This window comes from Ostrea edulis, chromosome 10, assembly GCF_947568905.1.
Source record: "Ostrea edulis chromosome 10, xbOstEdul1.1, whole genome shotgun sequence".
Classification (NCBI taxonomy): Eukaryota; Metazoa; Mollusca; class Bivalvia; order Ostreida; family Ostreidae; genus Ostrea; species Ostrea edulis.
Window position 1 is genome coordinate 15031227 of NC_079173.1, and position 144179 is coordinate 15175405.

General features: G+C 35.5%; 6 protein-coding genes across 10 annotated transcripts in view; 3 read left to right on the forward strand and 3 right to left on the reverse strand.

Annotated features, from left to right (window-relative positions):
* The window catches only part of LOC125666897 (uncharacterized), a 15025-nt gene extending 12009 nt beyond the window's left edge, over window positions 1-3016 (reverse strand). The window contains exons 1-2 of the mRNA XM_056152473.1: window positions 2787-3016; window positions 2238-2347 (exon numbers count right to left, since the gene is read on the reverse strand). Of these exons, the coding sequence (XP_056008448.1) occupies window positions 2238-2347; window positions 2787-3016 (340 nt within the window). The remainder of the gene's footprint in view (window positions 1-2237; window positions 2348-2786) is intronic.
* A 12026-nt stretch (window positions 3017-15042) lies between these two features.
* On the forward strand, window positions 15043-72662 carry LOC125666889 (NACHT and WD repeat domain-containing protein 2-like). Of its 4 annotated transcripts, XM_056152073.1 has the most exons (9): window positions 15086-15265; window positions 16146-16701; window positions 25366-25454; window positions 39497-39613; window positions 43151-43354; window positions 43828-43972; window positions 45284-45837; window positions 46053-49759; window positions 70923-72662. In XM_056152073.1, exons 2-9 carry the CDS (start codon window positions 16548-16550, stop codon window positions 70924-70926), a joined length of 4974 nt encoding a protein of 1657 aa, XP_056008048.1. In that variant the 5' UTR covers window positions 15086-15265; window positions 16146-16547; the 3' UTR covers window positions 70927-72662. The 4 variants fall into 4 exon arrangements, with proteins under 4 accessions (XP_048756171.2, XP_056008048.1, XP_056008047.1 ...); XM_048900214.2 differs by lacking the exon at window positions 70923-72662 and having other exon boundaries at window positions 15043-15265; window positions 46053-50449; XM_056152072.1 differs by lacking the exons at window positions 15086-15265; window positions 70923-72662 and adding an exon at window positions 15323-15403 and having other exon boundaries at window positions 46053-50449.
* Window positions 72663-76220: 3558 nt separating this feature from the next.
* On the reverse strand, window positions 76221-88603 carry LOC125666892 (caspase-3-like). 2 transcript variants are annotated; one of them, XM_048900218.2, is made up of 7 exons: window positions 88442-88603; window positions 84073-84299; window positions 83034-83343; window positions 82277-82557; window positions 80674-80870; window positions 79380-79506; window positions 76221-77479 (listed from the first exon to the last, which is right to left on the reverse strand). In XM_048900218.2, the coding sequence occupies exons 2-7, from the start codon at window positions 84125-84127 to the stop codon at window positions 77211-77213; spliced, it is 1239 nt and encodes a 412-aa protein (XP_048756175.2). In that variant the 5' UTR covers window positions 84128-84299; window positions 88442-88603; the 3' UTR covers window positions 76221-77210. The 2 variants fall into 2 exon arrangements, with proteins under 2 accessions (XP_048756175.2, XP_048756176.2); XM_048900219.2 differs by lacking the exon at window positions 84073-84299 and having other exon boundaries at window positions 88442-88594.
* Window positions 88604-91396: 2793 nt separating this feature from the next.
* Window positions 91397-102610, forward strand: LOC125666901 (proteasome subunit beta type-3-like). Its single transcript, XM_048900232.2, has 6 exons — window positions 91397-91479; window positions 94533-94717; window positions 97988-98095; window positions 99402-99579; window positions 99692-99786; window positions 102451-102610. Exons 1-6 carry the CDS (start codon window positions 91477-91479, stop codon window positions 102497-102499), a joined length of 618 nt encoding a protein of 205 aa, XP_048756189.1. The 5' UTR covers window positions 91397-91476; the 3' UTR covers window positions 102500-102610.
* A 3093-nt stretch (window positions 102611-105703) lies between these two features.
* Window positions 105704-111843, reverse strand: LOC125666900 (extracellular superoxide dismutase [Cu-Zn]). The gene is made up of 6 exons (XM_048900231.2): window positions 111621-111843; window positions 109587-109853; window positions 108005-108099; window positions 107493-107656; window positions 106182-106299; window positions 105704-105910 (listed from the first exon to the last, which is right to left on the reverse strand). The coding sequence occupies exons 1-6, from the start codon at window positions 111682-111684 to the stop codon at window positions 105824-105826; spliced, it is 795 nt and encodes a 264-aa protein (XP_048756188.1). The 5' UTR covers window positions 111685-111843; the 3' UTR covers window positions 105704-105823.
* A 12030-nt stretch (window positions 111844-123873) lies between these two features.
* Window positions 123874-127279, forward strand: LOC125666902 (extracellular superoxide dismutase [Cu-Zn]). The gene is made up of 6 exons (XM_048900234.2): window positions 123874-124026; window positions 125284-125367; window positions 125657-125751; window positions 125980-126143; window positions 126457-126574; window positions 127104-127279. The coding sequence occupies exons 1-6, from the start codon at window positions 123987-123989 to the stop codon at window positions 127179-127181; spliced, it is 579 nt and encodes a 192-aa protein (XP_048756191.1). The 5' UTR covers window positions 123874-123986; the 3' UTR covers window positions 127182-127279.
* The last annotated feature ends 16900 nt before the right edge of the window (window positions 127280-144179 follow it).

Sequence of the window (144179 nt, forward strand, 5' to 3'; positions counted from 1 at the left end):
ATGGATTATGTGAACCATGACTGGTAATCAAGGAATAATCTTCACAACGATTAGAATTGTAAAATATACAATATCCAAGACGTAACCAAGGAAACCGTTATTCAGAATATTAAAGTCTGAGGTTTTACAAAGAATAGGCTTTTTTGATGTAATTAAAATCAAAGGATTGAATCTTCAAATCCGAAAAAATTGCAAGAATATTATTTGATATATAGAGATAAACAAATAATACTTTATGTGTTTGGAATACCCTAACATTGGCAAAAACGACAAAAGAAATGGCTGAATTTTGAAGAACAGGTGCTGGTACTGTATAAAAATGTCTTGATGGTAATTAATGTACATATTTTTCACTCATATGGAGACGTCGCCATTGCCGGTGAAGGGCTGCAAAATTCAGGCCTATGCTCGGCGCCTACGGCCTGTGAGCAGGGAGGAATTTATATCGTCCCACTCCTGCTGTGACACGGGGCCTCGGTTTTTGCGGTCTCATCTGAAGGACCGCCCCATTTAGTCACCTCTAACGACAAGCAAGGGGTACTGAGGACCTATTCTAACGCGGATCCCCATTGGACTACCTGAGAAGAAGGAAAGGTCTTCGTTGAAGGTCTTATTCTAAGTTTTAAATGTAAGTATATTCTCTCTCAAAACCTGGGTTCACTTTTGGCGGTAAAACTCAATGACCAATTTTTTTTTTTACATTATATCGTATAACATTAGCTTCATTCCTTAAGTAAAGGCTAGATGAATAAAGGAGTGGATTTAGGTTTTTCTAAAGTAAAATACATTTAAACATATACATCTATCTTTAACAAAATTTATTCATTAAACCCCAAGATCACTCTATTACAACCACCCCCCCCCCCTTTCAAAATGATGTCCGCATCATTCAAAGAACACGCCATAAAACATCGATAATATACAATACGGCATAAAAAACACTGATTATGTACAGAAAGCAACATTTAAACATACAGTCTGTTGGTATCCCCATGGCATGAATTGTGCTCCTTTGTTAGCTGATGTGTTTTTATATTCCTATGGTCCTCCGTAACCCCCTTGCTTGTCGTAAGAGGCGACTAAATGGGGTGGTCCTTCGGACGAGACCGCATAAAACCAAGGTCCCGTGTCACAGTAGGTGTGGCACGATAAAGGTCCCTCCCTGCTCAATGGCCATAAGCGCCGAACATAGGCCTACATTTCGCAGCCCTTCACCGGCAGTGGTGACGTCTCCATATGAGTGAAATATTCTCGAGAGGGACGTTAAACAATATCCAATCAATCAATCAATCAATCAATATATTCCTATGAAGCAGAATTTATTCATACACGTCTACGTGAGAAGAAAAAAAACATCTTCTTGTGGCCTTCAATTCGACATTTAGATATATCGACGACGTAATGTCTATTAATTAACAATAATAATTTTCATTTATATGTCAATTCTTTGTATCCCAGTGAAATCGAAATAAAAGATACCACACTAACCACAGAATGGTCAAACTTCTGCTTCGTACTTAAATATTTTATTGAAACGGAGGCTCGGTATCCTGAATGATTGATTGAATACTGGCGGTGAAGGGAGGCAACATTTAGGCCTATGCTCGGCGCTTATGGCCATTGAGCAGGGAGGGATCTTTATCGTGACACACCTGCTGTGACACGGGACCTCGGTTTTTGCGGTTTCACCCAAAGGAACGCCCCTTACGGCAAGCAAGGGGGTACTGAGGACCTATTCTAACCCAGATCCCCGGAGGTGGCGTACTGAGGACCTATTCTAACCCGGAACCCCACGGGATCGGTACCCTGATCATCTTCAGACTGGTTCTGTATCAATGGAGGCTCGGTATCCTGATCATCTCTATCATTGCCAACCGCTGCGGTGGCCTAGAGGTTAGAGCGTTCGCCCCGCATGCGGAAGGCCGGGGTTCGTATCCCGGGCGCGACAGACCTTAGTCGGTAAAACAGGTAGTGATAGTTCCATCGCCAAACGATCGGCATCAGGTGTTAATATCACGGGTCCTCGGAGATTCCTTAAAAACGAATGTCCCGTGTCGCAGTAGGTGTGGCACGCTAAAGAACCCTCGCTGCTCAATAGCCGTAAGCGCCGAGCAAACGCCTAAATTTGAAGCCCTTCACTGGTCTTGGTGACGTCTCCATATGAGTGAAAAATTCTCGAGAAAGACGTTAAGCAAGATACAATCAATCAATCTATCTATCATTTTCAGACTGGTTACCAGACTCTTCCTTACGAAGAGGATCCTCTTCCAAACCGGGTTCTGAAGCTTCTCTAGACAAGGAAAGGTCATCATCCTCTTGAGGGGTCTTCTGGTGATAATAGGACAATCTATAAAAGAAAAGTTACTTTCTGAATTCGAAATTACGAGAGAAGCATTGTAATTAGTACATTCGAGTACAGCAGAATACTTGTGTATCTCTTTCCTGCCTTCTGTCTTGGTGTAGGTTAAAATTTTGGTTGATGTAAACTTAGAACCTATCGGTACATTGCGATTCGATACCCTACACCATCATGTCTTCTAACTCTGAAAACTGAGATATTATCATTGGGTTGTGAGATAAAAATGCGCGGATGGTCTTGTCATATGTCTACGACCTTATGTGTACGACTCTAACCAACACCCTGTCTCCAACACTCAAACGTGGCTGTTCTAGCTCTCAAGTCTTAGTCGGTCTTCTGTAGTTACTGAGAGAGTGTGCTTCATTGCTGTCTGAGCCTGTTTGAATGCTTGTAATATGTCTCCGATAGGTATTTCGTCGTACACTACTTGTTATCACTCTGTGGACTGGACAATCCAAACACATCTACATATAGTTCAGGCTTTCTTCCAAAGATAAGGAAAATTGGTGAACACCTGGTTTTATCTTGGGCTATAGAGATGTAGACATGGACTGAGCTGCTAATATCACTCTTCCACTCTGATTTCTGACAAAATTCCAAAGTTTTTAGCATGGAGAGAAAAGTGTGGTTAAATTTTTCTATGATTCTATTTCCCATATTGGGTGATATGGAGTAGTTCTTGATTTAGAGATGCCTAAAAGTAAACACAATTCTTTGATGATATAGCTACAAAAATGTGTACCTTCATCTGAATAAAGGTGTGCTGGGACTTCGTAGTGCAAGATGATTGATTGATTGTATCTTGCTTAACGTCTCGCTCGAGATTTTTTCACTCATATGGAGACGTCACCAATACCGGCTAAGGGCTTTAAATTTAGGTCTTTGCTCGGCGCTTAGGGTCATTGAACAGTGAGGGTTCTTTAGCGTGCCACACCTAATGCCGAACGTTTAGCGATGGAACTGTCACTTCCTCTTTTAACGACTTAAGTCTGTCGCGGCCGGAATTCGAACCCCGGCCTTCCGCATGCGGGGCTTCAGCCGCGGTTCTTGTTTTATTTCGGGTTGGTACTACAATAGCAAACTTCGTAAAGTGGTCAGTAATCACCAAATATTCTGAATTCCTCCTTTTGGATGGTTCTCAAGTAAGATAATCTAGCTATGCGGATATGTACATGGACTCTGTAAGAACTACGCACACTACCTCTGGATTCCCGCCTACATTTTAAACTCGTATATTTTAAAATGCTTTGCAATTTTGCTAATGATATGGGGGTTTTTTTTAATGCAAAAAGAAATCCATTAGTAATTAATTCGTTGATTAATTAATTTCTCTTAATTTCAACTCCTTTTGGTTAGGGACTTTAAAACGTGACATATGTTTTAAAATGTTTATTGATATTAATTAATTGAATTTTAATTTTTCAAATCACTTTATATCATTGAGTAAAAAAAATGGTTAAATCTTCATTTCTCACACTTTAACTTTATTTGCAATTGATCATAGAGTGAACAGTTTCGCTGTGGTTTGGTCTGTAAACTAATCTCGATTGAGATTCGACTCGGCTGAATATTTGGACTGACGCCTTCACAGAATCTCGGAGCAGTCCTTCATAATTCATGTCTGGAAATTTACTTTCAGCTTCGGCCAGTTCTAGCAATTAATGTGCACTTAGGTGACACTGCTGTTCGCTTCAAATAAGTTAGTTGACTATTAAACCTACTCTGTATCACTATTAATGCTGTGTTACGTATCGTCTAAGTATGTAAATTTCATAAAATAAACCATCACTAATTTTTCCGTTCAAATGAAGACTTAAATGTCGCAATATTTTATCTCCCAAAATTGAAGAGTTCCTATAATTTGTTTTTAAATTTGCGAAATGCTAATAAATAAGTAGGTGTGTAGAGATACAATGCATCAGTAACTAGATAAAGCAGACTATAGGAACTCTTCAATTCCAGGAGATAAAATATTGTGCCGTGAAAGTCTTTATTTGAGCGGAAAATTTAGTGCCTATTTTCATTTTGGGATTTTTATACCTACATGTAGACGGTAAGCAATACAAAATTAACAGTGATAGAGAGTTAGTTTGATAGTCAAATCATCCTTGACGGGTTTATTGCTTCAGATTCACTCTGATTCTATGAAGTTATATATTCAATCACAAATATGTTAAATATATATGATATTTCATTCTATGATTTATTTACCGTCAAATACAGCTTACATTGTTTTATGTAAAGGATAGATGAATAAAGGAATGTACCTATGTTTTTCTAAAGTAAAATACATTTAAGCATATATCTATAACTAAATCTATTCATTAACTATTACAATCTTGGCCAGAGTGAGGAATTGTTGCATTCGCGGGTGAAAATAATCAAAACAAACCAACCACATTTACTGAGGAATATGGTTTGGTGAATATGGGAAACAAGAAAGGGATAACGATCTAGTTCGTCAATACAACCTCGCATTGGGTTAAATGCTGTCTGACGTGTTTCATACCGATTGTTAAGTCGTTCTTGGCACACTGATTTTGACTGCGGATAACTCCGTTTACCTGATCAGGATATAGGGCTCACGGCGGGTGTGACCGGTCAACAGGGGATGCTTACTCCTCCTAGGCACCTGATCCCACCTCTGGTGTGTCCAGGGGTCCGTGTTTGCCCAACTATCTATTTTGTATTGCTTGTAGGAGTTATGAGATTGATCACTGTTCGTTATCTTCACCTTGCATGATGAAGTCTCCAAACAAACACACACACTCACACACACAAAGCCATCAAAAGAGAAAGTTGATTGATTGAGGTTTTACGCCGTTTTGGCAATATTTCAGCCATTTTACGGCGGTTAACTAATTGAATTATGTTCGGTTGTGAGTGTTTGAGCTTCCCTGACGGCCCCCAGTGAACCTACTCGTTTTCGAACATCAGGGAAACGAACTTTTGCGGGCCAAGAAGACTAACGGGGCTTCTGGAGAGTCCATACCAGTAGATATAGCAAGTCCATAACAGAGAGTACGAAGTCAGCTGTCAGTGAGTGTAGTAAAGGGGACAGACCCAGCTGAAGTATCCAAACCTTCAACTGATAGAACCAAAAATACACTGTCATCCACCCATGTTAGGTCTCCAAGTCCGAAGTGGGAAAACGAGTCCAAGGGCAACGACGTTCATGTCTTAAGGTAATAACTAGTACATGTAAATGTGTTCACCTATATATGTACATGTAAGGGATAGAGGAATAAAGGAGTGGATCTAGGTTTTTCTAAGTAAAATACACTTAAGCATTATGCATATATTTATTACAAAATTTATTCATTAACCCCAAGATCACCATATTACAATATTGTATCTATGTATATATAAATACATGTATGTGAATATAGTGAGAAACCGTTTATCTTGATTTTATTGTCATTCATTTGCAAAAAACACTGTTGTGCATACAAAATCATTTGCTGAGTATAAAGTGGTTTGTTATGTTTTTTGTTCGTTGTACAGTTACATATGTACGTCTGTTCGTTACACACCAGATCGTTAATTTTGCTTGCAAGTATATCTATTTTGCAAAAAGGTTAAGAATTTATTAAGTGTTTATTTTCTCTTACATGATAATTTTTGTCCTCTCTGCCGCCCATACTTTACCTATTAATACTCAGTCTGCCTAGTATTTAATACAAGATTTTATTAAATCGAGGTACCAATAATGCGGGTTTCCGAGTATTTCTCATGAAAACAAGCATACTTAATATAGTAGGAATTTTCTGCTCTCAAATGGTCCAATTTTGCGTCTTTTAGATAAAATTTCGGGGGTGTTTCCTCTCAGTGGGAAGGGGCTTCTACTTACTTTCGGCACTTTGCGCCTCTGGGAAGCAATTTTGCCTACCATATAGCACCCTGAGCACTCCACGCCACTGATCGCACTTAGATCCGCCAAAGCGTGTCCACCAATTTACTCTCTTATTTGGTATTTTGCTATTGTTTGCGGTTTCGGAGTTTCAGGAATTTCCATACGAACAGGCATATTTTATTTATTCAAAACTTATTTCTCCTGTAAGATCAGAATGGAGCGTCCATAAACAGAACCAATATTTCCGGATTTACTTCGTATCGTATTTTTTAAGTTGCTGAACAAGTTACTTTACTTTCGTTAGTTATTTCAGGGTAGTTTTTTTTTTTAAAAACGAAATTTCACGATAATTACTAATCAAATAAAATTCAATTATGAAGCAGTCTTAAAGGTACAACCAATAACTCTGGAGCAAACGAGGGGATTTACAGTTTTTTGTTTGTTTTTTTTTTTTGCTTTAATCCTTTCACATTTCTGAAAAACTGATACTGGCAAAATGTTGACATTTTGATTTGAAAGCTATACGTACCATGAGTGAATTAGAGAAGAGTTGTCTTTCTTGACTACCCAGAAATCCTTCGAAATTCTAGCTTGTATAGTCATAAATTGCTATTCTATCTTTTCTACCCAAAAGTTCATTCTTAAGCGGGTGCAAAAATGCAGGACGGCGTCAGTGGTTTCCAATTTGGGGAACCAATTGGTTGAAGGTGAGTCAACTGTTTGAGTAACGAAGTAACCACTTAACTAAGGCCTGCACGATGTTTAAAGTTATCTATGAAGTATATGAACTTCCCACCGCGTGAATAATCTTGATATGTGTATAATTTCTAGATTTTCCTGATTTTTCGTCGTCAATTTTAACATACAATGACTAAAATTCCAGAAATCTTTTCAAATATTAAAATATTTTAAAACGTCGTTAAAATCTATTTTAAAGGATGATCGTTCCTTCCGGCCGACTATGTACAGGTGTAATAATACCGTGTATTCATAGAATCAGGACCGAGAGAGCTAGGCATAATGACCCAGTATAGAAACATACTATTACTTGGTCTTGAATGGGGGAAAAGCGGCGATGTTATATAATATTCTACAGAATTTGAGAGAACGTTTGAAATCCGCGCTTGTTAGATCCACTCCCCTTTATATATCAGGTTCCGTGATATACGGTAACTTGTTTGTTTGTGTTGGTTTTTTGGGTTTTTTTTTGTTTGTTTGTTTGTTTTTGAATTATTCTCTTTTAAAAGACATCGGTAGTGTACATATGACAGACTGTATGCAAGAGCAAACTTATCATTAGTTTGTTGATGTTGTCATATTTGTCATTTACAATATAAATTCAAGAGTTGTCTCTCTTGGATCGGCAAAATTATTGTATATCATTACATGCAGGATTGCATAAGTGGCCTTTTTTTTTTTTTACCGAACTAACGCGGTCGAAGCTATTATCAATTCATTAATTAAAAGATAGCTAATTGATTTTCAATATTCAACTATTGAAGTCAAAATCAAACGGATATCATTTATACATGCACATTAGAATTGCAATGTTAATACTAGGGGGGGGGGGGGGGGGGTAAACACAAGGATCCGCGCCTACGGTTCAGCTCTGTGGCAGGAAATATTTTCCTGGTTTTGTAGCGCCATTAGCAAGCGAGGAGGCCTAACGAACATGTAACATGCATGCAGGTATGGTTGTTCACGAATATTGTAGATTGTTAAAAACTGTACACATCGTATGATTTTTTTAAAAAGTTTGAAATAACGAATACCTGAATTTTTAACTCTCTTAGACACTTGTTACAAACTTTTTTTTCACAAATTCTAATAATGAAAACTAAATTCCTGCTTTAATAAGTAAAATGAAAAGAATTTATCGTATGAAATTTAATTCATTTTCATGATTTTTAATTAAAGCGAAAAGAATGAGAAAAAAAGGATATACCATAGGGAGGGATTATATATTTCAGCTTTTGAAACTCATACAAAATTTACAAGTTCTTTATATTTTAAGAAATTTTAAACAGTATTTGTATTTATTACAATAAAAAAATTAATTATCAACCCATGCCTCCATTATTTGTTTTTATCAAGTGTCCTTAACTACAGATAGAATAATAATAATAAAAAAAAAACTTTAAATTAAGATATTGATTTTTCATTTGTAGAGGTTCAGTTTGTTACAGAGTGTTCTTGGAAACTTGAGAGTCAAACATTCTTTAAACATTCTAGATGTTAGCAACATTCCAGCCAAATGTAGAAAATTAGTTGGTCAAATCCATAAGTCTAGTACCAGTCTCAATGATTGTCTCATGGAGAGGCAGCTGACTGTATTTTGTCATGAAAAGAAATTTATAGGTCACAAACTTATTGCAGATGTCCCCACAGGATGGAATAGTTAACTAGACATGGTAGAACGCATTGTTGAACAAATGCCTGCTAACATGGCTGTTGCTAGTGATACAAAAGCTTAGCAAATCTGCCTCTGACATGGTTAAAGTTTTGATGATTAGTCTGTCATGGAAAAGTTGATTAAGGTATTGATTCCATTATATAGGCCGCGTAATGTTTTGTGCAGAAAACTGTCCAACCATGAACAAGTTCATTGTAACCTTAGTAAAAGTCAAGATGACTCTTCAAAAATCTAGCACAACTCCTGTTGTTAAGAGGGTTGATTGATTGATTGAATGTTGTTTAACGCCCCTCTCAAGAGTCTTTCACTCATATAAAATTTTATAAAGTTTAGATGAGACTTTAAAAACAAAGATTAATAGAAACTACATTACACCATATTTGCAGCATTATTACTCAAATACGTGGTTAGAGCATCGCGCTCAAAATCACACGGCCTCTCACCTCTGTCTGCATGGGTTCGAATCCTGCTCGCGCCGGTAAGTGAGAAAGTTTCCCAGTTTACTTTCGGAAGGTCTCTTCCCAGGTGCATTGTATCTGGGTTCTCTCTTCCACCAACAAAAACTGGGCGCCACCATATAACTGAAAAATTGTTGAGTGTGGCGGAAAATCAAATCAAATACGTGATATATAGATACGTATATGTATATTTTTCCCCAGTGATATTGTGTGTATATTTTATGTATATATTTTATATTATGTTATCTATTTTTCTATCCTCTTATGTATCTGTCTGTGAATATGTTTTATACAGGACCACAACGTAAACTAGTCATTTGTGCTATCCTGTCTAAATAAAGAATTTATTATTTTTATAATGGAACAGCCATGGAAAGCAAAAGTACATGGATGTAACGACAACATAGTTTTGCTTTCCATGGCTGTTCCATTAATCGCAACTTACTCAAAGAATTAGGCGGGAGATTTAATATATAAATGAAAGATGCACACGTTAAAAAGGGTTTCAAAAATGTAAATATATATAAGCAATGAATTATTATTTTTCGAAAGATGTAGTTTCATAACTGCAGCAGTGTGTGCAACAACTTGAATAATGCGATAACGCGCGTTACGCCATTTGTTTGCACACACCGTTGCAGTTATAGATCTACATCTTTCATCAATAATTACTTACTTGAATATAATCGATAGTTTGAATGTATATTGTTTAACGTCCCTCTCGAAATTTTTTCAGTGATATGTAGGCGTAACCATTACCGGTGAAGGGCTGTAGAATTTGGGCCTATGCTCGGCGCTTACGGCCTTTGAGCAGGGAGGGATCTTTATCGTGTCACACCTCCTGTGACACGGAGCCTCGCGTTTTGCGGTCTCATCCGAAGGACAGTCCCATTTAGTCGCCTCTTATGATCGCAAAAAACCGAGGTCCAATATTACAGCAGGTGTAGCACGATAAAGATCCCTCCCTGCTCAAAGGCCATAAGCGCCGAGCATAGTCCTAAATTTTACAGCCCTTCATCGGCAATGGTGACGTCTCCATATGAGTGAAAGATTCTTGAGAGGAACGTTAAACAATATTCAATCAATCAATCAGCCCTCTTAGCAACAGGAGTTGTGCTAGATTTTTGAAGAGTCATCTTCACTTTTGCTAAGTATACAAGGACCTTGCCATGGTTGGACAGTTTTCTTTTCTTTTCTCAACTTTTCCATGACAGACAGATCATCGAAACTTAAACAGCAAAATTTAATCATGTCAGATGCAGATTTGTTAAGCTTTGTATCACTAGCAACAGCCATGTTAGCAGGCATTTGCTCAACAATGCATTCTACCATATCTAGTTATGCAATAAGTTTGTGACCTATAAATTTCTCTTCATGACTAAATACAGTCAGCTGCTTCTCCGTGAGACAATCATTGAGACTGATAGACTTATGGAAATGACCAACTAATTCTCTACATTTGGCTGGAATGTTGCTAACATCTGAAAAGTTTAAAGAATGTTTGACTCTCAAGTTGTCAAGAACACTCTGGGGCAAACTGAACCTCTTAAAAATAAAAAATCAATGTCTTGATAAAAAACAATCCTAATTATTCTATCAGTAGTTAAGGACACTTGATAAAAATAAAATGGAGACATGGGTTGATACTTAATTTTTAGTTGTAATAAATACAAATATAAAATTCTTTAAGAAATAAGGAACTTGTAAATTTGTTATGAGTTTCAAAAGTCGAAATTTATATTATCCCTCCCTACCGTTTACATTTTATGTATACGTTTTTCTCATTCTTTTGGATTTAATTTAAAATTATGAAAATAAATTACATTTCATACGATAAATTGTTTTCATTTTACTTATTAAGGCATGATTTCAGTTTTCATTTTTGAAAGAAAGGTTGGAGCAAGTGTCTAAGATAGATAAAAAATTCAGGCATTCCTTATATCAAACTGTATATATATAAATCATACTATATACATAATGTTAAACTTATACGGTACCAATTTTGATGCACCAGATGCGCATTTCGACAAATAATGTCTCTTCAGTGAAGCCTACGCCGAAATTTTGAAAATTCGAAATAATAAACTTGTAAGAGCTAAAATGAAAACGATGTATAACGGTACAGGTTTTAACAATCTACAGTACTCGTGAACAGCCATATATACCTGCATGCATGTTACATGTACGTTAGGCCTTCTCTCTTGCTAACGATGTCACTAAACCAGGAAAATATTTTCCAGCCACAGATCCTAATAGAAATGAAGGCGCGGATCCTTGTGTTTAAATGGATTTTACCTTTTTTCCAGTGTTTACATTGCAACTGAATGGTATTTGCAGGGGTGTGATTTTTCCTCTTTTCAGAGGAAATCCTCTGATTTGCTGAATTTTCGAAAAACTGAAACACTCTCGATTTGATCTAAAGTGGCAGAAAATTATATTTTTCCAGATAGGGTGAGGTGTTTTCCTCCCTTTTTGACCAGTTTTCCTCTGATTTCTGAGGAATTCAGTCACATCCCTGTATCCGTTTGATTTTGACTTTACTAGGTGATTATCGAAAATCAGTTAGCTATCTTTTAATCAATAAATTGATAGCTTCGACCGCTTTAGTTTGGTACAAAGTGCTATAGATGCAACCCTGCGTGCAATGACATACACTGTACAAACAATATATTTGCTGATCCAAGAGAGACAACTCTTGAATTTATATTGTAAATGTCAATAGGACATTAACAACATAAGGATAATTTTACTCTTGCATACAGTCTGTCATTTGTATATTACCGATGTTTTTTGAAAGAGAATAATATGAAAAAATGAAACAAACAAGATACTGTATAGCACGGAACCTGATCATGTAAAGGGGAGTGGATCTAACAAGCGCGGATTTCAAACGTTCTCTCAAATTCTGTCGAATATTATATAATATCGCCGCTTTTTCCCCATTTAAGACCAAGTAATAGTATGTTTCTATACTGGGCCATTATGCCTCGACTAGCTATCCAGGTCCTGATACTATGGATCTAGAATTTACACACATATCATGTAAAGACAAGTTTTTTCACGCATTGGAAGGTTTATATAATTCATATATACCTGAATTAAAGGTGCAGGCCTTAGTTAAGTGGTTACTTCGTTAATACTAACAGTTGAGTTACGTTCAATGAATTGGTTCACCAATTTAGAAACCACTGACGCCGTCCTGCATTTTTGCACCCGCTTACAAACGAGCTGTTGTTTAGAAAGATGAGAATAGCAATTAATGACTAAACAAACTAAAATTTCGAAGGATTTCTGGACAGAGTCAAGAAAGACAACTCTTCTCTAATTCACTCATGAATCTACGTACAATGTATAACTATTAACATTTCAAATCAAAATGTCAACATTTTGCCGGTATCAATTTTTCAGAAATGTGAAAGGATTAAAGCAAATAAAATAAATAACTAAAACTGTAAAACCTCTCTCTCTCTCTCTCTCTCTCTCTCTCTCTCTCTCTCTCTCTCTCTCTCTACTTTTGAGTAAATAAATTATGCCTATATTCTCCAGAGTTATTGGTTGCACCTGTAAGACTGCTTCACAATTGAATTTTACTGGGTACCTGTGAAGGGCGAAATGAAACGAAATCTACTGAAACCAAACGAAACGAAACAGATTGTATAACCGAACTTTTTTTATTATAATAATTGAAAATGGTATCTCAGACCCCCTGTGAAAGTTACCACATATGAATAAAATTCGCCTCCCCTTTGATGTAGCTTTCGGGTTGACTGGTACACAGTTGGAAAGGGGGTGTGAGAAAGCACAAAGTAGATATCCGAAGTTGATTAAATTATAAATTCCATGTACAGTTAGTTTCGGATCCATTAATTTCAGAACAGAGGGTTACAGTCTGAAAGGTCTGGGGAAACACACTAAACGAGGGGTGGGGTCGCCGACGTTGGGTCCACCTTTGGGCGTAAATGCATGTTTCAGTATTTTTTGCCCTAAAGACAAATTATGTATACATGTGGATATTGTGTATTTGTATGTAGTATATCAAACGGTGGATTCTGAGTATGTTTTCCCGTTTTCTTTGTAATTTCTGCTTCCCTTGTTCATAAGCCTTTTGATTTTATAAAATGCTGATTCCCTACTGATATTGCATAAAATATTTTCCGTTTTCCGTCACGTTTTCAATTCCCCGTTTTAGTAACACCCCAAATATATAGAGTTATCTTTAGACTTGCTGCATATCAATAATAATTTTTAATAATACATGTATATATGTGTCTTACCGAATTGCATTCATATAATATGGTATACTATATCTTAAAAAATCATTATTGAAAGTACTCGCACCTCAGCAGTTAGAGATAAAATAAGAGGTTTAACCTCTTCCTGCTTTCAACTTTCTCAGACACCAGCTTCTTCAAACAACCTTTGATGCTAACCGATATGGACCGCTTAAGAAAGAATCTGTCAACCCGAAAGACCACATCAACAGGGAAGATAATTTCATTTATATGTGGTAACTTTCACAGGGACCTGAGATACCATTTTTTATTATGATCACACAATTCGGTTCTACGATGTTTCGTTTCGGTTCTTGTAGGTTTCGTTTCGGCAGATTTCATTTCGTTTCGATTTCGTTTCGCATTTTACAGGTACCCTCTTTTCAGTACATTAAAAAGTTTGTGGGAAAGTTGAAAATTGCTTTAAATATTACATTTGATGTCTTATTAGCTGTTGATTGCACTGGGACGAAAAGTTTTTTCCATAAAGTTTAACGCATTCTCCTGGACCCAATTGCACGAAGGTTGGTTAACTTTAACAGACAGTTAACTTGTCACTAACTTAAACATTTATAGTGTTAACTTGAAGTTAACTGTCGGTTAAACTTAAGGTATCACACCGGTAATTGTCCAATCAAAATGAACTTAGTCAATTGTAGTTCCATATTTAAAGAGATTTTTTTTCCTTGCGCGATTTTTCTCATTTCCTCTTTTCTCTTAATTTTTGTACCCCTGATTAGGAAATTTTGTGTAATTTGTAGAAATAACCAAGTGTATACAAAGGAACTATTTGCTGTTGGTAGCTGAGGCTACTTCCTGAGGTGTACTCCGGCTGTTTACACACATGTGAAAAACACGTGGATTTGAGGGTAGTCGTGTTTGCGGGTAATTTTTTTTTCGAAAATGTCGCGTAGGGTGTTGTTTTTCCGTTGTCGGCAGACGAGATAGGTAACATAGAACATTTCCGACTGCGTTATTCGGCATCAATTCTGTAAACTGATTTTTAATTATTTGTTTTTCCTCTCTATAGAAATATATAGTGAAACTAATTACTGGTGTGATACCTTAACTAATTCTGTGCAACTGGACCCAGTAGATTATGAACGAACGATAACTCTTTAAAATGAATGTAGTTTGATCTACTGTACCAGCTGTATGCTCATTAGAAATCGCTGTTATATGTAAATTGTATTGTAGACTCTTTTTTTAAAAACTGCTGCGAAAACAAAATTCACACTACCATTTTCCCAAATGTGAATTAGTCTTGTGTCAGGTTTAACAAGGTTAAGTTATCTCACACCAACATATGAAACATAGTTCAAATTTGCCCAATCATCATATAATGAATATCTTTCCTTGAAGATAAAAGCACACAGGTCGTAACCTGATGGCCCCATTTATCGAGAGTGTTTTGATCCCCCGTGCAATCGATCTACATGTACCTATGACATCACCATTGACCATCCCCGGCCACGAGCAATCCATCTCAACTTCTGAAAGCCCCCCCCCCCCCCCCCCCCCCCGCCTTCAGAGAGAGAGAGAAGATAACAGTTCTCTTTATTAAACATAACATAATCGGCTGAGAAATTTCGCCATGTGGATTCCAATATTCCTGTCTTTAATGGTACCCGTAATTATAGAAAACAGTTTTAAAACATATTGATCTTTGCGCGGCTGCCGTCAATGGGTAGAATTCGATCGTCCGTCATGATCCAACAGGGAAACGACAGTGGGACAAGAACCGTTGGTTACAGTGTTAAGTCGGACTTCGAGAAGTGACAGACGGGACATCTAACTGGAAGGCAAAAAACCGTGAAAAATTCCGCGTAACACAACATTTAAAAAGATACTCGACTGGGATTGACCAAAATGGAAAGCAGGAATTAATTTCTATTGATAGTGCAATTTTTGGTAAGTGAAAGATATGGTATTTATTTTTCAATGCGGGTTTTCTTTAGTTCCATTTAAAATCTTATCGTTACCTCGTGTTAAAGGACCCCGATACGTTAAAGGAATTCTGGTATGACTTGGATTGAACATCAACAGTTCGTAAGTCAGTAAAAATATTTGATTGATTTTTCGATTCACGCTATTATTTAAAACATGATCGGAGCTACTTTCCCTGTATGAATTGGCTCTTCAATCGTTGGAATATAAATGTTTAATGTCATAGATTATCGACATTTATTTTATTCGAATTGTTGTTTGACGTGAAATTACTATGTGCTATTTTTGAAAGCTGAATAAAATGATCAGGTATATTTCAAAGCCCGGATATTACCTGTTCGAGATTTAACATGATGCTCGGCTTCACCAAGAGCGCTAATGAAATGCAAGATCTATTACAAAAATTTCTCTGTGTGTTTAAACCGGCGTATATTTAATTTCTAGAAGATTTCTTTGTCGGAAATCATTAACGTCCACAGCCATTTCATGTCATTAAATCGATTTACATCATCTAAAGAAAAGAATATTTAGGAATCGTCGTGTTCTACTTTCACACTGTTGACAAAAAGGATGACACAATGTTGAACATATTATGAGATAGTAAACCTTTAAAATGTTAAAGTGCACCTAATTATTCTACTTCAACGAAACCTTACGAAACGGTTTTAACTATTTACAAATTTACCAAAATGTAAGGGAATATAATCTGTCCTAACACCTCAAATGCATTTTGGCAGTTTCATTTGTTTAAATTACATTATCAAAGCTCACAGCGACCTGTTAATCGTGGAAGTCAAGTTTCTTAACAACAACTCTGGGTTTTTTTATTTTTTGTTTCGTCTAGGTGACCTACGATACAGAGCAGTGTTCAGAGCGTGGACGTTTTCGACACGTGCGTAGAGACCATATGATATTTTGATAAAGTTGGTGGAATTGCTGCCGTCGAAATTTAGACTTTGTACAGCTCTTTATGGTGTAATTATACCTGTTTGCCTTGTGGCATTATACAGTCGAGCTGGTTTTTAAATTCATATTCCAATCTGTATAATTACAACTACTAAAAAGTTTGCCGGCACCTTTCACAAATCGAATTTAATAAATCTATAATCGTATTGGATGATACTGTGTGTTTACACATGGACTCCGGGGGATTTAAACGTTGTAGACGGCTACCAAATGTGTGTACACTGATTTCTTAACCCATCATGAACTACTGAGCGAGTGTGTATATCTTACGACACCAGTTATGGAGGGCTCGGATGGAGCTGGTTCCGAGGTCGGCGTGGAGGTAAACACGGAAGAGGAGGACAAACTATGGCGGGTCCTCACAGGAAATTTACACGACCTACCGCCCCTCAGCTCCAAGATCGTTCGGATTTTCACCAGCTCCACTTTCACGGGTAAGGTGGTCAAGCAGTTATTTTATCCCCCCCCCCACCTCTCTCATACAATAATTTTATGTTGTGTGTGTTATTTAGAAATATCTTTGTTGTTGTAAATTTTGTTATGATTTTTAATGTTGAATTATTTCCAAACAAGATGCAAGATATTTTACTCGCCCGGCAGTTGTACATGTAGAACACCCGAGACACATATTTTTATAAACAATAAGATTTCAAGGACCATGATAACAGGATAAAGAACACGTGTTATTCTAAGAATTAATCGCGTGAATTTCCTTAGCGATTGCAATTACTACTTATGTGTACATCAATTTAACCCCTTGAAATTTACATGATGATGTCTATACGTCACTAAACATTGTAAAATTGTTATTTTTTAAAATGCGTTACTTTTTTATAACAATGTCCACGGTAAATATATTTAACATCATGTATATATTATACATGATGCAACCAAAATCTTATTAATAAGAATACAAATAACGTACAAAATGAAAATAAACTTAGCTGATACGATACAACCCCCCTCCCCTCCCCTCCCCCTCCCCAAAGATAATTATAAAACTCCTGACGAGTCTGTCCCATACATGTTATTCCGATATGGCGTAACGTTTCCGCTTTCCCGGTAGTCTCTCCTCGGGTATCGCCACTAGGGGTGCCCTACACTTCAGTAAAGATAACAGTTTGATAGAGGGATGACACATTTTATCGCAGAATCAAAGGCCCTCGCATGGGTGTGTTTTCGCAAACTGAATGACTGAGCATTGGTTACGAGAGCTCCACTCGATAGCCTGTCAGTGTTGACCCAAAAACGTGTGAGAATGATAACAGTTGAATTAAAGAGGGCATTGGCAACCATCAAATGATGTCAATACATTAATAGCACGTGTCAGACGCTTCATATGAGGTAAATAAACCTGGACAACAAATTTTTGGCGGTATCCTTTGAAGAATTCGAACGCTGATCCTGAATTTCTCTCTGGGGAGAGAACCCACCCCACCCCACGTTCGACTTACGATACAATTGACTTTTCTAGGGGGTTCGAACCTATTGCCACCTCTGGCGGATCCACCCATATCCACTGATATCATTATATTGCAATTGACTCCGGCTACACTATAGCTATTAACAGTCGAAAATTGTATCCTCCATTACTAGAATTGTATACTGATCAAATATATGCCGTATTGAGGAACTGGTATAAGCTAAATTGTAGAACTTGTTCCCAATCCATATAATATGTTCAAAACAATACACCGTATAACAATGGACAAGGAGCAGAAAATGACATCAGGGCGATTTTCTACAGAACAAAGGCCCAAGTAAATTTCCAATTAGAAACTTAAGTTTAAATTGCTTCTTAACTTTGCATATGGAGAGAGAGAGGGAGAGAGAGAGAGAGAGAATTTTAATTGAATGAACTCCGTAATTTTTTTTATGGATAGTGAAAATGGCAGGTTGTAACTATTTACCGTGTGTTTTACAGAACTGACATTTCACAAACAGTACACTGGGTGCAATAACATCAATGTAATGCATACAGAAAACATCATCAAAAATAGTGTGGGCGGGGCATAACTAGCGCTTTTATTTTACAAATCAAAGCATGTATTAGGCGTCATAGTAAAGAACGATCACTGGCTGAGATTTCATACATTTTGTCCAGGAAGTACTGGAGACTTTGGTTGATGGTATATACATGGATGATGAGAACCATTTATTAATCGATGCAGTCATTTAAAAGTCCATAAGCACTTTTCCCCCAATGACACACGACGTACACTAAGTTTGACTTATAAGACTATCAATTAGTGAAAGTTAGGTTAGATTTTACATCAGGTATAGTAAAGTACATGTAGCAGGTGGCCTCGAGGAAGGATCTAGACATGACACAAATCAGAAGTTTTAGACGACATCTGAAGCAAAGAAAGACAGTGTTTAGAGCATTGATTGGAATATTTTAAACGACACTGGTCATTTCGTCGGAAGAAGATTATTTATTTATGACTATTTTGCTGATATTTATATTTTCATTCATGTTTTAAACGGAAAGTCCGTCATTATGACGCTGTAGTACATATCCTTAGCGGTGGTGATGCACGTTAGTTATCCATACATTCTGGATCTGTGGTAAGGACATCAGTGGGTGTTAGTTACTCAAAACAACGCCCTGTTCGCTTTATTACGAGAACAAACAAAACAACGCGGGGTTCACTTTATTACGAGATCAAACAAAACCATGCTGGGTTCGCTTTTTTACGAGAACAAACAAAACAATGCTGTTTTCTCTTTATTACGAGATCAAACAAAACAATGCTAGGTTCGCTTTATTACGAAAACAAACAAAACAATGCTAGGTTCGCTTTATTACGAGAACAAACAAAACAATGCTAGGTTCGCTTTATTACGAGAACAAACAAAACAATGCTAGGTTCGCTTTATTACGAGAACAAACAAAACAATGCTAGGTTCGCTTTATTACGAGAACAAACAAAACAATGCTGGGTTCTCTTTATTACGAAAACAAACAAAACAATGCTGGGTTCTCTTTATTACGAAAACAAACAAAACAATGCTGTTTTCGCTTTATTACGAGAACAAACAAAACAATGCTGGGTTCGCTTTATTACGGGACCTTAAAATGGTCAATCTATGTTTACCATGATTCATGCACAAATTTTTCACATTAATGAGGAAATGACCATCATTTCAATTGGTGAGGATTATTGGAAATATGAATATGTATTAGTAGTTGCAGTCACTGTGTGTATTCTGCTTAAGGTGGCATACTACATCGTCATAATGGCTGACTTCCTTTTAAAACTTGAATGAAATTATAAATATCAGCAATAGTTGTCTATTCCATTTAGATTTAATTACCTATCTGAGGAGCTCAGTACGTCAGAGTGTCGACTGCTGAACTGTAGATCGCGGGTTCGAGTCCAGTAGGGGTTTTATTCTTTTTCAGATTACTTTCTACTAAAACTGCATTTTTGACTAAGGAAAGTAAAATTGAAAGTTTTCAATCTCAAAATATTCTTGTACATAGCCTCTACTTTCATCCATATATTTCTTTGGTGCCATATTTCTCCTTAATGAAATAAAAAATCATTGCTTGCCATTGACGTTTATATGAAGACTGAAGTTAGATCTGTGTGTTTAGTGCCGTCTGTCAACTTGTGAATGTACACATTCGATGTTTAGAGTGTTTCGAGTCTTTCGATGAACTCCGCGACATATTTCGCGGCATAAATGAAATTGTTAAGAAATATATATATATTTTTAATTTTTTATGCCTTTTATTTGAATTTAGAATACATTGTAAGAACCTTTACCTATAGCATGAGTCTTTCTCTTTAACATATTTCAAATATGGAAATTATTACCAAATATGGAAACAAGTCAAAGTCAGGTGATTTTCTGCTATTATGTTTTAATGAATATCTTATTTCATGTACTCAGAAGTATTTATATTTTTTAAAGAATGCAGAGAAGTATAGATAATAAAGCTCTTTGGTTTGTTAATCATTAACGGGATATGCAGGTCGTAAACATTGCATTCATTCATTCATTCTTTATTTATTTCCTCCCATGGGAGATTGCATGAACAATACAGAAATTACATCATTAGAGTATTACACATATTCATATATACAAAGGAAAAGGATATGAGATTCGTACATAAGAAGAAAGTTGAGCACAAAATATGTACAGGCGATACATAGCTAATTAGAATTGAACACCGGGAATGGTGAAAACCTGCAGTTATGTAAGACGTAACTGTCTGTTGTAACATGCTGCTGCATCCCTCAGGAAGTTTTTTATTATTTGATAAACACGGAAATATGTTAGGATTTTTAACTACAACTACATGTATATAAGTCCCCCCCCCCCCCCCCCCCCCCCCCCCCCCCCCCCCCCCGTGTGCAGAAAAAAACCGTGCCACAAATAAATGGAAGGTTTTTATAAGGGGTGGACTTGCAGTTCTCTTACTTATCCCATGTTTTCTAGATACAGATCTTTTATATAAATGTGTATATACAATCTGACATAACTTATTTCATCCATTCAAATTCTGGATTTCATCCATTCAAATTCTGGATTTCATCCATTCAAATTCTGGAGTTCATCCATTCAAATTCTGGATTTCATCCATTCAAATTCTTCAAATGAAAATAGAGCTGAAATAGATTTTCTTTCTCAATTTGGTGAGTGAAAAAATGTTACGGTGAAAAAGTGTAAAACTCCATTACAAATCGCGTGTCTGTCTATAGAAGATGAATTCGAAATCAATATTACTGTGTTTTGCAAATGTACGTATCATTTTCTAAAGCACATATCACACATCACGTTTTGAAATTTCAAATGAAAATAGGAAGTGAATAATTCATAATGTTTGCAGAAAACTTGTTTGCGACTCCGAATTACGTGGCCGTTCGTGCATGTTACGAAACGCGCTTCCATTTCCTTCGGAATTTATGTCAATTTGAAAAGTCTTCCATTTGAACAGGTTACGTTTTCGTGGGTCTTCCAACGACCAAAGGGGGTATTATCAGTATATAATCCACATAACATCGTCCTTGGGTCTGATATTTGTAATACAATAAGCTTTTTATACATATGACATGTTATATTTTGTCTTGAATGTGTTAAACATGGGCATCCTGAAATCCTGATGGTCTTTCGTGGAAATACTTAAGGAGGAATACTTCACCAGCAAAATTTGATATGGATGAAAAGTGGAGGATATGTTGAAGAATATATTGAAATTGTAAACTTTCCAATTTACTGTATTTGGTCAAAAATTCAGTTTTGGTAGAAATCAATCTAAAATAAATTAAAACCCCTGCTGGATTCGAACCCGCGATCTACAGATCAGCAGTCGATACTCTCACGATACTGAGCTACTCAGCTAGGCAATTAAACCTAAACGGAATAAATATTGCTGATATTTATATCTTAATTATTCAAGTTTTAAAAGGAGGTCAGCCATTATAACGATGTAGTATACACCTCCTTAACCCTCTATCTTTATGCACAGAGATTACTATCGTGGTACCTGCACAGTATGCGATTGAATGTCAAGAAAAGTGTGTACTTGTAAGCAGTTTGGTTCTGTTTATTACATAAAAGACATCGTTACCGTGACGTGTATTGAACATAGGACCTATGAGTATATTATGACAGCCCGATACTATATCAATCAAGCTAAGGGGTTAATGTCAATGAATTGGAGCTGACACTATACAATGAAACTGTCTTACAGAGATGGCTAGGTGTATGTCGAGCCCGACCTCTAACTAGTACATGTATGACGGTGAGATACTGTACGTAATTATAAGGAGGGTGGTAGATCACGAGAGAGAGAGAGAGAGAGAGAGAGAGAGAGAGGGGGGAGAAAGGAGAGAGAGCAGAGAGAGAGAGCATGTAGGACTATGCCCATTGTAGGAATATCGTGAATATGTACAGTAACTAACATTAAAACATAGAACATGCACGACTCTGTGACAACGTTGAGGCGGGGGTTGATCCAGAAACAGCCCAGTGTCAGGAGAGTGCAATATCTGTCGCGTTATCAGCATTCAGAAGCTACCTGGATTATAAATTATTCGAAATTTATAAACCGACACCTTGAGATCGAGTAGAAGCATTATTATAAGTGTTTTACTTCGCCCCCTCAGTTGTATGTGGTAGGGCTTTAAGTGTCATTTATTCATATATCGACTTTAACCCCCGTGATTAATCGTCATTTAAAAGTTTTGTGCAAAAAAATGAGGTTTTAAATCAATGTTTAATATTCAATTACACGTGATTAATGACACGTTTCTTGGGATAACTTTGTTTAAATTTTAATCAGCTGAAAAATGTACTGCGGCTAGTGGAAGCGGTCTATTCAAATGTGTACGTGTGTGCAACCGTTATCGCGGTGCACCTATAATGAATGAGATTTTATCCTTTTGAGTACAGGCATATGTCAAAACACCTATCAGAACCATACATTCTGAACATCCATATATCTACCGACATGCTTAAGGTGGCTCACTACACCCAGACATAGTTTCTCAAAACAGTACGAATTGATTTAATTATAAAGATATGATGATATACAATAAGTATATATGCCAAAAAGGCAACAACAAAATATATACAAATTTGGGTAAAAACATGATTTTCAAAAAATTTATTTCAACACATACAGTATGAACAAAAGACTGCGAGATTTGAACTCAAGATCTGCGGTTCATCAACCCAATGCTTTAACCACTAAGCTACGACGATAGACATAAACACCGATCAATACAAATAATTTCATCAAACATTTAAATCGCCATCTTGTGACGTGGTGTTATACAGAGTATAAGATTTAGTGTAGTGAGCTAACTTAAGAAATACATGAGGGTATGGAATACAACGCTCCTCGCACACATACTTCTCACGATGTGTTAACGCGTCATCGCTTCTCGAAAAGCATGCTGGCGTGAAGCGTTGCAGTTCATACTCTCATGAAAGGTGAAGATAACGAACAGTGACCAATCTCATAACTCCCATAAGCAATACAAAATAGATAGTTGGGCACACACGGACCTCTGGACACACCAGAGGTGGGATCAGGTGCCTAGGAGGAGTAAGCATCCCCTGTCAACTGGTCATGTATTTTCAAAACTGAAATTCATTTTTATTCCCCCGAGATCGAAGATCGGGGGGCATATTGTTTTTGTCCTGTCTGTCATTCTGTAATTCTGTAAATCTGTAATTCTGTCATTCTGTCATTCTGTTTGAAACTTTAACCTTGCTAATAACTTTTGAACAGTAGTCGATATAGAGCTTTGATATTTCACATGAGTATTCCTTGTGAGAAGACCTTTCCGTGGATACCAATATTTTTGACCCCGTGACCTTGACCTTGGAGTTTGACCTACTTTTTGAAAACTTTAACCTTGCTAATAACTTTTGAACAGTAAATGATAGAGCTTTGATATTGTACATGAGTGTTCCTTGTGACAAGACCTTTCCGTTGGTATTAAACCTTTTGACCTTGACGTTTAACTTACTTTTAATTTTTTTTTTTACATTGGTCATAACTTCTAAATGGTAAATATTAGAGCTTTCATATTATACATGAGCATTTCTTTTGACAAGATCTTTCTACTGGTACCAAGATATTTGCCTTTGTGACCTTGGCCATCTTTGGAATTGGCCATTATCGGGGACATTTGTGTTTCACAAACACATCTTGTTTATATCTACATTCTACTTCCGTTTCTGTAGGAATTCCCCGCCGTTGAAATAGACATACTATTTTTATCAAGATTCATACGCGCATTGTTCACAATTGCAACGCATTCAGGAAGAAATCCTTACAATTTGTAAAGATATATCAAAGGCAAAAACATAACCATTGGGAATGTAACTATTTACATATGTCCATTCATACAACTATCGATATACATGTAAGTTCATCCATACATTCATACAATTTCATTTCAGTTTATTCAGGTAAAAAATATAACATAATGTAATGAATATCAATATAAAAGAACTACAACTTGTTACATACTCTCATCACCATCCAGTCTAACAGAAAATACACTGATGAAAGTGACGTGACAGATGTTATTAACTAACTAAGGGTGACTTTTAAAAGGTTATACAAACTTACGTGTACAGACTATATTAGTAATGCAGTGCATAGGTACACTCATACATTTGTAACATTTCATTTTGTTCAAATGGGGTGAATTTATAAATCTTATTCTCTGTATTTAAAGCTAAAGCCGCATTAAATTGAAGTCCCAATTCACTAAAACATCGTGGTATTCTGTGCAGGCCATGATACCCCCACCCACCATCCCCTTCCCGGTCTGGACTCTATACTATTACTTTTTTGCAAACAAATTCATTTGTCGTACTTTTTTTAATACCATTATAAACTAAATTCTTTTGTAATACCATTATAAACTAAATTCTTTTGTAATACCATTATAAACTAAATTCTTTTGTAATACCATTATAAACTAAATTCTTTTGTAATATCATTATAAACTAAATTCTTTTGATTATTTTGTCGTACCTTTTGCAATACCATTATAAACTAAATTCTTTTGTAATACCATTATAAACTAAATTCTTTTGTAATACCATTATAAACTAAATTCTTTTGATTATTTTGTCGTACCCTTTGTAACACCACTATAGACTAAATTCTTTTGTAATACCATTATAAACTAAATTCTTTTGTAATACCATTATAAACTAAATTCTTTTGTAATATCATTATAAACTAAATTCTTTTGTAATACCATTATAAACTAAATTCTTTTGTGATACCATTATAAACTAAATTCTTTTGATTATTTGTCGTACCTTTTGTAATACCATTATAAACTAAATATATTAATTCTTTTGTAATACCATTATAAACTAAATTCTTTTGTAATACCATTATAGATTAAATTCTTTTGTAATACTATTATAGACTGAATTCTTTTGATTATTTTGACGTACCCTTTGTAATACCATTATAAACTAAATTCTTTTGTATTACCATTATAAACTAAACTTTTGTAATACCATTATAAACTAAATTCTTTTGTATTACCATTATAAACTAAATTCTTTTGTATTACCATTACAAACTATGTTCTTACGATTATTTTCAGATACGACTATCGAGCGGAACTCCCTTATGGAAAATGTTTATCCGAAAATCAAAGAATATCTCCGAGAGAATTATGGATTGGAATTCCAGGTAGGTTCTATATTTATATATAGACAGAGGCACGTGTTCAATGAATAAATGTATATTTTCTTATTCCAAGTCGCTTGTGGTATACATGTAAATTACGTTTTGTATTTTGATTTAGTGCTGTAAACAATTTGTCCGTAGTAAATTTAAAGTTTCCTTCTATGTTTATGGACATGTGTATCATGAAAAAAATCTTTACTCCTCTCAAATTCTTATATGCGAAAATCTTTTGTTGTTAAAAATAGTTCGTTCAAAAAGGTTGACTGTAAAATACAAGTAAATATGAAAAACGTGATGTATCCCACCCATTTCTGATGGCTCTCTGTTTGAATTCAAACTCGCTGAAGATAGACACAGTGTTTTCAATGTGAACAATCTAATTAAAATCAGACCCAAAGATACGCTCACAATCGCTACAATCTTACGCAGCGTATACGGTGCGGATCTAAGAAGTCTGATCTTAATTAGATTGCAGTGTGAATAGTTAGAATCTTGTTTTGTGAGTTAATAAAATGTAAACTAATCGTGTCGTGTTGTATTGGGTTAAATCGTCCTGAAAAAGATCTGCGCTTTAACACTGCTGAATCACGATTTACATACACGGATTCATTTACAAGAGGTTGATCATGGGGTCCTGCTTAAGCTTGTTGTGTCATGTACGCCTTTCGTGAGTAAAAAAGGAAAATAATAAAGGTAAATGGTATATTCATAGGAGATGAAGTCACAAAAATTTAGTAGACGAAAGTGCATTTCTAAAATTAGAAATATAAAGTTTTTTTGACTAAATCCCGCACTCGGTCTTTGTATGAATGCGGACCTGGCAACTTTTAAAGTCCTCTGTATCTCATATAGCGCATTTACTGTTCATGTATCTCCCAATATTCAGTCAATGTATAAGCTATAAAATGCAGGAGAAGAAAACGTCGTTATATTTCAAAGTCAATTGATACATTTTTCTCAAGTTCAAAACAAAGATCAATGATAATAAGTATGGTGGATATTCATTCTAAATCATACATGTACAATGTAGGTACCTGTAAATATGTACATTTGTGTACAACCGAGTTATCGAGCAGTGCTTATGGTTATTTTTAAATCACTCTGATTTCAAAAATTATTCATATAAAGTAGTGATATCAGAAACTTAAATTGACTTATTCTTTTTTTTTAACTGCAACGCTTCAAGCCATCATATTTTTCATTACGTTACCCTAATATATTTTCAAAATTGAAATAAATTTTAAAGTTACATGTACATTTACTTTCACTTCCTGTCGGAATTTCAGCCGTTACAATGGACATACTATATCTATCAAGATTTTTTTCTACTTCCGCATTAATTTTTCTTATCTTGTTCTGTGGTTATTTTCATTAGTATATATATATATATATATCTGTATCTTTTTTTCTATACATTTTATCTTATTTACATATTATATTTACATATGTACATGTGTTTGATTCATTGTGACCTTGATGTACATGTAGGGAAAAGGCTGAAATAGGCTATGCCAGCTGCCCAATTACAGTCACTTTATAGTGAATAAAATATTGTTTAAATTAAATCAAGATTCATACGCGCATTGTTCACAACTGCAATGCATTCATAAGGACATTGTTATCAGTACAATTGTAAAAATATCAAAGGCAAAACATTGTACATACATGAACAGTTACTGTGACGGAGCCAAAGGGAGCGACACCCCACCCACCCCCAGCTCTAAATATTTGTGTCAGTAGTGCAATTTTATTCAAATTAAAAAAAAATTGAAGCCATAACGCATCATGTTTTACAAACCCATCGATTCCTTTTAAAAACTCACTATGACTGGACCCAGGATTTTTTTTCCATTCAAATCAAGTCAATATCTATAAACATTAAGTAAGGTTGTCACAAAAAAAGGAATATATCAATAATATAAGTTATATAAGTAGTCATGTCAATAAGAAGGCTATACGTAAAAGAATTTGAAAAAGAGACGAAATAGTCTTGTCAGTGTTGTAGAGTTAGTAGAAGACATTATTTCATTGAATTTTATGATATTCGGACAAGTACATCCTCAAATGTCCAGGTTCTGCGATTACCATAATTCACGAAGCCGGAGCTACTTGTTTGAAGACTGAACATTAACTAAAAAAAGAATTCATGTACTTTTTCTGTAATATAGATATTTTCATACCCAAATATCAAATGCATGCAATAATGATGCAGGTGTTATATTTTTATCAAACAAGTCTATCTGACAGTCAACAGACAAATTGAAATCTAATGTTTCTAATGCCACCGTATAGAGCTTTAGATGCTTGACAAGACCAATGTACATGTATTTTTGATCTAATAAAGTATACCACTACGTGAGATATGACCCCGGTATCCAAATACAAATGTACTCTACATACTTTGTCCTTCATATGTGAATTATAGGTTATTTTTTACATGTGCCTCTTATAGAGAAATCCTAAAATATTTTGCTTTTGACCGATATGTGTTAAACTATTGGTTTCAATCTTTCACTTAGAATACTCATGATTAACTTTCCTAAACAACTTAACAATGTAAGAGGACGATGTAGTTTTCTGTTAATGCGGGATCACCTTTATTCCTAAAAAAAAATAAATATCGGTTATATCACTTCGGTGAATGGTAAAAAAAAAATCCACAGTTGACCGAATATATTCATTATTCTACCACGCTTATTGCAAAGATCAAAGAATTGCCGCGACCATTATTCTGTAATATATACCGATTACTTCATTAAAACGATTATAAGAACAATGATACATATTAAACTTCCACAAGAAAAATAGATATATGGATTTAAAATGTAATACTTATTGAGGTCCTATCAGTTTCGTGTCATTGACCTGATTAGGTGTTGTGTATTGCCTTCAAACTATTTTATGACTGTTCCGCAATCCTACCTACTGTTTTCGTGTTTTGTTGAGGCTAAGCCATGATATAATCCGGTTTCCTGTCCCGTGATTAATCCTGTTTCCTGGCCCCGGTAAGGTAAATATAGGGCAGGTAGTAAGGAAAACGATTATTTCTTTTAAGGTAGCTCACTACAACAAAATTTTATTCAATGGCTTGTTAAAATACCTGTCGAAAGAGTGATGCAAGCTCTCAATATTTTTTTTTTTTATTATTTTTTCTCGGAATGATAAAAAGGTGTTTTATTTACAAATAAGAGATTCTAGAGTCCAAATTTTGCTGTGATCTAGTGCATGATATGAATCAACTACGAAAAATAAAAACATTAGGACATTACAATAAGTAATGTTGAAAAACAATTTCAACTTGCTGATGACACCTCAGTTATTCTCCATGTAAGTGAGCAATGTCTATTGGAAACTCTAAATATATTACACAGATTTTCGAAATGTCTGGCTTATTTATCAATTATTCTAAAACTCCCACTGTATAGATTGACTCCAAAAACTACAGCAATGGTGTTTTATTAACCCACAGTAATTTTATTGGGAAACTTCTAAATTCACCCTGATAGGGTTTATCCAAGGATTCACTTGATATTAATAGATATTAACGGCAAACTAACAACTCAACTTTATGACAGACAAGATGATTTCAGCTTCTCCATCGTCAACTTCCCATATTCCATTATCACCTGCATATATTGTTTACATGTTTATCTCTCAACTGCTTCGATACGCAAGAGCTTGTTCTGCGTGTGATCAGTTTTTAAATCGAGGCAAGCTACTGACAAACACGTGGATGGTACAGGGGTTTCAACAGTCTCGTTTAAAGTCAGCATTTCGCAAACTATATGGTCGTTATACCGATCTACATGTAGTTTGCCTATACAACCTATCATTGGGTCAAATGCTATCTGACGTGTTTCATACCGATTGTTAGACCGTTCTTGACACACTGACTTTTACTACGGATAACTTCATTTACCTTATCAAGATATAGGGCTCACGGCTGGTGTGACCGGTCGACAGGGGATGTTTACTCCTCCTAGACACCTGATCCCACCTCTGGTGTGTGCAGGGGTCCGTGTTTGTCTGATCCCACCTCTGGTGTGTGCAGGGGTCTGTGTTTGCCCAGCCCTCCATTTTGTATTGCTTATAGGAGTTATGAGATTGATCTTAGTTTGTTATCTTCACCTTCCATTGAGCAGACAATATTTTCTTATATCTGAATTAGTCTGATCCCTGATCTTGTGACCTCAAAATCAATAAGGGTAATCCTCTCCCTGGATGCACCAGTTTAATGTCTGTCAAGCAACGGGTTCTCAAAATATTGAACGGACAAAATCTTCATATGTCCAAAGGCTATGTAGATTGACCCTGGAGTTCAAAATCAATATCGATCATCTACTTTCTAGGAGAAACAAGTATGGCAAGTTCAATGTCTGTCAAGTAAAAAGTTTTTAAGATATTAAACGGACAACACTTAGTCTAACGAATGGACGACATACCGATTGACAAACCGACAGGTGCAAACCATTATGCTCAGTTTTCGACCTCGGAAGCTCTTCCGCAACATCCATGAAAACGCGTACTTTATTTCCTCAATGATATCGTGTCTGAAAGATTTGGGTTTTTGGGTTTTTTTTAACTTTTCAAGATTGTAAGATTACACCAACCATCATGTTCCCATTCACCCCTATATAAACTGTGTCTTATATATAATTGGACAATTGCACATTAGTTTATCCTATAACTATTTTCTGGGTAAAATTCTGCGAGGCGAGGAAAGGGACTTACATGTGTGGGAAATTGTGGGGATATAACATAATAATAAGTTTTAAATCAATACTCTGACGTGCTTTCAAATCGAATCGTTTAAAAATGTACGAATGCATATACCGTTATCAGTTCGGAGTACCTCTTTGTTGTTCCTACACAAATCAAGTTCCGAAGAGAGTACTCACCGAGTAACCAACTCCGGGGGAATATTGACAATTCTTAGTCAGTTCCTTTTGAAACACCTCGCAAATCGATGCTTTCAAATATTTAATCGACTGTCGACGGCTGATAAAACCGCCAGTGTAATCTTAATTAGGGGCAGACCCTGGACAAATGTTTCTTATCAAGAAATTTGTTTACTTTTAATTATTGGCCGAGATTTCGACAGAAAAACGCTTGTAGTTCGTCATAGCAACTCTCTCTCTCTCTCTCTCTCTCTCTCTCTCTCTCTCTCTCTCTCGTGAAATATTACCTTTCAGAAAAAAATTATAAACCAAACACACCTATTTGTCGATATTTGGGACTATACGCTTTGGGTATCCATTTCAGATACAAATTGTATTAATCACGGGGCAATAACACGTACTTAGCTTAATTTGTGTGATATATGATTTACGATAGTTGATCTACTTAAAATGAATGCTTGCCAAAGGAGAGTCTGATCGGCCACGGGAAGAAAACGTTTCTCAGATTCAAAATTCACAGTAAACTTTATAATGGAAATATTTGAATTGACAATCAATATTTTTCTTTAGTCTGATTAAGTTAAGGATACTTTGGTTTGAATTAGTAAATATTACATGTATAGGGAGTTTTTCTTTTCTTTTATTAAACTACATCTTAACGGCTTGTTTGGGCACAGGTGAAAATTAATATTTTGAATTGACAGAAGTTGTAGCGTTTAAGTTAACAAACATGTATACACCATTCATTCCTTTGGGTTGAGGAAATATTTTAGAAAAATAGCTTAGTTTAGGTTCTTTATTGTCCGTGCAGTTTGTATAAAATGGATGGTTTAGATATCGTATGTTAATTTAGTAATCAAATGTCACAATACAAACACCTTATTATAAAAACGCACTACAAAACCTTCTCATGGACGTATCGCTCTTATTGTTCTTGTTCAGAATAGTTACTTTTTACAAAATTGTATTTTATTTTCACTTACTAACTTAAGGCAAATTTCAAAGTTTTCAATTCAAAATACTGTTGCACATATTCTTCAATGCCCATCAAAGATAATTTTCTACAGTGTGCCCTGCCTCCCTCAGAGCACGTTTTCTTTGAAAGAGTAAAACGAAATGTCGTAAACTTCATCTCTGTAAAATCATGAACAAATGAGAGAGAGAGAGAGAGAGAGAGAGAGAGAGAGAGAGAGAGAGAGATGCTGGGATACGACAAAATGAATGATGAAATCGAAAATCAATTCAAAAATAAATCCCGACGCGTCTGTTTCATGTAAAACAAGTAAACTATATATCCACTGACCACAAAGACGGGGAAAGCGAGGGGGAGAGGGAATTAAATTGCAGTTCTCTGATTAAGATTACCTTTAGTTAAAGGGTACATAATACGCCCGTGAGGGGGTTATATAGGGTGTGTTTATTGTCAGGTGTTTGTTTTGTGACCATGGCAAAACACCAAGAGTTGTAGAACTTTACTTGCGTACATTAAATGTACATAAATGTAATATTATGCTGGCATAATCTGTAATAAACACACAATTTAAGATAAAAGGCCTTGCTTTAAAGAATGTTTTCTCAAACCATGATTTGTAGAAGTTTACTTTTAAAGAGTAGTATCAGCCATTATGAAGCTGTGCCATATTTTCTTTTGCGTCGTATGAATAAAATGTCTTAGCTTAAATCTGTGGCAGGAGGTAGATAGAGAAACCAAGAGTTCTGTGTGGAAAATATTTCCCCAAAATTAATCAAGTTCACAATGTGTGAAGATTTCAAGCATCAAAGAAAATCAGAAAAACGCCAAGAATCAAAACCCTTGCAATCCACACATGTTCGAGTTGTTTATAAAGGCCATAGCCCCGAAATTTTAATTTCATAATTGATGAGCATGCCTGCACTACATCAATAGGATGTTCATAACCAAACGATTCAAATACTTGGTTATGATTGCAATTCTATAGATCGCTCTAAGAATGACCAGATATCTCTCAAGTGTTCTATTGAATCGGCTTTACATTACTGACCGATTTAAGGGGTCACCGGACTAAGATTTCGGGGTGTACACATAGAAACCAGGTAGTCCTTTAAATACAAGGTAAACATTTTTCTGTCTTACAAGCTTGATATAAGTAAACATGTAAATAAACCAGGTCACGACGTCAATAATTGACCATGGAGGTAATTTTACATTTATATAAAGGGCGGATCAAATTTACATGAAGGGCGGATCAAGGATTATTAAGGCATTCCGTTTCCAACGATATACCCTATTGTTATTTTATGATTTTTTTCTTTCCTATTTTTTTTTTTCTTACAATTTTTGTGGTCGCGATTTCTCGGTTATGTGTCGTCCGAAACTTCCAGGATAGATTGATATTCACTTGTACTCGATAGGTATTTTTCCAATTTTCATAAGTTGCTTATTAGGTAAGATGATGGCGTTGTTTTTATTGTTTGTTACTTTTAAACGATCAGTTTGTCCTCGAATATTCTCGGAAACAATCAAGATATCAACTCGGAATTTTCAGCGATTGTAGAGTTGAAGGGGGGAGGGGGCTCTAAAAAGCGCCACAATTTTTACTGCATATTTTGTACACATTCAGTAATTTGTGATGACACATTGAACAATATTTATAAATAATGAGACCTAATCGACGATATCAGGTTTATGGGGCCAGCTATTTAAACAAGGGACTGAAAGGGGTCAAAAGTATTTTCTAAATATCTCAAAATCTAAAGAGAATTTGTTAAACAATATTCAAACAAATTTGTTTGTTTTAATGTTCTGCAACTGCTGACATCAGCAAAATGATAATTGATTACGTAATAAGTGATTTATAGGGGAATAATGAACGCAAGGTTGATGCTCTTTCTCTCTTACACGAAAAATGTTTTATAAATCATTATGTAACAAAAATTGATTTGTCCTTTTGAATGCAACTTTCACATCAACGAATCACAAGTTATTTCTTTACCCCAAATTAAGAAATGTGCAGTTTCGATTATTTTCTTATGACTCAATTCATATATAGCTGGTCTTTCTCTAAATGGTTATATGTTTCATAATTGACACCAGTTTATTTTTACTCCATTAGAAGAAGAAAAAAATCCCCATAAAAATCTGGACCGAGGGTTTCTAGAAATAGATTTCCCAGCATATTAATTTACCATACGTCACGGCCTTATCGAGTATGCTATTCTTTGATGTAAAGAGAACCATTAGTTCAATTTTTATTTTTCGTATCAGCAGATATCAGGAGATCAGCCTGCCCTTTTATGAAAAGAACGCGACGAGAATGTGCCCCGCCCTCCATCCTCCCCTAGTCGTGAGACTTTCCCTTTTCTCTGTTCCGAACAGTTAATCAATCTTATATTCGGCGTCACACCCAAGATAGGTTGATCCTTGGTGTAACAAAAAGTGTTCCCATTTAATAGTTAATCGCATATATTAATCAATAAAATGACAAAACAAAAGGCTAGATAAACTACCGATATTTGACTATTAATACACTGTATTTGTGTCGCAGACTTAAAGAAAATTATAGAGATCATTCTGAATTCTACTACATCTAGAAGAGGTAGATCCACCCCCACCCCCCAATCTCAAGTCTGAGCAAATATCGGATCCAATATTCTTGTTTTGTTACTTTTCCACGACTTATGAATGAATTATTCGTAAGATATATCAAGAAATTGTTGTGTGTTGTTATCAATCATTAAAAGAGAATTCGTACAAAATTAGTTGTGAAATCATTAACAAACCAAATTAAACAAGAAATTCAAAAGGACGTGTTCCTGTAAGGAAAATGTAAACGTTAAATATTTATATCAGTTTTGTTACGCCCAAGTGCTGAAACAAATTTGTTTACTCACTGAACTATGGTCTAGAAAAGAACATTAAATTTATTTATTTATTCATTATTTGGAGTTCAGCATCTCCTGAGATTCCTAAACCTGTCAGAAACAAATTCTAAAGTGTCTGTTTTCTCTATTTTGAGCGTTTGAAAAACAATGTTGTATTGTTCTCATAAAACACTAATATTCAAAAACGTTTCATATTTGAAAATACATGACGGTATGAATTGCGATGTTCACAACAGCATAGGTCTATAGATCTAATTTTAATTAGATTGGGTCTATATCATGACGCGTGTTAGCCTAAAGATACAATCTACATGCACATGTATAAAAGGCAAAAACATTGGTAATGTTAATATTACATGACATTGTTTGGAAAAAAAATTATACGACATTTCAAATGGTGGCTACATAATGCCAATATTAGCTTTCACAACACATCTTCTACATGACGGGTTCCCAATCTGTTTTCGTTTGTTCAATTGAAAGTCCCACTACCACGGAAGTACCGAGGATGGAGAATATCATGTGTCTGATTAAGCACTCAATGACGGGCAAATAAGTATTTAAAGGAAATTTATGACAGAAATTATTTTAGATGAATGACCAAACTAATAGGTTTTATCATTTTATTTGTCCCTGTCGAGGGCTGCCTTGCATCTTAACTTTCCGAGTTTCTGATTGGCTAAAAAGATAGTGTCCTTTTGAGTGGGGTTTACCAAAAAACACAGAAAGTCGTACTGCAAAGGTTTTTGATGATTTAAACAAAATGCAGGTATGACAGTGATAGATAGAGACGCCATTAAACCTTACAGAGAAATAAACCATTAACTGAATCTACAAATAAATTTAATTAAAGAAAAATATTGCCACGTTAATGTTGAAAACAAAATTGCAGATTTTCTCGTGGAGTTTTAGCACGCACGGTGTCATCACAAGATTGAGACACAATATAGCGTTATTGTTGGGACCCACATCGTGGTCCGTTGGACAATGTTGCACATGTTATGATGAAGCCCACTCAAAGACCACGAGCCGGCATTTATATCCCACTGTTTATACCGATACGAGAAATCACAATTTTTAAAGGTCGTGGTAGCTCAGTGGTAGAGCTTTTGCTTCGTATGCGAGAGGTCGTGAGTTCGAGTCCCGCCTAAGAAGTGAACATAAGCAGTGATTGTTCCTTCGCTAAACGTTCAGCATTTAGAAGTAAGAATCACGGGTCTTTCTGATACGACCTTAACAACAGAAATTCTGTGTCTCGACAGGCGCTGGCACGCTAAAGAAACCTCATCTAACTAGTAAGGAGGGTTCTATAGAACAGGGATGTGACTGAATTCCTCAGAAATCAGAGGAAAACTGATCAAAGAGGGAGGAAAACACCTCACCCTACCTGGAAAAATATCATTTACTGCCACTTTAGATCAAATCCAGAGTGTTTCATTTTTTCGAAAATTGAGCAAATCAGAGGATTTCCTCTGAAAAGAGGAAAAATCACACCCCTGATAGAAATTGTAAATTCACTGTCGCTGAGTTAGGGTTTCATGGTGGTGTTTTGTATTTAGGCACAATTTGTTCATGATTTAAAAAAAAAAAATGCTGATACTAATATATCAGTGGACAAATATTTCCAGCTGTGAAAATAAGATACAACAAATTATTTTTTATAGGCTTTACATAAAATAAATACATTACAACTGGCCACATAAGCTCTCAGGAACTTCTATGACTGACAATATTAGAATAAAAATAGGATAATTTACAGAACACACAACTGAGCACATTTAAACCTAAATTAGTTAAAAGGATAACGAACTCAAATGCGAAACTAAAGCTAAAATAAAAAGATGCGAACTCAAATGCGAAACTAAAGCTAAACTAAAAAAGGATGCTAGCTCGAAGTATATAATAACTGGGTCGGGATTTGGTCTGTTCCGATTTATGTGAATAAAGGGTGTTTTTCAAATGTCAGCGGCGACGTTCGTACCTGAATGACGAGTTGTTAATTCTCTTTGGTTGCAATAGAGCGCTCATCATACTCTCCGCGGTCCCTTTAGGATATTGGACTGTTTAGAGTTATTGGGTAGAAATGCATTCTAGCGGTCACCAGCAAACCGTGCGAAATATGCAAATACCGTACATTATTTTTTATCTGCAGTTTTATCAGAAGTCACATAAAACTGTAACTTTTTTATCAGGAGTCGCGTAAACCAGCCGTGCCGTGCGACAGACAATCGATAACCACTCGTACTTACTGACTCTTCACATTCTCAAGACTTACAATCAAGAAACCTTACAGACCGAGCGTCAGTTTCTCTTTTGTAGGAGTTGGATGCACGTGAGTGATACATGTATTTAGTCGAAAAGAGGAAGACTTTAGTACCCTTTCCCTGGAATTTTCAGATTATTTAGAACAATAAAACATTGAATATCACTAGTCTCCTCACTTTACCCCTTCCCCGTTTATAATGCATCCTCAATTAGCTTTTATCATATCCACGGCTGCTTTAAACGCGTTTTCAGTTTGAAATTGATGTCTCCGCCATTTTGAAACAACGGAATGAGGTTGGTGACATAGCAGTATGTGAAACAATGTATGTATATAAATTTCTGACCCAGCCGATAGCCTTTCTGTTCTGTGGTCTAGAACAGCCCGGCATGGCCTTTATTATCTGAACTTGACCTGGAACATTATAAACTCCGGTATTCTATAATCCTAGATCTTCCTGAAATTTAATAGGATTTGTTATGAAAGCTAATTTTGGGAGGGCCATTTCATCGATTTAAGAACATGAAATCCATTAATACGCGAGGCGCTCATGGGGTTAAGCTTGTACTGATCATTGGTATTGAATTCCAATCAAAATAACTTGGTAACTAAGTTGCGCGCAATACGTGGCTAATCGTGTGTTCAGATTTAATAGGAATCATGAGTGATGAAATGTCACCGTAAAATTATATATTTAAAGGATACATATGTAGAATTCTATTTTCTATGTTTCTTATCATGATTTAAAGAAAATTAACAAGAGCAATAATTAATAATAATTTAAAAAAACACCTTCTGCCATCTGTAGTTTGATAACAAATTAATGAATATTTCTCATGCGATACCAAATGGATGAAAAAAGATGTTAATTTTATTTGTCTCGGTGGAATCCACGTCATTTCCTCTTATCTTTTTATCACAACATCGTGTATTTTGATTACATATTAATTATTCTAAATGAATCTTATTTACTTCGTTTTCAAACAAGACAAAAATAACAAAGAAATGAATTCGAGAGAAAATGAAAGTTTACGACATTCCGTCCGGAAATGCTATTGCCATTTGCGGCACAGGAAGTGTAGCATTCTGCCATTATCAGCATGTGAATCATGACGCCGTAGTTTTGAACGGGTCAATTACGAAGACGGGATTAATAAAATAAATCATAATAGGGTATCCAAATTATCCTTCCATTTCCCGTACATGGCTTCTCCTGCAAAATTGATTAACAATTGAGGCTTGATTACGCGATTATTAACAGTGATTGGGTAGCCCGGCTAACTTCACTACACGAAAAGTTTATGTGAGGTAGCGGTTTTTTGTTGTCTTTTTTTTTTCTTTTTTTCTTTTTTGAGATCCGCATCTAGTGTATTAAAAGGATATTTGTTTTGAAATAGGACAATTTACAACTAGATGTTTTTCTGACATGAAAACAATGTAAAATGATGACTTGAAATCTTTTTTAGAATTTGATTTCTCATATGAACTACTGCAGTCGACGGGCGTCCGTCAACAGCTCAACATCGTTTTCCACTGTATGTAGCACCCATAGGGGTAATTGAGTGGGGTCGCCCAATTCCAAAAATGCATCGCATTATATATTTTTGAAAACTTTTTTCCAGACATCTAAAAACCTATAGGGTACGTATTTATCTACAGACATCTACAGAACGTGTGAAAATCATAAAGTTCAGAATAGTTAGGAATAGCTGTAATGTTCATTTCTAAAAATAAAAATAATGCACATTTAATTCATATTCATTTAAAGCAGGATCTCGGTGCAGAATTATGATTAAATGCCCCTGAGGCGTAGGAATAAACCCCTTTGCAGTGCGTTGCAACATGAAAATGTATTTTTGAAATCCTGGAAAAATTCACGAATTGCCAAAATGAAAACAATAATCTTGGGTCAATAAATGCAATTATTAAATATCTTTAGCATAAATCTTGTATGCTTGTTGGATCTGTCTAGAAAGATTACCAAAGTGTCAAAAATGAAGTGTACGGTGTAGTGTTGAACAACCATATCAAACAATGTAATGTGTTTTGGAGTCAAAAAGTACATGATGTTATTATTGATAAAACTTCTTTCTGGAAAAGTAATATAGAATCATTGAGACACTCATGAACAAGGTTTTCAAGAAAATTCACATTTTCAGAAGAATATGGTCTTTTACGTCAAACGATGCACCGTTGACGATTTTTGATACATGATTTTTTTTCCCACAATTTACATATTGTTGCACTATACGGAGCAATCCATGAAATGCTGAAATTGTAAATAAGCTTTTTCATATTTTATATTGCAAAAAAAAAAAAAAAAAAAAAAAATGCAAGGGTTAAACTTAACATCGAAGTTTTTCAAACATTATCTAATGCCATGTTTATACAACTTAACTCGTTGCCTTTGTCAGATTGACAACATCATGACCTTCCCATAATCCTCACGAGCCTACCCATAATCCTCACGACCCTACCCATAATCCTCATTCCATGGAGTGATCATGGAACCATTCAACCACCTTACTCACAAGAAGCTTTGTGATTTAGATTACTTTCAGAAAACTCAAACACCCGGGCATCTAATATTAACGCTAAAGGCCGTGAATGTGCCAGTGGGTGTTTGTTCCATGTTTATCTAAAATTAAAGGATACAGTGACAAAACGTCAGAGAAAAAGCCATTCATATCAAAACGTTGCGATCAAATGCATGAAAATGGCCTTGATTATCGGCATTAATGTGCATAATATACGCTGCGGTCTTTAATAAAAGCGTACGATTAACGGGGAAACTTTCTAGTGAGGCTGATTGTTTAGAAAGCAGTTCACGAAGCGAAATACTGATAAACTTTATTTCCTCGGATTCAATAATCCAAATTGTAAATGATATACGGTGGTTCCGTAGCGGTAAAACAATATTGCTACCATATATATATATATTGAGAGAGAGAGAGAGAGAGAGAGAGAGAGAGAGAGCACCTGTGTGCAATCCCTATTTTAGTGAGCACTTTTCCCCGTTACAGGTTGTGGACATGAGATGGGGTGTTAGGGATGAAGCCACAGACGATCACATGACCACTCAACTGTGTATGCAGGAAATCGACAACTGCCAAAGACTTTCGATTGGTCCAAATTTTATCGTAAGTATGCAAGTTTATATTGTACATGTTTAGTAATGATGTCATGTGCATAAACATGTTTGGCTAACTAGTACGTGATATGCACATATACTACATGTATTTAAATCTTGTATTCATGTCCTCGTAAAGTCATGTGTACAAGGAGTATTTTTGATATGAAAACTTAGATGACAATGTCGTCTTATATCAGTACTCCATGTTATTTTTTTTTGTCAGGGAAAATTTCATTATAATTTTTTTTAAAGAAATACAGGAAATTGTTTTAATTAGTCAACATGTAATCATCCAATTACGTTTTTAATCATGTTGTGAGATGCGAAAATACTGGTTGATCCATTTTCGCTACGCTAGTCAAGGGTGTATGATCCATCCCTCCTCTCTCTCTCTCTCTCTCTCTCTCTCTCTCTCTCTCTCTCTCTCTCTCTTTATCTCTCTCTTTATCTCTCTCTTTATCTTTCTCTCTTTATCTATCTATCTGAGGGGATCGGGTCTTAAAACTTAGCAAGAGAAGTGTTAAACGGAAATTATAAAAAGACTTGAAAATAAAAGGTTCATACATGTAAGGTTTACGTTATCAATTAAGAGTTTTCAATTAATGTTACGCCATTTTGTGCATTAAATCTTGTATTGTTTTGAAAGTTTGAATGGTGAAACCAACAAACAGTTTCTGGTTCATGTGAAAAGGGTGCGTTGGTTTCTAGAAAATGTTTAAACATTATGCTGCGTCATGATAAAACACAGAACAACAGTGATATCAAAATAACATTAAATAAAATGTAACTTGTTGATGTATGAAATGAATTAATGCGGTTTTAATCTCTGTGACAAAGGCCCCTGTTTACCTCGGATGTGTCTTCAAGATAAAAAGGAAAAATATGGATCGAGTTCGTTAGTCAATCATTTCCTGCGTTTCAATATTAAATCGATTCACTGCAATTGAACACACGAGGCCTTTTGTATAAAACTAGCTCAATTGATCATGACATGGATGCTAAACAAGACTGCATGTAATGTTGGTAACACTACATTTAGAAGTCCCGTGGGGATCTGGGTAAGGATAGGTAGGTCCTCAGTACCCTTGCTTGTCGTAAGAGGCGACTAAATGGGGCGGTCCTTCGGAGTAGACCGCAAAAACCGAGGTCCCGTGTCACAGCAGGTGTGGCACGATAAAGATCCCTACGGGCTCAAAGGCCGTAAGCGCCGAGCATAGACCTAAATTTTGCAGTCCTTCACCGGTAATGGTGACGTCTCCATATGAGTGAAAGATTCTCGAGAGGGACGTTAAACAATATACAATCAATCAATACATTTAGAAAGAACAGAGTTTTATGTACCTAGTATGCGACCCTTATTTTGTTAAGAGGTACCATAGAAAGTTTAGTTTTCTATATTGAGAGAAATGCCATTGTGTCTCCCCAGACTTCATTTACCTTTAGATCATGTCATATTCACTGTCACGTTTCATCTCCAGACTTTCACAAACGTCTCCATATGAGAGGAAAGTTCTCGAGATGGACGTTAAACAATACACAATCAACCAGACTTCCGCCGTCAGGTTTTATTTCCAGACTTTCGCCGTCAGGTTTTATTTCCAGACTTTCGCCGTCAGGTTTTATTTCCAGACTTTCGCCGTCAGGTTTTATTTCCGGACTTTCACTGTCAGGTTTTATTTCCGGACTTTGAGCCGGTGGCGGAAGCTCAGTGGTTAGCTTTTGCTTCTTAACCCGCGGGAGGTCGTGAGTTCGAGCCCCGCTCGTGCCATGGTCGCGTCAAACCTTAGATGTAAACACAGGTGGTGGTTGCTCCATCGCCAAACGCTAGGCACTTAAAAGTGAAAATCATGGGTCTTTCAGATATGACCTTAAAAACGGAGGTTCCGTGTCGTGGCAGGCGTTAGCACGTTAAAAACCCTCACTTCTACAGCCGTAAGAATTAAACATAGTTATAAGTGTATGCTGTTTCACCTACGACTGGTAACGTCTCAACATGAATGAATAATTCTCGACAGAATTTAAAAGACATTCAGACTTTAATATTTTGAATATTCTCGTTTTAAAGTTGGCATTTCGCAAATTCTGTGGTCGTTACAACTATCTGATTCATAAGTGCAACCTGTCATTCGGTGAAATGCTGTCTCACGTGTTTCATACCAATTGTTAGGCCGTTCTTTACATACTGATTTTGATTACGAATTACTCCGTTTACCTGATCAAGATATAGGAGTCTCGACGGATGTAACCAGTCAAAAGGAGATGATTGCTCTTCTTTGACACCTGATCCTACCTCTGTTGTGTCCAGGGATCCATATTTGCCCTACTCTTAATTTTGTATTCTTTGTGGGAATTGTGAGATTGATCACTCTTCGTTATCTTCACCTTTCATACGTTATGTTGTGCAGAGAAATCGATTATATTGAATCCTGCACACTGCATATACATTTAATTTACATATAATATCACGTATGAATCTATGTCAATTTTCTAAATTCTTTTCACTATACAGGTAATCTGGCGAATGTCTTTAACCGATTTTCTAACCGCCTAGCACTTCCGTCCTGTGTAGGTCGATTGCATTCTAACACATTTATTGGTAGAGTTAGTCGCCGGCCAATTGTCCAAAATCGTTTTATTGAAACTGAACAAAGGCCGATAATAAGCCACATACAATAGAAATCCATTAGTAAATCGGTGTAACCAATGCATTTCGTAATGAAACTATTTTTTATCGCCGTGGTAATCGCATGTTACATTTAATGATGTACCGGAAACGGAAATGGAAATATAAAAGTAAAATTAACGTAATTTAAGAACATAGCGTCTATAAGATAGTGAATTAGATGGGGTCACCAGTTCAACAGTCGATCAATAGTTCTACTTCTCCGTCACTTTATTGTACAAAACACTCCGATACAAAAGCAAAGAATACTTGTAGGCAGGTATATCCTATTTATTTTTTTTGTGTACATTTTACGCGATGCGACTACAAATACTTACATGTATCAATGGTTCAAACAACACAGCAATGTTTAATATGAAATGTGGTTGATAGAAACAGGTTTACATAGCAAGAACAACCATCTCATCCATGAACGACAAATTTTATTTGATATTTGTCAAAGAAATAAGATTAAATAAAGAAAAAAATATCAATGGTATTTTCGACCTGCAAAAGCGCTACACTAAAGTTCATAAATCATACCAAACTGCAAGAAAAATGTTTTTAAAAAGTCAATAATAAACAATGCATTGCAATATCACCGTAAGACTTCCGTCAATTCCTGATATAAATAATAACCATAAGTAGTGTAAGATTTCTATCAATATCAGATATCAATGATAAACATTGTCATGTTAGACTTCTATGAATATCTGATATCAATGATAAACATTGTAGTATAATATATCCTGAGACTTCTATCAATATCTGATATCAATGATAAATATTGTAGTGTAAGGGTTTTATTAATATCTGATATCAATGTTCAACATTGTAGTGTAATATCTATATTATCATGAATTGTTATTTTATTTTTGCTAGGTCTTTCTTGGTCAGAAATACGGTTATCGACCTCTACCAACGATGATTGATGCAGCGGAACTAGACATGATGCGTGAATGTGTGCGTGATGTCCCGGCGGAGGTAGAGTTACTGGATAAGTGGTACAAGAAAGACGCGAACACGGTGCCACCTGTTTACATATTGCAGCCAATCAGCACGATCCTTACAAACTTCAACAACAAGGTAAACCACTTGTACTCATTACATGTTTTTCTGAAGACTCTTTTAGTAGCTGTTTCATACACGTGGTATCATATTATTGGCGCGGATGTACATATCTATTCTTAAGATCTATTGCATCATTAACAAGACCTTATCATTAAAACATAAATTATACTCATCTCGATGTGATTGAAATAGTTTCCAAAGAAGGTAAAACAGAAAAGCAATCGAAAACATATTACAAAAAGCTGTGTCTTTATCAACCAACGGATCGGTGTCAAAATCAGTCTTTGATTTCATGATCTATAGCAGCTATGCAATAAAGACGCGATATTCTTCCAACTATGATTAGTTCAAATTACAATATAACGACACAGTATAAATATCAAGTGTGTAGTTCCTACCCCTATATCTAAAGAAACTTTACGTTTATTCCATCAAATGTCAATTTTCAGAACAGTATATAAAGTCTTGTATTCATCCGCATATTTCAGAGACATGCCAAATTACAAGAGGCGGATCAAGCGGAGTGGTGGGACACGTTTGGTCGGTTATGTCGTATCTTAAGAAAGGCTGCCCAGGTTCTTTTTATCGCCCGGAAACTGGACAAGGATCAAATGCACAATTATTTCATGTCAGGTGAGAAAATGCACCATATAGTGTCTCGCACAATTATTTCATGACAGGTGAGAAAATGTACCATGTAAAATCTCGCACAATTTGATGGTTTACAAATCTCGGTACGATGGTACCATCACCATTGTACATGTACTGTCGTGCTATCTTACCAGCGCCCTCATTAATATGTGTGTTTACGCAGACGCATGCATTCATGAGAGGATGTATGGTTAACAAAATGGCTCAAATGTTTCAATATACTAAAAATTTCAATATAGATTTTTACATTTGTCTGTATTAATTTAAAATGTAAAAGCAGGCACGTTTTATCATGGGGTAGGAAGGTGCATGTAGAAGTACTGGTACCTTTTCTGTAGAAGGACTGGTACCTTTTCTGTAGAAGGACTGGTACTTTTTCTGACCGACAAAAAATCTTCACCCTTTGGTACAGGAAAATAAACTGACCAGCCTCCCATGAAAATATAGTAATCACTGCTTCTGTAATTTGAAATCCCCATTACGATCTCTTCCCCACCCACCCACCCACTTGTGTCAGAGTGGTCACAAATTAATGTACTTTATTAAATGTTCATTATGGTTTGTGAAGTAGAACTCCTCTGAATATTGTTATTATGGGTTTATTTCTCATTTGATATCCACGATATTGTCAGTGTCACCAAAGCTTAGAAATTTATATGATACTTTGGCTCCTATGGAAAAAAATATAGGAAATTGAAAATATCTTAAATATTTTAAAGCTATTTTTCGGGTCTATGGAATGCACGGCAATACTTTCGTTGATTCGCCAAATCGTAAAAACAAAATCATGAAGTTTTTATCCCTTTCACCCAATTTTGCAAATTTAAATGATTCTATGCATATAAGTTACATTGAAGATTCTATAAGCTTTTGGTAAAAATCCTGTTATTGTTCACATTGATAATGAACACATCTTATCAAAACTAAATCTTTTTTGTATATCCCAGAAACGAAACAGCCATTGTCGCTATTTCACTGTCGCTTAACGTTTAAGTTTTCTAGTGAAAATATTATTGTTTTTCATTACTCTTGTGGAATGCTAATCATCTGTTGTAAGTCCTCTATCTTTGTTACTTTCTTGTGTGATAGTAATGATCCGATCAGAGATGCTTTTGTCACTATTTCTTTGGAAAATTAAAATGGAAATCACGACCAACGCATGTTTTCCTTATCAGTCGACAGTTATTGTACTTGATATCTGTTTTCATAATTCTGGTAAACAGAATTAGTTTTAATGCTTCAGATAAATTCATTCTAAGTCAGTATTATTCATTTACACTTCAATAATTTCAGTGACTGAGCGAGAGGTGGAGCGTGGAATCCTAAAGGCCAAAGATGTTTCCGACCATTGCCTCGCATATGTACGGGAAATTTCTAACATAAACGTCCTGTTCCGCTTTGCCGCCAAATTCATTGATTTTGCTGCCAGAAACGTAGATGGTGAAGCACAAAAATTTTTGAAAACACTTCGAGATGAAAAACTTCCTGCTAAATGTCCAGCTACTAATTTAGTGAAATACGCAGTGGACTGGAACGGGAAGGAGGGGATCGACCCCGAAACACATGCAGAATATCTCAAGAATTTTCAGGAACACTTCTATTCGTCAGTGACGCGTCTTGTAGATGAAGCAATGGCAAAGTATGAGAAGCTTTCAAGTGACGCAGTTTACACTGAACAGCTACAACATCTACACGCTTGTAACAACTCATGTAAAGTGTTCCAAGGACGAGATGATATCGTCAATAGAATCAAAGCATACATCCAAGGACCTTCCAACAAGCCATTTATCCTGTATGGTGAAAGTGGTTGTGGGAAAACCTCCTTGACAGCGAAAGGAGCTAGCATGGTAAAATATATTCGCTTCAAAAACTCGTTACCATTCACCAAGGGTCACACCAATGTCACATGTACAATGCACGTTAATATAATAGATATAATGAGGTTGATCACTGTTCGTTATCTTCACCTTGCATTACAAAGAAATTTAGTGATACTGCACTGCTCCAAATGGCATCATAATTTCAAACTTTTAGGATAACCCTATCTTGTTTCTTTTCGTAGTCAACGTCTTGGTGGCCAGAGAATACGGAGGCGGTACTTGTTCTACGATTCCTCGGAACTACACCCAACAGCTCGAGTGTGATTCCACTCCTTGTCAGTCTGTGCAATCAAATATCTTTTATCTACGGCCAGCCCAAAGATGAAATTCCAGCGGACGAACTCTCGCCCTTAGTACAACACTTCAAAAAACTTTTGACATCCGCCACTGCAGAGCGCCCGCTTAATATTATATTGGATTCTTTGGATCAGCTCTCTGGAGCTGACGGGGGTCATTCCCTAGCGTGGCTGCCGACCAATCTTCCCGAGAACGTTAAACTCATTGTTTCCGCTATACCTAGCATGTACAACCTCCTCGAAACCCTACAAGCCCTTGTAGAAGTACCGGAAAATTTCGTCCAGGTTCTTCCACTAGGAGAAAACTTAGGTGGTACTATTCTAAAGTTCTGGTTAAAGAACGCGAGTAGAGATATAAGTACTGAACAGTGGGAGATTGTTAACGAAGCTTTATCAAAGTGCAATTTGCCCTTGTATGTAAAACTTGTATTTGACGAAATATGTCGCTGGAAGTCTTACACGCCATTGAAACAGACACAACTGAATTTCACAATTCATGACACAATTATCAAACTGTATGAACGAATCGAAATTCAGCACGGCAAAACTCTCGTTGCACATGCTCTTGGATACATTACAGCGGCGAAAAGCGGTTTATCTGAGTCTGAACTTGAAGATTTGCTTTCATTGGACGAAAAGGTCCTGAATGACGTGTATCAGTATCACTTACCGCCTGTGCGTCGTATTCCGCCTCTTCTGTGGACACGAATTCGCAGTGACCTTCCTCACTATTTGAGTGAAAGAGAAGCGGACGCCGTCAATGTCATCAATTGGTACCACAGACAGTTTATTGAAGCTGCAAGGGAAAGATATTTCAAGAACTTGAATTTTGTCAGCGGCATGCATGCTAACATAGCCGAATACTTCCTTGGGTTATGGGGAGGTGGTGTTCCAAAGCCCTTTACATACTCGGAGCAACAACGCAGAATGTTTCATCTGGCTGACCTGAATGGTGAAAGCGACCGAAAGGTTCCTGAACAGCCATTGGCATTTTACAACGAGCAAGGGGAAGTCATTCGATACAATTTACGAAAACTAAATGAGCTTCCGTTTCATTTGATCCGCTCTCACCAGTACGAAGAACTTTACAATCACTGCCTTTTCAATTACGGGTTTCTACACTCCAAATTGAATTCAATGCCTCTGCAAAGTGTTCTAGCTGATTTCGAAGACCTTATGGACCATGTGTTCCAAAAGGATGCGAAACTAATAGCTGATGCAATAAAACTGTCCAGTTCGATTCTCGGTCATTGCCCGGACATGTTAGGTCCACAGATCATTGGTAGACTGCTGCCATACTACCAACAGAACACCAATATTCGCAGCCTCATTCAGCAATGTGACAGTGATGGTTTAGAGCACTGTGCTTTAGTTCCGGCTCATCACTGCCTACACACCCCTGGTGGACCGTTGCAATATTCTTTAGAAGGTCATCCATTCGCGCCATTTGGAATTGGCACAACATCCAATGGGAAATACTTGGTTTCAGTGTCGAATAAATTCATCATATGGGATCTTGTTACCAGTGATATATTTCGACAGATTGTACCCGGCATTGGTGGCATAATGCAAAATCTCGTCATCAGCGAAAATGATAAATACGCTGTCAGTTACACCAACAACAACCAAGTCGTTGTCTGCACGATCATGACAGGCGATTTCCTCGTTCTATCTCCAGATATCAAAAAGAAAGATGAATCAATCATTGGAACCTGCGTTTCGTTGACGCACATTGCGACATGGACAACCTCGTTATGGTATTTGTACACTCTCAATGGCAAACTTATTTCAAGTCACGTCATTGAACTTAAAATGCCACTGCTGTCAGTAGAGTTTGGAACAGATAACAAGACTTACTTGATTGTCAGGAGCGGAACCGATTCAGAATCGGACATGGCGCTGGAAGTGCACGATAAATCGATATCGCCATTTGAGTTCCACAGCGCAGTAGCGGTATCGAAAGACAAAATGCGTGTGTATGCTTGCATTGCTATAAGTGACAACGCTATAGCTGTATACAAAAGGGAAAGCGACGCTTGGAAATACGATCGAACATTGGGTGATAATTACGATGCAATATTCTCATTAACTCTTTCACAAGACGAGAATTATCTTGCAGCTACAATTGCAAGTGGCTTTAAGCTTTGGAATTTGCAAAAAGATTCGCTAGTGAAATTAAGTCTACCTCCACGAACCAGAAACATTCCAAATAAGAACCCTCTCATTTCCCTTGTGGTCTTCACGAAGCAGAATCACTTTGTTGTCGCTGCAGTTAGAAAGAATTTGTATGTCTGGGATACAAAACAAGGGAATATGGTTAAAGTTTTGGACGCCCATTTTGGCCGAATCATCTCAATCGATGCTGTGACGTCAGGAGGAAATAAAATCATCTCTGCTTCCATTGACAAAACCATCAAAGTGTGGAATTTTGACAACATTTTGGAGGATGTGTATTCCATCGATCGTTTAGAAAAACCAATTGAATTCATCCACCTCTCAGATGAAAGTCCATATGGCGTAACGACAAGTCGAAATTGTGTTGGAGTTTGGGATCTAAATACAGGAAAATTGGTGTACACATTGGAAACGAGAGCAGTGGTGTCTTTGGCGAGAATAACGAGAGATGGAAAAAATGTTGTGGCAGCAGAAACCGGAAAACTCCTCTACTGGGAAGTCGATCAAGAATCTTCTTTCAGGTCCATCCTGCAAAAGGATGTCGCCGTCCTTTTCTTTGCTGAGGAGGACATGCGTGTGATAGCAATATCGAAACAAATTGGAAACAAAGCGCTTTGCAAGGCGTACACATTTCCTGAGGGAGAAACAATATTTTCAATCGAATACAATTACAAAAATTTCAAAGGTGGCTGCATTACTAAAGAGGGTAACTTTCTAGCTCTACCTGGTTCGGATAAAAGTGGCGATGTGTTGGGAGTATATCAAGCAAAAACAGGAACTCATTTGTACAATCTACAGTTGAAATATACAAACTATAAGGAGCTAACCGGAATTCGTGCAATGCCCCATGATACAAATCAGATCGTAATCATTGATGAAGAGAAAGGAAACATCCTTGATTTGAAAAAGAAGACGCTTGTCAGATCCGTCTTGAAATGGAATGGGATGGCTATGAAAACTGGGAAAACAGGTCTTTATGCTCCAAACCGAGGTGGCCTTGATCTACTAGATCTAAAATCGGGAAAGACTGTCCGAACGTTGATCCCACGTGTGGCAGAGGGTGTGTTTAGTATTGATGTCATGTTCACAGAAAACGACAAACACGTTGTGTATTATCATTCTGGTCATCGCACACTCCGCGTGTTCCGAATATCTGATGGCAAAAGGATCGCCAACTTTAAGGCACATGCGGAAGTCTCGTATATGGCAGGAACGATGGAAGGAGGGACATTAGTAATCGGAGCAGTTGATGGTAGTTTAACAATTCTCACCATTGCGGATCCGGAGTATGAAGAAAATGTCGAGTTTCTGCAGTCTCTCCCTAGCAGACATCTAGCAAGAGCTGCCAATGGACTTCCTGGGGAGGGTGAAGTAGTGACAGGAAAGAACAGCATGGGCACAGCACTACAGGTTGCAAGGTTCGTGGCCAAGGCTCGTGCTGTTCAGCGATCTAGAGCTTGCGTCATTTCATGACGTAGGCATTCCTTGTTGTGTGACGTAGAACACAAGTGTGCAGAATCCCTTGCAACTTTCTTTCCTTCTCAATGATTTTATTTTTGCTTAGATTTTTACACCTACATTGCTTTTTGTGGTGGAATATACTGCAATGTTGTCTAGTGAATCCCTGATATTTTTGTAGATGTACTATCCTGATATATATATATGCTGGTGCTGTCTCTATGTGCTAATATCGAATGTCTGTTAGATCTCTGTAGACGGATTGCAAAGAGTAGTGATAACACATAAACAAATTGATATTAGAATCCTGCCCTAGCTGTTAACTTATAGTAAATTACCCCCAACCAATTGTTTTCCAAAGGTACAACATGATAACGATTCATAGATACTACGCAAAAGGTTAGAGTAATAACGGCATAGTCAAAATGATAATATTATGACCCCATTCGTGGAGTGTACTGTTGGTTTATAATTGTTATAGATGAATTCTTAAACTTTCAGTAAAATTAATTTTGTTTTTTAAAAATCCGTCCTTACCCATGTCATTAATGTTATATAATCTTTGTGTCAATTGTTTTCTTTGAATGCACAATTTTCGTTCTAATTGTTGCAAAACATAATTATACCAATAAAAGAATTTTCCTATTAAAGATTTACTAATGTTTTGATTAAGATTATAAAGTGTTGATGTTAACACTGCTACATTATATTTCAGGTCTTTAGTAGGCTCTACGTGGGTTAATATATATCAGTATCCTTCCTAAGAAATCAATGGAACGAATGCTTTTCTGCTCATGCTTACATTTTCCATATCTATTTCATTTTCAATACATTGTCCCTCTCAATTCTTTTATGATATCTTCCTTCAATGATATAGATTTTCAAATAGGAACTTGGTGTTATCACCAACGACCGATTTATTACAATTTCCTGTCTCTACGATAAACTTTTACTGATATTAGACGTCACTATTAGGGGAAGGTGTCGCATATCTAAAGCCGTGCTAGGCGATTTCAACCATTTAACTGTGAGGGTTCTTTATTACATCAATGCCTCTCATGAATTAGCAACCTGCTCGTAACGGAATCGTGTGAAACCTCGAGGGATCGACTAGGAACTAGTCGTTATCCCAGTCTCACAAAAAAATGATGTGATACGGCACGGTATATAACAACAAGACGATATATAAGAATTTGTTACATACCGTAGCATGAATAGCGAAGCTATGTAACATTTTGTGTTACGTTGAGTCGCCATTTGTGCTACGCTTTGTAACAAATTGTTGCATACTGGTCGGGGTATGCACCTATTTCAGGTTATTCCAAAAATAGATCTTGTAGATTTCTTTTAATCGTTGTGTTTGTTAGTAGGTATATGTGTGTGCCTTTCATGTAAAACCACATTCAATATTTGTCTCATTCTTACCTTTATTTAAAGATGAATAAAATTTCCGGGTATAACGACAGTCATTACATCACCCCAAAATTATTCTGGGGGCCATATCGTTTTGGTACCATGCGTTCGTCCTCTATAAGTACCTGTCTTTCTACCTGTCTGTCTTTCTTCCTGTGTGATGCCTGTTATGCACTACCCTAGTAGTTTTTAATCACAAACCTCAAAACCTCCGCATCCAAGAGGTATCTGAGTGTTTCTGTGGTTTTAGCATCCTCCTGAACATGTTGAGTGTGGATTTACATCAACGACGCACATACATACCTACTCACAAATACAATGATTAAGAATAATCTACAAAACCTTAGGGGCCTCCGTGGCCGAGTGATTAGAGCATCACGCTCAAAATTACACGGCCTCTCACCTCTGATCGGCGCAGGTTCGAATCCCACTCGCGCCGGTGAGTGAAAAAGTTTCGCAGTTTACTTTCGGATAGTCGGTGGTCTCTTCCCAGGTACATTGTATCTGGGTTCTCTCTTCCACCAATAACTGAAAAATTGTTGAGTGTGGCGGAAAAGAGCAAAAAACAAACAAACAAGACTTAAAGATTCGCAAAGTATGTAACAATTTCTTGCAAGTTGTGCTACGCTTTGTAACAGAAATGTTGTTACATAGCGTCGCCATTCGCCCTACGATATGTAACAAATTGTTACACATCGTCTCGTTGTTACACACTGTGTCGTATCGGTGCAATGCCAATTAAAGTACCATGACAGGGAATTAGTTATGAGCTAAGTAATGGTATAGAAATAGTTAGTGATTTATCAATATGAGAATTATATTGTTAAAGTCTACGCTGTACATCACGAACTGAAATTTCATTTTCCGCCTTTTAATTACAGTATGTCATAAAAAAACTAGGTTAATTAAGTTCAGATACAGATCTATATTGCTTCGGAATTTTCTCTACGGATATTGTGAGTCATTTTATTTGATAAATAACTGCACAACTTTGCTTTCAAATCTCACCCCCCCCCCTCCTGTTTTGCTTGCTATATGCTGGGATCCATCTTTAAATCAACATTACATTACGAGATCCCTATCATAAATATTAATCACTATTTACTCTTTACCTATATCGATCATCAATCCTGGTAAATAACTTTTACACCATTATCACCATCGTCTGATACGATAACCAAAACATATCTTCAACAAGCATTTAAACGTTTTCTCTTCAAACCATTATACAAACATGAGTGGTATCACAAACACTAATCCCACCAAAAACATCGCATCACCACTGTAAAAATAAGTAAATACAATCACAGACACCAACAACAACACACACACACACCTTATCACTATCACAAACAACACACACCTTATGACTATAACAACACACACACACACACATTATCACTATCACAAACAACACACACCTTATGACTATAACAACACACACAAAACACTTAATCACTATCACACACAAAACACTTAATCACTATCACACACAAAACACTTAATCACTATCACACACAAAACACTGTATCACTATCACAAACAAAACACTGTATCACTATCTGAAACAATACACGCAAAAACGCTTTATCCCAAACACACCACAAACAATTCATCACTATCACAAACAACAACATCCACACGAAACACTTTATCACAAACAACAACACCCACACAAAACAATTTATCACACCTACAAAAACTCTTTATCACTATCACAAACAACAAAACCCACACAAAACAATTTATCACACCTACAAAAACTCTTTATCACTATCACAAACAACAACACCCACACAAAACAATTTATCACACCTACAAAAACTCTTTATCACTATCACAAACAACAACACCCACACAAAACAATTTATCACACCTACAAAAACTCTTTATCACTATCACAAACAACAACACCCACACAAAACAATTTATCACACCTACAAGAACTCTTTATCACTATCACTAACAACAACACCCACACAAAACAATTTATCACACCTACAAGAACTCTTTATCACTATCACAAACAACAACACCCACACAAAACAATTTATCACACCTACAAAAACTCTTTATCACTATCACAAACAACAACACACAAAACATTTTATCACACCTACAAAAACTCTTTATCACTATCACAAACAACAACACCCACACAAAACAATTTATCACACCTACAAGAACTCTTTATCACTATCACAAACAACAACACCCACACAAAACAATTTATCACACCTACAAAAACTCTTTATCACTATCACAAACAACAACACACAAAACATTTTATCACACCTACAAGAACTCTTTATCACTATCACTAACAACAACACCCACACAAAACAATTTATCACACCTACAAGAACTCTTTATCACTATCACAAACAACAACACCCACACAAAACAATTTATCACACCTACAAAAACTCTTTATCACTATCACAAACAACAACACACAAAACATTTTATCACACCTACAAAAACTCTTTATCACTATCACAAACAACAACACCCACACAAAACAATTTATCACACCTACAAGAACTCTTTATCACTATCACAAACAACAACACCCACACAAAACAATTTATCACACCTACAAAAACTCTTTATCACTATCACAAACAACAACACACAAAACATTTTATCACTATCACGAACAAAACACACAAAACACTTTATCACAAACAACAACAAACGCAAAACACTTTATCACAATCACAAACAACAATACGCAATAAAAACACGTGAGCACTCTCACAAACATCAACACCCATAATACACTTTATCACTATCCCCAAAAAAAAACACCCATAAAACACTTTTTCATTATCACAAACAACAACACCAACACAAAACATTCTATCACTATCACAAACAACAACAAACACGAAAACTCCTTTATCACTATCACAAACAGCAACCATACCAAACACTTTATCACTATTGCAAACAAGACTCATTGAAAACATTTTAGCACTATCGCAAACAACAACACCCATCAAAATAATTTATAACAAACAACAACAAACACAAAACACAACACCCTCAAAAGAATTTTATCACTATCACAAACAACAACACCCATCAAAATGATTTATCACTATCACAAACAGCAACAAACACAAAACATAACACCCATCAAAATAATTTATCACTATCACAAACAACAACACCCACAAAAACTCTTTATCACCTCACAAACAACAACACCCGCCAAAAACTCATTATCACACCACAAACAACAACACCCCCAAAAACTCTTTATTACCTAACAAACAGCAACAACACAAAAAACTCTTTATCACCTCACAAACAGCAACAACACAAAAACTCTTTATCAGCTCACAAACAGCAACAACACAAAAAACTCATTATCACTATCACAAACAGCAACAAAACAAAAAACTCTTTATCACCTCACAAACAAAAACAAACACAAAATACTTTATCACAATCACAAAAAACACCAACACAAAACATTCTATCACTATCACAAACAACAACAAACACGAAAACTCCTTTATCACTATCACAAACAGCAACCATACAAAACACTTTATCACTATTGCAAACAAGACTCATTGAAAACATTTTATCACTATCGCAAACAACAACACCCATCAAAATAATTTATCACAAACAACAACATTTTATCACTATCACAAACAACAACACCCATCAATATGATTTATCACTATCACAAACAGCAACAAACACAAAATACAACACCCACAAAACATTTTATCACAAACAACAACACCCACAAAAACTCTTTTTCACCTCACAAACAACAACACCCCCAAAACTCTTTACAAACAACAACACCCCCAAAAACTCTTTATCACCCCACAAACAACAACACCCACCAAAAACTCTTTATCACTATCACAAACAACAACACCCACAAAAACTCTTTATCACCTCACAAACAACAACACCCCCAAAAACTCTTTATCACCCCACAACCAACAACACCCCCAAAAACTCTTTATAACCCCACAACCAACAACATCCACAAAAACTCTTTATCACCTCACAAACAACAACACCCCCAAAACTCTTTATCACCCCACAAACAACAACACCCACAAAAACTCATTACTATCACAAACAACTATGATATAACTATCATACACAACGACACCCACACAAAAACATTCATCACTATTACAAATAATAACACCCACAAAAACTCTTTATCCCTATCACAAACAGCAATCTATCACTTTCACAAACAACAACAAATATAAAAACACATTATCACTATCATAAACAACATCTATTAAAAACAATCTATCACTTTCACAAACAAAAACACATATCAAAACACATTATCACTATCATAAACAACACACAATACACGTTATCACAAACAACAGTACCCACAGAAACGCTTTATCACTATCACAAACAACAACACCCACACAAAACATTCTATTACTATCACAAACAACAACACCCACACAAAACATTATATTACTATCACAAACAACAACACCCATACAAAACATTCTATTACTATCACAAACAACAACACCCACACAAAACATTCTATTACTATCACAAACAACAACACCCATACAAAACATTCTATTACTATCACAAACAACAACACCCATACAAAACATTCTATTACTATCACAAACAACAACACCCACACAAAACATTCTATTACTATCACAAACAACAACACCCACACAAAAACATTCTATTACTATCACAAACACCAACACCCATACAAAACTTACAAAGACATATTAGCACTATAACAAACAACAACACTCACAATAACATGTTATCACTATCACAATTAACAACATTCAAAAAAAAGTTTATCATTATAACAAACACCAAAACTCAATATCAGAAACAACAACACCTATCGTAAGCACAAAAACATAGTACAAATCTCTGTTTGTCTTGGACTATTAGTAAGGTGTGACTTTTTCGACGCTACCTATATACTGCGTGCGAAATGGTGATCTAGATTCTCGTAGATTAAGAGTGCAATCGCATCAGTAATTTCGGATGTTACTGACAAAAGTCGAAATGACCAGAACACCAGTAACCACCAAAAACATCTCATCATTATATCACAAACACCAATAACATCTGAAAACATCTCATCACTGTCGCAAATCCAGCAATCATGAAAAAATCTCATAACTATCAAGACACCAGTAACCACCAGGAACATCTCATCACTATCACAAACACAAGCAATCACCCCAAACATCTCATCACTATCTCAAACACCAATAACCACCGGAAAAATCTCATCACTATCTCAAACACCAATAATCACCGGAAACATCTCATCACTATCTCAAACACCAATAATCACCGGAAAAATCTCATCACTATCTCAAACACCAATAACCACCGGAAAAATCTCATCACTATCTCAAACACCAATAATCACCAGAAACATCTCATCACTATCTCAAACACCAATAATCACCGGAAACATCTCACCACTATCACAAACACCAGTAACCACCAGAAAAATCTCATCACTATCACAAACACCAGTAATCACCACAAACATCTAATCACTATCACAAACACCAATAATCACCAAAAACATCTCATCACTATTACAAACACCAGTAATGACCGGAAACATCTCATCACTATCACAAACACCAGTAACCACTAGAAAGATATCATCACTATCACAAACACCAATAATCACCACAAACATCTCATCACTATCACAAACACCAATAATCACCAAAAACATCTCATCACAAACATCAGTAATCACCGGAAATATCCCATCACTATCACAAACACCAATAATCACCAAAAACATCTCATCACTATCACAAACACCAATAATCACCAAAAACATCTCATCACTAACACAAACACCAGTAATCACCGGAAACATCTCATCACTATCACGAACACCAATAATCACCAGAAATATCTCATCACTATCACAAACACAAGTAATCACCACAAACATCTCATCACTATCACAAACACCAGTAATCACCGGAAAAATCTCATCACTATCACAAACACCAATAATCACCACAAAAATCTCATCACTATCACAAACACCAGTAATCACCACAAACATCTCATCACTATCACAAACACCAATAATCACCGGAAATATCTCATCACTATCACAAACACCAGTAACCACTAGAAAGATATCATCACTATCACAAACACCAATAATCACCACAAACACCTAATCACTATCACAAACACCAATAATCACCAAAAACATCTCATCACTATAACACAAACACCAGTAATCACCACAAACATCTCATCACTATAACACAAACACCAGTAATCACCACAAACATCTCATCACTATCACAAACACCAATAATCACCTGAAAAATCTCATCACTATCACTAATACCAGTAACCACCACAAACATCGCATCACTATCACAAACACCAGTAACCACCACAACCATTTCATCACTACATGTATCACAAAAACCAGTAATTACTGCAAACATCTCATCACTAACACAAACACCAATAATAACCGGAAACATCTCATCACTATCTCAAACACCAGTAACCACCAAAAACATCTCATCACTATCACAAGTACAAATAATCACCGGAAACATCTCATCACTATCACAAACATCAATAATCACCAGACACATATCATTACTATCACAAACACCAGTTTTCACCAGAAACATCTCATCACTATCACAAACACCAATAATCACTAAAAACATCTCATCACTATCACAAACACCAGAAACCACCACAAACATTTCATCACTATCACAAGCAAAAATAATCACCAAAAACATCTCATCATTATCACAAACACAAGTAATCACCACAAACATATCATCACAATCACAAACACCAATAATCACCGGGGATATCTCATCACAATCACAAACACCAATAATCACAAGAAACATGTCATCACTATCACAAACACCAGTTACCACCAGAAACATCTCATCACATCACAAACACCAGTAATCACCGGAAACATCTCACCACTGTCACAAATCCAGCCATCATTAAAACATCTTATGACTTTCGTAGTTTTCAATACTCGCCAAAACACCAGAAACACCAGCGACTATATCACTACCAACTCCACAAAAACCAGCAACTGAATCAATACCATACACACTAGAAACTACATCACTATCACAAACACCAAAATCTACATCACTATCACAAACACCAGTACCTACATCACTATCACAAACACTAGAAACTACATCACTATCACAAACACCAGTACCTACATCACTATCACAAACACCAGAAACTATATTCGATATCTCAGACACAAGAAACTACATCACTATCACAAACACCAGAACATACATCACTATCACGAACACCAGTACCTACATCACTATCACAAACACCAGAAACTACATCACTATCACAAACACCAGAAACTACATCACTATCACAAACACCAGTACCTACATCACTATCACAAACACCAGAAACTATATTCACTATCACAAACACCAGAAACTATATCACTATCACAAACACCAGAAACTACATCATTATCACAAACACTTGGAACTACATCACTATCACAAACACCAGAAACTATATTCAATATCGCAGACACAAGAAACTACATCACTATCACACACACCAGCAACTGCATCACTATCACAAACACCAGAAACTACATCACTATCACAAACACCAGAAACTATATCACTATCACAAACACCAGAAACTACATCATTATCACAAACACCTGGAACTATATCACTATCACAAACACCAGAAACTACATCACTATCACAAACACCAGAAACTACATCACTATCACAAACACCAGAAACTACATCACTATCACAAAGACAAACACCAACGAAAAATACATTAATATTAAAAACACCAGTAATCACCAACATTTGTAAAAACACCTGATCACAAACACCAGCTCTCACCACAAGTACCATATCATACTTAAATCAAGCATCAAACAGAAATACATCATCACGATCACCAGCACCAGTAACAGGCACAAACACAGAGGCCAATCAAGACACTTCATCTTAAACCACATAGCACAAAACATCTATCATCATTCACATTTGCAAAAACGTATTCCTGAACCTCAAGACCTTTCCATCCACAACGTATACTATGATGATAAATGTCTTTAAGTCTGGTCAAATAAATTACAACTTCCTCTCGCAAGAGGAGAAACTATAGAGAAACACTGAATTAGAATTGAAGATAATTTCCATATATTATGTAGATACTAGTTTCCTCACGTCATGACCTACACCTTCAGGATGCATCCGCATAGTTTCACATACGACTATTCGGGAAAATCTTCAACCTTCTTTTGAGAATAACAAGACTTCATATTGTGTAGGGATTTAATTGAAGATTATATTTTCAATGAAACTTGCCTCTGGAATCAGGATGGAACCATTACAAATATGCAGACTTTTACAGTAGAATACATACGAAAACATCTCAAGAAATATTATTTGCAAGAAAATCAAGACTACAGTTTGTCAAAATAATGAGCAAACATTCTGACGTACACTCAGAGAAGATTTAAACATTCTGACGTAGATCTAAAATGCAAATATTGTAGATACCAACATTCTAACATAAATCCAGAATAAATTCAAACATTCTAACGTAAATCCAGAATAAATTCAAACATTCTAACGTAAATCCAGAATAAATTCAAACATTCTAACGTAAATCTAGAATGAATTCAAACATTCTAATGTAGATCTAGAATATATTCAAACACTCTAACATAGATCTACATTTAGAATTAATTCAAACATTCTAACGTAAAACTTGAATAGATTCAAACATTCTAACGTAGATCTAGAATAGATTCAGACAATCTAACGTATATCTAGAATAAATTCCAACATTCTAACGTAGATCTATAGTAGATTAAAAAATTCTAACGAAGATCTAGAATATATTCAAACATTCTAATGTAAATAGTGTTTTCAAATTTCTTTGTTTGGTCATGTGATTCGGATTTGAGGTACAGAAGAGTAAAAAGGTTTAGAGAAATGAACTGGAAATACTATTTATTCTGTTGGGAGTTTTTTTTTATCTATGCTGCTGGATTATAAAATGCATTCATTCTGTCGGGTGTTCTTTTGGATTTATTCCGTCTGGATATCTAATAAATACAATATGTACACTAATGTTGAATGTAGTGAGTATTACATGTAATTCTGTCGGGAGTTAGTGTGTATTATTTCTGTCGGGAGTGAGTGTGTATTTATTCTGTCGGGAGTTAATGTGTATGTATTCTGTCGGGAGTTAATATCAATTCTGTCGGGAGTAAGTGTGTATTCTGTCGGGAGTTAGTGTGTATTCTGTCGGGAGTTAGTATGTATTCTGTCGGGAGTTAGTGTGTATTTTGTCGGGAGTTAGTGTGTATTCTGTCGGGAGTTAGTGTGTATTTATTCTGTCGGGAGTGAGTGTGTATTTATTCGGTTGGGAGTTAGTGTGTATTCTGTCGGGAGTTAGTATGTATTCTGTCGGGAGTTAGTGTGTATGTATTCTGTCGGGAGTTAGTGTGTATTTATTCTGTCGGGAGTTAGTGTGTATTCATTCTGTCGGGAGTTAGTGTGTATTCTGTCGGGAGTTAGTGTGTATTCATTCTGTCGGGAGTTAGTGTGTATTCTGTCGGGAGTTAGTGTATATTCTGTCGGGAGTTAGTGTATATTAATTCTGTCGGGAGTTAGTGTGTATTCTGTCGGGAGTTAGTGTGTATTCATTCTGTCGGGAGTTAGTATTTATTCTGTCGGGAGTTAGTGTGTATTCTGTCGGGAGTTAGTGTGTATTCATTCTGTCGGGAGTTAGTGTGTATTCTGTCGGGAGTTAGTGTATATTTATTCTGTCGGGAGTTAGTGTGTATTTATTCGGTCGGGTGTTAGTGTGTATTCTGTCGGGAGTTAGTGTGTATGTATTCTGTCGGGAGTTAGTGTATATAAATTCTGTCGGGAGTTAGTGTGTATTCATTCTGTCGGGAGTTAGTGTGTATTAATTCTGTCGGGAGTTAGTGTGTATTCATTCTGTCGGGAGTTAGTGTATATTCTGTCTAGAGTTAGTGTATATTAATTCTGTCGGGAGTTAGTGTGTATTATGTCGGGAGTTAGTGTGTATGTATTCTGTCGGGAGTTAGTGTGTATTTATTCTGTCGGGAGTTAGTGTGTATGTATTAATTCTGTCGGGAGTTAGTGTGTATCAATTCTGTCGGGAGTTAGTGTATATTCTGTCCGGAGTTAGTGTGTATTCTGTCGGGAGTTAGTGTGTATCAATTCTGTCGGGAGTTAGTGTGTATCAATTCTGTCGGGAGTTAGTGTGTATTCTGTCGGGAGTTAGTGTGTATTCATTCTGTCGGGAGTTAGTGTGTATTCTGTCGGGAGTTAGTGTGTATTAATTCTGTCGGGAGTTAGTATTTATTCTGTCGGGAGTTAGTGTGTATTCTGTCGGGAGTTAGTGTGTATTCATTCTGTCGGGAGTTAGTGTGTATTCTGTCGGGAGTTAGTGTGTATTAATTTTGTCGGGAGTTAGTATTTATTCTGTCGGGAGTTAGTGTGTATTCTGTCGGGAGTTAGTGTGTATTAATTCTGTCGGGAGTTAGTATTTATTCTGTCGGGAGTTAGTGTGTATTCTGTCGGGAGTTAGTGTGTATTCTGTTGGGAGTTAGTGTGTATTCTGTCGGGAGTTAGTGTATATTCTGTTGGGAGTTAGTGTGTATTTATTCTGTTGGGAGTTAGTGTATATTCTGTCGGGAGTTAGTGTATATTCTGTTGGGAGTTAGTGTATATTCTGTCGGGAGTTAGTGTATATTCTGTTGGGAGTTAGTGTATATTCTGTCGGGAGTTAGTGTGTATTCTGTCGGGAGTTAGTGTGTATTCTGTCGGGAGTTAGTGTATATTCTGTTGGGAGTGAGTGTGTATTTATTCTGTTGGGAGTTAGTGTATATTCTGTCGGGAGTTAGTGTGTATTCTGTTGGGAGTTAGTGTATATTCTGTCGGGAGTTAGTGTGTATTCTGTCGGGAGTTAGTGTGTATTCTGTCGGGAGTTAGTATGTATTCTGTCGGGAGTTAGTGTATATATATTCTGTCGGGAGTTAGTGTGTATTCTGTCGGGAGTTAGTGTATATATATTCTGTCGGGAGTTAGTGTGTATTCTGTCGGGAGTTAGTATGTATTCTGTCGGGAGTTAGTGTATATATATTCTGTCGGGAGTTAGTATGTATTCTGTCGGGAGTTAGTGTATATATATTCTGTCGGGAGTTAGTGTGTATTCTGTCGGGAGTTAGTGTGTATTCTGTCGGGAGTTAGTGTGTATTCTGTCGGGAATTAGTGTGTATTCATTCTGTCGGGAGTTAGTGTATATTCTGTCGGGAGTTAGTGTGTATTCTGTCGGGAGTTAGTGTGTATTCTGTCGGGAGTTAGTGTGTATTCTGTCGGGAATTAGTGTGTATTCATTCTGTCGGGAGTTAGTGTATATTCTGTCGGGAGTTAGTGTGTATTCTGTCGGGAGTTAGTGTGTATTCTGTTGGGAGTTAGTGTGTATTCATTCTGTCGGGAGTTAGTGTGTATTCATTCTGTTGGGAGTTAGTGTGTATTCATTCTGTTGGGAGTTAGTGTGTATTCATTCTGTTGGGAGTTAGTGTGTATTCTGTCGGGAGTTAGTGTGTATTCTGTCGGGAGTTAGTGTGTATTCTGTTGGGAGTTAGTGTGTATTCATTCTGTTGGGAGTTAGTGTGTATTCATTCTGTTGGGAGTTAGTGTGTATTCATTCTGTTGGGAGTTAGTGTGTATTCTGTCGGGAGTTAGTGTATATTCTGTTGGGAGTTAGTGTGTATTCTGTCGGGAGTTAGTGTGTATTCTGTTGGGAGTTAGTGTGTATTCTGTCAGGAGTTAGTGTGTATTCATTCTGTCGGGAGTTAGTGTGTATTCTGTCGGGAGTTAGTGTGTATTCTGTCGGGAGTTAGTGTGTATTCTGTCGGGAGTTAGTGTGTATTCTGTCGGGAGTTAGTGTATATTCTTTCGGGAGTTAGTGTGTATTCATTCTGTCGGATTTTTAAAAGTATGTTAGTAAACGAGTATAATGGGAAAAGATGTCCGGAGTTTTTGAGACGGTGATGTAAGAAAACAGCGATGTCAGTCGTTAACCGTGCGCAGAAAAGACTGTGCCGTGAATCAAAACGTTTTGTAAGCATGGGATCTATAGCTCCCTGATCCGTTCTAATATTTTCCCAGAGAACTAAAAATCTGTAACTAATTATACACCAATTAATTTGAAGACAATATGTAATCATTCTTATGTAGTAACCTGCACATGAACATCGACCGGTTTCAAAATCACCTCCACCGAAAACCTTAAATGTATACACCATATAGATGTGCTCGAACTGAAAATATATATACACTGTATGTACGTGATGGTTCCACAGGGGCTAAGCCCGTTTTGGGCCCGAACCCTGTGATACCATAAATATATTTATGGTATCACAGGGTTCGGGCCCAAAACGGGCTTAGCCCCTGTGGATGGTTCGTAAACTTTGCAACTAATACGATATCGAACCCCGGCTTGCATGATGCTCATTAAATTAATAATTATATTGATTCCTAGAACTGACAAGCTATCGACGTATTTAACAGACACCCGTTGTATTTTGAGCACGGCGAGAATTGTCCCGGATTAATAGCCATTCAACACGCAAAAACTCCACAAACAATAACGGAAATGCGGCAGATACATTACGTAAAATGTGTTTCATTTATTTCTCGTTTCTGCCGAAAATAGCTTTTGGGCTCGGAAGAGCAGAGAACTGCAAAGGAATATTATTTTTTCATCTTATAATGAGAAAACCGTTACAAGCACATTTACTTTAAACATTGTATGTTGAACTTTTAGGGCATAACAACTATCAAAAGTACCCGAAAGCACTAAAAGTTATCAGAAGTTTTGAGATTTCATCTAAACTTATGAAATAGCTCTGAAAATGAACACGCCATGTTAGGAGAGAAATATTACTTCAGCAATTTATAGATGCACATTGAGGACCATTCTGACACAATGTTAAAGGCATGCTCCCGTATTCTGTTATAGAGATGTTCCCGTGTCCTGTTATAGAGATGTTCCCGTATTCTGTTATAGAGAGGTCCCCGTGTCCTGTTATAGAGATGTCCCCGTGTCCTGTTATAGAGATGTTCCCGTGTCCTGTTATAGAGATGTCCCCGTGTCCTGTTATAGAGATGTTCCCGTGTCCTGTTATAAAGATGTCCCCGTGTCCTGTTATAGAGATGTTCCCGTGTCCTGTTATAGAGATGTCCCCGTGTCCTGTTATAGAGATGTCCTCGTCTCCTGTTATAGATATGTCCCCGTGTCCTGTTATAGAGATGTTGACGTGTCGTGTTATAGAGATGTCCCCGTGTCCTGTTATAGAGATGTCCCCGTGTCCTGTTATAGAGATGTTCCCGTGTCCTGTTATAGAGATGTCCCCGTGTCCTGTTATAGAGATGTCCTCGTGTCCTGTTATAGAGATGTCCCCGTGTCCTGTTATAGAGATGTCCCCGTGTCCTGTTATAGAGATGTCCCCGTGTCCTGATATAGAGATTTCCCCGTGTCCTGTTATAGAGATGTCCCCGTGTCCTGTTATAGAGATGTTCACGTGTCGTGTTATAGAGATGTTCCCGTGTCCTGTTATAGAGATGTTCCCGTGTCCTGTTATAGAGATGTTCCCGTGTCCTGTTATAGAGATGTCCCCGTGTCCTGTTATAGAGATGTCACCGTGTCCTGTTATAGAGATGTCACCGTGTCCTGTTATAGAGATGTCCCCGTGTCCTGTTATAGAGATGTCACCGTGTCCTGTTATAGAGATGTCCCCGTGTCCTGTTATAGAGATGTCACCGTGTCCTGTTATAGAGAGGTCCCCGTGTCCTGTTATAGAGATGTCACCGTGTCCTGTTATAGAGATGTCACCGTGTCCTGTTATAGAGATGTCCCCCGTGTCCTGTTATAGAAATGTCACCGTGTCCTGTTATAGAGATGTCCCCGTGTCCTGTTATAGAGATGTCACCGTGTCCTGTTATAGAGATGTTCACGTGTCCTGTTATAGGGATATCCTCATTTCTTGTTAAAGAGATGGTCCCTTATTCTCAGAATGCAGGTTTAACCGATGTTTTCAAGTGGTATCATTCACTTTAGTTAAGTTCCATTGAAACGTTCGATAGACGCTTATCTTTCATGCAGTACAAAAAGCACTAAGTCTTTATTAACTCCAAAAACAATGCACTTGCATACAGATGCACGCGCGTGTGATTTAGCACAACCAATAATCTTACATAGTGGGTTCTTGTAGTGTGTACATATGATGTCTGCAACATTATTTAGCTCTCACGCATAACAGAGACATTTGTATTTAGATATTAGCCTATCAAAATTCATATTCGCTAGCCAGGGGTTTTCGGTCCACTACGCTCCCAATAAATGGAGAGCTAAGTAGACCGAAAACCCATGGCTAGCGAAGATGATCAAAATGCTTGTACGTACGGGTAAGTGATTTTGATGACACTAATCAGATGAGAGTGTAAACCTACATCTGCAACATAAATTTCAAAACTATTCTTTGAGATCTAAAAATGTTATAGAATTTAGATGTTCAAAATCAATCACAATGCACGGGCGTCTACATGCAGACGAACACAATTCATTAGACATCCATATCGTTAATCTACTGTAAAAATGTCATTTTTTCGTCTTTAATTAGAAACTTGTGGCCATTTCAGTACCAAAGCATGAACGAAAAACAATGCACGTACATACACACGCACGTGATGTCATTCAACAAGCATTCGTATCATATACCCACAGTATGATATCCATGTTTACATCATTGATAGAAAAAAAAGTTATGGTGATTTTAGAATTGCCTAATCAGATTATAACACACGTGAATGCACGTGCTGATCAATCATTTTGACCATAGTAAATTGTATGAAGTACCAACAAACATGTACATGTACATCAACAACATAAATTTCAAAAGATTTTGAAGAAAAACAAAAAATATTGTCCTTCGAAATTTGAACCTTCAAAAGACGATGCACGTGTATGTATATTATACTGATCTATAGATAATAACATTAACTACCCATGCTGTGAAATCTTTGTCCTGGCTTTATTCATAAAAAGTTTTCGTATTATCCAAACAAAATAAAGCCTGTACGTACATATTGGTAATTTTGATCATGCCAATCAGTTTCAATATCTACCTACGATATAAATCTCAAACAACTTCATGAAAAATCGTTAGACTGATTGCGAAGTAAGAGTACCAAAAATACCTTGTGTACTTTCTGAGAACACTCCCGGACAGAAAAGTGCGGGATAAAATACTAATAACAAGCTATAACTGTGTTGGGATACCAACTAAAATGTTCCCGAACACCTCCTCAAGTCCGAACTGAACCCATGTCAAAATGTTGATGCCGGAAATGGACAAATGAACCTCAATCAACCCTAGAAAACAAATGTTGTTGAAATCAGACAAACTTTATTCTGGCAGCCATTTTAAAATGGTGTCCATTTTGAAACATGTGAAAAATACTGATACTAGAAATGAACTGTGGACCCTCTATTAACCCCACAACCCAAATGTCGTAGACATTTTAACACTTTGAAATATTTCTGTATATACAATGTAGCCACCATTTTGAAAATGGTGGAATAAAAGAATTGATGCTAGAAAAAGACTCGGGGTCATCAAATTACCCTAGAAATGAAATTGGGTTGAACCAAATGGGGGAAAAACCCCAGGACCAATACAAAAATAAACACCTCCTGCAAACGTCAATTTCGGTCGCATCTTATTGATAACCATCAAAACTACATGTATGTAAATAAAACCATTTAGAAACCTTCATGTATTTGTTTAAAAGTTTATTTTTTTCCTTCAGTCAGTCCTTCACTATTCACAGCATATTCTGCGTTTTTAGAATCAAGACAGGCTACTGCAAAAATAAATTGAGTGATTGATTGTATCTTGTTTAACGTCCCTCCCGAGAATTTTTCACTCATATTGAGACGTCACCAAGACCAGTGAAGGGCTTCAAATTTAGGCCTATGCTCGGCGCTGACGGCTATTGAGCAGTGAGAGTTCTTTAGCATGCCACACCTATTGTGACACGGGATATCCATTTTTAAGGTCATCTCTGAGGACCAATGACATTCACACCTGATGCTGAGCGTTTGGTGATGGAACTGTCACTACCTGTTTTAACGACTTAGGTCTGTTGCGGCCGGGATTCAAACCCCGACCTTCCGCTTGCGGAGCTAACGCTCTACCTCTAAACCACCGCGGCGGTGAGAATAAATTGATGTTACAGGGGTATCAAGAGTCTCGTCTAAAGTCAGCAATTCGCAAATTCCATAATGTCTTATTGTAAATACAATTTGTCATTACGTCAAATGCTTTCGGACGTGTTTAATACCTGCCCGCTAGCTTCATGTGGTAAACGGAGTAATCCATAGTCAGATTCAATGTGTAAAGATGGTATAAAACACGTCGGACAACATTCGACCTAATTAATGAAAAGTTGTATTTAGAAAGTAGATCATTTTAACGACCATAAAAATTGCGAAATGTTGGCTTTGAACAAAACTGTAGAAACATTTGTACCATCAACTTGATTGTTAATAGTCTGCCTAGGCCAATTAAAATTGATCATACGGAGATTAAGTACTTGCGTATCAAATCAGTTGTGAGAATTAAACACCACATGCAGGTGAAACTGGAATATTTCATTTAACTTGGGAAATATAAATAACGCAGTCAACCATTAAAAAAACCCCAATAAAAACCAACAAAACAAACGAATAAAAACGAATGAAAGTATGAGAAAACTTACCTACATGTAATTATCACAAATGTTTGTGGTACAATTTATTTATTTCATGTACGTTTCTTTTATGAGGTATCACAGTCTTATAGTTTTATTTTCAGAAACACATGAGCTCATTCATCTATTTAGTCGTATTACTCTTTTCTATATAATAATTTGCTAAAAAGTGTTCCGATATTATAATAATTATACAATACATTCTGAATAAGTTGAGTGTTTAAATTACAAATTGCACCTCAGAAATTTGTATTTTTTGGCAATAAAATTTAAAACTTGAATAACCGTTGAAGCAACTGAAATGAATCGATTACTTCGAACTCTTTGTGTGGCTTTGTACCAATTAAAACGGAGACAGACGAGGGTAGCAATTGTTGAACAAAATGGCAGCGCCCATACGGCTCATAGAATTTTCAGTGAACGTATGTAGAGATGATCTCTATTATGATTTATTAAGTAAAAGTGATGTTTAATTCATTGTTGAAGACGATAAAACTTAAGGAATCGTATATATAAAACGAATATTGTAGCATTAATGCCATGAATATACTCATTTATACAACAGAAATTGAAAATGTTCTTTAGGGGAAAACCACAACAAAAATAATGTGGCATTTTTCTACAATGTAATTTTTGTCAGCTAAAACTCCAATTTAAACCAAACGTATTTTCCCCCATGAATGTGATTAACTTCAACAATCAAGCGGGTATAGATCGATCTTTCCCCCATATTGAAGTATAGATGAATCATTAGCGAAATGGATTGAAAAGTTCTCACTAACAGATATATTATGTAAAGCAAAGTGCTTGGAACAAGTACATGTGTACTGAAAAGGTTCAAATAAATTTAATCCAATGATGATTCGTTGCTATAGTAGTTTTCTAAATGACTCTGAGTATAGCTTCAAGTACATGTGTACTGAAAAGGTTCAAATAAATTTAATCCAATGATGATTCGTTGCTATAGTAGTTTTCTAAACGACTCTGAATATAGCTTCACAGGCAATAATGAAGCAGTATGGCATGCTGTGGGTATTAGTGGTCACATCTGGCAGAAATGAGTATCCAATGAAATTCAGTATAAACTTTGTCACTTTCGCTATTCGTGGCTATCATCCTTCAGCAGATGAAAACCACCCACAATGAATACATGCTTCTGCTAGACTCCTCACAATGAATACATGCCTCAGCTCAGATCCTCACAATGAATACATACCTCAACTAGGCTCCTCACAATGAATACATACCTAAGCTAGTCTCCTCACAATGAATACATACCTCAGCTAGGTTCCTCACAATGAATGCATACCTCAGCTAGGCTCCTCACAATGAATACATACCTCAGCTAGTCTCCTCACTATGAATGCATACCTCAGCTAGTCTCTCACAATGAATACATACCTCAGCTAAGTTCCTCACAATGAATACATACCTCAGCTAGTCTCTCACAATGAATACATACCTCAGCTAAGTTCCTCACAATGAATACATACCTCAGCTAGTCTCCTCACTATGAATGCATACCTCAGCTAGTCTCTCACAATGAATACATACCTCAGCTAGGTTCCTCACAATGAATACATACCTCAGCTAGGTTCCTCACAATGAATACATACCTCAGCTAGGCTCCTCACAATGAATACATACCTCATTTGGATTCTTCACAATGAATACATACCTCAGCTAAGATCTTCACAATGAATACATATCTCAGCTAAGATCTTCACAATGAATACATACCTCAGCTAGGTTCCTCACAATGAATACATACCTCAGCTAGGCTCCTCACAATGAATACATACCTCATTTGGATTCTTCACAATGAATACATACCTCAGCTAAGATCTTCACAATGAATACATATCTCAGCTAAGATCTTCACAATGAATACATACCTCAGCTAAGTTCCTCACAATGAATACATACCTCAGCTAGGCTCCTCACAATGAATACATACCTCATTTGGATTCTTCACAATGAATACATATCTCAGCTAAGATCCTCACAATGAATACATACCTCAGCTAGTCTCCTCACAATGAATACATACCTCAGCTAGGCTCCTCACAATGAATACATACCTCATTTGGATTCTTCACAATGAATACATACCTCAGCTAGTCTCCTCACAATGAATACATACCTCAGCTAAGATCCTCACAATGAATACATACCTCAGCTAAGATCCTCACAATGAATACATACCTCAGCTAAGTTCCTCACAATGAATACATACCTCAGCTAGGCTCCTCACAATGAATACATACCTCAGCTAGTCTCCTCACAATGAATACATACCTCAGCTAGTCTCCTCACAATGAATACATACCTCAGCTTAGATCCTCACAATGAATACATACCTCAGCTAAGATCCTCACAATGAATACATACCTCAGCTAGGTTCCTTACAATGAATACATACCTCAGCTAGGTTCCTCAGGGTTTCTTTTACATGTCGCAGTCCGCCATGAATCACACCCTTCCTTGATTATAAATTCCAATGTCAATATCTATTTTCAGCAAAGCCTCATCATCCTGGCAAATATTGAAACACATACATATTGTTGGTTTCAACTGAAAATGATATCATCTCCGGACAAACTTGTTTTGTCTGTCTTTGATGCAAACATCCGGGAGGGGGGGGGGGGGGTATATGTATTTAACACTTTGGTGTATTACTCACGGGTACAATGCGTTTGTTTGCTCGTTCTACAAGTCTCGTGAAATGTATACTCTTCGCATATTCTGTGCCAGAGAGTTCTTGTGTTTGTTTCTCATTTGTATTAATGTTTCAAGCATAATTTCTTTTCAGATGAGGTGCAACGTTTGAAAGGTTTCCGTGAAGAGGTGATATGATACTTCTGGATTCCTGAAGACTAACTGCAATATTGTCAAATCGTCATGGAAATGTTGACATTACAGGGCGTGTCCCGATTACGAGTTATATTTCTTTTGCTATTGTTTCTATCACACATAACATAACTAGAAAATGACTACGTTCTCACCTCATGGATCCGCCTCTGATCTACGACTCCACGGACACACATAGGATATTGATAGGTGATATACAGCCTGCAAGCGAGATTGTATTTTCCGTATGGAAAATCTAAAAATCAAATGTAATTTGTCTCACATAAATATAACATCTATCCAAGGTATATGCATACATGCAACAGTACGAAGAGGATTTATATAGCCTAGGTATAGTGCCTGCTGTCCGACCCTAATATGAATTATCATGTTAAAGTACTGTATAATTTTTTTTAATGTACAAGTAATGCAAGTGTATGAAAATGCACTTCTTTTACAAAAAATATAGATAAGAGAGTACATTTATTTACATGTATATAGATATTGTGTAGAGTACATATGTCGCGAGGCTATACCGAGTGAAAATTTACACTTTCTGAAGGAGCAAGATAATGCAAATTTTAAAATCACATTCGAAGAATATGTAACGTATTTAGCATGGAATTAATAGCGTAATATGTCGTAATTCGTAATCACCAATTAAACATAAATCATGCATGACCCTGCCGTGGTTTAACGTGCGCGCAACCAAAAAAGACATGCGCCTTCATTTTCTCTACCCAGAGTTCCGTGCGCTACTCGCACTATACCCCTGTCAACGCTCAATTTACAGAAATCTTATAAAAGTCTCTAATATCCAACATTTATGTGGTGTATGAAAAGAGGTACACGTATAAACTGTTGCCAGAACTTTTAAAAGGAAAGGAAATTAAAATGACTGTTTATAAACAGCATGCGATTGTATTGTCACGTGATTCCAAGCGTTGACAGAGGTGTAAGTGAAGCTTGCGTAACGCGCCCTCTGGTGAGAGAATGGCACCTTTATGCAAAGGCTACTCTATAGACAGTGCGTCATAATCTATACATACATTGTATTATATGAGATAGATACATATTTCATGTTGATGGAACGTGTTTGGCAACATGTAGTAGTCCTTCCACTAATCATAGTACTTAAAAAAAAACTATAGATCAATTACGTACATGTATATCTTAGATAATCAGAAATGTATTTGTTTTGTATCTAGGCCAATGTCATTGTAATGCATAGCTTTAGTACGCGTATATATTAACCATAGATTTTTAATGGTAGACCCCCCCCACCTTTCAAAGATTCCTGGATCCGCCCCTGCATAAGATAGATTACCGAGTAAAGAAAAACAATAGTCAACAAAAAGCAAACAAACAAACAAATACAAAAGAAAACTAATTTTCATCGCGATGATTGAAATCATCGTTACTACACTTTCAAATTTAGATATTTAAAATCATAGTGTATGCCTGTTGCGTCCCGCCATCTGTTGTAAAAATCTATTAAGTTAGATAGGCAAAATGCATGTATAAAAATAAAGACTATTTGAAAGGCATATTGTCACTGTGTTCATTTTTTAATCAATGAAATATTTCATCAAACTTTGTTGAAGGATGAAAGTTTGATCATATTTCAAGTTCATGTAAATCCATTTCAAGCAGAGAACCACTATTCGGAGTTCATGTTCATGTATTACATTTGGAATGGGTGATATATTTTATATCGTATGTATTTGTGCGTTATTACTGAAGTTTCAGTAAAATAATGTTTGGCATTTTTCAGTCATATTTATTTTCCGAATGATTTCATAGTTCATTACGTGTATTCAGCTCGAGCATCCGGAAGCCTGGTCCTCGTGCCCGAAGGAAAGTCTGGTTTGACATGTAGCCCTCTGGTTACCGGTGTGTCAGCTTCCTTTAGGTCAATCATTAGCAGATCCAAGAAAATTTTGGAGACGTGCATGTATATCTGCCTGCATCCTGTATATCGGAAACACGTATACCCTGCACATGGTATATGCATGTAAATGATATGCATTATCTTTGAGGTTTTCATACCTAATGACCCTCCAGTATGCATGTTTCCTGTCATTGAGAATCTTTTTACAAGAGTGAATAATTTAACCGCTGAATATGAATACAATGAAATCGTTTGGTTTGGTCATTATTTTCTGTTTTAAAAATTCACATTGTGATTCCAGGCGCACTCTCTGACAATGTTTTCGTCCTATTTACGGATAAGGTTTGTGATTTTTTTCTTTTAAATGAAAAGTGAACATAACGAACAGCGACCAATCCAATAAAAGCCCATAAAGACTACAAACTCAAGAGTAGGGAAAACACGGACCCCTGGACACACACCCGAGATGGGATGCGGTGCCTAGGAGGAGTAAGCACCCATTGTCGACAGGTCACACCACCTGTGAGCCCGATATCTTGATCAGGTAAACGGAGTAATCCGTAGTCAAAATCAGTATGTAAAGAGCTATCTAAACAATTGGTATGAAACACGTCAGATGGCATTCGACCTAACGTCAGGTTGCACTTCAGACGCCGACCAAACAAGACCGCTAAAACCCCCGCAGTATCAACTTATTTCTCAGTAGCCTGCCTCGATTTGAAAATTTATCATACGCAGAACATGCTATCACGTATTGAATCAGTTGAGAGACGAAAACGCACACACACGTGATAGTGGAATATTGCTACATCAATATGGGAAGTTGACGATGGACAAGCTGAAGTCGTTGTGTTTGTCAAAAAGTTGAGTTGTCAGTTTGTTCTTAACATCTATGTTCAATAAAATATCCAACACGAGATGTTTGTAAGACATATATGCCCCCTATGGTGCAAAATTGAAAAGGATTATACACAATCATGCATAATTTGATTAATAGTAGTATCACCAATTCGAAATATTGAGTAGACGTACAAAATATCTTCCAATGTCAGGAGTGGATTGACCATGTGACCTGTTACACCCCAAATCGTCGCTGACGACGATTTGGGCATAATCTAACACCCCAAATTGTAGTCCCCTTTGCTGCAACTATTTGGAAACATACAAACTGGCCCTGTTTTTTGGGGAGGCATCTCAGAAGGTAACTTGTAATCTACAAACAAAATTGCAGTGCAATAGGTTGACAAACACCAGAGATACATGTATGGGTGCGGACAGACAAATAGACCAAGTGAAACCTATGTATCCCCATATAAGAGGGGGTACAATAAAATAACTTTGGTGTAATCTATCCTTAAAACGTCAATAAAATATTAGCGGGCGACGATTTGGGGTATACAATAGTACATCTCAAATCGTTGCCCCTAATGATAGTGCAATATTGTCCCAAATTGTCGTCGGGGTGACGATTTGGGATGCTGGGCGACGGTTTGGGGTGTAACAGTGACCTAAAAATCAATAGGGGCTATCTACTCCTTATGCTGTACCAGTGTACCAGGTTTGGAGTCAATGAAGCAAATAATTTTTAAAATATAGGAGACAATATATTACTATGTCCAGTTTAACCATTGACCATTCGACCTCAAAATTAATAGGGGAAATCTTCTCCTGAAGATGTACCAGCGTACCAAGTTTGATGTCTGTCAAGCAAAGGGTTCTCAAGATATTGCGTGGACAGTATATTCCTATGTCCAGTTCGACCCTTGACCATGTGACCTCAAAATCAATAGGGGTCATCTTCTCCTGAAGATGTACCAGTGTACCAAGTTTTATGTCTGTCAAGCAAAGGGCTGCAGACAGTATATTCCTATGTACAGTTGACCCTTGACCATGTGACCTCAAAATCAATAGGGGCCATCTACTCCTTGGGATGTACCAGTGTACCAAGTTTGATGTCTGTCAAACAAAGGGTTTTCAAGATATTGAGCGGACAAGGTCTTCATATGTCCAGAGTAGATTGACCCTTGATCTCTGGACCTGAAAAACAATAGAGGTCCTCTTCTACTCATAACCAACCCACATGATATATCATTACAATCTTAAGATATTGAGCGGAAAACTTGTGGTCTACCGACCGACCGGTGCAAACCAATATGCCCCTCTTCTTTGAAGGGGGGGGGGGGGGGCATAAATATGAAGCAAATATGGACGACTCCACGGTATCTTTCATTTGGAGGTCACTGGGATATATTTCATGAACAACATATTTGTTTTTACGTCCCGTCGCGATAATTTTTTACTCATAACGAGAAGCAACCACCTGTTGGTGATGTACCACACATTCAGACCTGTATGTTCATTAGCTCCTTCGCTAAACGCTCGGCACTTTAAAAGCGAGAATCGCAGGTCTTTCGGATATGGCCTTAAAAGCGGAGGTTCCGTATCGCAACTGTCGTCAATGTTAAGAATCTTTCGAATTGTTATCACATGTACCATATATTCTGTGCTTGATCACCAGTGGTTTCTCCAAAACGAAGCCTATTCTGGAAAAAATATTATACATGTACCCAAATATTGGAATTAATTCAAATTTTCAATAATATTCCCATTCCTCATGTCCATGCCCTTCCGAAAATATTATAATCTGTACTGCAGTGTATGTTGACTTAACCGCAAGTTTCTGTGTAACACAAATGAAAAAAAAATTACTATGCAAGTCGTATATCATTGTCAGTTTCAATCACAATAACTATGATTTGCCAATCAGAGTTAATGTTGTGCGAAAAGAATAGATAATATTTTCATATAATAACGTAATTAAGAAAACGAAGAACATAAAACTGTTCTATGTCTTCGTATAAAGAAAGTATATATGTTATTTAGTAACATTTAATATTTGGAATAAAATAGGGTTCAAATTTGCTAGTTTCGATATCAAGCTTCAAAATATATTCATCCTCATTAACATTTCCTTGAATACTTGTTTCTGTGTATTCTTATATAAACTGACTAAAAAATAAAAATGGAAATTATTACATTATCTTTTAAAACTACATGTAATTAAGGAGGTTCGGGCCTTGAAGGACCGACACTACAATCTGAGGATTCTACGTATATTTCCAACTGTATATACTGTTTTTGACAAAATAACATTATCACTTGCTTTTTGGTGTATTTCTAGGAGAACACAGAGTGACGAGTTATAGATATTCAAAATAACTAAATAAGAGATGCTTTCCAGCTTGTCCGGGCCTTCGAGGCCCTATGATGCAACCTCGCATTCAATATCACTGAGGTGTGTTCATTGATGCTGTATCTTTATCACTGTGTTTTTGTGATACGCATTCTATTAAATCACCTGATGCTACATTTTGTACGTTTTAGTCGTAAAATTTAATTAAGAGGAAATAACAAGTATATTATGAAATATTTTGTCAACTAACACAACCATTTTGAAAATAACTCAAAATTTTCAAGCAATATCTGACTTCATGTAAATATACTAATCATTACTCTCCATATTCCCATCTAATACCAAAGGGGGGGGGGGGTATGAAATGAATATTTTCATTTACATAATTATCGGTGATCAAAGAAAGAATTTTCTTCATGGTATCACAGAGTTCGGGACCCCTGTGTTTAATATATAAATGTATAGTTACGTATTGCAGACTGCATTTGGAATACCGTATATACTCACCTATAAGTCGGATTTTAGGGAGTTAAATTTTGGTCCAAACTCTCGATCCGACTTAAAGGAGTGTCCTAAGAAGATTGGTTTTTTGGATGGTGTAATGTATAGCCTAGTATTTTTTAAACAACAAAAAAATGGATGAAATAAACAAAATAGTAACTGATTAATTTGTTGAGAATAAAAGATGAAATATCGATGAATATCCCAAAACATTATTGGAACACAAATAAATACATAAGAGTATTGATATGAAATTGATTTGTTGGAAAAATATATCAAATATTGGCGCATTTTTCAAAATATTATTTGAAACACAGGTAAAAACATCAGTTCATTGATTTAAAATTGTCAACCGATTCTTGAAAAAAGTTGGACCAACTCACAAATGGGTCAATGGCAATTCCCTCTAAAATAACCTTATACATGTAACTATACAGTCGACTTATAGGCGAACCGACTTATAGGCGAGTATATACGGTATGCTTCTATAATGTTAGGTGGATATGTATTTACATATATCAGTTTCAATATATATACACAGTGTACACATGTATATACACACACAAATATATATATATATATATATATTGTCAAGTTTTATGAATAAGTTTAGAAATCCATTGTCCCTGTACAGCTCAAATCTTGTTTGGAATTCTTCAGTATTGTCACGTAGCTTCGATTCCCTTAGGCAGAAAATACAAGTCCTTTGTCAGAGTTGATGTGATGGCGGGTGCTGAGTAGTGTCTACTAGGACAGATGCCTTGCTCTCTCAGCTTACTGATGTACAATCTGTTTACATGGAGGAGAATGTCATTAATTTCCCGTGACCTTTGACCCTGCCGTAAAGGGTCATAACAGTTTTTCTGAAGCGTGTCCTTTAAGCCCTGAATGTACCAAGAGAGGGCGTTGTCATCTTCGTACCAGCCATAAGTACCTGCAAAGTCATCAAGCTATTGGTAATACCCATGTCTGAATATATATCAGATGAATTTATTTTCAAATTTCTCCTCTGAAAATTGGCAAGGCAAATAAGAGTGTACATGTACATACAAAATATATACAATATATATTTCTGATGAATTTATTTTTAAATTTCTCTTCTGAAAGTAGGCAAGGCAAATAAGAGTGTATATACAACAGGGCACCTCAAAGAAAAGTATCCCCTTGGTATTTTAATGACAACATGAGGCCCACAGGCCTTATTGGTCACCTGAGTTAAAAGTATCACTAGCCCCAAGAACTATGAAATCTACATGTATAATAATTTTCCTATTCTGCATATTTCAGCTAAATTCTAATATTCAACAGCAGTATAAAAAAAAAAGTGTTCTTAATACACAAATGCCCCCGAATGTTTATGTCATACTGATGGAAGACTTTACAAACTATATACAGTGTATTACATTAAAATTTTTTAATAACAAATATGACCAGCGGTGGATTGAAGGGGGTGCAGCCGGTGTGTCCCTCTCCCAAATTTTCAAATACCGTAAATCATGGTCTCTTGAAAAATTCTCGAGAGAGACGTTTAAAAACAAGATACAGTCATATTAGAAATGACAGAAAATAGTAAAAATGACAACATAGTAGATGGATTTCAAGCACTATAAAATCTGAAAAATCCAGGAGATTCCAGGGGCTTCTCCCCCTGGAACCCCACCAGCGCTTCGCTCTGGCCCCATTGTGATTATGAAATTTACAATTTTAGTAAAAGGCTACAATTCAGGTTTTTTTTTTAAGATCTTGATTTCAAGGGCCTGGGACTTTCCAAATGGGAAAAATAGCAACATTTGCTTGAAATTGGGAAAATGTCTCATGCAAAGAAGATGGGAGAATACCAAACCATAGTGTATTAAGGTACAATTGGACTCCTTCTGACTTTCAGTTTGGTCAAAGCTTACCTCATTCAAATAAGCAGAGGCCAAAAAATTAAGTTTACTAAATTACTTGACAATTTTGAAGCAAAATTGCAATCTGTGGGCCTGTGAAGAAGACATATGAACAATAAGGCTACCCTGCTTTGATTTGATTTCATGTTTGGGAATTTCAAAGCAAAAATTGGGAAAAATACCTGCTTTTTAGAACTGGGAATGGGATCTTATTATGACCCCCTACAGACCCTAAAAAGTCCCTGTACATGTACTTGTTCTTTCTAAATATCCATTTACTTCCAAATTAGTACCAATAACATTGAAGATGTTATTTAAATGTTTTACACATCAACACTATATGCCAAGTTTGGCCCCATCCTGGAGTCAAAACCTCTAGTCTGGGGATCATGAAATTTACAAGTTTGGTAGAGGGCTTCCTGCTTTACATGACAATGCAATTAGTATTCCTTACAGATTGATATGTGGTTCTACAGAGAAAAGATTTTTGAAAATTGGTCAATTTTTACCAAGTCACTGAGGCCCCAGGGGTGCAGGAATCCAGATATTTTCAATTTATGTCATCCTTGTCCCAAAGATGCTTTATACCAAATTTGAAGAGAATTGGAATGGTAGTTATGAAGCAAAAACCTTAAATTATTACCGTACAACACACGATAACTGACACAGTGACAGACCAATAGTAATGTAGGTCACCTGAGTGACTCAGGTGACCTAAAAATACAGATTATGTCTTTGACATATGACTATGAGTAATAGAAAGTTTCTCCCTGCCAACTCTGTAATATACGAGACACATTCTGACACGAAACTCTACAGATGGTGGACACAAAATTCTTCTACTCATATTCTCTGATGGTCATGTATATATGCTTGCTTAATCTATGATGATCATATAAACATTTGCATATTCTTTAATGGTCATACATGTGATGGGATAAATACCTGGCAGAGTAGAGATTTGAACCAAGATATCGGAATCTGTTGGAATCTTACGGACCTCAGGTTCCATCGATGTAGGACCACTTCTCCCAACCGAGTCAGCTATGTTGTATGTAAAAGCTGGACACAACTAAATAATTATACATATAGAGTTAAACGTTATATATATATATATATATATATATAAGCACTGAAAAGGCCACGACACTTGGTTATTTAAAACTCAAATTTTCGATGCAAACCGCGTCTTTATCAAGAGACATTGATAAAGACGCTGTTTGTGTCGAAAATTTGAGTTTTAAATAACCAACAGTGTCGTGGCCTTTTCAGTGCTTTTATAAATTTCTTTACTGGCCTTGTATCTTCTCAGATCCGACACTTTAAGAAAGTAGGGTGTTGTTGGGTTTTCGTGCTTTTATATATATGTGTGTGTGTATATATATGATTAAAAAATGCTTTTAAAATTGTCAAAGGACCATTTGTGACCAAAATCGCACATACATGTAGCTCATGTAAAAGTAAAAGTAATGCAGTAAAGGACTTGGTTCACTCCATACGTAAAAGGGTCATTCATTTTCCATTGTGAACAAATCTTTGTGTTTATCTTCAGATCTTAAGCATAATGTGAAGACAAAAGCTTTTATTAGCTAATCCTTAACAGAAAGGAAAAAACGGCATGCAATGATTTAATGAGAAAATGTTGCATTTTGATATATACATGTATTTTTAAAAAAAGAATTTGCAATCAACAGTTGCACTCTATACACAATTTTGAAAATGTCCTAAATTATGGTTGTTTTGAAGGAAAATATGACAAAATGGTTACAAGGATATTACACTTTGTGATATAAAGTACAGACTATTTTGAAAATTACATCATTATCATATTCTTAACCACTATGCACACGCTAAATATTTTGTATGACAAAAGATAAATATTATGTTGTGATAAATATTACAAATCTTTTATTTTCTTTAAAAATTATCGGACACCTTTTAAAATATGCAAACCTTGTTATTTTGTCTGATAACTTTTTCAAAAGACACATGTAATAATTAATGCATTTAAAATTTGGCCTCTAAATGAATGAAAATTTTTTGAATGGGAAATAGCGGTAAAACACTATAAAAAGAAAAATTTAGCACCCATCAAATATTCCTCAAAGTTATTTGGAAGAGATATTTTACAATTTACAAACCACACACATCTTATTACAACTTAAATTCAAATATCAAGCAAATAAATCTAAATTCTCATTTTTTGCTTGTCCAATTAAGTTTGCATGCATTAATTTACCTGCATGAAAAATAGTTTTGGTTTCATGGCCAAGGAGGGGCATTTATCAGCTTTGAACTGTGCAACGACTTCTTCCACCGGGATCAGCTTGTCCCTTTCTCCCTCACAACACATTATACTGCCATCTATTCCGTAACTAAGGACAACCATAAGGAAACAATCACAGTCACTGAAGTCATTCAGCGCAGGGTTGGTAACTAAAATAAAACAAGTTAGATAGGGTTAAACGCAATAGGACAATGTAAACAAAGAATAATAATCACATCCAATTATATCTTATCGTCGGAACCAACGAGTTTTCTCTCTGTTAAACTGTGTTGAATGTTGAATGCAGTTTAACAGAGAGAAAACTGTGGGTTCCAAAGATTATATTTGTATTATCATTTTTCTTGAGGGGTGTTGGGAAGGGTGAGGGGACAGGTGTCATATCTTTTATTTGAGCTGAAGATTTTTGAAAGTTGCAGTCTATGCGAAAGACATCGGACCGTCGGACCTGACCGATGTGCAGTGCTTCAGGTCCGATGTGTCATTTTTTACACCGGACCGGAATGTCCGATGTCTCAGTATTCGGTTTTAAGCTTTATTATTTTGACACGGAGTCAATTTAAAAATGTTTGTTATAAGTAAAAAATATCACACAAATCCAAATACGTAAATGAATGTGATTAAACCGCATGGACCGTCTAAAGTATTATGCGGGAAGGATCCCTGGTATAGTATTACTAGTATAATAAATAAGATTTCCTTGGTTTTGCATTTTCACGTGTTTCTCTTTTTTTACATTAGGTTTTTCGGTCTGATAAAATTTGGTTCGGTCCGGTGTGTTCATTGATTACACAGGACCGAATGTCCTGTGTGGTCCAAAAAACTTTCGAATAGACTGAAGTTGGTCACTTATTGGTTATTTCTGTCCCCCTTGTCCCAAAGATGCTTCATACCAAATTTGAAAAGATTTGGAATGGTAGCTATCAAGAAGATAAGGATGTTCAATTGTTGACAACGGATGCTGACCAATTACATGTACAATAGGTCAGGTGACCTCGCTCACCTGAACCACCTTGGTCCTGCCGTTGTTCAAGGTCAACACCAAAGTATTATAAGGTGTCTTGCCATAAAGAATCTATATACAAAATATGAAAGCCCTATTTTGTTCAGGAAATATTAAATATATCAGAGTTTTTTAAGTAGTTACATTGTAAAACTCCCAAGTCAAAAGATTAAAACACCATTGTGTCACAAAGTCTTGGCTTAAAGAACCTCTATACAAAATATGAAAACCCTACCTACATGTAAAATTGTTCCTGATATGTTTAATAGGTTTTGTTTTCTTAAAAGTAGGTCAAACTCAGAGGTCAAGGTCACAAGGTCAAACAACATGATATGAAATGAAAGGTCTTGCCATAAGAAATTCATACACAAGTCTTAGATATGAAAGATTTACCTCAGATAGTTCTAGACAAAGACATATTGAATATGTAAGATTTTTATTAAAAGTAGGTCAAACTTCCAGGTCAAGGTCACAAGATCACACACCATCGGATCACATGAAAGGTCTTGCCACAAGGAATGTATAAACAATATAGGTTGTGCTGCATTTCTATACCATCTTGAATTAGTTCCTCCAACCGCTTTGAGGACACATCATTGACCACCATATTCTTGTGACCCATTCTTTGGGTTACAGGTGTAAACATCAGATGCTCCAACAGATTTTCCATGGCCGAGGCATCGTGGATTGATTCCTCTCGCTCGGGTCTCTGTCGGACATCAGCGTAGTTCATGTTGTTGATGATGAGGGCTATACCTCTCTTTCGATGGTCCATTTTATATTCTGTGTCGTGGAAGACAGAACTGGGTATGTCGATGTAGGGGACCTCCTGTGGTCTATAGAGAAAAAAAAAAACCTACATATTGCTGCAGTGAATGTAAAAATTAAAAAACTAGAATGACAACAAACATATCCAAAGTTGCAAAATTTTGGACGGCATGACATGATCGAGGATTCAGGAGAACCTTGTTTCTGGGCCATTGCATCATCATGGTGTACAGCAAGTGGTGTCATATCATAAATTTCCTGCTCATGTGTACAGCAAGTGGTGTCATATCATAAATTTCCTGCTCATCTCAGATGCATATAATTACTTTACAAACATCACAAAAACATTACTCGGCTATGAAGTGGGCCAGTGCATAATCAAATTTTAAAATGAGAAACCTTTTGGGCTTCACAAGACATAACAGAAGGCAGGTTTTAAAATGGTTACTGGTATATACATATAATTATATATGTTTCTTCAATAGCACCACTCCGTTGGATACATGTAAATATGTATGGAGTATAGTTTAACAATGTATCTTACCTTCGTGATGTGTTAGTCTTGGCTTTGATCCCCGAGTTGTAGGGTCCAAAGGAAAGACTGGCTGGTTCAATGTATGGCTTCACCCCCTCAGACAAAAACCTGCTGTCATCATTGACCAAATGGGGGGAATCTTCTTCCATGCTCATCACATCACCATCAATTTCTAACGACTGTTGTGAATGATACGTGGGTTTGTGATATTGCCGAGGATGGAATTGCATACTCTGATCACCGATACGCATGTAGTTAGGTGCCTGTACCACTCTAGCATCTAGCCTAGAGTTTCTTTTTATCTCCATAGTGGTATAATCTAAAATTACAGAAATCAGTACACTGTATCAATTAATTTAAATATCTGGCAAATGTTAACTGTTTAACTATTTTACTCTGTGTGCTTAACTTGTATTCTATAGTGTGCACAAAGAATGACAACTCTTTTTAAACCACAGTTGTCTTTATTTTGTGATTACAAATTGGTAAACTTTTTATCTTTTTAAAATCAATTGAGTTTTCATTTGCACAAATCAATGTTGTAACTTCTGTTATATATATATAAAGTAACTAACTGAATGAAATTGAAAGGTGAACTGAGGAATGGAAAATGTAACAAAAAGCTGAGAATTACAAAATGTAGAATTGTATTATATAAAACACGTCCATGCACACACACTTAAAACTAAAATAACCCCATTACCATGATTACCATCTCAAGCATTCATTTGATAATCTCAAGACTGGTTACACCAAGTCATATATACATGTACATATAGGAAATAAAATTTGTTGGATTAATTACAACAGATATTTGTTATTTGGGGTTACTTTGTTACATATCTATATATAGCTAATCAGGGGTGCACAGGAATGACAATGAAACAAAATTTTACACCATCCTTCCAGCCCCTCCTCAGTGTATCTGACACAGGGTACAGCAAACTGTCCTGATTAGATATGGGTGTAACTGATGACCCCCCCCCCCCTTTCCAATGAGGGAGGCAATTTGAATTATATTTTGACATTAACAATTAAGGAAACTCACCAACTGAAACAGGACCGTGTTGGACTGGACAACAGTCTACTTCTAAGTCATCCATTTTAAGAATTCTCTTTTTATATGTATAAAGATTGGGTTTTCTTTTCTTTTCAACACTGCAGCCAATACAATAACCCAAGGTGACTCCTTATGTTCCTTCAATATATTCCTGATAAATGTGTGTAGCTTATACTACATGCTTATAACAGTACATGTATGTCTCCTTTTTATACCTGAAAAACATATATATAAGACAGAATGAGTAACACTGGTCTATATACATATACACATGATGTACCAATGACGTGTATCAAAAAATCAGTCAGTTCATTTGATTGATTAATTGAGTGTGTCTTAATTGTTTAACGTCTCTCTCAAGAATTTTTCATTCATATATATAATGGCAGTGATTTTTCTACATTTTTAACAAGGGTCCTGTGGCTTTCGAATTGGGGAAAATTATCGACATTCGACATTTCAGTCAAATTGGGAAAAATCAATTTTATCGTAAATAAGTTTTAAAATCATATCAAAAATTATATTATCTTTATTTTACATGTCTTATTTTCTTTGACTTTCTAAAATTTCATCTATTCTATCCAAATCACCATTCCCATAACTCTTATATAATTCATATCGAATGTTTATTTTTTTCAAATACATTTTCCTTTCATAATTCTATTATTGGGGAAAATGCAAGCTAAATTGGGAAAAAATTGGCAATTTTTAGGAGGGGAAAGGGCCGAAATTCGGACCCAAAATGGGCCTAAAAAAATCACTGAATGGAGATGTCACCAAGACCAGTGAAGGACTTCAAATTTAGGCCTTTGCTAGGCGCTTACGGCCATTGAGTAGTGAGGGTTCTCTAGCGTGTCACACCTACTGTTACACGGGACATCCGTTTTTAAGGTCATCTCCAAGGACCCGTGACATTCACACCTGATGCTGAGCGTTTGGCGATGGAACTGTCACTACCTGTTTTAATGACTTTGGTCTGTTGCGGCTATTATTCGAACCCCGGCTTTACGCATGCAGGGTGAACACTCTAACTTCCAGACCACTGCGGCGGTTGTCAGTTCAATTTAAATGCTAAAAATGGCTGAAGGTCTTAAAGTCAGGCATGACCAGTAGTTGTGTGCCCATTCAGTTTGTTGTCCCCCTTGGGGCATGTCAAAAATGACTGATTTTCAAAGAGAGCATTCATATTTTTACTAAGAGTGAAATAAGCAATAGAAACAGCTAGGAATAATATACAATCATACAACCCCACTACAGGGTTTTTTGAAGATCTTGATTTCAAGGGCCTGGGCTTTTCCTATTGGGAAAAATAGCAACATTTGCTTGAAACTGGGAAAAATGTTTCATACAAAGAAGTGGGGAGAAAACCAGTCCAGAGTGCACTTAGGTGTGATTGGACTCCTTCTGACTTTCAATTTGGTCAAAGTTTACATCATTCAAATAAGCAGAGGTCAGAATATTAAGTTTACTTAACAATTTTGAAGCAAAAATGTCATCTGTGGGCCTGTGAAGAAGATTTGTGAACAAATAGGCTACTCTGCTTGATTTTGTTTCATTGTTTGGGAATTTCAAAGCAAATATTGGGGAAATTACCTGCTTTTTAGCATTGGGAATGGGACCTTATTTCGGCCCCCTACATACTCTAAAAAAAATCCCTGCATTACCCACCATTTAATTAATGCATTTACAGTGTTTTTCACACCAATTTTAAAAGCAACCTTATGCCCTATTGATATGGGAAAAATCATTGAAATTTTTGGATATTGGGAAGTTTTCAATGATGAATTCTTCCACGTTTGAAAATCACGCACACACAACTATTGATTTTTGTAACTATAGCCTTGTTTTGCGACCTCAAATTTATCATGCAACATAGCATTGCACATCATAAAGTTGGCATTATACAAACTTCTAAAACCGTTTCATTTAATGACATAAAACATCCTGTTACTGTCCAATATTCTCGTTTGGATGCTAATTTCATAAAGTTGAATAAAGCTATTATATTCAAATTCTGGCACCATCGTGGGAATTTTTGTGAGAGAAAACTGCCTGAATAAGGTCCAAGTTAATTCTAATGTACATGTGAAAAACCTGTAAACTTTTTAGGTATATATGTTAATCATGCTGAACCACAACCTTTGGACATACCAAGTACATGGCTAACATTAGCATGACCCAATTTAAAGGTTATGTTATAAGGCCAAACATCTTAATTATTGGTTTGCAGGGTTTGACACTAAGGCACATCCGACCGACCGAGTCTACTAAATGATAGGTCCGGTCGGGTAAAATGTCGATTTACTAGTCCCGACTGGTCGTGTTAAATAATAAACAAGAAACTACCAATCTTGAATCGTGTGGTGGAATAATCTCTATTTTTAGTTCTAATAAATAAGTCGCGGTCGGTAGTGATGTTTTACGACATCTACTCGATGTTAATTTTAAACAGTTTATTTGAATTGACTATAATAAAGTGTTTATCAAGTTCATAAATTACGTAGTAAATGTTTGTCATTAACATGAAGTATTTAAATATGGAGAAACTATCAGGGTTTTTTTCTGGAAAGTTGGTCAGGGCTAGTGGATATAAAGTCAGGTCTAGTAAAACTCATTTGAAGTAGCCCGACTGGTCTAGTGCTCAAAAAAGTAAATGTCAAACCCTGGTTTGAGGAAAAGTTGGTAGTCCTTATGCTTTTGGAAGGTTATTGTTAATATATGTTCAAAATGTTGGGAATTATTGTATATAAATAGTGAGAATAGTAATTAAATCTATAAATTCCATAAAAACAATCCAATAATATGATCTAATGTACATATAAAGTCTATAATGTCTATGTTCAAATGCTGATAAAATGATATGTCTAATATTGATTATTTTCTAGTATAGGTACACAATACATTAGTGTTGTACTGATAATCAGAAAACATCGATTAACGACGAAAAAAAGCTACCGATTCCGATGATCGATTATTATTTTTCATAATCGATCATCGGATCCACACATCTCATAGAGCGCATTCCGGAATTAGAGAGAGTATTTTCTCTTGCTGGTGGTTTGATGTCAAAAAAGAGAAGTAGGCTGAGTGCAGATAATGTAGATTTGTTTATTTTTTTTGAGCAAAAACATGAGTAAATTTTGGTGAGAGATTGAATGGTATTATGAGTTAGATTAAAATGCTGAGTTTTACATCATACTGGTGTTTAGTTTATCTTGCTATTTCTCTCCTAGAAAGAGCTGTTAACTATTTGTTTAAGAAATGTAATGCTTTGTATTGAATAAAAAACAAATCTGCACTAGTACTTTTTTATGTTTTAATTTTGAATAATATATAGTTAAATTTCCGTCTCTGATCTCCGTGTAAGATTCAATATGGATATGCATCTCACCTTCCAATGGCATCCATCATAATTATGAGCTAGTTATATATCCAACTATCCAACCAGCACAAAGCTAAGGTGATTATGAACTATAAGGTGCTTATATAGAAAGTGCAAAAGCATCAAGACAACATAGAAAACATCATATTGAGTTATTGATATTAGCTAATTGATATATAATTGAAGATTTTTTTTTAAAAAATAACCTGCAAGATTATGCTTTATATAGTAAAAATGTAACATCCGATTATAATCGGAAAATCGCATCGGAAGCAGCAACCGATTCTAACCGATGATCGATTATGAAAGTGAACCGATGCCCCATCACTACTGAATACATGAATAGTCTCACAAAGTCACCATGCACATATACAGTATTATGAAACACAGGAAATTCACCAAACTGTGAATTGTACATACAAGAGTAAATGCATAATTTAGGAGTATGAAATGGATAAAAATAAGTTACTTATCACTAAAAATGTGTTTCCCTTGATATCATTTATGTATAAACAAATATGGCTGACGTAGAATTCAGCCTTTGTGCTTCAATAATAAATCTATCAAATTGCTTTGAAATATTTTAAATACAGATAAAGTAAATTTATAACACGGTAAATCTAAATAGGCTACCATGTAAAATAAGCTAATATTTTATCTTACTCAAGTTACTGCTTCTTGAAACGGATACCTTCTTTAGATGACAGATGGTTTGTGAACTTGTTTTTAAACTACATCAAAAGGGAAGTTATTTAGTGGATAGGTATTATTGGATGCTATTAACAGGGAAATTTTCCACATTAAAATTTATCTGCAAACTTTGTGCAATCATGTGAATAGGTGTTGTTGTTTTTTTAATCTATAAATAGGCCTACATCTATATTTAGCATTTACGGATACTATTAAAAATCAAAGCAAAACAAAACAAGAAAGAATTAATAGGCCTAGTTTTGAATAATAATAACAATCACTTACTAAGTCTTTTAAATGACTGAATTTCCTCTGAAAATTTGTCCAAATCACTAAGAATTTCATCAAATTTAGGAATTCAGACGTACTTCGTCTTATCACCCAGGGTTTTCCGAGATCGCGAGAAGGGGTGTGCAAATGGGTAAATGTAGTAAGACGCATGTCACGTGTCCGTTGGATCCCGTGCTTTGTGCTGGTTGGTGAATTAAAAGGAATCGAAAGAAAAACAGAAATGAATAAATTCATAACATTAATAAATCTCATGTACGCTTACCTTTGAGGATCTCTGGTAATGGTGCAAATGCGGGAGTATAATTATAATCACTCCCGCAATATTTTCAACCATTCTTAGATTCTAAACATTTGATGGGGCTTTTTATGTTACAAATAAATTGATATCAAATAACAAAACAATCAGGTTCGTCCAAAATCTAGGCCCTAGAGCCACTATAAATTGCGAAATCTTTTATTCAGTTAACACACTCTGTGTAGCTGATAGAGTTAGACAACTGAGCCTTAATCATGTTTTTACTATTTTTCATGACCTTGCACCAAGATATACTTGTACGAGCATTTTGTCAGAAACAACAATGTTACTAGATCTAGAGCGAGTTCCAATTATAATCAAGTTCATGGTTCTAAGGGTGGGGGCTTATAAAGGTTCCAATCTTTACTATATCATGCTATTATAGACTGGAATTCTTCACCATTTGAAGTTAAGTCAGAATAGGGAGTTTGTATATAGAAATTGAACCTCATTCACGTTTTATTATTCATTTTAAAAAGTTTTTAATTGTACATTGATCTTACTATATTCAGGCCACACTACATCATTCATATACCAAAATATTTACACATTGCTGTCCATGCCATCCAATTGTAATATATTTTTTATTTATTGACAGATATACATGTATATTTCTAAATTCTCAAGGACAACATTGGAAATAAGCCATGATAATTTTGCTCTAATGGGTTATCCTAGGTAGACTGTGATATATATGTACACAATGCAGCTGTGATAATATCTTGTATGTGATGACAATACTGTAATAAATGACTGTGATAACATCTGGTATGCTAAGTTTTATACAATTGACATGTGTATTTATTAATTTATTTATATTTTGATGATGTTTTATACAAAAATGATTGCTCTGCCTGAATAAAACTACTACTACTACTACTACTACTACTACTACTATATTCTACGTTTCTTAGTCTACAACTTACAATTTATGAGGTTTATCTGATCTTTCTTTACCTCCAGATGTTTCGCAGTGCAGTATATGCTCCGGTGGCTTTAGAAATCCCAGCTGGTACACCTGCCTCTGAGTCCCCATCTGCGGTGATCTTACTATACATCTTCAATTTTTATACCATTTAGCGTGATGGGTTCATTTGATTTAGTTTGACCTTCACGATCTTGGATTTTGTGTTTTTAATTTTCAGTACAATTTTTCCTGCTGTTTTTACAAGCTGGTAGCTGCAGAACTGTAGCTCTCTGAAACAATATTTCTGTCAAAATATTTTTTCAGAGAGCTACAGTTCTGCAGCTAACAAGCTGGTTGGTTTAATTTTGCTTGTATGTCACAGTGTTGGTGGGGTAGCAGTGCTAGGTTATCTGTAAAGTCTAGGTCTTCCATCATTTCTGTTAAAGTCCAACTGATTCTTTTAATAGTGGTTGCCGGTTTCTAGCATGATCCAGTCATTGCAGAATGTGAAGAGAAGAGGGGGGAGCAGATATCCCTGTTTTACTCCCGTCTTCAGTTTGAACTCTTCTGAGAGGTTTGGTCCACAGTTCACTCTGGCATTTAGGTCTGTGTACAGCATCTTATTGATGGAGATGAGTTATAAATCTGGGGTCTCATAATGACTGGGAATTCTTTCTAAGGCAAGGCAGTTAACACTACTGTCAAAGGCTTTCGTATAATTGATACAATTGATGTTACGTGTAGAGTTCCATTCATTGTTCTGTTCTAGCATTTGCATTTGTCTGCGAGTAAATATCTGGTCGGCACATGACCTTCCCTTTCTAAAACATGCTTGTTCTTTACGTAGTAGAGGGATCTGTTAAGTATCATTCTGATTAGTACTTTCATTGTGACCGAGAGCCATCCCTCCATATAGTTGTTGCAGTTTGAGAGGTCTCCTTGTTTTGGCAGTTTAACTATAATTAAGGCCCGATTTCCAGAAAATTGGTGTCTCTTCCGATTCTGTACAGAATATTTGTCAAGATGGTACATGTATGTATCCAGTATTCTTCGGCCTTGAGAAGCTCTGCATTTATCTGATCTAAACCTGCCGCTTTTCCATTTTAATTCTTGCTATTGCCTTTTTATGATTTATCTCTCTACATTGAGTGGATCTGTATTATTGTCCAATGTATCCAAGTTTGACTAGAAGGAAATTTACTGATGATGAATTTTGCCTCCTTTGAGTACTGTTGATAAAGATGTGTTTCTGTTTGTAAGAGGGGATGTAACTGCACCTATAAAGGCTAAATACATGGTTATATTTTACACTTAAAATCACTAAAATTTAGGAGCCCTGCCTCTGGAAAAAATTCCACACCCCCACCCTCAAACAGATTTCCTGGATCCGCCCCTGTTCGGTACGTTTGTAAAAGAATTTCCCGAAAAAAGTTTATATTTTCATGTACCTACGGCTAGGTTACAAACAGTAACCTCTGAAAAATCTATAATAATTAAAAAAACAAACAAACAAAAAACCAAAAATATTCGGCTTTTCGGCTTTCGGCTGTACTAGTTTTATCGCTTGCCTTTATTTCGTGTAAAACGAACCCGATTTTAATTTCAGAAGTAAAACTTTTCACACCTCTTTCAAATCCATTCCTATATTTCTTCTTAACGATACTAATTTACTATTTATTACTGTATATTTGTTTATATCAAAGTTGTTGTGTTTTGCAAATACGAATACTAAATAGAAAAAAATTGTCAAAAGTCGGGATCGAGATTACCTAATATAGATGTGTGAAGTTACCCCCCTTTGTTGGTGACTTGCAAGAAAAAAGAAACATGGTATGCCTTTGATATTGTTACTTTAGTTACATGTAGTAAACCTTGTCCCAGATCTTGAGGACCATGTAAGTGTTTTGAAGTTTTCGATTCCAGTGTCCCACATCAGAATTATGGTGCAGTTCTGTACCATGACTAGTTAAAACTGTGTTTCGGGACAGGTCCTCACCAAAACCGGGTCCGCTTACGGCTTAGGACATTATTTTATCACTTTATCGGTAGAACATTCTATCTATACCATGACATATTTCTTTACGCCAGTATATTCCTTAATTTTAGGTCTGTATTGGGGTAGGGGGGGCAGAAAATGTGAGACTAACAGGTTGGCAACACTTCCCCTAGTATAGCGAGATATTCTCACTAAAATGCGATTATCCCTCTTTAGACTTTAGCGAGAGAGTAAACATTACCATCAACAGGTGTTTTGGTGGTTTTATTGAAAATAATGGCAAATTCCGTGCAATGCTGAATAAGTGCAACACACTCTCGGCTTGAAGTGATTTGTCTCTATAAAATTGAGAACTCAGTCAAGAAATTTCATATCATCGTTGCTGCGTAATAGGGAAGGAGGCTGAAATCCAGTGCACAGCGTGTGTGTTTTTGTTTTGATTTATATATTTGCAGAAGTATCAGACATTTCTTTCAGCACTTTTTCTTCCTTTCACATGAAAAACGAAGAGAGGAACTCCACGGGCGTTTTTTCTTGGTTGTACAGGATAATTTACTCTCACTAAAGAAGGATAATCGAGTTTTAGCGAGACGTTCTCACTATATAGGGGAAGTGTTCCCAACCTGACTAATAGAATCCTTCATTAGTACGAGTGTGGGATTGGGAAATTCCACCGAGGGGACCAGATTCGCAGTTTAGGATGAGGCTTTGCCAAGTCCACACAGCGAATATAGTGTTAAATCTAGGATCTATAAAGGGCACACATATCATATGTTCAAAAGGGCACTTTTCGTTGCAGCAAGACAATTTCGGGCCACTTTCATTGTATCATACTCAGGGCCTGAAGCTAACTTTTTATGTCACCAGTCCAGCCGGACTGATGGAGTATAATTTCAACCAGTGCACAGAAAAATTTACCAGTCCGACAGAATTTTCCAGAAAAAATTTATAAAACATATTTCGTTAATGTTATTAAAATGAAATTTAACTCAATATGCCTCACACAATTTTGTAACACTTGAATTTGGGATTTATATTTAAGAATCAGATTCGTCTGATATGATCTACAGATCGAAGCATGTCAAATGTGTGTATAAAATTTCATAAGTATATTTTCCAAAATGATGCTTTAAAAAATTAACCAGTCCCATCGGACTGACTAAAACAAATGTCAGTCAGTCCGCCAGACTTTTAACCAGTCACAGACTGACGGGCATATGTTAATTTCGAGCCCTGATACTATGATAGTAATAGAATGATCATTTAGCCTCTGTAAAGTTAATACCTGCTGCCTTGATTGTAAACTTTTCAATCAACCTTGCAAAATAATTAGAACGATTGTTTATATTAACAGATATTTTAAAAAAAAAAAATTAGAGAAAAAGGGCATTGCGCAGTTAAAAAGGGCATGGTGCCAGCCAAAAAGGGCATGGCGCAGTTAAAAAGGGCATGGTGCCAGCCAAAAAGGGCATGGCGCAGTTAAAAAGGGCATGGTGCCAGCCAAAAAGGGCATGGCGCAGTTAAAAAGGGCATGGTGCCAGCCAAAAAGGGCATGGCGCAGTTAAAAAGGGCATGGTGCCAGCCAAAAAGGGCATGGTGCAGCGCCATGCTAATTTGCTTTAGATTTAACACTAGAATATTGTTCCAGAGGTGTAATTTCCATATTCCATTCGAGTAAGTTATGAAGGATTATTTTTCTCACATTTTATTCACAGTTTAGTGCAAAAATTCAAGAGCTTTGAGAAAATTCAAAATTATCAAAATCCTCATTTGAACTTCAACTATAAAGCTAATTAGATAATCAGAAAGAGCATACCTGAAAATGATTCACACTACAAGTGTAAATTAAAAAACCCAGGTTGTCCACCAGAAAGCTATATTAATTAAGTATATTTGTTATTTAACACATTATAGTTGCATTTTGTCAAAAATATTGTCAGTCAGAGAGCAGCGTTCTGGTCTGAAAACTTTGCCTGCAATGCTTGTATTAACATGATTAAGTAGCATGTTAGTCCCTGATCTCATATCACTTAGATGAAATTTAAAATATTTACCTAAAGTCCTTCAATTGATTTCATAACTTTATTAAAAATTTCCATTAAAAAAATCAATTGAATTATTCATAAATGACCATTGAATGAACACATTAAAAAAAGAAATATGTCTTTATTTTAAAGAATGTATTTTTAATGTATCATGTTTTAAAAATTATTAATCACTTTCATTGAAAAGAAAAACTTAGAAATGATATGTAATTCAAATGTAATTGGAAAGTAATGGTCATTACTGGCATTTTTATGAAAGTAATGCATTACAATACAATTACTTGTAATTCAAAACTGGGTGCATTACACATTACACCCTATTACTTTAAATAAAATATGTAATGATTACACATTACCATTACCCCAGGTCTGCCCCATACACGATAGTTGGTAGGTTTGAACCTTATATCCCTACATAGTTGTACCCTCCACTAATGGAAGTAAGATATTTGATTTGAAAGAAAATGGGAAAAATCTGAAATAGGTTAAATAAAAATCTTCAAAACTCTATTTCATGGCAAGGCAGTGATTTTCCTGAAAATTTATTTAATGACCCCCATGTAACAATGACACATTGTAATTTCATACAACAATTAAATATTTCAGCAATCACATAAATAGTAATAAAATTTCTGTGTTTGATCCCTCTCCTGTAATACATGTAGATCTAATTAATTTATCTACTTCAAAATCCATTCAATAGCATTCACAAGCCTAGAATGAGTTTAGTGTACAGGACGTGTCGAAAAAGATGGTCATTGTGGGTCCACTACTGTCTTTACTTGGTCAGCTCACCAGTTTCTTCTTTATGGTGATCATACAATGTGTATCACATTTTTCAGTCCATTTTGGAATACAATGGTGCGGCCATCATAGCCATGAAAGGCCGAGATTGTGTGGCCATTGCCTCGGACCGAAGGTTTGGAATACAGGCCCAGACGGTCAGCACAAACTTCCAGAAAATCTTTGAGATGGGGCCAAGATTATACATTGGATTGCCTGGACTAGGCACAGATGTCCAAACAGTGTAAGTTACCCGGCTGATTCTGTTGTGAATGTAGACAGGTCACTTTTGTACAGCACCTGTATAATGCTTTCTACATGAACTCTACATTGTAGCAGTGATTGATTTAGCACCTTAGGCTTAATGTAATTTAATGCTACAATGTATGAACTTTACATTTTAGCAGGGTTGGCAAAAAAGTGGTCAATATTATTATGAGTATTGACCGGGCCGGTGGTCAATACTGGTTAAAACTGGTCAATACTGGCTAATACTGGTGGATTGAAGATTATTTGGTCATTATAGTCTGTGTTATTTATTTTAAATGTTTATCGCAATTCACCTTTGAATTAGAACGCTTTGGCCGATATAGTATTGCGTTGTGTGACGACACAATTGAATCTGTTTGTAACACAATTGCGAAATGCAACTGAAACTCTCATTGGTCCATATGTATAAGTCCGCCCAAATTCCCTTATACGGGAGTAGTCAACATTTTAAAACATGACGGCCAGATGCTAGATGGGAAAAAAACTTCAAAGGAAAAAAGAGAAAAAGTTGTATTCTTGTGTTGTTGTCTCATAAATTTAATATTTAAAAAAATTCCTAACATATTTTCCTACTATACTTGTGTCCAAACATACCTTCAAATATTTATTAAAGCCCCATACGACCCAAAAACTTGACCACAGCTTTTGATGATTTCGTTCGTAGACGTAGCCATGTTAGGTAGCCAGTCAATTCGAATCCCGGTTCATTTCCATACTGACACAATAGCGTCTAGATGTGTACTAATACTCCACAAATATTTTAGCTAAATAGTTTAAATAATATACCACGTATCCCAGTCCTATTAAATGATAATTATTCAAATAGCTAAACTCACGGCGATGCGGCTTTCATTAGTCAAGGGCGGCCGCTCCGGCCGGTTTCCATCTAATGAGCTTATGTAGCATTGCATTTTCGTTAATCAAGAGCTTATTTTACCTTTACAAAAACTGGTACAAAAAATGTTTTAATTTCTATTAATTGATCGTGTTGATAATAAATGAAGAGCGAATACATAACTTACAACCAATTTTATGAATAGATACCAATAGCAAGAGTTCGAATTGACCGGCTACCTAACATGGCTACGTCAACAAACGAAATCATTTGAAGCTGCGAGTTTTCGGGTCGTGTGTGGCTTTAATGAATATTTGAAGGTATGTTTGGACACAAGTATATAGTAGGAAAATATGTTAAGATTTTTTTATATTGGGTTTATGAGACAGCAATACAAGAATACATCGATATCAGGCCTCAACCGTCCGCAGCTTTTTGTGACCCGTAAACAGAATTCAGGTTTTTGTAAGAGGTGGATCTGTTTAAAGAGCTACAGTTCTCCAGCTACACTGAATCCGCTCGAGAAAGTGGGCGGGCTGTAATCGGCCAATGAAAACTCTTGTTGTATTACATTAAATATGTCATTCAAATTGTTCAATCGTCTCATTCAATTGTGTCGTCACACAACGCAATACTATATCGGGTAAAGCGTTCTAATTCAAAGGTGAATTGCGATAAGTGACCATTATGGTAAATACTGTAATTCATAACATGCACTATCAGTTTATAATATACTTATAAGTCATAATATTTAGGTAAATAATGTACAAATGACTGTTGAATTGGGGAAGATGTGAAAGTTTCTGTTCAAATTTCTTAGTTTAACAAGAACAATGAACCTATAAGTATTGTTTCATCAATCTTCATTTTAACTGTTGAATAAACATTTGAGGGGGTGGGTTGGTGATGTTTTCATAACTGGTCATCTCTGGCCCCAGCCTATGCTTATTATACCCCCCCCCCCCCCAGGGGGGGTATACTGGAATCGGGTTGTCTGTCTGTACGTCCGTCTGTAGACGCAATGGTTTCCGGGCTCTAAAGCATTATCCTTTCCACCTACTGTCACAATATCAATATATATATGGACTACCCATGGGATGAAGATGTTCCCTATCAATTTTGGGGTCCAAAGGTCAAGCGCACTGGACATCGAAGTAGCAATATGGTTTCCGGGCTCTAAAGCGTTATCCTTTCCACCTACAGTCACCATATCATACATATGGACTACCCATGGGATGAAGATGTTCCCTATTGAATTTGGGGTCAAAAGGTCAAAGGTCAAGCGCACTGGACATTGAAGTAGCAATATGGTTTCCGGGCTCTAAAGCGTTATCCTTTCCACCTACAGTCACCATATCATACATATGGACTACCCATGGAATGAAGATGTTCCCTATTGAATTTGGGGTCAAAAGGTCAAAGGTCACGTGCACTGGACATCGAAGTAGCAATATGGTTTCCATTTAAATTCATTAACGGCTTTTTTCATCGCATGGAGATGCTGTGTTCCTAGATAATCCATTTATCCCACAAACGAGAATACCCAAGGTTTTTCATGCCATTTGATTTTTACACTCAGAAAAGAGGTAGTTTATACCTATTACCAACACCCTTTGGGAGATTGGGGTAAGCAGGGGGGGGGGGGGGTATTCTTAGTGAATATTGCTCACAGTACCTTTTGTTAAGACCTGTCAACTCTGCTTCCTCTGCTCAGGTAATGTCCAGCTACCTTTTATTCTTGATCTGTCCAGGTACATGTATTAAGAGTTCTGTCTCCAATCGTCAAGCTATGCTATAGAACTGTGACCCTCTGGTAAGTACTGAAGATACTTCGGTCAGTTTCAGCAAACCAAATATATTAAATTTATGAAATTACATTTGATTATCTAATGAAAAATATCAATCAACATTTGATCCATATAATGAAAAGACCTAATTTATCTTTGCAAGAAATGTACAAAAATAGGAAAATGGACAGTTTAAATCACAATTGACCATTATTGACCAGTATTGACCAGTTGGGGAGTATTAACCGGGACGGTTAAAACCACTGGTTAAAACCGGGGACAGTTTTAACCGCCCAACCCTGCATTTTAGCAGTGATTGATTTAGCACCTTAGGCTGAATGTAATTTAATGCTACAATGTATGAACTCTACATTTTAGCAGTGATTGATTTAGCGCCTTAGGCTGAATGTAATTTAATGCTACAATGTATGAACTCTACATTTTAGCAGTGATTGATTTAGCGCCTTAGGCTGAATGTAATTTAATGCTACAATGTAAGGTCCTTTATGTGATGCTTGTCATTTCATCTCCATGATATCTAATTAATTTTTGTAAAGTATAGAAAACTATTTTTAAATGTTATTTTTGATTGAAATTTATCTTTGTCAATGTTTCTTCACAGACAGCAGCGTCTACAGTTCCGTGTGAATCTTTATGAATTGCGGGAAAATAGAAGAATTAAACCCAAAACATTCTTGAGCATGGTGTCGAATCTGCTTTATGAAAGGAGGTAAGGTGTTTAAAAATCTATGTGGGTCAGGTTCCCCTGTCTACCCCATTTTTATGCCCCCGAGATCGAAGATCAGGGGGCATATTGTTTTTGTCCTGTCTGTCATTTTGTAATTCTGTCATTCTGTCTGAAACTTTAACCTTGCTAATAACTTTTGAACAGTAAGTGATAGAGCTTTAATATTTCACATGAGTATTCCTTGTGACAAGACCTTTCCGTGAGTACAAACATTTTTGACCCCGTGACCTTGACCTTTGAGTTTTATCTACTTTTTGAAAACATTAACCTTGCTAATAACTTTTGAACAGTAAGAGATAGAACTTTGATATTTTACATTAGTATTCCTTGTGACAAGACCTTTCCGTGGGTACCAACATTTTTTACCCTTGACCTTGGAATTTGACCTACTTTTTGAAAACTTTAACCTTGCTAATAACTTTTGAACAGTAAGAGATAGAGCTTTGATATTTCACTTGAGTATTCCTTGTTACAAGATCTTTCCGTTGGTATTGAACCTTTTGACCTTGACATTTGACCTACTTTGATAAAAAAATTTTTTACATTGGTCATAACTTCTAAATGGTAAATATTAGAGCTTTCATATTGTACATGAGCATTTCTTTTGACAAGATCTTTCTACTGGTACCAAGATATTTGCCCTTGTGACCTTGGCCATCTTCGGAATTGGCCATTATCGGGGGCATTTGTGTTTCACAAATACATCTTGTTTAATCCTGATCTTAATTTTTTTAAGATTTAGGATTCAATGACTATAGATTCCTTATTTTACACTAGTACTTAATATCGCAAAATGACTAGTAGATGTCAAATCACGTGAACATGAATTCGAGTGATTTTATTTTGCAAGTGATGCTTGTTGCAAAATTACGTGATGATAAATTCCTCGCACATATTTAGGAATGTACGGTATTGTAATTGAATTAATTTCCCATGTTATCCAAAAAATGTTGATGAACCATGAAGTTTAAGACAACTAATATGGTATCATTTTGCATTTTGTATGCTCCAGCCAACACCCAGAATATATATATTCTGGCCAAACTGACCAAATATGTTTTACGTGTTCTACTGCTAAATATAGAATTGAAAACGAGTATAAAAAATAGTTGATAGAATCCTCCTAGAAATAACAAATTTATAGCGACAACTCTTAAAAGTTGAAGTAGTCAATAAATCTATACACTGAATGACAGTAAGTTTTGTAGATTATCAAACCTTAAGGTCAGAGATAAAGTGAAAAGAATTTGTTTCTGTATTTTGTGTTACAAGTTACGTCTCTCAACAGGTTCGGTCCATACTTCGTTGAACCAGTCATTGCAGGACTGGATCCTAAAACCTTTGAACCTTTCATTGCCTCGATGGATTTGATTGGTTGTCCCATGGTCACAGATGATTTTGTTGTCAGCGGTACTTGTTCAGAACAAATGTATGGAATGTGTGAATCAGTCTGGGAACCCAACATGGTAGGTGTAAGATTTTCATGATCATGTAAGTTTGCATGTCCAGCTAGATGTATTTATGATTAGGATATATTAGAATTGCTGTATTATATTTTAAGCAATGTTTTCTTGGCAGGAACCACAGGAGTTGTTTGAGTCAATATCACAGGCCCTGTTAAATGCAGTGGACCGTGACGCTGTGTCAGGGTGGGGAGGGATCGTCCATATCATGTAAGTGGCAGTCATTAGATATAGCGGTTATCATTAGATATAGTGGTTATCATTAGATATAGTGTTTATCATTAGATATAGCGGTTATCATTAGATATAGTGGTTATCATTAGATGTAGTGGTTATCATTAGATATAGTGGTTATCATTAGATATAGTGGTTATCATTAGATATAGTGGTTATCATTAGATATAGTGTTTATCATTAGATATAGCGGTTATCATTAGATATAGTGGTTATCATTAGATGTAGTGGTTATCATTAGATATAGTGGTTATTAGATGTAGCGGTTATCATTAGATGTAGCGGTTATCATTAGATGTAGATGTAGCGGTTATCATTAGATATAGTGGTTATCATTAGATATAGTGGTTATCATTAGATGTAGTGGTTATCATTAGATATAGTGGTTATCATTAGATATAGTGGTTATCATTAGATATAGTGTTTATCATTAGATATAGCGGTTATCATTAGATATAGTGGTTATCATTAGATGTAGTGGTTATCATTAGATATAGTGGTTATTAGATGTAGCGGTTATCATTAGATGTAGCGGTTATCATTAGATGTAGATGTAGCGGTTATCATTAGATATAGTGGTTATCATTAGATATAGTGGTTATCATTAGATGTAGTGGTTATCATTAGATATAGTGGTTATCATTAGATATAGTGGTTATCATTAGATATAGTGGTTATCATTAGATATAGTGTTTATCATTAGATATAGCGGTTATCATTAGATATAGTGGTTATCATTAGATGTAGTGGTTATCATTAGATATAGTGGTTATCATTAGATGTAGTGGTTATCATTAGATGTAGTGGTTATCATTAGATATAGTGGTTATTAGATGTAGCGGTTATCATTAGATGTAGCGGTTATCATTAGATGTAGATGTAGCGGTTATCATTAGATATAGCGGTTATCATTAGATGTAGTGGTTATCATTAGATATAGTGGTTATCATTAGATGTAGTGGTTATCATTAGATATAGTGGTTATCATTATTTACAAAACTCCTGCAGTGTTTATCATTAGATATAGTGGTTATCATTAGATGTAGTGGTTATCATTAGATGTAGTGGTTATCATTAGATATAGTGGTTATCATTAGATATAGTGGTTATCATTATTTACAAAACTCCTGCAGTGTTTATCATTAGATATAGTGGTTATCATTAGATATAGTGGTTATCATTAGATGTAGTGGTTATCATTAGATATAGTGGTTATCATTAGATATAGTGGTTATCATTAGATGTAGTGGTTATCATTAGATATAGTGGTTATCATTAGATGTAGTGGTTATCATTAGATATAGTGGTTATCATTATTTACAAAACTCCTGCAGTGTTTATCATTAGATATAAAACTCATGTGATGTTTATCATTAGATATAAAACTCATGTGGTGCCTATCATTAGATATAAAACTCATGTGGTGTTTATCATTAGATATAAAACTCATGTGGTGCCTATCATTAGATATAAAACTCATGTGGTGTTTATCATTAGATATAAAACTCATGTGGTGCCTATCATTAGATATAAAACTCATGTGATGTTTATCATTAGATATAAAACTCATGTGGTGCCTATCATTAGATATAAAACTCATGTGATGTTTATCATTAGATATAAAACTCATGTGATGTTTATCATTAGATATAAAACTCATGTGGTGCCTATCATTAGATATAAAACTCATGTGGTGCCTATCATTAGATATAAAACTCATGTGATGTTTATCATTAGATATAAAACTCATGTGGTGCCTATCATTAGATATAAAACTCATGTGATGTTTATCATTAGATATAAAACTCATGTGGTGCCTATCATTAGATATAAAACTCATGTGGTGCCTATCATTAGATATAAAACTCATGTGGTGTTTATCATTAGATATAAAACTCATGTGGTGTTTATCATTACATATAAAACTCACGTAAGTTGCTATCTTGAAATATGAAATGCACATAGTGGCTGTCAGTAAATAAGTGATGCTTTAAAACTGCAAAAATCATTATATTTTATTATTCATATGTTGGTATACTACTGATATTGTCCATTTACTTGTGTATACACCTGATTAGCAATTCATATATGTATGTACTCGTTTCCCCAACATGCTACATCCACATGTAGTTTGCAGTCCATGTAACCTATAGTTAATGTTGTAAACTTTCTTTTTTTGAAATTCCCTTCTTAATAAGCTCTCTTGCTGTTATGCCCTCTGGGCCCAAAATTGGAATAAACTTATCCTATTTTATAAAGCTCAGGTAAATATTAAGCCAATTTTGACCTTCTTTTTTTTTGGATAAAAATCTGATCATTTATTAATTTGTTACATTATTTGAAAATGTCAGTCCAACCATCCATGGCTGTTCAGCCATCTGTGACTGTTCCAACTTGTCCACTGACATGTCCACCTATAGTTCTAGTATTTCAGATTTCAAAAGATCACATCTAAATGTTTGTTAAATGTTTGTTTTTGAAGTCTGTTGTACTGATATATTGTGGTGTGTATAGGCAGATTTTAAAAGCAAGCATTATTGAATTTTTCTACAGTTACATAAATATCAGCACAATAAGCACTGAATGAATCACATCATTCCAATGATGAAGAAAACTATATTTTGTTCTTTTATTTGACAGTGAGAAAGATCAAGTTACAACACGGGAACTTAAAGGAAGAATGGATTGATACAGTGTAGTTCTAGGGATTTCAGTGCTAAGAACTGTAAAACATCCATTGTGTATTTTATGTCCATCTTTCATCTCTCTATTATTAATAATAAACATGTTACATGTGAAATACTTGTGACGTACTTAGTAAAGTTCTGCGATAGCACGGCTGTCAATAGATATATGCTGAAGTTGTTCTGCCCAATTAGTTTTCAGTAATTTGGACATATTTTGAGGTTAGGGGTTAGTCTTGATACAGTGATTCCTCAAGCACTTTCTCCCCTCAGGGCTGAGGAGTAATAAGCTTTCATGGGTGAGTTTCACAATGCACCTATATGCCTAACTAGATGATTGGCAGTATTATTGAATTAAGTCCGTAGTCTTTAGTGTTGACAACACACGTATCAGCACTTCGCCGCGAGTTACGTCCCTTTGCGGGGTCAGCCAAAGGTCAATCGCTGAAAGCCAAGTTTTCCTTCTTTACATCATTCGCTATGTTACGACTACGGACTTTTCATGAGATAGCGCACTATTAGACTCTGCAACATCATGAGATGTCTCAGAAAATTCTAGTGTTTGAATGTTCCCGCTTTTTCTGCACAACTTATACATCTGAAAAGAAATTCCCGGTGTACCTGTCTTTCATGACTGGATAGGAAGACAGTACGCAAATGTGAGGCCCTGATTGGATAAAATCTTCCTCCTGTTTCCACAGACGCCGGGGCATGTACATTACTGCGTCCATGACGCTCCGCTCACAATCAATGCTAGCAGTCTGAAAGTTGCACAAAGTGTACAATAATTTGTGTTTACAAATTCCAGGGATGTGACTGAATTCCTAAGAAATCAGAGGGAAAAAGGGAGGAAAACACCTCGCCCTACCTGGAAAAATACAATTTTCTATCACTTTAGATCAAACCCAGAGTGTTTCATTTTTTCAAAAATTTAGCCAATCAGAGGATTTCCTCTAAAGAGAGGAAAAATCACATCCCTGAAATTCTGACATGCGGTTTTTCTGCAGAAATTTGAAAAGCCTGTGACCGTGTCATTATTCTTAGGGGAAACTAGTCCTAGAGAAATGACACCATGGAGTTTTGTCAAATAAAGTGTTAATCGAGAAGTCTTTAATCGTACCTAATTATAATCTTACTTCAGTTCCAAAATAAATTGAATTTTTGTATCAGTGTGCTAGAGTACACGCAATGAAATTAAAATTTCAGAGGTGGAAAATCCCGAGAGGTGAACGGTTTCCACGGTTACGTGAATGTCAGACAAGGAGAACGAAACTAAGTGTCCTTTTTGGATGTGAACGTATAGACTGTTAAAGTTTGGGAAAGTTGAACGTTTCCGTGCATCACTGAACACGTGTTGTATGTTCAAAGAAGGCCACATATTGGTTAGTTTAACTTGTAAAAAAAAAAGTCTGTTAATTGTAATGGTTTATAATTATTACACTGCATTTGACATTAAAAACAGTATTAGAAAATGTAGCGGTCAGCCGGGTCCGATCGCCGGTGGCCAGATAGCTCAGTTGGTAGAACACCTGACTAGAGATTCAGGGGGCCCAGGTTCGAATCGCGGTCTGGTCCGTTGCATTTTCTCCCTCCCTGTTATAAAAGTATGTTAACTTTTATCTGTATGCTTTATTTTGTATTTAATCTAATGTATACATCTATGATATTGCTGCAGATTCGTTTGTGTTGCATCAATTCATTCTCAAGAAAGAAGGGGATCTTGTGAGATCTCGCGATACCGGATGTCGAGAAGAGTGCCTAATTATACCTTACTTCAGTTTCTCCCATAATTTTAATTTCATTGCATGAATGTACTCTAGCACATTTATAAAAAAGAAATAATTTTTGTGAACAAAATATTAGATTCAGAAACTGATTAATAATTATGATTTATAAATTATTATAGGGTACAATTTATGGAATCCGTTTTGCAGATAATTCTTTGTTTTTACATTGGGCTAAATTTTCACTCGTTTCCACAAGACAAAGCGGGTCAAAATGTCATGTGATAAAAGTGAACCAGATCGTCACCCGGTGTCCGAAACAAGTGACCCAAAATTTCAATGGTCTTAATCAGCTGTTGACCTAGTTCTAAATGTGGGTACAACGTGTTGGGGGGGGGGGGGGGGGCAAATGACGGGGTAGGGGAGCAAATGTTATGTATTCCATTTCCCGTAATTATGTGTTAGCTTAGGAATAAGTGCGGATAGGACCATGTAACAGAAAACTGTCCCATCGACTGATGAAGGTAACAGACACGCTTCTCTCACCCGCTGGCAGTAAATTTTAAACCATTGAATTGGGGATAGGTATGTACACATGTAGGAGTGGAGAGATGAGGGGTTTTAGGTGCTATCGTTACGTTCATTGTGTGTAGGTGTCCTTTTTACAGTGCAAGTCTGTGGTAGTTACTAGGTTACTAATAACAGGGAGACATTTTAGCTAAGTCCGTAGGGGCAATAAGTATAGGCAGAGCCATTTATAGCACCTCATACATGTACTACATGTATATTTTGTATGTAGTAGAGGCAACGCCATTTATAGCAGTTCATACTACATGTATATTTTATATGTATAATTTTAAACATAATCAAAATAGGCACAAAAATTTGAAATACCTTTTTGAGAGCCGGAGACTTGGTTACATGTATTTTAAAAGACAACATCTCGCATACTATGTGGATGATGTTAACATTATTTAATCACTGTGTGTCATTGGTACTCGATAAATGATCAACCTGGAAAGGAGGTTACAATCTTATGGAAACGCAATGATCAGTTATTTGTACAGTTTGTACAATGACAAACATAACGTATTTTATCGGACCTTTGTTTTGTCCGTTAGAGGGAAACCAATTACAAGTATCAATCTCAGCAACCATGGCCCCTACTGGGCCCTTACTGGCATAGATGGAAAGTGCTGCAGTCTCATTCTTTTAGAATAGGAGCTGTGGCGGTTGCAGCAAATACGGGGTTCTTTGGATGAGGACATTTTAGCTAGCAAATGGAAGTCTACTGCATTTCAAGCTTTTATCAGATCGCCACTTGCACCAGCAGTGAAACCAAATTGGATACCTCTACGTTTGTTCGTTGATCTGATACTGTTACATGTATGAAACTTTGCTTTAATATAACAAAGCAGCATGGATAAACAGAGTTAACTGTGTTATTTGAATTCAGTTTGAAATTACAATCCAAAACACGGGTAATTAGGTAGGTTATCTCCTCTACTTTAATGAAGAAATACAACAGAACAAATGCACTCTTTTTAACTAGGATGGCTACTTTCGGTTCAGGAGGACAGTGATGGATGAACTTTGTGGCGACCTCTAGTGGTGGTCTGATACGCTCGCACGGCCGATAATGCAGCAGGCTATCTGTTCACTTTGTTCCTGGTTATGGTCGCCTTGGAGAATCTAGATAACAAGCAAACAAATTTTGATATTAAAACTTGTATTGTTAAATATTTCACCCATGTTTGTAATTACCAAGATCATTGTATGTTCCCGTGTTTTGAAGAAAATAACCCACTAAAAACACCCTTATCAACAACGAGCCAAGAAGAAATCGGAATTGAGCAAAATATACACGTGAAAACATTATGTTGTTCAAATTCATGTTTGCTTGTATGGCTTACAGAACAAGGATAGTTTCAGTTTGATGTCGCAACATATATAGACTTCTTACCACTAGAGAGCGCCCTAGGATGCCATCAGCCAATCCGATCTGAAACCAGTCGAAGGTTAAGTTGGCGTTGACGTTACCATTCATGTCGTCAACCACATCTCCAAGATCACCAGGGTTACTTCAACATCAAAATAAAAACACAATGATACGCTCTGATTAATTCTTTAGATTAAGAATAAAAACACAACAATACACCCTGATTAATTCTTTAGATTAAGAATAAAAACACAACGATACGCTCTGATTAATTCTTTAGATTAATAATAAAAACACAACGATACACTCTGGTTAATTTTTTAGATTGATAATAGAAAAACACAATGATACGCTCTGATTAATTCTTTAGATTAAGAATAAAAACACCCTAATCTTCCTTGGTTAGAATTAGAATTAACACTCCAGTTGTTCCTTTCACAAAGTGATTAGATAAAACACTCAATATATAAAATAGATATTTCAGTATGAACGTAGCACGCTGAGGTACTTGTTATCCCCAACAAATTTCAGTTTTCTTGGGTAAATGGTAATGGAATGTAAGTAACATGTAATATGTCATTCTTCCTATTACCGATATATTATTTATGTACTAGTAGTATATGTACTCTTTCCTTTTGGTCATACTTTACTTTCAATGTGTAAACACTTTTGGTCATACTTTACTTTCAGTATGTAGACACTTTTAGTCATACTTTACTTTCAATGTGTAGACACGTTTAGTCATACTTTACTTTCAATGTGTAGACACGTTTAGTCATACTTTACTTTCAGTATGTAGACACGATTAGTCATACTTTACTTTCAATGTGCAGACACTTTTAGTCATACTTTACTTTCAAGGTGTAGACAATTGGTCATGCTTTACTTTCAATGTGTAGACAAAGTGTTTTACTTTCACTGTGTAGACACTTTTGGCCATGCTTTACTTTCAATGTGTAGACACTTTCGGTCATGCTTTACTTTCAATGTGTAGACACGTTTGACCATACTTTACTTTCAAAACTTTTTCTTGTCTGTTGTTTTACGTCCCATTCTAGTATTTTAACTGAAATAGGGATGACACTCCAGCTTTAATTCTAGTGTCACAAACGCTGTGTAGTGAGGGTTCTTTATCGTGCCAACACCATTCCTAATGTCATATCCCAAATAACCTGTGATTTTGACTTCTACTGCCGGAACCTGGGCAGTATACAAAGAGATGGATTATTCTGTGGATGGGTTACATGTACGCCATGAATTATATACAACTACACTCATCTACCATACCCAGGTTTCGAATCTTATGAGAATGATACCATGTATTTAAATTCTTACGCATGGTCTGGGGCGTGTTCATTGTGGTAAAGTTCTCCGACAGATCCACACCCCTCCGACAAATCTCCGTACTCGTGCATGTGAAGGCCGTGATGGTGGCTGGCGAAGTCCTCACTAGTGTTGAAACCAGTCAGCATGACCTCCATGTGCACGGCCCCGTGTCCCTAGAGATATGACAGGTGTTTTATGGTTACATGCATAAGTAGTGATAGGACCACCACAAGAGATTTATCAATACACAAACCATCACATGCAGCATGTGCTACTGAGACGACACAAACAAAAAACGCCTTATTCTGTTCTTTTGACATGCATGTGCTCAGTATTCCTGTTATTTACACCAATTTTCCTCATTATTGTCCGATAAGCATAAGGGATGACCCCCCCCCCCCCAAAAAAAAATCATTTAGTTAAAAGTTTGAATCATAAAAACATATTTAGCGCTCGCACTAGATGGAGACTGAGTAAGCCCTATTTCTCACACCCAGACATAAAACCACTAAATGCATTACCTCCTGCACCATGTGAATGCTGCCGTGGACTTTGTGGTGAAGATAACTGACCAGGTGGGTGTTTGGTTCCATCTCGCAGTGAGCATAATGCATCTCTATGTAGGGAAAATATGGATTAAAGTCATGTATATCCCTTTCAAATACTGCAATGCAATTCACGCTGCGGTTTAATTTTCGCTCTTTTCATTATGTGACAAACGGAATCTAACCTAACATTGGGCATACAAAACGTGCACTCAAAACTATGTGAAAGAGAACGACGAAACATAGTACAATATAATAGTTCTTCTGTAGGAAAACATTTTTGAGATACACACAAAGAATGCATACTGTCAGGGGTCGAAATTAGCGAGAAATACTCGCAAAATGCGAGTACATTTGAAAAATAGCGAGTAAAAATAATGGACACTCGAAAATCCTAGCGAGTGGTGATTTACAAACTATGATCGTTTCGTATCCGTTTTATACGGTGATGCGCTATTCGCTTTTCTCAAACTTGCACTCTGAATCATACAAACGCTTACATGAACGACCGATTTCAATAACCGTTTTTATCCGGATTTTTCTTTTATGATTTTTTAAGAAACTCGGAGTCAAACAAATGCTTTAGAGATTAGACATCGCACATCGACATGTGCCACGAGTCCTGTTCACCTATAGGGGTGATTAAATTAAATAATTACAAGTATGATGTTTTTGTTATTCATTTATCTACAAAAAAATATCGGAATATATGTTTTGAGGTCGGGTTGTAGTGACGACACGGGTGCATTTCTCACCGCGTAGACGATTATCAAAAAAGTCATAGGACTCGTGATCGTGCTGCTTATAAAACCATGAGTCCTGTATTCGCTTTAAAAAATCACTAGTGACAACCCTGATGTGGCATGAAATTGGAAGACTGGATCTAGACCTGCGGTAAACAAGTCGTGGATTAGACTGTTAGAGGTGCGATAATCAAGAGACCTAGACATTGCACCATATGATTTACGTAACTTAGTGTCTTGTCCAAACGCTGCCTGTTGACCCACTAGGCTCAGTAATGATGGGGGAAATCACTGATTGAAAATATATATATAAAAAGAGCGCTGCTTCATTATTTTCATTTTAGCTTGTAGGTTTTCATTTTAGCCTGTGGATTTTTTACCCACAGGCTAAAATTAGCCTGTGGTAGAAAAAGTTAATTTCGACCCCTGATATGAAATTCCTAATTATACGCCAGCAATTTATTATCGTGTAATATAGCGAGAAGCATCACTTGCGAAATACAATTATTCGCTTTTATTTTCATATTGCAGAAATGCATGTATGAACTCTTGATCAACAGAACACTCGCGAATTTATGTTCTCGCGATAATACGTGTGTGAGTTATTTCGCGATATGAAGTACTCGTAAAATAAGAAGTCTACATGATATGATTATTTCAGTGCGTAATTGTGTTGTTGTGTGTGGCGTGTTTTTTTGTTGTTGTTGTTTTTTGGGTTTTTTTTATAGAGATGTTTTATAAGCTGGCCTGTGTTGATGAAAAATAAAACAACAACCGAGAATCATATTTACACCTCTACATCGATTGAAGCTTACCGTGATCGTCAGGTGTCTGGACAGCGTGATTTTCCTCCGCTTTGTGTGGTGTGGGGTGGTCGGGTATATCCAAATAGAAGTCTAGGTTCACCCTGTGATTTCTGGTTTCCCTGACAACGCTTTTGACAGGATGGTCCTCTTCCTCCTCCGCGGAAACCGCTCCATCTCTGATGTCATCCTCGTGGAGTTTCTCCCACACCGCAGACAGGTTCGCTTTCAGAAAGTTCACCTCGTCTTGGAGATGAGAAATGTCTCCCTGACTACAATCTGGAAGATAATTTACGTATGCTATCATAATTACAACTTTGACTTCGATTTCAAAACCGAAGACTTCCTTTGATGTTTCAAAATTGAAATTACAGTAAAACTCGAATATAGCGAACATGGATATATCGAAATTACGGCTATAGCGAAGTGAAATCGATTTCCCCGGCAAATTCTTTATATATTTTATTTTATGTACTTTCTTCAATAGACTCTTTACTGTGGTTGAGTGTTTATGTTACAAATATACCTTTCACGAATTAAAACAATGAACAAAAATACATGAAGACAAGTACATATATATTTACATTTCCAATGTTTTTGCTTTTGATTGGCATTTCCTTATGAATGCAAATCGCTTACGTACTACGTCTATTTTAACGATTGGGAATTCCGACAGAAATGAAAGCAGAATGATGAAATATAAAAAATGCATTTCATTTTTGAAAATGCATGAGGGTATGAACTGCAACGCTGCACGTCGGCACACTTTTTTATGAAAGCGCGTTATGAAGTATGCTGGCGTGAAGTGTTGCAGTTCACGTTCTCATGTACATGTATTTTGAAAAAAATGAAGTTTATTTCTTAAATAAGGAGCCTGTTAAACTTTTGATGAAAATCATTTCAAGGTTCTCTAGAACGTAATGAAAATGCCCAGGGGCGCGTTTTACAAAAGAACTTACGACTTACGACCAACTTTACATACTGGAATTTACCAGTTTATTGTAAGATCATTCACTCCAAATGCAAAATATTTTTTTTTAAATGTTGAAAATTAAGCCTTAGAAAAGTTTTACTTCGTTCATTTAAAGTAATAACTGTGTGATACAATTTAAGACTTGCGACTTTGTCGTAAGTTGTTTTGTAAAATGGGCTCCAGGGTGTCTTCTTTTCACACCTATTTCAATGTAACACAATCAACCAATGTCCATTGCAATAGAAGGGTAGAGCTGACATTTCGCGGACTTTTTTTTTTTTGCGGGCTCCATCGAAAAGTATATTTTTCCTACAACACATTAAGAAATAGGTGGCATGTCGTTTACGTTTTGTGAGTCACATGGAAATTACACAATGTATAATGGTACTAGTACCTCAATCTTATATTTATATGAGAGAAATTATAACGGAGCTACAACGGTCAGTTGTTACAAAATTTTTGAGTACGTAATATGAGTCCAAAAAATGTATTAGGTTTGTATGCGTGGTCCAAGCATTGGGCATGTTATGAGATGCGTGCAGAGCATACAAAAAAATAAAATAACAAATACATGAATAAAACGATTTACAGGTACATGCATTTCAACTGTCCATAAGCATGCTAAAACGCTGATACCAAAAAAAAAAATCAGTTTTGTAACGATAACAGTGAACTGAAAATAAAAACGATAGAAATAGAAAGAGGTGATGCTCAGGACTCAGCTCCCTCCTCCCCCCCCCCCCCCCCCCCTTCCAATTATATTTAACGGATCATTATTTTGCCGGCAACTTTTGCATTGATATAACATTCACTAAAATTGGACTGTTAGTTAAATTTGACTAACTTTTTGCAGTTGAGTAGTCAAATCACATGCATTTAGTATTCAATAAATATGATTACAATAAGATGTGTATGAGATATATGCCGATGTCACAAAATAAATCAGCGCCCAATATATAAAATAAAAATAGTTAATTAGTACAAGGGGGGAAATACCAAATATTGATATCAATCTGTAGTCCTGACACCTGTAATCTGAACAGCTGATGAGAAAATCAATAAATTGTACTTACCTACAGCCCGTCCAGGGGCCACGTAAAACAGAGCCGCCAGGACCAAAATGATTAGAGACTGCATCGTTCCTACCCACGGTGTTGACCAGAAATTCAGGCAAAGAACACGTCTGCCGCGACACAGCCTCCTTAAATAAGAACTTTCAAGTGTCTAACCAATGAAAATAAAACCTCGAAGCTATAAAAGATCACGTACGTGACAGTTTCCCTCCTCCCGGTGTCAGAGAGAGCGAAATATACTCTATACACTTCATATTTGTAACAACATGTTTGTCTTAGAGTTTATTAAAGCAGTGTTTTTAAATTTTGTAATTGTACTTGTTTAATTTTATTCTTGTTTAGTACGATTAAAAAAAAATTTAAAAAAAAAAAAAAAAAATATCACGCATGATCGTTGCACATTGTCAGGGATTAGCAAGCAGAATGTAAAAAAAAAAAAAAAATATTCTTCTCGAATTAATCGTTAATAATCTTGTTCTTTTACAAACCATTCCTAATCTGTGAAACACATTGTGTTTTAAGGTGGCTCGTTACACCAAAATTTTATGTAATGGCTCGTAGCTCGTATAAAGCATGGCTTCACCATGGAAATAGTGATACATGTACAAACTCTCATTTATTTCATATAATGAATTTTTGTGTGTGTGGTTTTCCCCGGAATAATATAAAAGGTGTTTTGTTTGCATATAAGATATCATATAATCCAAATTTCGATTTCATTTGATGCATGACATAAATATCTATTAAAACTGCAAGTAAACGCACGAAAATTTAAAGATTTTGTAACTAAAAAATGATTATGAAAATTATAACTTTATTGGTCATATTTTTTTAAATCTTCAATAGACAGATATAATTTAGAAAGAAATTGAAATGAAATGACCATATTTCAGAAATACCGCTATTTTTTATTCTTATTTTTTTTTTTTTTTTTTTAGATTTGAACGAGAGACAAAAGGACCGATCCCGATCAAAATTGATAGAAATTGCTAAAATAATCATATTGTTGCTAATTGTCTGCACTTTTTAAATCAAGAAATTAGTTTCCTTTATAAATTCATTTAATTTGTAAACCATTTCACATAAAGGAAATGTAGTTTTCTGATTACGATGTTCTCTATAACTACCTTTTTTTTTTTTAAATAATACGATCAGGCTTGGTTCAAATTTGAAAAATCGCAATACAGATTTATTTTGAACATCTCATTTCAATTTCTTTTTTAACTACATTTCTCCAATATATCTATGTTCTAAATGACCTGGTTTTTAAAAAATATATATTATGTTTTTGTTTTGAAAATTTAATCCGTAGATTTAAAAAACATTCACAAATAACGTTTTCAATTTTCATGAATATTTTTTAAAAATTAGAACGTCTATCTGAGTCTTGTAGGCATATCAAATCACTGAGAAATTTGGACTCCAGAATCTCTTATTTGCAAACAAAACGCCTTTTGTATCACTCCGAAAAAATCACAAAAAATTCAAATAAAACAATTGAGAGTTTGTATTACTCTTTCGATGGTGAAATCATATTTCATACGAAGTTTTAAACGAGCCATTAAATAACATTTTATTTTATCATGCATATTTCTAAAAGGATTTCTACACATTAAGTAAAGAAATTAGAAAAAATACCTTCTTTAGAATAAATATATTTCGAAAGTTAAATTGAACTTGCAAAGAGGGTTTGCTCTCTCTCTCTCTCTCTCTCTCTCTCTCTCTCTCTCTCTCTCTCATTATCATTGTTTTAATAAGTAATTTATTTATCTTAGTGAAATGTGTAGATACAACAATTGAATTTACGTATGAATATTGAAATTTATTTATTATAAAATGTATACAAATTACAATATTAATGCATTAGTTATCATGACATATATAGAGGTTTTGGTGTGTGTGTTTTTTTTAAGTATTACTTTTATTTTTTGTTCTTTTCTTTACTTGTCTCGTTGACTATAACAGATATAGCCATTTTGCAATTTGTATCTGATAATAAAATTTTAAACCTAATTTTACTACAGAAGATGCACCGTTCTAACAGTGAACCTATAAGAGCCGATATATTACTTGTTAAAGGCCAAGTGCACTCTACAAAAGTACCACATCAGCGAAATTTCTTTTGACCTCAAGGACTAACTGTGTGCAAAAATATGCATATTTATCATAAAACTGTAGACAATTAAAATAAATACTCGGGAACTAAATACTCAAATGTCATTTACTGTCGATAAAACCAAGGATGTCAAGTACCACTTATAGAACCTTGAGACAGGCAATGGCCTTAGGTGCATTTAACTTCTTACATAATCTGCATTTTGCTCAAATATAGTCCTCTCAAGGTTAAATATATCTGAAGAAAGCGCCCCCATTAAATTTGCAGTACATCGTGTCAAATCAAAAAGTTTGATAGTTATGAACTATTCAGCATAAATGCTCCGTATTCTTAAATCAAAGTGGGTTTTTTCTCCCGTTTTCTTTATCTCTTGTAGATTATACACGTATCTTTCATTCATGCAACTAAGACAAAGCGAAAACGATATATTGGTTTTAATATTCAAATTCATTGAGCGATTTTTTTTTTAAAGAAATGATATTGTCAAGTTTATTAATTACTGCGACTGAAATACAAATCCAATTCTTCTAAACTTAGAGCAGAAAACTGATATTTCACAAATATAATAAATAATAATAATGATATAGAAAAATAAATGAGAAATAAAAAATAAATAAATAGAAATTGTATTATTTCTATAAAAATATTTGTGACCTTTTCGCCCTGAAATTAAAAAATAGAAGGAAAAAGGGGTACTATTAGTGTAGATTTTCATTTCATTTTAATAAATATTCCATTCAGAGCAATTTGATCCTCTCTTTTGAAAAAACAACAACAAAAAATCCCCAAAACACCCCCCCCCCCACACACACAAGAGAGAGTGAATAGAAAAGGAACAAAGGAAAGAAATTGAATAAAGCGATGTACATGTAAATGTAACTGAATAATAGGCTTATTATATAAACGAGCACTTATTCCAAATTCAATATCATATCTGATATATCTTTAAGCTTCTAAATTAGACTGAGTCTAGAAGGTATATGATATCAATTTTAATTGCGGTGGATAGAGGTGATAAATTGCCGGAATCTTGGGGAATAATTTCACAATTTATATAGTGGAGAGAAGGAATGCACTCTCTACAAACATTGAATTAACATATTAAAATAAACTATGAAAAACAAGATATGTTTGCGAAATACTGATGCCCCTGTAAGGCAGCCTTGAGGTTATAAAAGTTTTTTGATCACATTTTCATACTCAAGCTCAAACTCCGTGCTCTAAATCGTAATCGTAATCGTACTCAATCTCAAAAGTGAATGTCATAAAACTTTTATGAAATTATTCTCACACTCAAATGGAGTACATGCTCAAGATATTTCGAGTAAGCTGAGAGCTTGCTCAGAGTTGTACTCAAAACAAACATGGCTGAGTTTGAGTATGAGTACGGTAGAAGTTTTATAACCTCCGGGTCTGGTACTCAAGGAAAGGACTTGTCACTTGTCACACGAAATACAAAATATGAAAGTCATAATTCTGACCATTCAAACCTTATGGTCAAGATTAAAGTTTTTCAAAAGTAGGTCAAACTCAAAAGTGAAGCTCACAAGGTCAAACATTTCGTTACAAACGAAAGGCCTTGTCACAAGGAATACACATTTGAAATATGAAAGCTATACTTTCATTGCATATTAATTTGAGATAATTTAAAGAGAGGAAAAATAGGAACAGTCACGACTAACAAGACTCTGGCTGAGTCAAGACACATTCTGGGAACTTGAGTTTTCCATTAATGATATTTCAAGCTATGAGATTTTATGATTGAGAATCTAATGCTTCAGTATTTAAAATATACGAGGATGTTTTGTTGCATGAGATTCATAAAATGTTTAGAACTATTTTAAACTTGGATTTTAAACATATCTGAGATATCTTTTGAGAATTTTATCAATCTATTATAATTCATATCTTATATCATACTTCATATCTTACTCTCAAACATCATATCTCCCCAAACTCCCCGTCGAGGCCTCATTACGTCACCTACAAATAGACCTCTCTTCAAACTTCCACCATAGTTAAACATCAAGTTCATTACTTTACACAATAATTTGAACAGAGTGGAGAGGTCTATTCGTAGGTGACGTAATGAGGCCTCGACGGGGAGTTTGGACCTCTCTTATGTGACGCAGTACAATATACAGATTTGTATATTGTGAGTCCGCGACTATCACGCAGGCAAATAACACTAAAGAAGTAGTTCGCAGTTAAAAGTTTGAAGATATTGATATTAAGAGCATTAATATAAAAGTGTGGATTTTATTTTAAACATAAAATGATCAAAAGATCATTAAAAAGTAGGGAGACTCTGTTCAAATTATTGTGTAAAGTAATGAACTTGATGTTTACGTTCTTGTTTTGAAAGTTGTTTACGTTTGACGTTATGTTTTTTCGTCATTCTACAGTGACGTCACAGTATACGCGGTCTAAGAAATCGCTATCCCATAATGCCTAAGTGGAAGAGTTTGGTTTGTGAGCAAACGAACTCTGGTAGAAGTTTGCATATCTCCCTATCATATTTACCCCTTGGGCAGCCTCGTGCAATTTTCATAAATTTAACGTCAAGGTAGACGAAGTGTATTGTGACGTCACAATAAGTCATTCTACTTTCATAGTCCATAAGGCAGAAAATATGCGGGTCTCTGATACACAGTTGAATCGCATGGTTTTAGTTGATACAAAAGCAAGCAAGTAAATTAGCATTTAAAGAAAATGGAAATACAAAAACTGGTTATCATATCACTGTATTTCGTTGTTTGCACCCTCTACCGTAATACGTTGACGGCGCGGTGTTACCGTTAGGACGATCTCAGCTACATACAATGTATAGATGAGCGGACTCCCAATTTCACATGCACTTTTGTAGTCGTTTTTGTTTCGGTATAATAAACAATTTATTGCATGAATGTTCAGGAGATATGAAGATCTATTTGCCCTCGGGGAATGTGATTTTTGTTGGGTGAATAAATCTTCATATCTCCCTCACTATCATGCAATAAATGTATAATATCCTACATATCAGGTAATCCGATCATCAAATCAATACAAATTTCAATAAGAAAAGTAACATCTGCATATAAAAATGTATGTCTCGTCTGAGATTAGTATTTAGTCTTTTGAATGACACGATCTGCTTGTGGGATTTATAAGATTGATCACTGTTCGTTATCTTCGCCTTTCATACTAGAATCATATGAATATTTGGTTTATTTCCACTTAGCTAAAATTCCGAATATTTCATAATGGATGGGTCACAGACTCTAATATCATTCTCTGTTTTACAGGGTGATCCATTTAAAAATTCTGAAATATTCTCTATAACCTTAAGAAGAAAATAGGCATGGATATGAGTTTCATGTTTCTTTTATTGTCTCACGAGAAACCAAATTGCTCATTTACAATTTTGGAAACTACACTTTTAAAATAGTCTAGACAGTAAAACCGTGCATGTACGGGTGGATATAAGATAATCATAGTTAATCTGAAAGTAAAAATCAGAAAGAGAAAATTCAAACGTACTGTGCCATAACATTCATATATGCTACAAGTATGGTAAATTAAATGTGAATTCTAAAACCTTCTCAAGAACTTTTAGTAAACTTGAAATCACAAAACATTTTGCAAATCAACAGCATCAAAACGTATGACTTTCCCACACTATACACGACCATTCCTCACGATGAATTAGAAGACTAGACTTTTTATTAACATCATAGACAGTTGCTTCAACAAAAATGGAACAGGGAAATATTCGTATCTAGTGATCAGTCATCTAAAAAAAAAAATACTTTGTTAAACACCACTCTGATTCCACGCACAAGTACTTTGAAGTTGAAATAAAAATATATACTGGAGATCCTCATTGGCAATATCTTCGTAGTATTTGATTGCATGTTAAACAATATCACTTTGGAATGTTATTTAAGTTTATGCACTCTCCATATACTGTATGTTGTTATATTTTAAAACTGTATTGTATGTAATTAAGTCCAATGAGCCGCATGGCTCACGGAAATAAAGAAACAAACAATTTGGTGATCAGGTCTTCCAACAGTCAGTTGGAATTCTCACGGGCTCAAATTTTGCTCCTTTGTTTTATATATCAATGATCTGGAACAGTTTTTGCTGGATAAAAACATTGTTGGTTTGCAAAGTGTAAAAAGTATACTTGAAGATGAATTATATGTATATCTGAAACTTGTTTTATTTTGTTATATGCTGACGATACTGTTATTATGGCTGAAACAGATGTAGATTTACAAAATGCTTTAAATAGTTTTTATTTGTATTGTTCACGATGGAAACTGAATGTAAATGTTAACAAAACTAAGATTTTAATTTGTTTCAAAAGGTCGAATGCCGACTAAAACATCCTATTACAATGGTAATGCCATAGAAACTGTAAAAGAATTTAAGTATCTAGGAATTATATTTTCTCGGTCAGGCTCTTTCTGTAAAGCAAAAACACATTTATGTGAACAAGCACAAAAAGCGACGTACGATGTTCTGAATAAGATAAGACATTTCAATTTACCTATAGAATCTCAGTTTGATCTTTTTGATAGAATGGTTGTTCCAGTTTTGACACGTGGTGTATGGCGAAACTGGGCGTTTTTCATTATATATAAATGTTTTTACGAGAATGATTTCTTTTTGGACTAATCTACTGACTTGTACAGAAAACGAAATGCTCTGTGTATTGTATAAATTTTTACGTCTGCAACATTCTAAAAAAGGTAGTAGCAATTCCTGGATAAATTGTATTCACAAAATCCTGTCCTCATGTGGTGTCCCAAATATATGGGACGGGCAAGATTCTTTAGACAAAAATATGGTCCTTGCTATTGTTAAACAAGGTTTAAGTGATCATTTCATTCAAAAATGGGAAAGTGATATTAATAATTCATCAAAAGGCCAAATTTATAGAATTTTTAAGTCCCACTTTGGTCGTGAAAAATACCTTGAAAATTTACCTATGAAACTTAGAAAAATATTTATCAACTTCAGATTCTCGAATCATCGGCTCCCAGTAGAGACAGGCAGGTGGGCAAATATTCCTTTGAATCAAAGATTTTGTACACTTTGTAATTCAGGCCAAATTGCAGACGAGTTTCATTTTATTTTAGAATGCAAATCAATGTGTGCCATAAGAAAACAATTTTTACATTCAAGGTATTGTACAAATCCAAATGTGGTTAAATTTTTCTGAAATAATGTCAACTACAAGTGTTCAAAAAATGAGAAACCTAGCTATGTTTGTTTATAACAAAAATATACGATTTAGTCTGTCCTCCATAACTCATACATACATGTATATTCTATTTTGTTTTTTCTCTCGCTTCCTTTTTTTTCTCTCCTTATGTGAACATGATTATGTTTGTGTCTCTCTTCCGTGTATCTCTTTTCCCATTGGAATGTATCACATGTACTTGACTTCATGTACCACGTATTGTTGGTTTGAGTGAATAAAGAAACTTGAAACTTGTTAGCTGACATGTTTTTATTACATGTATCTTATGAAGCGGATTTTATTCGAAAGCTTCTACTACTGTGGTCTTCAACTCGACATTAAATGGATAGATCGACGACATTTTATCTATTAACAATAATCATTTTTATTCCTATGTCGATTCGAAATATCCCCGTGAACTCAAAATAAAAGACACCACCCAGTCTTCCAAATCTGCTTCGTACTTAGATATTTTATTGAAAATAGATATTAACAGCAAACTAAAAGCTCAACAGCAAACGGAATGATTTCAGCTTCTCCATCGTCAACTTCTCATATTCATGGTGCAATATTTCATTATCACCTTATATAGTGATTATATTTCTCAACCGATTCCATACGCAATAACTTGTTCTGCGTATGATCAGTTTTTAAATCGAGGTATGCAACTGACAAACAAGTTGATGTTACAGGGGTTTCAACAGTCTCGTTTAAAATCAGCATTTCGCAAATTCAATGGTCGTTTTAATGATTTAGTTTGCCAATACAACTTGTCATTAGGTTAAATGCTGTCTAACGTGTTTCATATCGATTGTTAGGCCGTTCGTGGCAGCACACTGATTTTGGCAACAGATTACTCCGTTTATCGCGGCTCACGGCAGGTGTGACCGGTCGATAAGGGATGCTTACTCCTCCTAAACACCTGATCCCACATCTGGATCAATCTCATAACTCCTATAAGCAATACAAAATAGTAAGTTGGGAAAACACGGACCCTTGGATATACCAGAGGTGGGATCAGGTGCCTAGGAGGAGTAAGCATCCCCTGTCGACCGGTCACACCGCCATGAGCCCCATATCTTGGCCAGGTAAACGGAGTAATCCGTAACGAAAATTAGCGTGTAAAGAACGACCTAACTATTGGTATGAAACAGATAGCATTTGACCTAATGACAGGTTGTATTAGCAAACTTCATTGTTATAACGACCATAGAAGTTGCGAAATGCTGACTTTAAACAACTGTTGAAACCCTTGTAACATAAAATGAGCTTTTTGGTCAGTAGCCTATTATTGTCTTTATCATTTGAAAGGCTTTTTTAAGGTAGCTTATTACACTAAAATTTTATTTAATTGTTGGTTAACACACCTCTTATGAAGTATTATACTTCATAACAGGTGTTTTAACGAACCATTAAATAAAATGTTAGTGTAATGAGCTACCTTAAGTTTACTGATACAGTAAAAACTAAATGTATGTTTAGGAAAAGCAGAAAACACCATGTAAAAGAATGGTGAATTTCGCAACTCCAGTTTTTTGACTTTAGAGTAGATATTATTAAATGATAATACATTGTACAGATAAAAAAAATATATAAAACCTTCATCAGTATCAGTATATTCACTTTTGAGGGCAGTGAAATTTTAAGAACACATCTTGTTTTATACTTTTGCTGAATATTAGAATTTAGCTTAGATTTTCAGAACAGGAATTTTTCTAGATGTTTAAACCCTTGGGACTAGTGATACTTTTAACCAGTACTCAGGTGACTGATAAGGCCTGTTGGTCTCTTGTGTTGGTATTTACTAGACATTATATCCGTGCAGGTGCGGGTGGAGAAAACATAATTACAGTGAATTTGAAAGTAAAAAATCAGATATTGGAATTCTGAAGTCGTAATTGAATAAAAGTATAAAGTACATGTATTATTATTAATTACATGGGGATTTGTTGTAATTATTTTTTTTTTTTTTTTTTAATAGTGGAAGTTGTATACTGAATAATCCATAAATGTAATGTCTCCTTATTAGAGAAATAAGTTTTACGTTTTAAAGCTATACTTTAATAATAAGACTCATCTGCACCTCTAATCTAAAAATTATTGAACATATCCCTGAACGAATTAAAGATAGGTTAAATTCGGTAAAGAAATATACGTTGATTTACTTCAATTAGAACTAGGTGAATTTTTCTTATTGAAATATACCTATCTTTAATAGAATTTGGCCTTTTGTTTAATTGATTTAGGCTAATAATTTGGCGATAGTTTCAAATAATGACTATTGAGTTTAGAAATATTTTCTTTTGTAATATTTGAACTTATTTTTGAGTGATCAGACTAATCTTCAAATAATTGGACAAGTAAATACAGATAAATTTGTTCAATATATTGGTTCAATCAAATAGTATCAAGTGAATTAGAGCATATGTCCTTTTCCTTTAGAAGTTCAAATTATTGGAAAATTAAAAATTGATTTATTCAATTTATAAGTATAGATGTATTTGAATTAAACCTTCAAATCTTTTGTCGATATGTTACAAAGTAAATCGCCCATCTTTAAGTTAACTCCATAGTTTTTGAATTCAATTAGAGATAGATCACCTCAGGGGCAGCAGGGGTTCGTGCCAGCATCCCTTAAAACTTAAAAAAAGAAGAAGAAACAGAATAGGAAAAGGAATATATCGATTAAAGACAAAGAATGTATTACGTAATGGAGTATGAATCGGGATAGGGACTCCCAAACTCCCTCGTTTCTGTTTTTGTGCGAAAGCAATCCTCTGAGGCATCTTATGCCGAGTAAACGTTGTACGCTCAACATTATCCTCACGAAAATGTTAACAGCTGTGAAGGAGAAACTTCAAACTTACTGTGCGACTACATATGCCAGAAGTGGTGTTAGTCAAATGTGGATTCTAAAAAATTCTAAAGAACTTTTAGTAAACTTGAAATCACAGAATTTTCCCCAAATCAATAGCATTAAAACCTATGACTTTTCAACACTATACACGACTATTTCTCACGATAAATTAAAGACTAGACTTTTTGACATCATAGACAGTTGCTTCTTCAACAAAAACGGAAAACGGAAATATTCATATCTAGTGATCAGTCATTCAAAAACTTACTTTGTTAAACACCACTCTGATTCCACGCACAAGTACTCTGAAGTTGAAATAAAAAATATGCTAGAGTTCCTCATTGACAATATCTTCGTGGTCTTTGGTGATCAGGTCTTCCAACAGTCTGTTGGAATTCCAATGGGCACGAATTGTGCTCCTTTGTTAGCTGACCTGTTTTTATATTCATATGAAGCAGAATTTATTCAAAAACTTCTACGTGAGAAGAAAAAATCTCTCGCTGTGACCTTCAATCCGATTTTTTGTATATCGATGACGTTTTGTCTATTAACAATGATAGCTTTCATTCATATGTCGATTTGATATATCCCTGTGAGCTCGAAATAAAGGACACCACAGAGTCGTCCACTTCTGCTTCATACTTAGATATTTTATTGAAAGTAGACATTAACGGCAAACTGACAACAAGAAGTTGCTGGTACAGGGATTTCAACAGTCTCGATTGAAGTCAGCATTTCGCAAATTCTATGGTCGTTATAACGATCTAGTTCGTCAATACAACCTCGCATTGGGTCAAATGCTGTCTGACGTGTTTCATACCGATTGTTAAGCCGTTCTTGGCACACTGATTTGACTGCGGATAACTCCGTTTACCTGATCAGGATATTGGGCTCACGGCGGGTGTGACCGGTCAACAGGGGATGCTTACTCCTCCTAGGCACCTGATCCCACCTCTGGTGTGTCCAGGGGTCCGTGTTTGCCCAACTATCTATTTTGTATTGCTTGTAGGAGTTATGAGATTGATCACTGTTCGTTATCTTCACCTTGCATTATTCAATCAATCAAAGACTCAATGTAGGCTATACATATGACTATTATAGGATCTAATATTAATTACATGTAGTTCCTAAGCCTTCGTTAGAATTCTACACATGCACTCTCTTCTTCTCTTCCAAATGCACTTTGAATCTTTAACCCTAACCCCAATATTCCGACACAATCAACGATTTTACAGATCGCATTATTCAAAACTTCTTTCATGGCTATTTTTATGCCAAACGAAGACGATAACTTGATATCCACTTTTGTTTTGTTTCCCAAACATGCTTTATTCTGTAAGTTGCTTCAAATCTGACTGAATATTCAGTGATTTACAAAATAAAGTCAAAAATGTTTTCTCCCTTAGTACAATTGAATTTGAGCATTAAATGTTCCAAAAATTAAGCAAAATAAAGATAATCAACTGACTTGAGTATACTTTTGTATAGAACTATTCCAAGGATCATTATTAAATGAAGATCGTAGGTAGTAATATTCCTACTTTTTAATATTGCAAGCCAAGCGTTGCGTCTTGATCATTGCAAGAGGTATATGCATCTTTTTTTTCAATTCTGGAGAATGGCCAGCAAAGTATTCGTGATTGAAATACAAATCAAAAATAGGCAAATTAATGGAATAAGATTTATAATTTTGAAAATGTCCTCGCCAACAAATAGTGCCTGTCGGACTTTGCTTTACATGAATAAATATTTCAAGAAGATTGATATTTTGAAGATATAACAGTGCTTCAAAGCAAGACTGACATATAGTCAAATTTGTCTACTGTTCTTTTTTTAAATGACTTATAGGTCTAGTACTTAATCAAGACGGGGAGGGCTGCAACAACAACCAAGTGTCCAAGGACGAAAGAAACATGAACTCTGAATTTAGGTCACCGTAGCAGAAAACACAGGATGGAACTATTTTGCTGCGTAAGATCAGAAACACACAAAAAAACCTGTTAAGGTCAACCCAATCGTTCTTTAAGTGGCTAAGATGCATATTCAAATTAATTGGCTGAACCACTTGACTGCTGCATATTTAAGCGTTGCGCGGAGCAGCAGATTTGTCCATTGCCTGGCAACTGCAAACGGTGCACATTGTGTTGACGTGGAACAGTGAAAATGAACTCCTTACTGATCCTTTGTTTGGCTGTCGTAGCTGGTGAGTCCTATAGTCTTTAATTTTAATTCTATATTAGAAGAATGATAATCGTAGAAAGGAACATAATAATGAAAATATAAGAACTGTTAACCGTGACTAGGGTTGAAAAACTATATCTGAGATAATGCATTACAATTGAATTTGATTTCAAGATATTACAAATTGTGAGGATGTTCGTTTTTCAAATGAAATAGGAATTTACATTCATTATACGTCTGTTTAGTTTAAATATCAGACTAGATAAAATTAGCGTAGATGTATTTTTGCTAAATATGTAATAAGCGTAGTTTCAGTCAAACTAGATGAATTTAGTTTAGGTGTCGTTTTAAAAAGCTAACTATGGATAAGCTTATTCATAGATTATTTAACACTGAAATTAAACAAAAGATTTAGTGCTATGGACAATATACTTTCTGTGAAAATATATGCTTTTAAAGATCAGAAACCCTTTTTTTTTAATTTACTGGCTTTTAAATTATAATTTTTAGATTTGTTTGGTATTGGCTGAGAATAATTCTATTTGATTAGACTACACTTTAACTAACTCATATATATGGTAACAATAAAAGCATTTCATTCTTGCGATACTATAATTAAAGTAAGCAATAAGACAATAGGTGAATTTAATTTAAACACTGCATTATTCTCCTTATCCCATACTAAACTTTACGTTTAAACCTACTCTATCTAAGAAACCCATTTAACCGAAAATAAGCTTATTACATGAATAATAATAGAAAATATAGTAAATTATGACTTCTTAACGATTCCAAATTTGGTGCGAGTTGCCGTATATTGTTGAAATTTAAGAAAAAAGGAAAGTCTTTATATTTTGTATGGCCATCTATACCTTTCTTTGCATATCATGAGTAACCATGGCAATATAAATCTTTTCACCATAAATTTTCTTCTAAAAAACCTTTTTAATATTCATTGAATATATCAGACATGCATTTTTCTCATAATGTTAAGTTTATATTAGGGATATTTCTTATATGTCTTAACAATTTTGAAAGAAAAAAAATATTTGGTGAATCAGCGTTCATAATCTTTGATTAGATACCGTGTCCTTTCGATTCTTGTAAAATGATGTTGGAGTACGTGTCAACACCCATTGGCTGTGCTTGCACACTGTGTATTACTCCGCCACGAAGAATGAGGGCTTCCATTTTTAAGACAGGTGCATTGCATCAGTCCCTGCTAAAACAAAGAATGCTATGTTTGAATTGCTAAATGTCTTACCTATACTGATTTCAGGTTTAGCATACGCTAGTAAGAATGAAGCCAACATTCATATCTATCTCCATCTCCAGGACGACGAGGATGCCGACTACGCCAGCAGTAAGCTGTTAATTAAGCCGCCCGTGTTAATTGAAATCTGCTTCTCATCACTAAGTTCTTAATTAAAATGGGATAAATTATATACTATCCTTTTCGGCTCTTATAAATATGTTCTCAATAAAAAATATACCAAGGCTTGGGTATGACAAAAGCGGCAATTTAATCTTTAAACATGTTAAATGAAATGATCATAGATATTTATAAAAGAAACGAAAACGACATTTGCTTAACAACTTGATTTTGTACGTGTGTAAGAAAGAAAATTAAAATGGTTTCTTCTTTCTTTCAGCAATGCATTATGCACAGTGTGAAATGGAACCGAATGCCTACCAGCTTAAATCTCTTCACCATCATGTCCATGGAAGCATTGAGATGTCTCAACTTGTAAGTCCTAAAAATAATTATTCGAAATCTTCTGATCTGAAAGCTTAAGCTTACCTTGAGATGTAAACTAATTGATGCATGCGTTCAATTCAACTTTTCTCTCTCTCGAATAAATTAATCTTTCTGAACAATAATTGACAATTTTGATTTTTTTTTTTTATTGGAAATCTTAATGAACATTTTTCAGTTTGGAGAAATTAAAATCGTAATTTGTTGTGTTTTTCTAAGGGCGACGGACCTCTCAAAATGGAATTCCATCTGACTGGATTTAACGTGAGCGATGACTTCAAAGACCATAACCACGGACTTCAGATCCACGAGTACGGGGACTTGGAGCATGGCTGTGACACCATCGGAGAACTGTACCACAACGAGCACGTACCAAACCACGTGTAAGTTGAAATCAAAATTAAAAAAAAAAAAAAACCCGATACTATAGCTCTCAGGAAATCATCAAGTTCAAGTATAATCTTTATCAGATCTTGAAAGACAAAGCATGCAGCTTCTTACATCATGAGTTAGTATTTTGATTATAACGCGAGCTTCCGCAGAAAAATGAATACGAATATTCTAAAACTCTAGTTTTGAATGCAAATGAATATTTATACATAAATGAAAGTAAAAAAAAAAAAAACACCATGGAAACACGGAGATATACGATTGCGGTTTGACAAAGATTGAGAATTTTAACCTTCAATTTGATAGTAACCCCGGCGATCTTGGAGATCTCCATGATGACGATCACGGTGAGGTTAACTCCACCAGAACCTTTGATTGGCTGACCATTGGACACAAGGATGGCATTTTGGGACGCTCTTTGGCTGTATGTATCAACAGATGAATGATTTGTACATTTTCATATGTATATATACTAAATGCTTGCTTTTGATAATCATAAGCTTCGTCATTTCTCGATCAAAACGATAACAGTTCCCCTTGTTCAATTTGAAATATTTAAATTTGCTGATATATTTTTTTTTTTTTTACTTTTGATGTCTCTACAATTAAATTATAATAATAGCCATTTCTTCGTGAATGCGTTGCAGTTGTAAACAATGGACATATGAATCTTGATAAATATAGCCCATTTATTGTGAAGGATCGGAACTCCAAGAAAAATGAAAGTAGAATAAAGATATAAGGAATTAATTTCAATTTTGAAAATACATAATAGTATGAACTGCGACTTTTTATGCCTTTCATGAAGCGCTAAACAAGCTAAAACATTAAAAAATATAAATATAGGTAATATGTGTTAATGAGCTCGTTTGTATTATAAGGGATATAAAAGGAATATAAATATGCTCGTTGATTGTACAAATTACTCACATCTGGAATGTATTTACTTACAGATTCTACAGGGAGATCATACCAGCCATACATCTATCATTGCCTGCTGTGTCGTTGGTCGCTCTCACCACCACGATTAAGCAATAGCTGGTGCCTCAGAGAACCTCCGACATAACTATCGTGCGCTCTTTTTGACAATGTTTTCTGGATAGCTTTCCGAATAAATTCATTAAAATAATATCTGGCTTTCTTATGCTTTTATATTTTGTTTTGCAAGATATGAAATCATGCATTACAAGTTTGGATCAATATGAGTAAGTCTGTAATAATGCTTGTGTTCTGGATGCAAGGTGAAGATAACGAACAGTGATCAATCTCATAATTCCTATAAGCAATACAAAATAGATAGTTGGGCAAACACGGACCCCTGGTCACACCAGAGGTGGAATCAGGTGCCTAGGAGGAGTAAACATCCCCTGTTGACCGGTCACACCCGCCGTGAGCCCTATATCCTGATCAGGTAAACGGAGTTATCCGCAGTCAAAATCAGTGTGCCAAGAACGGTTTAACAATCGGTATGAAACACGTCAGACAGCATTTGACCCAATGCGAGGTTGTACTGACGAACTAGATCGTTATAACGACCATAGAATTTGCCAAATGCTGACTTCAATCGAGACTGTTGAAATCCCTGTACCATCAACTTGTTTGTCAGTAGCTTACCTCGATTGAATACAACCAGTGTAAACAAGCGATGGGGGAATTATATATTTCCTTTTGGATATTCAGAATGCTACATTATGAGTATCTCATTTCTTCTGTCACAACTTTTCTCTAAAAGACGGTAAATGTCATCTTTGTAAAGTTTTTCAATACCTATCAAAGAATAATCGTGAAAACTGTGATTATCTGTTTAAAAATAAATGGCTACAGGGTTATCGGTTTCTCATTTAATAAATAATAAATTCAATGCATGCGTTTTATGAAAAGGTGAAGGTAACAAACGGTGACCACTCTCATGAAAGGCGAAGATAACGAACAGTGACCACTCTCATAACTCCTACAAGCAATACAAAATAGATAGTTGGGCAAACACGGACCCCTGGATACACCAGAGGTGGGATTAGGTATCTAGGAGGAGTAAACATCCCTTGTCGACCGATTACATCCACCTTGAGCCCTATATCTTAGTCGTGAAAAAGTGGATTTACATGTGGAATAGCATTGTTTATTTTGAGACGTTGACAGAGGTATATGTGAAGGTAAGGAACGATAACTCTGGGTAGAGATTGATCAAACATTGGAGTCACTACGCTGCCACCATTTTGTAACATATAGCGGTCACTCAGCCAAGTGCTGTTCACGCTCGCCGTTGTTTAACTTGCGTGACCAAGAGAGAGAGAGAGACTCTACCACCTCACTAGAAAAGCTAGCTTTCTAGCAAGGTGGTATAAGTTCCCTTTTATACTCTCCGCTACACTCATCATTGAAAAGTTACAAGCAAGGTTAAAGTTCAGACAAACAGGTAGGACAAAACGATATGCCCTGGTTATCTCACGGGACATAACAATGACATTGGGGTATGAGATAGAGTAGCTCTGCTACTCTTGAAAGGAATTTGTTTAAATTGATTTTCTGCATATTCCCATATAAAATTAAATGATCTATTGTCGCCCCACTTTTCCCCTGGGACTCTTGAATTGAACAAACATAAATTTTGAATTTGAACTACCTGAAGAGTCTAGTTGAATATCAATAACTAAAGATGATTTTATTTTCAAAGATGTCTCTCTATATTTTCTTATGTAAAACTTTGATCCTCTATTGTGGCCCTATCCTAATTCAGGAGGTCACAATTTGAACAGATTCAGAAGATCGGTAGATAGCAATACTAATTCTCTTGATTTTTTGATAGAAAATTCAACTTCATTAGTGCATCTTAATATCCAAAGTATAAATAATAAGCTTGATATTATTCAAGCTGAGTTTGGTGGATTCGATATCATAACATTAAATGAAACCTGGTTAGATAAAAATATACTATCTCAGGATATACTGCTACAGGGCTTTCAGAAACCATTCAGGCGTGACAGAGTGGAAAACCGATACGGAGGGGTAATTGTTTATATTAAAAATCATATTCCATGCAAACGCAGACTGGATTTAGAAGTCGAACAAATATAATGCATTTGGCTTGAATGTTGTATATACAAAATGAAATTCCTTGTAGGAACGTTTTACCGACCACCTAATTCGGAGGTCAGTAAATGGGAATATATAGCTTACTCACTGGAAAAGGCCAAAGATATACGCATTGATAATATAATCATCACTGGGGACTTTAACTGTAATTTATTTAACACATCCAATTCCAAAATGGGTGATATTATAAGTGATCAGGGAATGTCACAACTTATTTCAGAATGCACACATTTTACCGAAAATTCCGCAACATTGTTGGACCTATTAATTGTTAATAATATAGATATTGTTGAATTTTCAGGTGTTGGGAATAATATTCTCCCGAACACAGTAAGATACCACTGCCCCATTTTTGTGTATTAAAACTACCCAAATCACATACAAGAACTTATAAAAGAAAGATATGGCCTTTTTCTAAAACAGATTTCCGAGATTACCAAACTCACTTAAAGAATACAGATTGGGATGCTCTGATTTGTAAAGATATTGATCAAACATGCAATAACATATCAAACTGCATTATTGATTCAGCCACAAAAACAATTCCAAATAAAATCATTACATCACGCCCTAATGAACCTCAATGGATGCACAACGATATTCGGAAATTTATTAGAATTCGTAAACGTCACCATTCAACTGCTAAAAAAACTGACTGATTGTCCTTGTGATTGGGCACGGTATAGAAAAACAAGAAATATATGTATCAACAAAATTAGAAACGCAAGACAAACTTATTACACAAAAGTAGCTGATACATTAAAATCAGGTAGAGTAAATTCTAAACAATGGTGGACAAAACTAAAAAGAATCATTAGTACTAAAAACTCGAGTACTTATCCTCCAATTAAAATTGATGAACACAGCCCGCCGATAAGTGACACTAAAGGAAAATCAGAAATTATTTAATACTTATTTTTGTTCCCAAGCAGTAGTAAACAATGAAAATATTGAGTTACCCTACGATGACAATCCTGGTGACATAAACACTCTTTCAAGCATAGTAATTTCTACTCATGACGTTAAAGATGTCTTGGAAACACTCGATACAAACAAGGCCACTGGACCGGATTGCATCAATCCTACTTTACTTAAACAAGCATCATCAACTATTGCTTTACCTTTAAGTAAGTTTTATAATTCATCGCTTCATAGCTCTAAAGTCCCAGACCAATGGAAAATAGCAAATGTTATCCCTGTATTTAAAAAAGGCAATAGTAGTATCGTCAGTAATTACAGGCCAATATCTCTATTAAACATTCTTGGTAAATGCATGGAAAAGTGTGTCTTTAAATATTTATACAATTTTATTCATACCAATGCTATTTTTACGTGACATCAATCTGGCTTTAGGCCTAACGAATCTACAGACAACCAATTATTAAGTATTACTAGTGACTTCTATAAGGCACTCGATCGGGGAAAAGAAGTTAGAGTTATATTTTTCGATATAAGTAAAGCCTCTGACAAAGTATGGCATAAGGGGTTATTATAAAAGCTTGAAAAAATTGGAATTCGTGGTGAATTACTCGCTTGGTTTAAAAGTTACTTATATGATAGAAAACAGTACATCGTTATTAATGGTAGTAAATCAGACATAGGATACATCTGGTGCATCAAAATTGGTAACGTATAAGTTTTACATTAGGTCTGGGGTGCCCCAAGGGAGTATACTTGGTCCTCTACTTTTTCTTATTTATATAAATGACTTGGTCATAGATATTGCATGTGTGGTCAAACTGTTTGCTGATGATACATCACTTTATATTGTTGTCGATAATGCAGACACTTCAGCATCTTTGCTTAATGAAGATCTCGAAAAAATCAACAAATGGTCAAAACAATGGCTTGTATCTTTTAATCCCACAAAAACAGAATGTCTAACTACATCTAATAAGGTCAAGAAACATTTCCATTCTTCATTGATATTTAACGATGTTCATCTAAAAGAAGTCGAATCTCATAAACATTTAGGGGTCATTTTCAGTAGTAATTTATCTTGACAAGTCCATATAGACGAAATAGTGAAAAAAGCCTATTCACACCTGAGTATATTGCAAAGGGTCAAGTTTATCTTAGATAGAAAAACTCTGCAAAAAATAATTTTTCATTTGTAAGACCCGTCCTAGAATATGCTGACATTATATGGGACATTATACCAGAATATTTAGTTAATAAAATTGAAAACATACAGTTAGAAGCAGCCAGAATATTTACGGGAGGTAACAGACTAACATCCAGGCATCTTCTATATAAGGAAACGGGATGGGATCCATTGTCAAAGCGTAGAGAAAATCATCGACTTATTCAACTCCACAAGATATACAATAACATGACTCCCAATTATCTAAACAATATAAGTCAGTCTCTGAGAAATCAAGGTCACAACTACAACACAAGAGCAACTAATTCACTGCAAGAAATCAACTCTAGAACCAAGCTAAGTATACTTTTAATTCATTTTTTCCATCTACAATAAGGAAATGGAATGCACTTCCTCGAAATGTCCAATGAAATCCATCTCTATCTAGCTTTAAGAAATATCTTAATATAAGTGTCATTAATCACCACGACTTGTCTCCAATATCTTATACAGCATTATACATTACGGTCGTGAAGCCCACGGTAAGGATTAGGGTCATTAATGCTGACACTAATTACTAGCGACATAAATACCAAAAAATCAATCGCAGATTAATTAATTTGTCTATTATATTGATGATCCCCTGTTTTCTAATTTTCCTCTCCTGAGAAAAATTACTATTAAATAAAATCAATTGTATATAACTATCAGGGAATAAACAGTTGTAATCTTCTTTTTTTTTCATTATCAGGGTGGTCCAAATAAAAGAAATTCATAACGACGTCATTCATCTTGGTTATGCATATATCAAGCTTTTTTTGCCCCACGCACAAAGGGGCCTGATCGACACACCCTAATACATCCATCACCAAGCATTAAAATATGACGTCAAAGAAAAATAAATGCATGCTCATGGATGATCTAATTAATAAATATTTTCGAGGTTTCACCAATACCTAGAAGGAATTCATCATTTTTTTTCCAAGTGAAATGCGCTAGGATCAGTTTGTTAATTAAGCTACAGCCAAAATTTGTCTCCAATGATCCGCTTAGATAAATAATAGAATGTTTGATGACAGAACCGGATAACAAATCATATTTAGCGGATGAATATACGAAAGGATGGATTTAAATGTCGTTGTTCACGGAAAATTTGTTGTACACCTGTGCACGTTGAACTTTGTTGTCGGGAAAAATTAGAGGAAAAAAGTTCAAAAACTCGAAATCTGACGAAAATATTGAGAGTCATTGAATAGAAAAAAAACCCGCTAGCTAGTTTCCACGAATGGAAAAAATTTCCGTATGATTTACGCAGTGCGAAATATTATAGTGATAAGATTGTCCGTTAAGATTTTTAAATTATCCTTTACTTATCTTAATAAAATAATTACATGTACCCGTTGAACAATGCAGATTATCGTATATGAAAATATCAATGTATTGAACACTGCCATTTACGAGCCTCGTGACTATTTAAAATTAATGTTCTTACATACGTCATACTGATGTAGTGGATGCTTTCTATTTGCATTATCTGTTACATTTGTATATACCCTGGTGACGCGGAAAGGTGAACTAAATTCAACTCCCACAGATTACTTACAATCTAAGTAACATATCAATCCTGCAACGTTAATTTTGATAATCTATTGATAATATGTTAATTAATCTTATTGTCGCACCGTACCTGTATCCAATCGTACTATGCTTGTTTCCTATTATGTCTTGCTTAGCATCAATCATTACTTTGGATTGGGAATGGGTCCTGCAAATAAAGATAGGCAGAAAAACTCGTGAAAAAGCACACCCACACATCCCTGTTTTTTTGAATGCCTGATAAATCATGGTACTTTTGGAACAATAATTTTAATTACTGTTACTATCTTAAATGTCTTAATTAAAAGAAAGAAGTTTAGATTATTAACTTTAAAAATATCCATGAATTACTATTTCATTTTCTATTGAAAATTGGATGTACATATTGTATTGGATCCGCCACTTATTTTAACCTAGAGTAACCCTCCTGCATTTTCACAAATATAGATTGACACCCACACCCCCCCCCCCTTCAATACTTCATTCAGATGCATTAAATGAGCTGATTGATTAAACAACTTTTTTAAATTTTTTATGATAAGTCTTTACGATATTTATTATTTACATATACTAGCATTGTTACATACATTTTTGATCATTTCTAATTGCAATCAAAAATGGAGGGGGGGGGATGATTTATGCAAGTTTTCACATTGTAAACAACCTCGTCGCACGTTAATGAATAGATAAATAGAGTTCTATTTTTAAGGACAAAATACATGTATTCGATTCCTGTTAATCGGAATCTGTACCCATTTTCGCGGTGTTACGTTTCAAGTAAACTGACGATTATTCCATTGTGCAATTGACATGATGACGTGAGAAAATTACACAGCATTGAGATTATGTCACAATAATATGGTGCGTCAGTACCACAGGCACTTGTTTCTGTAAATGACTTGTGATGTGTGTGATAATATACTTGCTGTAAAATGGAAATTTTGTAAAACGTATCAAATTTTACGAAACAACACAACTGGCACCGGTAATCAAGTTTTTCCCTCACACACACATTTGATATCAGCTGTACAGACGATAAATCCTCTTACGCGATATTTAAGAAAACGTTAGTTTTCGACAGCAGCGTAAACCTTGCAGATAGTTTTTTATCATTGGAAAAATATCTTTTGATACTAATTTTCATTTGATTCAAAGAAATCTTCCAGCAAGGCATACTCAATTGATGAAATATTGTCTCAAAGCTACAAAGATGGGGTGAAATTACGGGAACATCGAGTACATGTATGGGTTTGACTTTTAATTTCAAATATTCAACATCCGGTTTCCCAAAATAAAGTAACATGTGATTTGAGTAAGTAGTATAGATGGAAATCAAAGACAGAAAAAAAATGCGAAAAGACACTTTAGATTACACTCCAAGCCTATGCCATTACAGGGTGTAAAATTCGATTGTATCTTCTTTCATTTTAGATACATTGAATTTTAGTAGTTTTAATTAAGCTTTAACGGAATTCAAAAACACATTTAATTTAGTTGTTATAAAAAAAGAGTACAAAACGTCTCTAAATTAAAACAAATTACAGTAAAACTAATGGATAATCAGGTCTGTTTTAAATGAACAAAGTTACGATGTCCTTACTCCATGTGTCTGTGTTTAAAATTAAAGAAAATATGTATTGGAGACTTTGAAAATACCTTTCTTAATTGTCTAAAATGCACCAGCTTCCGGGAGCTTGGCCCCCTGGGCCCCCACCAGGGCTTTGCCCTGGACCCAAACCCCTGCCCTTTCTGCTTCCATATTTATCTTCCTCAAGCTACGCCGCTGCCACGATGTCAATACTCTCATTTATATTGAAGAAACTCCTAGTACCTGCTTTAACTCGATATATAAGCCTGTGCACTACACACCTAATTCTCTTTCTAGCTCTCGCATTAAGAGATGACGATGTCTGTAGTTGTCGGGGAAGACCTGGATCAGAGTGCATTCTTTATATTAACAATTCTTTATGCATTATTCGGAACTCTCGGGAATATTCTGATAATCATGGTGTATGTTTCCAAGAGAAATTTTCTTTCCCAGCACAAGAACATATTGTCTCTAACATCGGTAGATTTAACTATCTGCATATTTGTAATGCCTTACCGGATTTTGTATGAACTGAAAGCGATAGAGATAGATGTTGTGTGTCGTGGCATGGAGATTGTAAGCCATGCGACAGTTATATTTTCAAACCTTTTGCTGTGTTTGATATGTGTTGAACGATTTGTTAAAGTGTGGAAACCGACGAAAAAGATTTCGGACCGACTCTCGCGAATTTTGATTTTATTTGCTCTCTCTTTTTCTGTCGTCATTTCCTTTCCGGTTGCTGCCATTTTTATGACAAACTCCAACAGAACCGTTGACAATGCAGTGCCTTCACAATTTTGTCAGTTCTCTAACAGAACCGTGGGGGAGCTTGGAGCCGCAATGTATTCATACACCCTTCTGCTCCTAAACATATGTGTACTTCTTGTGTTAGTTATTTTGTATAGCTTAATTTACTGTCGATTGTACAAAAACGGAAAAACTTTACAGAGTCATTTACAGAGATCATTATCAGTTGGGACGAACTTAAAAGTTGGGCCATCTGTGTCACCGCTAAGGAATCCTCCAGGTTTAGTTCCCTCTCAATCAAAGGGGGAACACTCACGCAGAAAGGAAGAGACTGTTGTGAAAACACTGTCGTGTCGAAATAATGACAATGCATTGGGAGCTGCAGCTAGAGAAATACCAGACACAAAAGACCAGCCCGCACATAGACAGCGAAATGTGGAAGAATCACGCACCAAACGAGTGACGTATTTGAGTACAAAGACATCAACAATGCTATTTATTTGTACGTTTATTTTCATCCTAACATGGATTCCATTCTTCGTTGATATTTTCGGCATCACAAACAGTTTATCGCTTAGATACATGTTTTTCTTTAGTCACGCATCGAATCCGATCGTTTACGGCATGGTGAATTCTAAGGTAAGACGACTGATGAAAAACATGATCTTCCTCAAGTGCTGCTTGAAGTGTACATGTATGTAATCAAATAAAGTTATTTCAATTTGTATTATTTTGTATAGTGTTTGTGTGTGCTTTTTTATTTTTTCTAAATTCTTATACCAAGCCCCTAGATGATAAACGTTAAACACATCGGCTAAACAAGATCAGCAAGTCAATATGATGAGTCCTTTAAGGTATTCCATGTATAATGAAAGGATAATGAACAGTTTTGAAGGATTTAGATCAACATAAATGTTTATTGTTAAATAATGATGAAAGTGAAGCAGATGAAATTCACATGACTGGTAAATGATTAGAAGCTGACCCTTTTGCACTTAAGACTTTTTGGAAGAGTTGTCTGCCCTTTGTAAAATCAAGAAAAATCTAATTTTCTAAAAATGTGTGTGGTCAATGATTAATTTTATTTCATATTTTCACTAAGAGAAAGTGTTTGTAACTTTCTACCAAGAGATTTGTGTGAAAATATAATTTCTTTTTAAAATATTGTAATAAAACATGCTTTTCCCATATACTTCAATGTTAAATCCTAGGTGAAATAAATCAAGCAGTAAACAAAATTTTGAAAATTCCTATGGTGGATTATTTTTATTTGATGAACCCTTCAAAATGATACCATGATTACAAAAATTCCACCATCCATTTATTAGATATGAAATATGGTCATTACACATTGAATACTTTAACAACAAGTTCCAATTTGTCGCCGTAGCTCAGTGGTTAAAGCGTTCGCTTCGTGACGGGAAAGTCACGAGTTCGAACAAAGTTCGTGCCATGGAGGCGTTGTTCGAAGACGTAAACATAGGTAATGATTTTCTCCTTCGCTAAAAGCTCGGTATTTAGAAGTGAGAATCGCAGGTCTTTCGGATATGACCTTAAAACGGATGTATCGTGTCGTGACAGGCGGTGGCAATTCTGCAGCTTCAAAGCCAAGCATAAGACTAAGGCTGTTCAAAATTAATTCTACGTTTAACGTCACCTCAAAACTTCAATACCTACGAGGGAGGGAGGAAAAAAATAAACAAACAACATTTTTAAACAAATGTGTATCTATTGAAAATCACCTATCCAGTGACCCCAAAAATCAACAATTTCAAATAATAGACATTGTTGGGTTTTATATTCAAGTCCAAGTCAATTACAATAACCCAATTTAGTGACCAAAAAAGTAATATGTCAAATTAAACACATTGTAGGATTTGATTTTCAAGTCCAAGTAAATTTTCCCAGCAAAGACTTTTTCCTTAATCTGGGTTTGTATCCCCTCTGCGAACACACCTTGCAGATTGGGTGAGCGGATGAGTGGCTTGCGATAACAACAATGGATTGTCATCACCACAAACAGCAAACTAAAGGAAAGCTTTTCCTTTTGTGGAAATGGTTGCTAGACACATGTGACTCACAGTTACAATTAAAATTATTATGACAATATTTCATATATTTTTGTAATGACACATCTTAAAGTTTAAAATATGCTTTACTTTGTTTTGTGTTGATTTTGTTATACAATTTTCTATGTACTATTAATCAGTTTTGAAAGGAAGATGCTAATTTGGTGTACCACAACTAAAAGATCAGTATTCTACAAATACAAGGCAGGAGGTTCCAATAGTTTAGGACGCCTTCAAATAAATTGATTAAAATATTACAGTTTTCTTTTTAGTGCTTTTAATTTTTATGATTAAATGCTTTGTACAAAGTAATTATCAATCAGTAAGTTCTGTATTTCCAATCGTAGTACAAACTGTCATGAAATAGTATATCGGAACTCTTCATTGTTGAGAAGGTAAATTTTATATGAAATGGTGGCCGTTTGCAACGGCTTCGAAAATAGCCATCTTTATTTACTATGGGATTTACACCATGTAAAGGTAAAAAATGCATGTTTCATTGTTATTGGGAGTTAATAGGATGTCTAAGGCGAAAAGTTGAAGCGGTCAAGGAATTCAGTTTAACCCATTTTAATCGCAAAAAGCGGTCGAAGTTCAGGCAAGATTTTCCGAATCACTTTGTGTGACACTGGTCTGACATTCGGAAGAGGCGTCAGTCTATATATCCAGCTTCGACGAATCTCGCTGAGATTAGTTCGGTTCAAACCATCTTTGAACGTTTTCTTTACTTTAATAGTAGCATATACTTCCATTTTCTTCATGTAAGGACTTCTGATCCAATTTTGCAATGCGTTTCCCTCTTACACGGGATGTAGAATTAAGTCGTTAAATGAAAAACCAAACCTGAACGACTACTTCAAATCCGGATTTGTTTGTTTTTTCAAAACGGCAATTTCGCCGAAACCTACGCGCGCGGGTGACATTAAACATAGAATTAACTTTAGGCAGCCTAAGTGGGACTTCACCTACAGATGATGACGTCTCCAATGATAATATAAAAGCGTGTAATCTGCATGTAATATCCACAGGGACTATTAAAGAGTCGATCTGCTTCAATGCTAAATATCCTGTAGGGATCAGGGTTAGAATATGTCCTCAGTACCCCTTGCTTGTAAAAGGCGACTAAATGAGGCGGTTCTTCGGATGAGACGACCGCAAAAACCAAGGATCCGTGTCACAGCAGGTGTGGCACGATAAAGATCATCTCTCCCTGCTCAAAGGCCGTAAACGCCGTGCATAGGCCTAACTTTTGCAGCCTTTTAACGGTAATGGTGACGTCTCTATATGATTGAGGGGGGAAAAGTGTTAAACAACATACAGTCAATCAATTCTAAACAATTGACATTGGAAATACTCCAAATTCTACGGTTATTGAAATTCTAGAGAAGCAAGAGATTCGGGGTCACAACACTCACTTGGCCATCTTGCCCACCGGCAATTGCATCGCTTGGGGTCGAAAGAGTACTCTTTATATAGTAAATTCGACCCCCAAGCGATGCAATTGCCTGTGATCTTGCCCATATAGAGATATCACTGTACACTGATTAGATAAGTCGTGTTCTTGGACGTACCTGTCTCAGGCTGCTTTAAATATACCGACACACTAAAGAAACGCTACCTCCAATTTTCAGTAATATTTCTGCTATTATTTTCAAACATATCGTTTAATTTTTTCAACAGTAGAATTGCATATCACTGCGAATTCATAGCATGTTATCATCACTTTTGTAAAAAAAAAAAAAAAAAAAAAAAAAAAAATGTCAGAGACTGCAGATCTGTAGATTGGGACAGACCAGAGCGCTACAGATTCGCCACTTATAAAATTATTTGAAGCTGTGAGTATTCGGGTCGCATGGAGATTTAATGAATAGTTGAAGGTATGTTTGGACACAACTGTAATGGGAAAATAAGATTGGATTTTCTTCTTGCATTAAATACAACGATGTAAAGCTTTAACCGTTCACATTAAAGTTTGTTTTCTTCGCCATGAATCGAAGGTTTTTAAAAGGGGTGGATCTGTAGTTCTCTGGGTCTGTCCCAATATTTTCCTAGAGAGCTACAGATCTGCAGCTAGCTACTTTGTTGTTCCATGTAGAACGTTTAGACACAATTATAATGGGGCAATAAGATAGGAATTTTTTGATATTTAATTTATGAGACAGCAATACAAGAATACAACGATATCAGCTTTTTGTGCGCTGTAAATCGAAGGTTTTATAAGGGGTGGATCTGCAGCTCTCTGTTATGTCAAAATATTTTTTCAGAGAGCTACAGTTCTGCAGCTATAATCACAATAATCAAGAATACAACTATATCAGGCCTCGACCGTGCGCAGCTTTTTGTGCGCCGTAAATTGAAGGTTTTTATATGGGGTAGATCTGTAGCTCTCTGGTCTGTCCCAATATTTTCCTAGAGAGTTACAGATCTGCAGCTAATGAACCATTGAGATTTCGCTATAAAAAGATTTCCGTATGAAACACGTCAAACATCATTCGATCTAATGACAGGTTGTATTTGTAAAGATCGTTAGAACGACCATAGAATTTGCGAAATGCTAACTTTAAACGAGACTGTTGAGACCTTACTTATCAGTAGCCTGTCTCGATTTTTTTTAAAAAAAATGATCATACGGAAAACATGCTCTCGTATATCGATTAAGTTGAGATATGTAAACACCTTAAGCAGATGATAATGAAATACTGCTACAATTGTACATACAAATGAGAAGTTGATGATTGAGAAGCTGAAGTCATTGCGTTTGTCGTGTTAGTTTTCATTACATGTAACATCTATGTTCGTCTCCGTAATGTATTTTATTTCTAGTTCAATGGGAACATTTCGAGACAGAAGAGGTTAACTGGCATCATCCACAAAAACGAGAACTTTATTTCTACTCTACTACGTCTCAGAATTGTGCAGCCGATCGTTTCCCTATACAACTCCGATTTAGGCCACTAGTTTTGACGTCATGACAGTTTCCGAAACAGAACACGTGTTGTTGTTTTTTTTTGGGGGGGGGGTGTTGTTGTTGTTTTTTTGTTTTTTTTTGGGGGGGGGGGTTGCCGACGAAAAAGGTTAGGTTGTAGGTTCTACAATTTTGAGAGATATTTCAAGCGCTGGCGGATTATTACATCAATGCGATGTAGTTTTTTTTGATCGGCTCTGAATACACAGTGCAACAAAACTAAACACACGTGGAATAGGGTTAACTTGTCTGTGGATTGCCGTGTTTGTTTAGTCTACATGTGTATCAATTCCGGAACGCAAAAGCTTTACAGTTGCATGTCAAATATCCTTCAGTCATTTACATATTTGTTTGTAAGGCCAAGTAAAATTAATTAGTAGATTATCATTCAAACTTCACAAAAAAATGGGGCGGGTGGGAGGATTTTATTTTTTATTTTTCGCCATGGTATTCTTGACCTCGAAAATACCTTCTCTCATTGAGAAAAAGCTTTATAAATCATAATTACATGTGTATTTGGGTTTCTAAAATGCAAAGTGAAACAAAGTACGTTTACGATACCGAACCGGACATAAAAATATCCGGAAATCGTAATTTTGAAAAATAAAAAAAATCGGGGCGGGGGGGATTTTCGAGGGGCGGGCGGGAATGATAATCTACTAATTAATTTTACTTGGCCTAACAAGTATAACTGATTAATTTTTAACATACTGAAATGAAATTTTTAGTTGTTTATTTTATTGTTGTGTAAGCAACACATGCACGAAATGTAAAACAAAAAAAGTAGGGAGGATCGCGGAAGAGCCATGAAATAAGTTAACATTGACATCTAACAGCTGTCTAATCTGATAGACGACGTAAAATCGATAGGCTCTCAATAAATCATATGTTAAACCTACATAATCATCTTTCATGTAGAAGTTTAATGTGCATCACTAGTACTGTTAGGATATTCTATAGATAAATCGATATATATATATATATATATATATATATATATATATATATGTGTGTGTGTGTGTGTGTGTGTGTGTGTGTGTGTGTGTGTGTGTGTGTGTGTGTGTGTGTGTGTGTGTATTATTAATTTGTATTCACCTGAGGATGGATGTTAAAATCCAGAAATAGCTAGTGATTTAAATATATTTTGGAACTGTATATTTTCCTGCTTTTTTATTGAATTATTTTGACTGTGTGATATCAACTCTTTCTATTTAGATTATATATATATATATAACAATAAATAAAGAAACAGAAATAACTAGAGGTAGTAACCCTCAACAATAAATAACGAAACAGGAAACCTGTAACCTTAGAAAAATAATTTCATTCGGGAAATAAAAACCATATAGATTTGTTTTTGATTATTTTCAGTTTTATTTTTATTTGTTTATTTATTTTGTTTTATTTTCAGTTTTAAATATAACGCTTATTTCATTAATGTTGATTGATTGGTTGTATCTTGCTTAACGTCTCTCTCGAGAATTTTTCACTCATATGGAGACGTCACCAAGACCGGTGAAGGGCTTCAAATTTAGGCCTATGCTTAGCGCTAATGGCCATTGAGCAATGAGGGTTCTTTAGCGTGCCACACCTATTGTGACACGGGGCATCCGTTTTTAAGGTCATCTCCGAGGACCCGTGACATTTACACCTGATGCCGAGCGTTCGACTAAAGTCTCTCGCGGCCGGGATTCGAACCCCTGCCTTCTGCATGCGGGGCGAACGCCCTAACCTCTAGGCCACCGCGAGGTATATTGCATTAATAGCTGACATTCTTAACCGCTAATGGTACATCGCTCCTAAATGATAGAATTATATCATTAGACCTCACAAATGCTCTGCAGCCTTAGGTCGTTACAAGTTTAACTTTATCAATTACAGGTAAAAAGAATAAATGTACATGTATATTGATAGCGTACATGTAATATTCGTCAAGTTTGCAAGAGTTATTCCTCTTGGGATACGTGTCACGTTGTTACAGCTATCGCGGTGAAGGATTCAATTTACTAACGGTTATGCAGTACAATAATAAGTTGTGGGTGTGTCACTTTGCTAGCACGTACACGTTCTCGCTGTCTTCCAAGACGTCCTATTTTAATCCACCTCCATCTTCCTAATCCTTTGTTTTCTCGTCTGGCGGTTTTAGATCACAAGAACTAGATTTTATAAAAATTAGTTAAACCAGTTACATCGTGAATTAGAGAAGTAATGGGAATCATTCATATCAATAGAGTAAATAATCATAAATTCATAATGGTAGGCAACTTTTTACACATAATGATTTATTGTTTCTACATAATTATGGGCAATTGAAATTTGAGTTACGAGTTTATAATTTATAAATACAAGCCAGAGTAAGCAGTGTCGAACATAAGGCTATTTAATGCAGTCAAACATTTTAATGCAGTCAAAAATTTTAATGCAGTCAAAAAATTTAATGCTGTCAATCATTTTAATACAGTCAAGCATTTTCATGCGGTTGAGCATTCTCATGCAGTTAAGCATTTTAACGCAGTCAAACATTTTAATGCAGTCAAACATTTTAATGCAGTCAAAAAATTTAATGCAGTCAAAAAATTTAATGCTGTCAATCATTTTAATGCAGTCAAGCATTTTCATGCGGTTGAGCATTCTAATGCAGTTAAGCATTCTAATGCAGTCAAGCATCAATCATTTTAACGCAGTCAATCAGTTTAATAAGCATTTTATAATGCAGTTAAGCATTTTAATACAGTCAATTATTTTAATGCAGTCGAAAATTTTAATGCTGTCAATCATTTCAATGCAGTCAAGCATTTTAATGCAGTTAGTCTATGTAATGCAGTCAATCATTTTAATGCAGTCAATCATTTTAATGCAGTCAATCATTTTTATATGCAGTTAAGCATTTTAATGCAGTTAAGCATTTTAATGCATGCAGTCAATCATTTTACAGCAGTCAATCATTTTTTTAAAATGCAGTTAAGCAGTTTAATAAGCATTTTATAATGCAGTTAAGCATTTTAATACAGTCAATCATTTTAATGCAGTCAAGCATTTTAATGTAGTTAAGCATTTTAAAGCAGTCAATCAGTTTATAATGCAGTCAAGCATTTTATTGTAGTTAAGCATTTTAAAGAGATCGATAACGACATAAATTTCATCATAGGAGAATGCTGCAATTTTGTTCGTTAAACTTAATATCAGTCATTAAAATAAAAACTTCTCTAATGCCAAAAATATTAATCATTAGTTTCTCAGGCCCCGTCGGATCCGTTGAAAAGGTACCGCGTGGAGTTTTAAACTTAAATTTTTTAACTGATGTAAATGAGATAACTGTTGTGTTATAGATATTTATGTAAAACTTTCAGAAGATTTCAAGAAACAATTGTATCTTTTTGATCAATAATTATTGAATGCATACTCATGTATGTACAAGTGTTTAAGAATAATACTAGTAGACTAAGTATACATTTAATAGTAAGTAAGGTGGAGCTGGGTTTTTAAAAACAAAAATTAAAATTCCATTGATTATTCTATATCTGAGAAAGAAAAGGTAACTCATGTTACAGTCAACATAAAAAGGAAAGATAACTCAAGCAACAACCAAGTTTAAAAAAACAACAATACCTGCCTGCCTCATCAAAATTAGAAATTTTTGGCCTGAGAAACTATTAATTTTTTTTTGACTAACGATGGTTATGTTTCGTTTAACAATCAATCAAAGATCTAGATTTCTTTACTCATGTATGTGTGCATTATGTATACATGTATATATTTCTGAGAGTTTCATTTAGCATTAATTCAAAGGTAAAAGCCATAATATGAATAAGCAATAAACCCATGGGCTAGATCGCTCACCTGAGTCAGCTACGCTCTGTTGTTGTTCAGATGTTGTGATTTTTGAAA

What these genes read in the sequence shown, in the direction of transcription:
- LOC125666901 (XM_048900232.2), top strand. An exon ending in CAGTCTGGGAACCCAACATG is followed by an intron (nt 99,580 to 99,691) that starts GTAGGTGTAAGA and finishes TTTTCTTGGCAG; the next exon opens with GAACCACAGGAGTTGTTTGA. An exon ending in GGAGGGATCGTCCATATCAT is followed by an intron (nt 99,787 to 102,450) that starts GTAAGTGGCAGT and finishes TTTATTTGACAG; the next exon opens with TGAGAAAGATCAAGTTACAA.
- LOC125666889 (XM_048900214.2), top strand. Translation starts at nt 16,548, where the DNA reads ATGGAGGGCTCGGATGGAGCTGGTTCCGAGGTCGGCGTGGAGGTAAAC. An exon ending in ATTATGGATTGGAATTCCAG is followed by an intron (nt 25,455 to 39,496) that starts GTAGGTTCTATA and finishes TCCCCGTTACAG; the next exon opens with GTTGTGGACATGAGATGGGG. An exon ending in CAGCGAAAGGAGCTAGCATG is followed by an intron (nt 45,838 to 46,052) that starts GTAAAATATATT and finishes TTCTTTTCGTAG; the next exon opens with TCAACGTCTTGGTGGCCAGA.
- LOC125666892 (XM_048900218.2), bottom strand. Translation starts at nt 84,127, where the DNA reads ATGGATGACTTAGAAGTAGACTGTTGTCCAGTCCAACACGGTCCTGTT. An exon ending in AAGACTAACACATCACGAAG is followed by an intron (nt 82,558 to 83,033) that starts GTAAGATACATT and finishes TTTTCTCTATAG; the next exon opens with ACCACAGGAGGTCCCCTACA. An exon ending in CAAAACTATTTTTCATGCAG is followed by an intron (nt 79,507 to 80,673) that starts GTAAATTAATGC and finishes ATAATTATTTAG; the next exon opens with TTGTGTCCAGCTTTTACATA.
- LOC125666902 (XM_048900234.2), top strand. Translation starts at nt 123,987, where the DNA reads ATGAACTCCTTACTGATCCTTTGTTTGGCTGTCGTAGCTG. An exon ending in GGATGCCGACTACGCCAGCA is followed by an intron (nt 125,368 to 125,656) that starts GTAAGCTGTTAA and finishes TCTTTCTTTCAG; the next exon opens with CAATGCATTATGCACAGTGT. An exon ending in TTTTGGGACGCTCTTTGGCT is followed by an intron (nt 126,575 to 127,103) that starts GTATGTATCAAC and finishes ATTTACTTACAG; the next exon opens with ATTCTACAGGGAGATCATAC.
- LOC125666900 (XM_048900231.2), bottom strand. Translation starts at nt 111,684, where the DNA reads ATGCAGTCTCTAATCATTTTGGTCCTGGCGGCTCTGTTTTACGTGGCC. An exon ending in CCAGACACCTGACGATCACG is followed by an intron (nt 108,100 to 109,586) that starts GTAAGCTTCAAT and finishes TTCCCTACATAG; the next exon opens with AGATGCATTATGCTCACTGC. An exon ending in TCCTAGGGCGCTCTCTAGTG is followed by an intron (nt 105,911 to 106,181) that starts GTAAGAAGTCTA and finishes CTTGTTATCTAG; the next exon opens with ATTCTCCAAGGCGACCATAA.